Raw genomic sequence first — 144,179 nt, forward strand, 5'->3', positions numbered from 1 at the left:
ATCCCATTTTTGGAAATGGTTTCAAGCAAATTTATGGATTTGCAAAATAGTCAAAAGAGGGCAAAAGAAGAGCGAAAGACAACAGAAGAAGAATCAAGGCAAACAGTGGAGGAAGAATACATGTTGACATGTGAAGGAAATCAGGAAACAGAAAATGGGGGCGAGAGGAGGCGTAGAGCATCTGACGCGGAAAAATTCATTGAAGTTTTGCAGATTTCATTAAAAACGTATGTGAGTGATTAAAGCATGACAGAGGGAATTGATTTTATTGATGTGGCAGCATGTGTGCAGATTAGGGGAAGACTAGATCAGGGAAGACAAGAACAATGGCTGTTTGCCACAACAGTTTCAATAAGGTGGAAGAGGATTTAGCTGATATGTACCTGTTTTTCCAAGAAACCCCTCAAAGTGCATGTTGGGGGTAAATTGTGGTAAACAGAAATACTGCTCTGGTCTAGATTTCTCACACAGCGGCTATTTCATTAAGTACATCAAGCTTGCAGCAGACCAGGCTCCCTTTACTGCAGCTCATCTGTGACAAGGGCTGATGGGTTTTGTGCTGTGAAATGCAGCTATGCAGCAGTTGCTGTATTTTCAGAGATGGAAATTCTGTAGTTTTATTATATTGCTAGACGTGTGATGGTTGTATCACTTTTCACATTTCTACCCACAACTCGTTGCTTATTTGGGTCCTCTTTCTAGAGTTTACCTCAAAATCTACTATTAACGGCTTACATCTGTCTGTTACACACCGGGTGGTTTTAAAAAAAACATCTACAAGGCAAATACAGAGAGTTATTTTTTTTCCTCAAAGACAGGGAGTGAAATGTGACATCCTATCCCACACACTGTAATTTGTAAGTTGTATTGGCAGTTGCATACTTGCATACTGTGTGTGTGTGTGTGTGTGTGTGTGTGTGTGTGTGTGTGTGTGTGTGTGTGTGTGTGTGTGTGCGCTCGCACAGTCCTTTTGAGTCAGTGGTGGCAGTACTTAGATCTTTTATTTAGGTAAAAATAACTATACAACAGTGTTCTGTTACTCTGTAAAGTCCCACATTTAAAATGTACAAATGTAATACAGAAGTTATTAACATCAAAATACGCCTAAAATACCAACAGTAAAAGTACTTGTTATGCAGAATGTCTGAATCATAAATATTATATAAAATGATTGATACATTAATGTGAAAGCACCACTTTAATGTTGCTACTGGTACAGGTGGGGTTAATTTTAACTACTTAACATACTCCTGGATAGCTTAATATATAATAATATATCAATGTGTTAATTCTATTTTTTATTAATAATCAGAATCTGCAAAGTAACTAAAAAATAAAGTATTAGAGTAAAAAGTACAATCTCTAAAAAATATCATAAAATAGAAATACTCAAGTAAAGTACAAATAACTTAAAATTGTTCTAAAGTACTTACTCTCTTTCCACCACTGTACTGTACTGTAACAATAACTTCAAAGAATGAATAATATGTCTGTTGTGCATATATTGTGCATAGTCCCTCTAGATTACCTCTATTTAACTTGCAAATGAAAATATTCCCTGTGTATGTAACTGTGTTGTGGCGTTAGTATCACTTAATCACATTATTTTCCCCTTTAAAATCTACTTATCCTCATCTTATTTTAACAATTCCACTAACTTTCACACAACATGTGTAAATGTGAGAATTTCACATATATTACACTATTTATTCATACTGTCATAATTTTGGCTGTTTCCTGTTTCATTCATAAAGACTTTACACATGTGGGGTTTGAACTATCAGGAACATCTGCTCAGTGTTAATGCAGCGCGCATCTGATTGGAAAAAATTGAGAGTGTTGGACCTTGACTGAGCTAATGGTCTAATCACATCCATACACGTGGTCATGGAATAATGTCAGCCTATTACAGTATTTACTTTCAATTAACTGTAGTTTAGCCTGGTATTATTCAAGAAAACATCTAAATATCTGTTGTAAACCCAGTTATTTTATACGTTTTATTATATTTATTGATTTTCAAAAATATGTATAACAAATAATTGTAGAAATTGTTCAGGATGTTTTGATAAGAAAGCAGGCCAGTTCGTGTTTCGTTTCATGTAAACAAACATGAAGTGGCAAAAAAATATATATTTTTTGCCTTCTGAACGTCAGAAACTGATACAGCTGTGTTTGGGAAAGAAAAAGAAAAAAAATCACACAGGCATTTTAAGCTTGTCTCCATCACCATGCGGTTCCTCTATCTGAATGCCGTACTGTGCTGTTTTTTTATTTTTTATTTCATTTTAAACAAACAAATAAAAATTTGCTTGTTTGTGGGCGACCCTTTCACTTGCTTGATTCCTGCTGCCTCCCTCAGTCTTGGCCATTTATGAGCTGGGTTTCTTTGCCCCCCGAGCTATTGTTGACTGGAGGGTTTGCTGGTTGTCCAATGCATGAAAAGCGCAGGAGGGGTGTCTGTTTATGAGATACTGGAACCATCATGCCTGGAAATGACAATCACAGCAGCAACCTCAGTGTCGCTTAATTTTACAAAGCCTGCTTTGTACTGCAACTCACAGCTATGTGCCTCTGATTTACTGAGAACGAGAAGCGTTTCATTTTCATGAATGTATCTAATAATACTCATAACTGTTCCTGATCATTGCGAGGAGTAACAAGAAAGTGCTCCAGTTATGAAACAGCAAAGTATTATTGTTTTCTAAAGATAATGTGAAGAAATCAAAAGGGAAATTTGCAAATAATGTTATGTACAAGCATCATTTCTCCTCAGCACATTGCACGCTAAATGAAATGTGCTTCCAACTTATGTTGATGTGCAGGCAACGCTGTTTAGGCTCTTTGTGCTTGGCTGCATTCATCTACTGTCAAGCTGAAGTTGATCTGGAATTCTCTTTGTAGCAGATCCTCTCGCAGACGCACGAGGGAGAAACCTTGACGAGGCGCATGAGAGGAAAACCAGCACATTTGGGTATGTCTAAAACCTTCAAAGCATTCTCCGTCAGCCAGATCTTTTTAGTGATTCAGCCTATAGCACAGACTAGCACATGGAAAAAGATATCCTATATTTTTTGGCAGCATGTGTTTTTTGTGTTTCTCTGGACCTTGAGGTTCATGGAGCCCCCGCAAAATGAAGTGAGAGCTTGCAGCAGCTGCCAGACGGCATGTAATATGGACATACTACCTCCTCTGATGAGGTCGAGAGGAAAGACAAATTTTCAAAAGGAGAACGGAAATAAGAGGATTAGGGCTTATAATGTGTGTGCAACCTCCCACTAAGACAAGTGTGCCTTGTTGCAGAATACCTGTGACTCATGTAAGGGCTGTTTACAATGGATTCATAGACAGTCACAAGACAAAGGAGGAGCATTTTGATTGGTTGGTGCAGACTGTGTTGGTGGCAGATGTGACACTTAAAAAGCTGAAGGTCATTAACAGTACCTTTTTAATGTTTTCCTGAAGCACATATTTTTAATAATAAAAGGCACATTCTGAATCCCACTGTCACTGAACCCCTTTACTTATTACTACCTAATTTGTTGTTATTCATTCTAAATTGTAATTAAATGTGCCGCAACACCTCGGCAGCAGATGGGCTCCTAAAGCGCACAGAAAATAATTAAAAGGGGATTTTAATGACCTTAATAAATAACCTGTGATTGTGAGAAATGATCTAAGAAATGTCGTTTTGAAAGAAGACGTTGTGCATTGTTGGCCTATGTTAGTCACCATGTGCAAAGGATTTACTTGCAATCTAGTGTTTGGAGTACTAAAGCAAAAAAAAAGGATTACGTTAACTTGGTCCGAATTTTGAAATTGAAGTAATTAGTAAAGTAAGTGGAACACGTTTATTTGCTCAAAAACACCAGACAGAGTAGCCAAATGTAGTGGAAGCAATGCCAACAAAACACAACTGTTCCCACATTTGCCCTATTATCGTATCCAGGTTATAAAAGGTTTGATTGATGGAGGCGTTGGCAGAGCAGCGAAAATTGCTCTCTTGGCATATTTACATGTGGTATATCACTGCCTACAGAGTGAGTGACTTGGCATTTGTGCCATCCGCAAACATTAATAAGACATAAATAAATAGAATGAGGGAAAGGTGATTATGTATGTCTGTTGGGATTTTGGAGCAGGATGCTTCTGACAAAAGAACAGGCTCCCTCGCCAAGCCTCTATCAGCTTCCTAAGTCATATCAGATGTTTGGGCTTTATTGGGACTTGAAATAGTTTTAAGCCTGAGCACCCGCCCTGCTGGATTTATCTCCTGCGAAATAAAGACACACACAATAATGAGTACCACTTAGTGTGATATCTGTTTCTTCTACAAATTTTTTTTCTTTAAATCTAAAACTACACCTTGAATTATGACAGGCAGGTGAATGGTAGTTAATGTAACAGGCAATATATCTCTTGACAAGACTAGTATCCTTGAAATTTATTTTTTACAGAGCCAGTCTTGTTACAACTGGACTGCTAAAATGTCTTCTTCAATGGATTAAAGAAAAACCTCCATCAAACAATGTACAACACAGCCACTGTGGCTCTGAATAAAAACCTCATTGCCGTGGAACAGTGTAGACGTTTTGCTCAGCCTGTACTGAAAACCTTCGGCAGCAGGGATTAGGAGAGAAGATGGAGCATTTATGTCGTCCACTGCATGTTTCCTAAATTACACTATGCGGGTCATTTCCATAGGGGGGAAAAAGTAGGCCTGCGGCGTATCTAATTTGTCTATAATACCAGCAGAAATAGAGAATCTTCTGCCAAGCAGCATCTCAACTTCTCCCTTTGTTTGACATCCCGTTGCCGGAATTGCAAAACTCTGCCAATCTCCTGCCGATATTCCATGAAATCAGCCGAAAAAAACAAAACAAGTCATGCACTGGAAAGATTGTTTTATAGATATCCAATGTGTTTTAATTTACAATTCCTGAAGTATTCAGTTGTTTAGTTTTTACTGCAAAAGTATTTCCAAAACACATTAAACATGAATTATTTTTACTATTTTTGTGCTATATTGATAATTGACAATTTACTAAAGTGGGTAAACGTAGTTTTTTTTAGCTTTTTAAATCAACTGGACTAGCCAGTGTTATAATTCATAAAGGTATACTAAATCTGATTATAAACCTGGTCAGCAGTAGAGTGTAAATGGCTGTGGTTGTACAGGTTTGAATGTGTAACTGTATAAAAGTGTACTGGGGACTTGCATTTATTTTATTAGACAACATAAAACTGTATTCACCCTAATTCCAAACATGTGTGCCAAACGATGTTAATATATCTTGTATTATTTAAGATATTTTTTCAAAATAATTATGAAGTGCACTAATGAAAGAGAATACTTATTAAAAATTATAAATATTCAGGCCTACTTTGATAAAGGGTATTTGATAATACTATTTAAACAATGTAAGGTTACGTGTTTTATGTCTCTTTGCAGTAGGAGCATGTGTTTCTTTAATAAGGCTGTATGTGTGAAAACACCTCCACTCTTTTGTTGCATGAACTTAAGGCTCTGACATGTATGGATTTCTTATATTTCTCTCCTTCTGCAGTTGTTGTAATGCCTAAGAACAAATACAAGAAACCTTGGACTCCATGGAAATCCCGTTAATTGGCAACAATAAAGAGAAAGACGTTTTCTTCTCAGGAGGGGAAATAATAATAATAATAAAAAAAACACTCATTCTTCTGAATGGTCAGAAATGAACAGTCATGCTGATTCAATTTAACACTGCTACAGGAGTGTAAAAATATTACTCAATAAGTACAGTGCAGTGTTAAGCCTGAATTTGTGTTTAAGAAATACGATCACTGCTGCTACTGATGCTATCACTGTTTCTGTCCTGTGAGTGCAAAGGGACAATAAACCTTGGCAAAGGTTTCTCAAATTGCAGTCGAGGCAAACTGCGCTAAGAAGCGTTTACCATTCAGGTGATGGTCAGAGGTTTGGATGTGCTTGACTATTTCAAATTGATTACAGGGTGATGGGTATCCATTAGACCTAAATTCAGGAACGCTTTCACAAGTGAGATCTGAGATTTTATACTTTTTTTTCATAAAGGCTACAGTCAGACTGCTCCCTTTGCTCAGGGTTACGAGCTGCTTCTCTACTTATGTTCAAAGTTAGGCACAGAGCACAGATCATACGTAACACACACTGACAGGGAAGCCAAAATACTATCAGGCTTTTGAGTTTTGTAATTTTCTAGGGACGTTATACATCTAATTGTCTGTTCTTTGATTATCAGTGATGGTGCATATTTCTGCTGTAACCTCCTTTTAGCCACAGATGAAGGTTAACCTCTGCTTGATGAGAAAGAAAATAAGAAGACGGTACATTTTTTCTTCTGTGCCTGCTTCCTTTGTGTCCTAGTTAATATGTCTATTATAGATAAAAATAAAACCTTCCAAAAATAGACAAAATAACCTTTTGTTCTAACAGGTAAAACAGTTAAACACTTCAAGCCCTTATGACAGTGTAGAGTTCAACATCTACTGTAGCTGTTTCACAGTCTATTAAAATATAGTCGTGGTATTAGTTGTACTTAAATTTGATGAAAATGAAGATGGACATCTGCTAATCTGTTAATTAGAGCAGAGACATACTGTGTATCTGCACTCAAAGAAATAAATAAAAAGACGATATTACAGGAAATAAAAATCATGCTTTTTAATATAAATAAATGCAAAACTTCATTATTACGCATATAACCACAGTTTCTAAGACAATTGCTAAAACTTGTCACACAGCACTTCATTCTATGTACATATGTCTGTAAATATACACCCAATGCAGTCTACTACCCTTCAATAAATCCTACCATCATGAAGGTTATAATGTTGGAGAGATGTTGATTTATGTCATTTTGGAGGCTTTTTCTGGTACTGTTGAATTGTGTTGTACCGAGAGGACAAATTTTAATTTATGTTATGAAATGAGAGTTTGGATATAATTGTTTTCTGATTAGGTAATTATCAATTAGAGTGCCTTATCATCCACATCTAAATATCTACTTTAAATTTAAATATTAGGGTACCTAGGTAGCTCACCTGGTAGAGCGCGTGACCGTATATAGAGGTTTACTCCCTGACACAGCGGCCGTGGGTTCGACACCGACCTGTGGCCCTTTGCTGCAGGTCATTCCCCCCTCTCTCTCCCCTTTCATGTCTTCAGCTGTCCTATAAAAATAAAGGCCTAAAATGCCCAAAAGATTATCTTTTAAATTTTTGTAATTATTTCAAATAGCCATACTCAAAATATGACATATTAATAATTTCAAGGTGTTCAAGTTAGAATATTTCAATATTCGTTAACATCATAGAAATGAATCTTTTGTCCACTAAAGTAAAGGATTATGTCAATCATTTGTTCATGATTGACATAAGCATAAGCCAGTGAGTTAATAACAACTTGGAGTTTTTAACAATGGTAACAAAAACACAATAATTGTGATTGAAATATCTTTTGACACAATGTTTCAGGCGACCCAGGACTCAGCGCCATCATCCCTGCCCTGCTTACGTTCTTAAATGTGTTGCTGCTGTATAATTCACACCATGCCACTGCTGTGTTACATGTCATGTTGATAATGACACAACGCATTTGTCAGTTCACACCCTCTAGTTTGTCCCTCCCATCATACTGTGTTTGGATAAACATTTGGGCCACTTAGAAAGACAACTGTCGGCACTGTAAACTGTGTTCGGATGCTCAACAGCAATATGCACAACGGCACTTAGCATTATTTAGCAAGACAAGTAGTAAACTTCAGCCACTAGGAGCTGGAACATGATCACTATAACACAACAACACCGTCCAATTGACTTATATTAGTGTCAGGCCTCTTGTTAACACAACCGTGGTGGTCTGTTTAACCGCTGTGGGTGCAGACCCTATGTAAAAATCCATATCGCTGCACGTTGTCACCACATGTCTTTTTCACAGTAACATAATTCCTATAATGGGTGACTGGTAACTCTGGGTGCCGACTGTATAATCAGTACAGAAACATTCCTAGGTGCTCAGTTCATTGTATACAATGAAATTCATCTTGATAGGTCAATCTCAAAAGAGTACAACTGGGCAGGGTTGTTGTAAAACTGTGGTTCTTACATACTTTCTGTGCATCACTCACTGTGGATTTCTATGACTGGAGAGTTCATTTTGTCACACTTCATGGTGCTTAAAAACAAGGAAAATATAATCTGCCTGTCTGTGGCAGTATGGTGCAGAAGGACCTGCTGCTCCCCAGTGCAAGAAAATTCAGACACGTAGAAAATATCAGCAGAAGAAATCTGTGCCAGCGAGAGAAAATAACACATGTTGGTAGGTCTGATTCTGTCAGACAAGAAAACATAATGCCTAATCAGCTAATTGGGTCCAGAAAAAACTAAATTAATTACCCGACTGTTTGTGTCAAAGTCGGGGATAACCATGCAATTTTGATTTTAAAAACATTCATATTTTGATGAGAGTCTGTAAGGCTCTAACAGATGTGGGCAAGCTAGCCCTCTTAATTATACTTATAATAGATAACCCAGGGAGAAGTCATTCTGTGCATGTTGCCACTCTCTGCTGCTATTATGTAATACATGTATTTGTCAATTTGAATTTAATTTGACAAAATCCAAGAGTTTTCTGTGGAGCCCCAAATCTGACAAATTATAGTTATTGTTGTCAGACAAGACAGTCAAAAAATACAACTGAATACAGCAATAAATACTATTGTTACATAAATAATTGAAATTGAGGTATACACTTGCCCTCACATTCAGTTGGTTAAAAAAATTTATTATTACTTTTATTTATCTCTCACTAGCTCTTTTTGTTTTTCCAACTCCTTAATTTTCTTATTTTTGGGGGGTCTTATACATATTTAATCATTTATCGATTCCCTATTATCTCCATGCAATATTTCCCATTTTCCTCACCACATTCCCATTTTTCCTAAAGCATATATTAATGAGATGGGCATATCCATGTATGTCCAGAGTGATTGGTCCAGGGTTTGTGTGTGTGTGTGTGTGTGTGTGTGTGTGTGTGTGTGTGTGTGTGTGTGTGTGTGTGTGTGTGTGTGTGTGTGTGTGTGTGTGTGTGTGGCTAGATACTTTAACTGATAACTTGTGGCTAAAAAAACATGAGCACCAGCCTTTTCAGCTATCCAGCTAGCTAAAGCTAACTTGCATGCAGTGTTGATACTGTACTGCATACTGCTGTAGCATTACTGTGTAAACTCTTACAGCATTATGAGAAAAGAGACATTAAATCATACACATCTACAAAATGTTAAGGATACATAGACATAAACCTAAAGATGAAGATAATGATGAATATAGAAGCATGGTGTCTGTCAACCTAAATAATGTTCTTCCATTAGGTCTTTTTGACTTGTCTGATGAGCATTTACTGCATTTTACTGCTGTTTCAGGGCTTCATAAAAATATATATATGAAATTAGGTTAAACAAAACATACTTTTCAATTAAGCTTTTACTCTTCCAAATTTCCACTTGCAATTGCACATCTACATATAATTTGGTCTATGTAAAATTACATTTTACTTAAAAAACTACTCACATAATTTCCCAAATTGTTTACTGAAACTTCAAAGCCCCATTGAAAATAAAACGACAGGTTTCATCCTCTTGCTGTTTAGTTAGTCATGTTTTATGCTCTGCGGAAATCTAATTTTGCAATGAAACTCTTCACTTGATACAGATTCATCCAATTTATTTTTTTTGCTGTATTGTAATGAATCAAGTTCTGTTCAATATTGAGCAAAGAGAGAATGTAAAAGAGTTTCATCTGTTCGTGTCATTAGGTTTGACAGTGAGGATTGCTCACAGACTTAAAAGTTGCATCTCTGTCGAAACCTCTGGGCATTACCATAAGGAGAAATTAACCCTGTCCTCTGCTGTTTGATGTGGTCGGATGATGTAAAGCGCCACAGTCAACAGTGTAAAGATACAAGCACCAGTCTCCATGCTTGTGAGTTGTGTGTGAGGCATGCGATGATGGCATATGAAGCATGCTCTCTGCTAGCCTTCTTCCTAACAGCTTCCAGCCACGGATGATGTCACTTCTTGCCCTGCAGAGGAGTAATCAGTCTCATGCATGCCTGAAGGGCCCCTTAGGAGTTATCAGTCTTTGATAGTTGTCTCTTTTGCAGCTGATTCAATATGTAACACTTTAGGCCCTGCATGAGCATATAACAAACATACTTAATCATTTCTGTCGTTAGATGTGCAGAAAGTCCTCCTAGTTATGTTCTAGTTGCAGAGTATTAATATCAGATCAGACAAAGTGCTACGCCTTGCAAGAGGTATGATTACATACATGCACATGACAGAGGGAGACGCTGAGCGTCAGATTCACACACATACACCCACACCCGCAGGCTGATAGAAGCACACTGAGGCACACACGCACAGCTCAGTGTGCCACTTCCTCATCTCCTGCTGCTCTGTCCTTAAACCTCTTCACCCTCCATGCAGGGAGTAGACACTGTGCTCTTTTCTCTTTGTCATGGTAATAACACTAAGCCTAACTGTCCCCCATTTTGCCTGTCAACTTGCATTTATTTAGTTTTCCTTTTTTTCTTTTCTTTCTCCGGCATGTACTGTTAGGTTTCTTGGGGTACGTTTAAGTCCCTCCCTGCGTCATTCACTGCTCCTGGAACCAATTATATTATCCGGCCGGCCCTTTCAGTTCCTACAGAGGGAAGGACAGAAAGAAATCTAGATCTATTCTCTGTGCCGGCAGCATCACACCTTTTCTTAAGATCTCATTCCTCGCTGTGCTTTCTCTGTTCCTCTCAAACTCTTGCCTCCGTAGTTTCTAATTCTTTCCATGAAGCTTATGCTTACAGTGTGAATAAGGGTCTTGTTGTTTGCGACACCAACATACTGCTGTGTGACACAGTATCTGCTGTAGTCTGCCATTCCAGCAGGATGCTTGCCTCAGAGCCTAACCGTATTGTCTGAGCTTTCACCTCACCCCTGGCTATCTGCTGTGCTCTGGCTTAAGGCTTATCCTCAGGCCTCTGCAGAGCTGCCGGGCCAATGAACACTAACAACTTTCCCTTTGTATGCTGTGAGAACCTCTCTACCCACTCTGGCACATTTACTACTACTATTTACCTGTAATACTGATATTATTTTGTCTGTATATTAGTGGCACAGCAGCACGTTGTATTGTGTTGGATTGTTGTGGACAAGCCTCTCATTTCAATACATGTGGTGTTCTGAACAATTCATCACACATCTTGTTCGAAATCTCTTGAACAATGCAGAGCTGGTTGTTTAGATGAAATCACATCTCTTGTTTTTGATACCACATCTGGTGGTTTTGCAAAGTGATGCAAACACTGCCTTTTGTTATATATGCTGCAGAGAAATGCAGTCTCAATGGGTCAAAAATGATCTGTCTGTCTATCTACCATGGGCATTGATCTGTAGCCAAATCAGACTCCACTCTTCTGTAAAGGCTTTCCGCAAGATTTTGGGATGCTGGCTGCAGGGAATTGCTTTCATTCAGCCACAAGAGCATTAGTGAGGTCAGGGCACTGTTGTTGGACAATAAGGCCTGGCTCGCAGTTTCAATTCATCACAAAAGGTGCTGAACGTGGTTGAGGTTGGTTGAGACTCTGTGAAGGCCAATTTAAATTCTTCCACACAATACTCAGAACGTCATTTTTAATGGACATGGATTTGTGCACGGAGAAATTATTTAACTCTATCTATCTATCTATCTATCTATCTATCTATCTATCTATCTATCTATCTATCTATCTATCTATCTATCTATCTATCTATCTATCTATCTATCTATCTATCTATCTATCTATCTATCTATCTATCTATATCATCCATCCATCCATCCATCCAGGGAGTTGATTTAGTAATTTTAGTCTGTCCAGCTATCTATCTACTATCTCTGTTTTGTAGCCCAGTGGGTGTTAACACAAGATGTGTTGCCACCGTAATGCCACAATGTCCATTTGACTCTCAGATGCCTCTCACATTTTTTGACACCACTTAAAGTTTAAAGCCATCTACCCCACATGCGGTGCTGTTTCGAAAGGCATCGAGGTAGACATCACATGGTAAACTATTCTTTCATCTTCTCACTAGCTGCTACTGCAATCAGACAAGGCTTTGCCCGTATAATCATTGGCTTTGATATAGATGCAGTTCCATTGAGATTTGTGTATCGTCAATTCTTTTTATGTTGCGTTTCTCAGCTGTTTGACATTGGTTTCCTTTGACTGCAAAGTGAAGCTTAACTTCAGATAGATTTCATATAAAAATGAGTTTCTGACTCTCCTATATAGAGAGGTGAGATCCTGTGTATACGACTGATTGAAATTCCAGTGCTACAGTCAAAGTTGGCCTCAGTTTCAGCTGAAAAGCGGTCCAATGTAATTATCCTAATCGCAGTTTTAAAAGCAGGGGAGCTGTCAAAAACTCCCATGCAGGATAATACACCTATTGGCTAGGAATGAACCACCATACAAGCACAATTATGTGTCAGGAATGTCATTAGCTGAAAAAAATGCCCTCCATTGTTGTTCTGTGACACCTGTGGCTACCTTTTTACAGACAGGCTATATAGGTGTCCAAAGAAAGATGTAGATTGGGAATATATATGTTAATGTATCTACTTTAGTATTTTCAATTTATTTATTGTGGCTTACTATCTCTTATTATTGTTGTTGTTGTTGTATATGTGGTTGTCTGTTTTGTATGCTTGTTGCCCTGAAATGGCTTATTGTCATTGTCTGAAACCTTTTAAATAAATACAAATGCAAAGAATGAATGCATTAATGCATACAGCCGTGAAAAACAATCAACTAAAATGTGGCATAAAACCAGTTTAACATTCATAGGTAACTTAAATTCTTTTTTTTTATATATCTATTTCTGAATTTCCAGAAGCAGACAGCTAAACACAGTAACCATGTTGGAGGCTCTGTGGCGACCTGGAGGTCAGCAATACTCTAAAATGTCCAGAAGACATTGCATTGATCTAAGCAGAAAACTATGAAATTTGCCACTCCAAACAACTGCACTGTGGTGTATAAGAAACACTGAGAAGGCTACAGAGAGGAAAGATGGATACCTAGCACTAAATTGTGCTTTTAATTTAACTGCTTTTTATTAACAAAAAAAAGCTATAAAGCTGGAATCATGGTTCTTCACGTAGGCAAACGAACACTTGGATACGTTCTTCTATGTAGTACGGTTACATCTGTTTTCATACTGTTTTGATCATGCCTCCCGACAGGAGTTGAATGCCCAATCAACTTGCTTCACATGCAGGTCCGCACAAAGCGGATCAATCTCAAATGTTAAAAAAGGTGAAAAAACTATTTGTGCATCTGCCCTGTGATTCTGGTCCACTCCCAAATGTATTGGGTTCATTCTTGGCCCATGCTACACTTCCACCAAGTTTCATGAAAATCTGAACTTTTCCTTAATCCTGCTGACAAACACACTGAAAAAGCCATACCAAAAACATAACTTACTTGGCAGAGGAAATAACTGGAAAATAATCTCTTCCAGCACCAGACAGACAGGCAGGCTTCCAGTAATGTTTGAGGTGTTTAATTTCAGACCGAAATGAATGATGCAAGATGCAGATGGGTTGGGAGGCGTGCAGTACGTGTTGACTGAAGCTTGGTTGCTCATGCAGAGTGGTGCTCATCTCTGCACAGCATCCAATAGTGTATTGATCAGAAGGTGAAAAGTTTGTGATTGTAGGTGTTCTCATGACAAATTCAAAACCAGCTGCCCTGACAGCATGGGGCAAAACAGGCTCCTGGTGAGGTTTACAACCCCCCTGTACATACTTGGCCACGGAGCAGATTCAGCAGGAGCTGCTCAGGTCACTGTCAGTTCAGACTCCCAGATTTCTCGTCCTGCAGTGTGGAGCTGCTGCTGAGAGAGGAGGCGCGGATAGAGACTATAGAGCTCTGCAGGCACAATCTTATTTATATTCAGTGTATAGATTTACCCTGACTCATCATGGTGCAGGAAGAAGTATTAAGAGTGCTGCTGCATATCACTGGAAAAAAAGATATCTGCTCAGTGATATCAGACTAACCAAAAGCAAATCAATCATTTACATATGACAGTTGGTTATGAAACAGAAACCCTTGTGTTTGCATACTGACTTCACACATTGCTAAAATGTATATTAATCCCAGTTTTGTTTTTTCAAAAGCTCCCTCGCAAAATGCCAATCAGATGTCAGCATGGCCTCATGTTTATACAATATAGATTTCTTTAATAGCAACAAAACAAATGCGACATCACCAACTTTCATCAAAGCCACCTCAAAACAATCGGATTGCTCGATTGAGTTTGCATATCGTGCTGTCTGTCTGCTGCATCGTTCTCAAGTGGGATGAAACCATACTGAAGAGGGATGTTTCATCATATCAGAATAACAACTGTTATTCCTGATGCCACAAGCCACAGTATAGAAAATTCACAGCTGCCTGTGTTTAAGGCCCTATTAATTCCAGCCATGACTGCTAAAAGATGAAACAGCTGGCTATAAACTATCTTGACAAACTTGTGCGTTGTGTGGTGAAAAAAAAACAGCCATACTTAGACAGTCTCTGTGTCAGTGATTTTTTTATTTCCTCTACCGTCGCTTGTGCTACATTTCCCCCAACTCTGCCAGAATCATCACTTCTTCAGAGGAAGGACAGAGAGCATATTTAATTTCCCAACAGTTCACTTAGGACTTTCTTAGGATACCTCAAGGACTTTACAGGTTGCCTTTTTTCAGTGGTTTAGTGCTTGCTTTGTACTTCCACTGACATGAAAAATTAAATGGATCCTGCATGAAACAGTTGGGACTTACAGTACCTTGAACCTCTTGTCTAGATCCCTTGTCTCTCAAACAGCAGTACATCATAATGTGAAACTGTTGAAGTCTGAGTTTAACGACTCAAAATCTAAACTCAGGCCTCATCAGCCTAAGTGGAGTTTATGTAACACACAAGCTATTAGAGGTGTATTTGAAGATTGGCCTTGAAGATGATTCCCCAATTCCTGCCATGAAGCCAGCACCTCTGGGGGGCAGTAGAGGCATCAACACTTCCTTTCATCTCATCCTGGCTGCAGGAAAAGGGGTAAGGTCAGGAGGGATTTGAGCTTGGCTCACCACCACGTGTCTTTGCTTGCCCAGTCTTGCTTCAGGCATAGATTATCACCATATACCGGCTACTGTTACAGTCTACCTTAGTGTCTTGTGTGCCACACCAGATCCTGATTGGCGTGTCAGGAGACTCTTCCTACCGTTCCTTTCATATTTATGCAACCAAAGCCCTTTCTTCACTTCACTGATAACAATATACACACACATCAAACAAATGTAAATAGCCTCTTAAAGGATTTTTTCTACCAAAATATACATCAACAAAGCTAGAGCTAGAAGCCATTTACAGAGTTTTAGCTGGAAATTCTTCACCTGTGTGGACTGAATGTTTAGCCCTATCTTTACTTCTTATTTGTGTGCTACTTCAGCAATAAAAAAAAAATATATAGACACTTTCATACCATTTTCACAATTATGATTTCCAGCCAGGCATTCAACTGGACACCCCTTTAAGGACAATGCATGTGATATAAGATTAATAAAGCTTTGGGAATGCTTGCGGTCTCCTTTGACGACCCATCCTTTACATGGTCTACATTTGTTTCGTTTGAATAGTTGTATCATAAACACAATGAGGGCTCTCTGGGTTTGCAATGGTCTGCAAACTGGTAGCGTGTGGCAGGCAGAGTGTCAGGCAGAGCGAGACTGAAAGAGAAATCTTCCAATGAGTGAAAGGAATTAGAAATTCATTATGTTTCTGGCGAGTGAGGACTGTGAATAGAAGATATGTGGGATGGAAATTAATAACTTTAGGACTCTCGCTACTTAACATGTCACCAATTCTGCCATTTGAGGAATAGGGTAAAATTGACAAATATAAAGGTCTGTAAAAGAAAATGAATATATAATAAGAATATGTCGAAGATCTACAAAATTAGTTTTTAACACCTGATATTGCTACCTTTACTTTTCTCTGTTAAAAGAACACATGAATTTGATTAGTCGACAGGCCATAATAGATGCAAAACAAAAAATGCATCAAACTGTTGTTGTTTTATGGACTTATTCAAGTCTCATGAGGCCTCAGGAGGACTTTGCTTAGAGTCCCTGTATGGCGAGGTCGCAGTCATCCAGCAGTGGCCTCCGTCTGGCATTTTACCCAGAGCACATCCTGTGGGAGCGGGAGCTTTGGAGCCGGCTGCGCGACCACATCAAACAATGGCTTTTTGTTGTAAACAAAGCCAGGGCAGCTTGCCGGGGGCCCTTTCTCTCTCTCTCTCCTCCCGCTCACGGCCAGATCCAGTCTGCCTACCATAATTCTGGACTGTCAGACAAATGTGCGTCAATGCACCACAAGTCTCTATTTGCATTTGTACACAAAGACCATAAACCTGGCAGTGAAACAGACAAATTCAAATGTGTTTGAAAATAGTAAAACACGATGAAAAGCAAAACTAAAGGTTGGCCTCAAGAGGATAGTTAAAACACAATCACCTGAACAGTTGTTTGAGTGCATGGCATGAAACATAATGTCCTTATGTTTGTTTGTTGTTCAGTGTAACCACTGCTGCAGCCACTTTGTCCAGGGGATAGAGTAAAAGTTTTGCATAAAATGTTTTATTTGTATCTGTTTTCCTGAAATATACTCTCACATATGCTTATTTGCAACTTATATATACAGTATATATATATATATATATACTGTATATATATATATAAAATGTATTTATACATCATTTACAATTTAAGGTTTACATATGCTATTTAATGGTACAACATGAATTCCAATAGTCACTGCAGAGTCACTGCTACACTGCTACGTTACCTTTAGCAAGAGTTTAGCTGGGTAGTTTTTTTTTTCCATAATAATTGAATTTAGCTACTGCTTTATTTGGTTATGTGGAATACCTAATGGAATAACCAAGATATTAAGGCTAGCTGTGGCTATCTCACCAGCTAGCTTTAGCTTGATAAAGCGCTCTTACTTTAGCTGTATGTTTTTAGCTCTGTTTCGTAGTTATTGCAAATATAAAAACAGATTACACTTTTTTGTGCTATATGTCTTTTTTTAAATTGTAAAACCACTGTTAACAAAAGGATTCGTTTAAAATGACCAGTTAACTAACACGACCACCACTCACCAGCTGAAATTACACTTAAAGCTAAGACCCTAGGCGACTACAATGTCACATTACGATAGAAAAAAAAATTTTTTTTTTTAAGAATATTTATTAAAAAAAAAAAAAAAAAATATTATTTTGTCCCCCCTTTTTTTTTTTTTTTTTTTTTTTTTTTTTTTTTTTTTTTTTTTTTTTTTTTTTTTTATAATTATTTTTTTTTTTTTTTTTTTTCCCTTTTTCCCCATGATCCCAGTGATTAACACCATGTTATTGTCAGGGGTGTTGATTGCACTTGCTTGGTATATACCAGCTATCTTACCATAGCTATGATAATGAAAGGTTTTCCTGCTAATTGAAATGCTGGTGCAAAGCAGCAGCTGTAATGTGTGCTTTGCTATTAACACTACTAATAGTTTGGATCGGAAATGGGAACAGGAAAGGGAAAGGGGAGGCCCATCTCTGTGTCCCAGGAGCATCGGAGACCCTCCGAGGCTGTTTGTGTTTCCCTATTATGGCACCTAGTTATGTATATTTCATCCAAACTGATGTTTTGTCAGCAACTCATGCAGAGTTGAATTTGGAGAGCTGGTTAATTGCAACGTTTGCAGATAATTGTTTCATTAATTCTAGCTGGCTCCCATTGTTCCTGGCCAGGCACATGGGTCCAAGTCTACGCAGAGCTTGGCAGTAGTTTTTAAACGAAGGGGAAATGGAACAACCTGCTTCACTGCCCCCGCTGATCCCTCGGGTTTCAGCTAGTTTTTCGTTATTCTCTCATACCTAGTTTGTCAAGGGCATTCCCCTGTTTCCAGGCTTCTGGAAACCTGCAGAGGACAATCATTGTAAAAGCTGGTGAAGGCGCGCAGCAGGGGACCAGATTTATGTACTCTCTCCATATTCCCCTCGACAGATTGTCCAGGACGTTTGTTCTTAATAAATACTAAAGCTTTTACAATCCTGTAAAATATTCTCTTCAAAGGAAATGTACACTGTAAGGTTCAGACATCATTTGTTTTGTTTTTGACAAAAGGAGGATTAGCATGCTGTTAACATTCATGTTCTGATTCTGCTTCGTATGAAGTGGAAATGATAATGGATTGAATTCTTACCAAGTATGTGCATGCTAATCACACCACTTTGCTATTTGAGATCCACATGGTGACTGCTGAAGGGGAAAGAAGCGCCTATTGACTCTATTTGAATCCATTGGTGAGCACATGTTCCAATCTTAACACTGAGAGCTAGGGTTATAAAGTGTGGCGATGGGAAGTACACCAGAGGGCAGAGGCCGCTGGCTTTATTGCTATTTGAAGCACTGCTGTGTGTATTTGAGGCTTGAAAAGTTTGAATTAGATCTGCTTCAGCACATCTCCAGCTGGGAACTATGTAAATTGACAGTAAGGAGCCTTATCTGTGCAAGAACAGTTAAAGCCTCCACCATCAGCTCTACAGCTACGGGCACTAGCATTTTATATCCTCTACGCTGAGTCACTAGTCTATAAATTGTCATGTACCAATGATTGAATAGAGCTCCTCTTGTTATCTTGTGGACATCAACAGCCAGAATGTAACCATATGAGCGTATCCTGCTGATAAAATCTATTTCTGGTTTGTCCTTTGGGACTGGACCTTTTTTCATTTGAGGGAATTAACCCAGCATGAAAATATTTTTCAGTATCTTTTTGTTCTTAAAGAAAAACAGGATGTTCAGGTTTTTCAATTCATGTGCAGTTATTCAAAATAAAGGAAGAATCCAATCCCTTCAGCGTGAGGCTTAGAAGAATACATTTCAACTTTGAATCAGTAATTTCTGTGTGCCGCAGGCTGGTGTGACCTGTAGACGCAGGGCATGGCTCTACAGTGAGAGACAACAATCCTTCGTCATGGCTAGTGGACGTTTTGTCTTGAACTGCAAAAACACATGAGGAGCCGAAGTGCCTCTGTGTAGGAGAGAAAAAAAAAGGATTTCATTTATTATTCAAATGAAATGAGGTCCAGCAGATGGTGGAAGAGGGGCCGTGGGCATGCAGCAGAAAACCTCCTGCTCTCTACCTCTGTGATTTCAGTCAGCCCGTAACGAAATAAAAAGTTCAAAGGGAATCAGTGATCGTGACGGATCTCATTAGCATATTTCCAATGAGCAACATTAGAAGCAGAGATGGGGGAATGGAGGGGTGTATCCCATTCAGGAACTAATCAATGTATGTTGTGTATAATACTTCACTTACATATACTTAATTTACTATTTACTGAGTACGCTATTTTAACTTTATCCTGTGTCAGATGATCCTTGGTTTCCAACAAGTAAAGGCAGTGTTGCATATATGTAAATATTCTGATCCACGGTTCAAACTCGTGAAGTCAACAAGTTTTTAGTTATAAGGACTTATGCTCTGTTTTTGAATAGTTTATCTTTGTCTATTTCTGGAAATTTGTAAGCATTTGCAACATCTATTGTATAAAAACATCTTTTAAGGGTTTTTGTAGCATTTTATTATTCCAATGTCAAGAAAGAAAATGAATACTGAATAGGCGCTAAAGGAGACTGTAAACAGAGGTAACACACTTTGACACAAAAATGACTTAAAGAAATATATCAATATTTTATCTTGATAAAGGGACCGGCAGATTACCATAAAGCTTGGAAACACTAGCCTCCTATCAGCACTTCTTAAGCACACTTATGCCTCATTTCTACTGCATTGTTCGACTCAACTTAACTCAAGTAACTTTTGATACCATGTGCTTTTCTCAATTTCGTTTTCCACTGCAGATAGTACCCCCCCCCAGTGTAAGCGGGATTCTCAGCTGATCGCCATAGCAGCGCCGTGTGAAACTTTCAGCACATTATCTTCAACGCGACACTCACTGGATCCTTCTACTGCAATGATGTCTGCACTTTTGCAAGTGTCCGTAGTGTCCGGCGTGGTTTTGCGGACCGCCATTTTAAAATAAACGTTGGGTGGGTAAACATAAATTGAGGTTTCTATTGACGGTATCTTGTCTATTTAGAAATGGTGGGTTTGTGCAGGATGTCCCATGTCGTGCTAGTGACGGTTCTCTCTGACCAATTAGTGGTCTGCAGTGTTTTAACTCCACATTCTAGTAGCTGAGCTTGCTTGGAACCTTGATCAAGTTGGTACCAAAAAAAGTATGGTAGCAGATACTAACCACAACTTTTGCTAATGGAAAACCAACAAAAGAGTGAGTTGAGTAGAGCCGTGCCTTGCCGTGCTGTACCATGCAGTAGACATGTGGAATAACATGTTATAACTTTGTTTAATCCAGTGATTCCCAACCTGGGGTCCAGGCACCCCCAGGGTGGGCGGCAAAGATCATAGGGGGGGGCGCAAGTCTTTATCTGGTTTGAGGTTGAGGTAAAAAATATATATATTTGCACATGTTAAACAAATTATTACGGAGCCCCCCTGGTCCCACTTTGTAAAAAAAATTAATTATAACTATCAAGATAGTTATCTTGAGGCCTCAGCTTTTCTTAGACATGAATAGGGGGGGCGCCAAGGAAAAAAGGTTGGGAACCACTGGTTTAATCCGTACAAAAACAAAGCGTAAGTAACTTCATGGTGTCTCTGTTGATTGACTGAAGTCACTGTGCAAGAAATGGTCCAGCATAACCCCGCAAGTCCAGTAGTCTCATTTAACACTTAGTTGTTTGTAAGTATTAAACAAACAAAATATAACATATTAATTAGTGACATTAATTAATTTAGATGTGCTGGTAGGTGGATTTTGTTACCTTTAGGTAGATACAGTCATTATGCTAAGCTACATTAACCTGTTGCAGGCTCCAGCTACATATTTACTGTACAGATGTGAGCGTGATATCAATCTTGTCATCTAACTTTCTGCAAGAATGAGCATATTTCCCAAAATGTTAAACTATTCCTTTAACAAGCCTTGTCAGAATTGAGTTCTGTGCACAGTATCCTTTAGGCTCTATTCATTTTTTCATTCTTTTTTTTCTCCAGTTTTTGACAACATACACAGACCCTGGCATAACAACTTCAAAACTCTAAAAAGATTTATAGTACACAATATAGTTTACTGTACAATAGACACGGTAAATAGTTATGCTTTTTCAGAAACCCACAATAGCTCTATTCACTCATTGGACACTGTAGCATTATAGAGTGCAGTCGCGTCATGCCATTTGCCCGAGCACTGTAAAACACCGCCATGTGTAGGGTGAACAAACCAAGGCTGGGCTTGTAATAAAAAAGCAGAAAACTCTTAAGCTGCCCTTCAGACACATAAGACTTCAGCACCTGTTAAGGGGTTACTTAAGTGTCAGCCTGTGACCATGTGCACCCAGAAACACACAGCCAGTCTATCATACATGGAGCTTCATGTATACTTTATTCTGTGGGAGGCCATTCACGATTCTTTACTGAACAGAGTCCATCTCTGATTTGAAATATTGGGCCTGGAGATGCTTTTGCTCTTGCATCTCCAGGCATGTTTCAAAAGCTGAAATTTGAGTGTGTTTTTCTGAAGTTCCCTGTGGTGCTGTTCTTCTGGACCACAACAGGCCACAGATCTGGCAGCAGTAGCTTTTTTTTCATTGAAAATATAGAGGAACATCTACCCATTAAAGCACAAGAGGAATTTGGTTAGAGAAGGAATGCAATAAAACTTATAAAAAAAGCCAAAATTGACTTTACACAAAGGATCTAAGAATGTCGCAGAACCAAATGAGGGATATAAAAGGAACAAATAGATCACAATCTTTTCATTTATGGGTTATAAAGAAAGGGCGGTCACATCCCGGTTTTGGTTATCGCAGATCATAGGAATGTTCTGTCTGCAGAGTAGAAAGAAAACTGATGTACATAAAAGCATGCAATTTGTTAATCCTAATTTGGAATTGATCGTGGAAACAGTAGGCTAATATGTTGGCAGTTTTACCACTTGTTATTTGCATACTAATTAGGGTATAATTCAAACACAGTGCCCTCTTTTGAAAATGAGTTACATTACATTACAAACTGAAAGAATTGTAATGGAAGTCTCTAAACAGAAACATTTGGACATTTGGTTTGGCATCATTTTGTTCCTTTGTTCAGCACAGATGAAACGTGTCTTAAATACATTGCAGATTAATATAACAAAAATCCCATTGCTGGGAAAACACCCAAATCTTGCTTTATTGGAAATAATCATGGTTTTGAATGTCTGTATTGAAGATTAATGACTAAGGCATTTTTTTAAAAGAGACAGACAGAACAATTGTGCAGTAAATTGTAAGTCTTGATTTAGGAGGGACATCAGTGTTAGAAGCTCTAACTTTATTCTATCCACTTCCTGGTGCCAGATAAACCGAGCCCTCACTGCTTTTTGCAGCTCACACATGACATCCTTGCAGTTTGTGAATCTCACTCCTCTTTGCATTGTCACCTTGTAAATTCCTCCCCCCTGCTTTAAATCCATTTAGTGCTTTGAAAATCAAGAGACCACCATATGCTTGGAACATACCTTCGCTCGCAACAGGTTCTTCTTTTTTTCTGACTCCACTCAAACACTCCAACACTTGCTCCTCTCCACTTGGTGACCAGAATAGAAGCAGCAAAGCGACATTGACGAGCCCTCTGGGCCTGCAGGCTGACGTTAGCCCACCCTGGGATGAGGCTGGTGAAGGACCACCCCAGCAGGCTGGTAAGCCCCTGGTGCCTCGGACAATTTATGACACTTACAAGGTGAGATTGCACTTTAGAAAGCAAGTGGCTGAGTCATAGACCTGCTCATTGGCTTCCTACTTCCATTTAAGGGTTTATTGTTTATTATGCCAACAGATTTCTTTGTTGCCATTATTGCTATCCTGGCCTGCAACAGTCACATATTGTTTTTCATTCATACTGTATGGTTATTCATTTTCCTGTGCTTTTTTGGTCACTTCAAGCTCAAAAACCGTTTATGTTACATATACTCTTTGATTTATATCTCCTCTCACAGCTCCAAAGATAATTTTCTTACTAATAACAGTGAGATTTTTATGAATTATTAGAATTTAAAAACCATCCCATAAAGACATTGTATTCATATCTTAGCCACTGTTTACGATACCGACTCCATTGATATCTTTGAGTGCTCAAGATCGTACATTGATCAAGTTTACATAAGCTCATTATGATAACATGTACACTTTCTGAGTTGCCTAATGCATTACTGTCTATGGTGCCTAGTTCACCTCCATCATATCTCTATCTTTGTCACGGTAATTAGTACAACTCCACACAAATTTAAAAATGTTCAGTTTTCTGCAGTAATCAAATGTTAATATGCTCATTATAAGGACATTTACAGTTTATAAGTAATCCTGAGTTGTATAATGGAGGCCCATTTAGTCATGTTGTTTTCATAACATATTTTATTATTATTATTGACTCCTGAAATTGCAGTGAGCCTTCAAAGGTATATACAGTAATCAGAAGCACTCCTTTAGTCTGACTGCACAAAAGCAGTGAAATTAAGACCAGACTGTGGACCAGGCTTAATCCACAGCAGATTCTTCCCCCTCAGCTTGAATAAAGCTTTGCAGCGTGGCTCTCCACCATGTCTGCCTGCTCTGGTAACAAGCCTCTTCTGTGAGCGGAGAGAAAAAATTCATAAGCAAGGCAAAGGTAGGGATAACTTCCCCCCCCCTTCCTCTTCAAATACAGGCATGCTGAGCTTCACCGGGGAGAGTGGTGGTAGGGGGGCACAGAGGAGCATTCAAGCCCCTCTCCCCCTCACTGCTCAGTTTTGAACCAGCCTTTTCCACGACCCAGTGTGCACGCAAGGCAGGCCAAAATAGATAATGAGGAATGTCAGCCTAGAAACAGAAAATCACCTCAACCAAGACCAAGCTGTTCCAGAGGACTGGATTGCATTCCACAGCAACTCTGAGTGATTTATTACAACCAAAAAAAAAAAAACAAGTCCCCCAAAAAGACATCTAGCTACACAGCTGGTTAATGCCAACTGGTTGTGACTTGTGATGAGTAATGACATCCCTTTGAGTCCGTCGCTTTGTTCTGCTGCGTCTGGATGATGGATCATTCTTTTAAATCCGTTTTCAAGATGTGCAGATTGTCCGGTTCATAATTATTATTGTTTAAAAAACGGAGCCCAGAACTCTAAGAAGTCATTTTCCCCTCCGTCGGGTCAGTTGTGTTATCACGTTTCTGTGGAGAGTTGAAGCCGTAGATGTCCACTTTTCACTGTGCTCATCAACAGTAGATCTAGGGTCCATACAAACCCAATTAAGAATCAATTTGAGCCAGTGTCAGACAGTCTGGCGCCTGGAGAGGGGTAAATGCTTTTAATATGAACATTTTATCGTTGTCTCACAGTCTTCCATCGCCTAACAGTCTGGCATGTGTAAAGTATCTGTCATGAAGCCTTATGCCTGAATACTACCACAGTAGTACGACCACAGACCTCCACACATGGCATGCATATGAAAGGAAAGGTAGAAACACTGATATGTGAAACAATCCTACTTGAAAGCCATAAATCATAAAATACTGCAGGACAATGAGAGTGTAGGCAGTAGCCGTGATTGGCATATTTATTTTCTCTGCTTTTCTCTCTAACCCAGTATCAATGTAGGCCCAAGACAAATGTCATAGCATGAAATGCACTCTTGAATCATGTCAAACATATTTGACATGGGCCCAGATTGATGTGGTAGCCATGCTTTGAAAAACTGACACCTTTGCTACTCTTATCTTGCAAATAGCCTAAGTAACTCCCTCCTATGCTTCCTCCCACTTCACATCTGTGACAGTAAGACTAATGGAGTTGAGTATGTATGGATCTGCATATCATAGCATTTGTTGGTTATTGTCATAGCTTCATGGAAGCAAGCGTGAACATTCACGCTGTGAATGTTAATTTTTTCTTGATATTGTCAGTCAAAAACACAAAATGTAAAAGCAATAACGACCTATATTTAGGTATAGGTATATATTTATGTGTAGGTACACAAACACACACACCCAAACACAGACACACACACACACACACACACACACACACACACCTCAAGGCTTTGAGTTGCCAGAGCAGCATCTTTTCAGGGAGAGTTGTTATTGTTGTCGAAGATTTCCGATTTTTATTGCAAGTGTAAAATCACAGATTTCAAGAAGAAATTTACACCAGAAAAATGCATACTTCTCAGTGTGTTTTTACGCCACACAGGCATTTATGATGGAGCTATCAAATCATTATTATACTATACTCCTGCCTCTGCTCCCAACAGGTAGCACACTTACTATAGCATTTTTCATCAATTTGCAGCATTTCAGATAACAAGAGCCTGAACTTAGAGCACACGGCACCTAAACCTCTCCCTGGCGGCTCTCTCCACACTGACATACCTGTGGTTGTGAAATGTCATGATTACTGTTTGATGCAACACTGTGCAGAAAGGAGCTGTGTAGAGATGTTGGCTTCTGAGTGTGGCTGGGTAGCTGAGTGGCAGTCAAGGAATGAGTCATGTTTTCTGACCTTATTCTGACCTGAGGATGAAGGTAATTTTTTACACAAGTCATATATAGCAGTCATTTTTTTCATGCCATTATTGATTTTTCAGTTTTGTGGCCCATTGTTGCTCTGTCTAATGTAGTGTTTATTGATATTTTGGATCAAAATGTTCACCATGTGAAAGGGTCTTGATGACCTACTGACAACACTGGAAAACCAACTTTCAGGCTTAGCTTGTTACAAGCTACAAGCGTTTTATTGCTCTATGTGGAAAGCTAAGACACAATACTGTGGTTTTCTGTCCATATTAAACACACATATACAAACACCTTTTAACATAAAGACAGTTTGTTGTGTTGGCATTAAACAACTACAGCTTCCATGAGGCTTTGAAAATAAACTGGAAGAACAGGAAAACGTCTTGTTATTCCAAGATGGTGACCCTGACTTGGCTAATTCTATAATGTTACTAGTAGCGGTTTGTTGTCAAGTGAAATCAGATACAAACAAATGGGGTACAGATTAATTAGCTATGTTGACTGAATTTAAGTTAATTGATTTTATTTGATTTTAGTTGATTTTGTTTTGATGTAATTGCTATCAGAATACCTACCTATCTCCCAATCGAAAATACAGCTGGAATGTGACGACTTTTCCTACTTAGCTGCTCGTAACCCTAACCTTGAACGATGTGTGGGCTGGAAAGTAAGAATGGGATAGATCAGCGATCACATTTTTGGACAACTTAAGAGATAGTTGTATGAAATGGTCATGTGAGGGTTACATTTGTGCATTGACAGTATGGGGTTATATACTGCAACTTGGGTTTAATTACCTTGAACAGTGGACATTGGCTGACCTGAAGCATCCATATATGTTTGCCTTTTCAGACATTAACACATTATTTAGCGTGTTTACGTGAACGGAAAGCGTATTGACAGAAACCTACATAATGCAGCATATGACTCATGACAAATGTTATTATTTAAAGGCCCTGCCAAACAACCACACCCACACGCACAGGTGTGCCTCTGTTCAGGTTTAAGTTGGGTGGAGCAATGCTGGTAATTACGTGAGTTTACTTAACCACCAAATAAAGGTAGTAAAGGTGTGATTCGTCCTTCCTCAACAGGTGCAAGACAACTAGCAGGAGAGTGAGGTAGATGTCTATTGATACTAACAAAGCCCTGAGGAAATGTGTTTTCAACCTCCCAGTGCTTCAGCTTTTCAGAAAAAACAAACAATTAAAGACACCATGAGAAGTATATTAGGTAAGTGGAACAGAAGCTAGGTTGAAATGGGGGAAGAACTACATTCAAAGTCCCAAACCACCCTAAAGATTGCTTGTGTTCCACTAACATCTATTCCTCCATGTGTTTTTGGATTTATTTTACCCCCGTTCAAATTGTGAGCTGCTTTGCAAATTAATGACTTCCAACCAACCCTTGAGAGGATAATATCTTCCTGTTTGGTGGATTTATTATTTATTGCGTCTGTGTTTGTGTGAGGGTTAAAATGTATGGTATGCGTCTGAGCTCCATGTGCTAAAAATAGAGGCAGTCCCAGAACTCCTACTTGAGTGACAGGATTCCTTTTACTGGCACGCAAAGATGACCCATTTCCTCATTTCCTAAAAAGTTAACCACCACCTACTGCATTATGTTATGCTATACGTGTACTACTTTATTCAACTGGTATTTTCTGGCAGACCAGTTTTTTTTAGTACAATATAGTTTATTCTTGTGTCTGTATTTCTTCAAAGAAAGATCTGACTTGGCAAGTGAACAGTAACAATGTGAAGAAAACTTAACTATCAGCTACCGTTGAATGGAATCAGGAGATGCTGTAAATCTTTTTTTTCTTTCTGTCATTTTTTCTCTGCCTTTTCACGCTGGAACAATGAGCATCTGTTTCCAATGTGTCAGTGTTTCTGCCTCATATGTGGAAGAGGGTAGACTCGCTGCACAACAACAGAGGAACAACACTTATAACTACACTCTAAGATAAACATTCACCATTGGAAAGCAAGTTAAAACAAATGTTCCTAAATGCTTTACCAAGTGCTTTAAAATGCTCAAGTATAGATTGAGATGCATTCTTCAGATAAGCTTGCTTTTGGGCTGAGACACAAATCACATAGCTGGAAAGCAGTCACTCTAGTACATTACTTTTATTTGTTCAATGTTTCCCCCCGTATAAGAGCATTTTTACAGATGTCTCAAGGACAGAGAAAAGACGAAGTTCTGTGAGCCAAAAAGATCTAGAGAGGAGACAAGTCTGGATCCATGTTGCTTATCAGATTGTATCTGTTGTAGAGAGTTGAATTCGCTTTCTATGCTTGATCTAACTTCTGTCAGCAGAGTCTGCAGTCGACACAAGTCTCATGGGGGGGAAGTGGAGGACTAACTTCCAGAAGGGAGAATATACTTACGGTTCGGAAATTCAAAGCCACCTCCAAAGCAACTTTAAAGGACCAAATGAATAATTGAGTATGCTGTCTATACTATGACTAACTATGTAGCTTCCAAATTAGGTTGCTTTTGCACTCTGCACAACCAAATGCCTTTCGGGGACAAATAAAGTTAAAAGTTGAGGTTTTAGCTATTGTTTGAAAACATTTTTGTAAGAATATAGGCTAGTACTTTTTTTTGCTGAACACAAGAAATGTCATTTAAGAAATAAGAATTTTCTGTGTGTCTTTTAGGTAGCCCTAAGATTGGTTTCACCAATTCTTTGTAAGTTCAAACTTGTAAACTAGTTTTTACTAAATGTTAACACCCAGTAACTGCTAGATGTTACTGATGTTTAGCTAATGTTAGCTAAAACTAACCTAAGCTTGTGAGTGAGAAGTAAAATAAGCAATATGACATATGGTCAACATTCCTGACTTTAAACTTTGATTGCAAATATGTTAAAAAGCAATGTAAACTTGGAAATTTTAAATTACATTTCATTGCAAATTACAAAACATTAAGCTGATACCATCAGGCTAAAATGCATTCACCGCTAACTCTAAGACACATATTTCTCCATGGATGCATGTATTATATAACAAAGTAATACTTATATCAAATTACTAAATTAAAACGAGTTGCGACACACAAAACAGTTCTTATGATTAGTTTTTACTAAATATTACTTCCAGTAACTGCCAGGAGTAACTATTGTGTAACGTTAGCTAAAATTAACGTTAGCTTGTGAGTGAGAAGTAAAAAAAGGCATCATAAAATATGGTAAACATTTCTGACCTGACACTTTGATTAAAATTTTATTTTGAAACAGTATACACTGGGAAACTTTAAATTAGTTTTCACGAAAATAACACAATACTTGAAAGTCAAAATCGTTAAGCCAATAACATCAGGCAACTGTTACTTTTCCGCTAATTCTAAAATACAGGAACACTACTAACTCTGAAACATACTTCTGGGTTCATGTTTAAAATAGAACAAAGTAATTTACATTTATAATAGATTGGCAGTTAGGTTTATTATATTCCTTTCCCCCAAACACTGTTATATTTGTAAGTTCTGTTATGTCTGTTGATTGTGAGGTGCTACAGATGTTTCCTGGTTACTGATTTAAACATTGTTGCTAACCAATTCTTTACGTTTTTATTAGTGGAAACTACCTGAGAGTCAGTAAGTTTGAAACTATCTAGTAGTTCCTAAGACTTTAGGAAAGATATACACACAATCAAAGTAATGGATTTATGAATAGCTGGTGCAAACTAATCCTCCTAGTCCTCATTGGATTAAGTCATTGTCTTATCGTGAATGTGGTAGAGTTCACTTGTGGTTGAGCCTTTTAATCGAGCCCATTCCATCATGGGAACTATCATTACAAGACCATCAAGATCATAATTCCCACCCTTTTTCATGCTGCCCTATGATTACAAAACTATAGAAAGCTACTCCATACAATAAGCTGGGAAATGGATGCCGCAAAGAATTAGCTTCCTCTCAATGCAGAAAGAACAGACAGTGTTTCTGTCTGTGAGCAACAAGAGCATTGTCAATTCCCATAGAGAATGCTCAAAAAACTCAGTTTCGATCCTTTGATTTCTCTTTTTTCAATACCCTTTAAGCTCTGAGATTGTCTTTGAATTTGTGGCTTTTGATCTTAATGAGTAAAACCACCTAATAATTACTCGAGACATATTTACCGCAGCATTCCCAGCTACTCTCTTATTTACCACATGAATGTTTGTTGAAACACCCCACATTATTACATGAGGTTTTTCCCATAATGTGAACGGCACATTTGGAGGAAAAACACACACACAATGCACGAGAAGACAAAATCAAAAAGAACATGTAGAGGTGAAGGGACTTGAATTCTGACACTCTGTCTCTCTGTGGGGTCTCTGTGGCTGCAAAAATACCACAAAAACGCTACCCCCAAAAAATGTAATTATCACTCCTATAATCCAATTTAACATCTGAAGTTTGGATTCACAAGAAGTGGAGTTGACTTTGTGTTTGAAGGCATGTGGGCTGCTGTTTTCTTGTGTTTCTGGAGCTTATTTATATCTATCTATATTAACAGTATTATAATTCCAAAGCAAAAACGTAATAACCAATAAAACGAATAAACATCTGTATGTACATAACAACCTAACATAACCACAATGTATTCTCACAAATGTTGCATGTGTTGCTGAACAAGGTAAGCCAGTATGTTTGTTTCTGTCCTACATTAAAGCAACACTAGAGAACTTTTCCCGCTTCGGTCCCCCTACAGGTTGGAAGAGGAAGTGTCCATTACATTACATTATGCAAGTTTGCCAGATTGGGTAGCGGATCTGTAGTTCGAATGAACTGGACAATGTAATGTAATGGACAATTCCGCTTCCAACCTGTAGGGGGACCGAAGCAGGAAAAGTTCTCTAGTGTTGCTTTAAGCTATAATGCACAGAAAAGCATGAGCAATCACAGGTGAAGTAATGTTTATGCATGGATGGTATTTATTCTCCCCAATGTTAATTAACACAAATTGAGTCATTAAAAGCTATGGTCAAATGTGGAAGTTAAGCTTTGACAAAAACTGAGGGAAGTATACAGTAAAAAGGGAGCATGTTGTTTCGGCGCTGCTATAATTTCAATGTGGATTAAACTGGAGGCTCATAAAGACCTATGATTTACAGAATGGACTCTGTTCTAATGATGAAGTCTGATCTCTCGCAGTGAAATTTATTTACTTTCTTTAGATGAGTCAGCAGCTAAACTGAGTCTTGCTTTTTAGCTTTTTTGTGCTATTATTATAGGTTTTGATTGCACGATGAACGCAGACTAGAATGACAGGCTGAAGCAAAAAAGCAAAGCCAAGCATTTTCTGACAACTTCATCAGTCCTCAAAAAAAGAAGAAGACGAAAAACAGAGACAAGGGCCGGCTGTGTGTATTTACATATATACTGCATTGACCACAATGAATAAAACACCAGCAAGCCAGGCTCTCCTGGGTCAGTTCAAATGAAATAGAGAGTTTACACTTTCAGTAGTAGGCCATACATAAACATTGTTTCTCTAAATAAGAATATGTGCCAGGGGATCAGCATCATTACATCTGTTTTCTTTTTACTCTTCTATTCTTTATTATGTAAAACTACGCCTCAGAAAACATGCGAGCTCTGCACTAATCCTCTCACTTTCCACCTGGTGAATTTGACCCAAATTCACATTTCCCCTATGCGGCCAGGGGACTGTTTTTTATTGAAGCCACGTGTAACGGAGACCACTGACCCGACTATGTACTTTGGCTCATGAGAGGAAGAGAAGAGAACTGATATTTAGGACATTAATACTTCCAAACTTGGAGATTTAGTGTTTGTTCTTAGACATACTTTTCTCAAGCAAAATATGTCCTACGGCAGAATTTGCACCAATGAGGTAGCTCTTTTATTACAATGCTGAAAAGTAACAATCTAAAAATAGGCATATTGGGGAAGAATGAAAGCTCCTACTCACAGTATAATATCATGTTCAAAAGAAAGCTGCATGAGGTGGAACTTTAGAAACCTGAGGAAAATGTTACCATAAACCTGCTTCCAGCTGGGCAGATCATTTTCCTTCCAGTACATCGATTGTTGAGAAATGACAACAGAAACTTCACATGATATTTAGAGGTAAAATGACAGAGCTCAGACAGCAATAAACATTGCATGTCACATCGGCAGAAAGGCGTCAGGGCAGAGACATGCTCACAATGAGGACACAGCTGGTAGTACAGCACAGGTAGACATTACTCCTTTCATGAACCATTAGTAAGCTGTGTTACTTTGGCTTATCACAGGCATAATGGTTTCTAATGATAGCCTCTGTGGGGTGACTGAATAAATCAGAACATTATGAAATACAGTACATTCATTTCTTAATGTTTTTTTGTTACAGTTATTCCAAGACAGAAAATATGTAGCCTGCAGCTGGCATATCCGGAGCAGTCAACAAATCACGACTAAATAATTGGGAATCTGCCATGCTTAAACACACTGTTGTCCAGTTTGTCATTGAGATTATATCATATTTGTTCACAAATGGCAATTTAATGCTAATGTTTTGCAGCTTCCAGTGAAATCCTAATGGGCTTTCAGCTTTGAAGTGTAATTTCATCGACAAACCCAAATCATTTCCTGTCAACTCAGTTATAGTTGTATGTTTTTTGGGGTGCCAAGTCAGTTACAATTCTGGTCTCCATTCACAACCGTAATATCAGAATTCAATTTACCCCTTTTCCATTGTAACCAACAGAGCGCAAACATGGTGTGCTTTAAAAATGAAGGCAGAGTCAGTGCAACAAAATTCCTATTTGCATCATGAATGATTTCTTCAGTTAAATACAAGCATCTGTGGAAACTGTTGCAATGTATTGCGCATAAATATATCCATAATGGTATTCTTCCATTAAATAAGAAACACACTGACCAAAAATATAGAACCATAGTGTGAAAAAAAAATCTATATTCTTTAAATATTCCTTTGAAGACTTGTAATGTGCCTGAAGGACAAGATATTGGTCCTTTTGCACTTGTGGTGTTTTCCTTCATCTCCTAATTATCCTTACAATATTAAAATAGGACATTATGCAGTTTATAGAAATGTCTGATCCACCAAGCTTTTTTAAAGAATAAATATTAGACACTCAACATCTTTCAGCTCAAATTAAATAGCTATGAAGTAGGTTTTTTAGGATGTTTAAGTACATATGTATTACCTTACATAAAAGCATCACATCACATGTGAAACACAACCTGAATTTGGAACATGTTATATTTCAACACATTTGGACACTAATATTACAAAATGAAATTTCTTTACAGTAAATTGCCATGCCATACTTTTCATAGATTTTCATGTTTCAGCCCATTTACTTTAAAAGCTGTACACTGTATATCAAAGCTAACCAATTTATAAAACATGCTACTGTATTTTAGAAATTTGAATGTATTCATTCAACCATTCCTGGCAGCCATTGGTTTCTATTCATATATATTCGTATAGAAGTCAATAAACAAACTCCTGAAGCTTTCTTTAGTTGTGCAATGCATCAGTCAACATTAAGACTGCAGAAACATTTTCCTTTACATCACATTATTGTTGAGTGGTAATTTACTTAAATGGCGGATTGATTTAAAAGTTTGCAATGCATTACCTCACAAATAATAACACTGGCAAAAATGAATACAGATTTGTTGTTGACTGTGATGGATTATTGCTCAAGCTAGGCTCAAGAGTTTGATACCATTCATAACGTACAGAAATGAATGGAAATCAATGGCTGCCTGAAACATTAGGAGAAATACAAACATGCATTGGAATTTTTTTTAAAGTTTCCCTGATTTGAACTTAAGGAAGTAAAACTTGCAAACACAGTATGGTCCTTTACGTTTCCACATGTGAAACGAGTAGCCATGTTTATACATAAATATACTGCAAAATGGGGGTATAATCATGAAAATGATATTCATAAATGCATTTAATCTGTGAAGTGAAAAATACACTTTGATTTGATGCATAAATATTAATTGGTGAGAGTTTTTAATGTATAGAAAACTGCGTGTGTCCAAAAAGCTTTAGTGATTTTAATTCACAAGCGTTTTTTGTTTACATCATTTCTAAGGGATTGTAAATTAAATGTATTTAAATATATCCATGAGATTTCAGTGGAGCATTGTGAAATGTTGTGGTCTAAATCCCGTTTCAGATGCTTTTCCATGTCAACAAGAATAACGTTTTAAGCGAGGCACTAAGCATTGACTTTGTCTTTCCATTAACATATGGATGAACACTGAATGTTTGAACACAACATGTATCGGCATCTGACCCCTGATTAAATATCACTATATTCTGGAAGTTTAGCTGCATGTTTGTATAAATATGACTATTGGATTTATTTTGTGCAAGGTAAAGGTTGAGGGTTAAGCCTTGTGATTGTATTGGCGTTTTCCTTCAGCCAGTACTATTTACACTGTACATCTTACATACTTGCTTGCTGATTATATTATACATGCCATAGTTGGACTCTTTCTACACATCACACTTACATTACTGACATACCGTAGCTAGATTCATTTGTTTAATATACTTTGTATGTTGGTTATTGTTTATACTGTAACCTATATCAAAGTTACATCCCTTCTCACTATCTCTCATTGGTTGATTCTGGTTGACATTTTCATATCAACTAATCTTTTCTTTTTTTTTTACCAATCGAGGCATCATTTTATCTAGGAAGAGAAAAATACTTTGCACATCTATTACATGAGACAGGTGCGTAGGAGAGGAACGAGTAGGTCAAAAGTTGCAAAGAAACTTCTGCACACTGTCTAACTTGCAAAGATAAATTTAATGGCAACAATTTGGTATTAGACCTTCATTATGAAGGTTGTTAGTTAGTGCTTGTTAGTTGCAGCCCTATAATTTGGCATTTGCCTGATGAAGGTCTATGATCTAAACGTTGCCATTAAAGACCAAAAGCCCAATTTAACACCTTGAAATTGCTTGATTTGTCTGTTCAACACACCAAAACCCAAATATATTCTGTTTAGTGTTAAATTAAGACAAAGAAAAGCTGCAAATCCTTACAAGTGATAAGCTGGAACAACAGAATGTTTGACTTTTAAACAAAAACTTTTTTGTTACACATTCATTTTTTCTATCAATTGACTTTATCAATCAGCCACCTTATATTTTCAGCTCTACTAAACTGTATATTCACTCATCTTTATATACATCTTCATACACTTTGCTGCTATTGGCACCATCTGATTAGATGCTAAACTTTTGTAGAATAGCTACAAGAAGAGTTTCAAGTGCAGAAATGAGGATTTCCCTCTCTGGTAACAGGACCCTGTTAAATACAGTATACCCCTTCTACACTGAGGGCTCAAGTACTTTTTGTTAAAGAAATACTTCTGATAAAAAAAGGTGATTTTCTTATCACCTTGATGCATTCTACTTTATCTGTGGACTCATCCAATTAAAAAAAGTATTTTTTAAGCCTCATTATAGCAGTGTTTTTATCATAATTATCAGTAACATGTTTTTTGGTAGGCTAATGAATGGCCTTGCACCTTTTTTGTTGCCTTCCTGATTAAACTTGGGGCATCCTGATTAAAATACTGTGCAACATGGGTTGGAGAAAACACAGCAGAACGTGTTGTGCTTATGCATGAAATCTGACCACACGAGATAACTGGGTTTAATTTTAGCTTTAATATGGTCTGTCATAATTAGCATTAGGATCCATTCCGTGCCTTGCCAGAAATCCGCTTCAGGTTTTGTGTGCCGCCCTCGACAGCCAGCTGCTGCAGAGCAGGGGACCGGTGCGCCGTTTCTCCTCGCCTTGTTTGCCTCCAGTCCGGCTGTAGCTCCGACTGTCTGCACGGCGTGTGGATGAGTCGCAGATGTAATAACCGGGAGCGCACCGAAAGCTAGACTGAAGAAGTCATATTAGCCTATATCTCTTCGGGCTGTATGTGAACCAGGCCGCTGGAGACCTGCAGACAGACTTGACGTGCTCGGAGTTTGATTTTGTAGCGAGACTGGGGTGCATCTCGTCTCCTTCAAGTGCTCCTTTTTTAAGCAGTCTATCCGTAGCGCTCCCGTCCGAAGGAGCCTTGGTGCACGCACAAGAGGGAGTGGGGGGGAGGTAACGATCATTACTTTTGGACAGACTCCTCGCCATGGAGCTGTTCGTCCGGTCCCGGGCGTTTTGGCTTGAAGAGGAACAGATACCTGCCACAGGAAAGCCCACCATCTGTCCACTGTGAAGAAAGTGGAGCATGCAGCCGAGCCCCAGCCGTCTTTGTGCGACCCGCTGCTTAGTTTCTGGGGGCCTCTTCTGAAAAAGGGAGAGGAGGGGGGCTCCTGTTGTTGATCTGAAATTTAGCCTACACTTCATACCGGGATCCATATTTTGGCACGGCGTACCACGGTAAGTAGCCTTTAAAAGCGGATGTTTTGAGTCTTTCAAGGGAGATGCTGGGTTATGCCTCTGCTGAATCAATACCATGTATTTACACTCAGGATATCATAAGGCAAATGTCAGAAAACGGGCCCGCGGGCTCCTCCAGCAGTTCAAAACTGTTGTTATGAGATCAATACATAGCATATAAAGTGCATAGTATACGATGTTATTCTGTAGCGTCTGGAGCCTCAAGACTTTTGATTAACATGAAGTTGCTTGGCTATTAGGGTAATTCCATGTGGATTCAAGTATATTGCTATTTAATTTAAATTAAAATCCCTCTAAAGGATGTATTCTTTTGTACGTGATAAAAATGTGTGAAATGCTTATATTATCATATATTCAAGGTGTTTTCAGGTTGGATTGGATTTAAAAAAAATGTAAATTGGATTATTTTGTATGTAAGATGAACACTCTGACAAGGAAAGTCCTGGATATGGATAAAAAGGAAAACCCTGGATATGGATAAAAAGCCAAGCCAAATGGGAGTGGATTTATAAAATAATCAGCGTGATAAAATGGTGAAATAAAGTAGAGCTCACACAAACATCTCCACCCAGTTTCAGGACACCAGGAGCTAAGTAGTTGGATGTCAGTTACTGTCTCCATTTACTTCTCCATTTTGCGGCTATAAAATAAGATCATTTCACAGAGCATGTATAATTCACAGAATTGAGCCAGCCATGTGTGATGATGACACACACACACACACACACACACACACACACACACACACACACACACACACACACACACACACACACACACACACACACATAACACACACACACACACACACAGTTTTTACAGGCGAAGGGACCATATCTCAGTCTCACGTTAAGCTTTTAGAGATAGGGCCGCATAGACTTCAGCTAGAAATCCCAGGAGAGCATGACTGTGGCGGACTAAAATATCAAGGTTAAATAACATTTACACACAATCCATACTGTCAATGCCATATCAGGACAGTGGTGCAACCTTATATAAGCCATACTGACAAGTTAGGAAACTGAGTGCTTCCCCCCTGCATTTGCTTATATAACAGCTTTCGTGCAGGGAAGTATTGATGATGACTTTGTCCAAATCCAGTTGTTTTTGGGACATCAAAGCAAACCAAAAGAATTTTTCTGTTCAGTTTTGATCTAAGAAAACGGCAACATTATATAAGACATATGCTCAGTGTGAGACATTTCCTCGCCACCACACAAATCCGAGCATTTTCAGACTGTTGTGGGGAAGTTTTTCTGTCATGCCAGCCATTTTGGAGGACTAAATAAAAAAGTCTCCTTAGCTGGGATGATGTTGAATGTGGCTACTTGATAATGAAACGCCTATCAGTGAGTCCTGAAGATGAAAAGGTCCCCCTGCCAATGGGCCATAATGGGATGTTTTACTGGTGAATGTAGATGTTGCACTTTGAAAAAAATCCTCCTCTGCATTTCATCTAAGTCTATTTCTTGAAGCAAATGCTGGGACAGTGGGTTTTAGGAATTCAAATAGAGGAGGGGGACAAATATTCTCCCTCCCTCCTCCTTCTTCTCTCCACCCTCTCTACCTTCACTCCATCTCTCACCCACCCCACACTTGCTGGTTTGGTCCATTTGTCTGTGTTGTCTTGGGAGGAAGTGCCATCTCATCTCAAATTGCGCAAATGGTTTCAATGCATGCTAGTGTGAATTCTAGCGGGTTTTTCTAGCTGCCAATTTCCATATCAAAGTGTCTGCATTTCAATAGGGAGAACTTGAGCTACCAGCCCCCTTCCTCTAAGCAGTTTTGTTCTGATAGTGTTGCTGCTGGTGGTGGTGGTGGAGGCTTCTGACAGGATTGCTGGACACTGCAGTTGTTTGTGTGTGTGCGTGTGTGTGCGTGTGTGCGCGTGTGTGTTGTGTGTGTGTGTGTGAGAAGCAAGTGTTTGATTTAGTGTGGATTGGTAGAATTTCTTGGCCAAAATCTAACACCAGAAGCCATGTATTTAGCGGAAATGTTAGACGCCGTTCAGGGACGTGGTTATGTTAAGACGATTTTGTCCTGTTAAAACATTTTCCCCAGTATTCATAAGCAAGAGCATACAACATTAAAACAAAGAAAGGTCTGTATTGTGTTATTTCCAAGAATGAGAATCCATCGTGGGAGAATAAGCATAAATAACTTGATAAAAATCTGTTTACATGTTTTGACTGGTATTTTAGCCGCAGCAAATGCTCCAAAATAAAGCATTCTTCAGGTGTAAAATAAATGACTTAATTCCACATTCAGTGAGTGTAGATGTAAAGACGGAGAGCATTCAAGCTTTGTGAGCGACTCTGAGTACCTAGTAGTGTCTGATTGTTTTTCTGTCGCAGAGATAATATTTATTCCCCATTCTGTGCAGCTGTTGTTTGTCAGTGAAAGAATGCGGCAAGACACTGCTTATTTTTGATGGATTTTTTTGTTGTCTTGTGATACGTGGCATAATATTCTCTGCAATTTTAGACAGGTTTACTAGAAGAAAATAGTCATTTTGAGTGAGCACAAAGATAAACGAAGAATAAAAAGTGCTTTCTTGCTTTGTGTGTGCCCTTACTTTAGAAGTAGGATCCGCATAGGTTAATAGTGAAAGAAAGTGCAGCTTGTGACATGTTATTACACAAAGACAGGGAATGTAAATGCCATTGGGAGTGCAGTAGGGGTCGGTGGTCCCTTCATGGTCCTACTCCTGGGTAATAACATCAGCCAACTGCTCCCCAACCTGCTAGAGAAGAGAGCTTGCTCCTTCCTTTGTTCGGACAAAATAACATCACAAAACTTAAAAAAGAGCCAAGAATGTGAGTTTTGAACCCTGAGAGCAGGAAGGGGGAGAAAAAAAAGGACTTCACCTGCCATCTTCACTCACGGTGGGCGGGTTTGACAGCTGTCTTGTTCAGTTCCTCTGACACGCTCACTCTGAAAAGTTGGACAAATAAATGGACAGAGACAAGAAGTGATGAATAATGGTAGATGAGACATGATGATTGCAATGGTGTTAGAGGAGAAATAGTGTATTTTCTGATGAATTGTGTAGGCCTAATTCTTTTTCCTGACTTTACAACAGTCTTCTCCTTCTGACTAAGTCAAGACATAGGCCTCCCTATGCATTGTGTATGTGTAGGAGGATAGGGCAGGAGCAATAGCAAGTGTGATAAGTATGTTGAGTCGAGAAAAGGTGAGTGGAAACCACGCTGTGGTGTGTTGGGCTAAGCCTGGTTGTTCAAATTATTAAAAAGCTGCTGAAGAGGAGATGTACGTGCATTCTGCTCTGTCGAGGCTGCTATCGGTGCTGACATTGGCATCAGTGCTCCGACTAAGATGAATTTCTTCCTGGGTGAGCGCAAAATGGTCTAGAAGGTAGTCTGATTCCGGAGGGGCTGACACCAAACATGACATTTACATGCTGTGAAGAGGCACCAACCTCCCAAAAAAATATCTTTTAAATAACATCGAAGCTGTTCACATTTTGTCCTGATAGCCAGAGAAAGAAGAACAATACACAACAGAGGAGTGAAAAAGAAGCAAAGGGCATTTTGTTTATTTAACATAGTGCTTCGGGGTGAGTTTATCATTTAACTGCAAAAAAACGGCGTAGCTATTTTGTGTTTTGTCAGAAATAAAGAGACAGATGACTGGAACGAATGATTATGCGTTTGGGTAGTTAACGCGATGGATGGATATATGTTCTCGCTTCTTTTAGCTGAGAAAATACATCTGGGGGTGGGGGGGGGAGATCTCTCCCGTACTACCACCTCCTGTGTTTAAAATGACAGTTAACTTTCCCCCACTGGTTTAAAATGGATGTTTAATGATCAACAGAGGCTTGGAGCTTAGGTCTAGCAGTCGCTGGCTCTCATTGCAGAGCCTCTGCTTAGAAAGCTACCCCTTCTGTGTGGTTAAAGGACGCTCCTGCTCAAAAGGAGTCTGATTCTTGAGTGATGGATCATCAGAGGTCTCTTTGGGATGTGTGTTAACCCTTTGGTGTGTGCAGATCTCTCCCAGTTGGGAGCCGTTGGCAGTGTGTGATGGATGTGTCCCGGGTCTTTAGGCTCCATATATCAGAAGATTAGCACTGACCTGTGAGTTGTCTGGGCCGCCCTCGGAGCTTCTTCTCCAACGTTGGCTGACATTAGCATATGAGGACACTGCTCTGTCTCAGGGGGATACAAAGATAGTGTGCTTTATTTGGTTCTGTCATAGTATAGGTCACAGGAAGTGTGCAGATTAAAGGCTGAGGGCTTTGTGTTGGTATTAGGTGTATCTGACAGGTCATCTGTCTTCAACTGAGGAAATGCTTCTCTCTTCTTCAAATTCCTAAATAGTTTCATTTAATTCTCCAGAAATTGAGGTTCAGGCCATGCTTCACTGCAGAAAAATCTCTCCCTGTCCTCCTCCGTGCTATTCATGAATCACATAAAAATGCAAATCATTCTGCTGATGTGGTGTAACATTGTTATTTCTCATTTTGCATTGAAAAGAAAGAAATTGTGTAATGTAACAGGTATACACCCAAATTCATGTTTTGTTTTCCAAATCCGGAGGGCCTCCGCTAAAATTTTTCTATTAAATGCCTACACATGAACAGCATAGGTACATTTGCTTCCTGAGGAACCAGTTATACGCTGTATTGAAAGGCTAAATTGAATATTTTTTAAGTTTTATGGCAGATTCTCTGAAATGATCATAAAATCCTTCCACATTTAGTGCACTCATGCACTGTCCACATACATATCCAACTGCGTTGCCACATTTGTTTAGTTGTGTCTTTATGTATATACTGTAAGTAATACTTTTAATGACAATTTTCAGCAAGCATATTGAAAAAAGAGGCACAGGATCACCTGTAGTCTGCCACGTCTAATGGCTATTTGATGCCTGCTTGGTGTCACTTGGTGTCTTGCGATGAAGCCAATGTGTTTTCAAGGTGAACATATATTGTCAAAGCCCTTGAACGTTCCCTGGGCCTTGATTGGCAGACGTTGTCACAGAAGATGAGAAACGTTGGGAGTCACACAGTAAAAAGAATCTATTACCTAGGATGGCAAGGCGTGCTTTCACAACGTGTCAGTGCAGTCAGCCATCTTGCTCTCTCTCTGTGGAATAGTCCCTCCTCGGCGCAGCAAGGGGACAGCTTTCAAGTTTAATTTTGGTGGCTGCCATAAGTAATTTTATTGATGATACTTCATACTATGATGAATTATCATGTGAATCCAAAGACATTTAAGTGTTCATCAGCAGCTGTGTGTAATCCGTTTAAGATTGCTGGCAGTCAACATAAAAAAGGGCTTAATATTTCCACGTAAATGGCATCCTGGCAAAAAAAAAAAGCAATATATAGAACCAGGCTCAGCTGAGCCCTTCCTGGTATAGTTGTCCTGCTTTGCTCCATTTCGAGAGAGAGAGAGAGAGAGAGAGAGAGAGAGAGAGAGAGAGAGAGAGAGAGAGAGAGAGAGAGAGAGAGAGAGAGAGAGAGACTGCAGGCTCTGTGAGTTGCAGTGAGAAAAGCAAGCTTGTTGTTGATCAGCCAAGCAAATCAGATCTTGATATTTGAAGAGTGGAGTTGTGATTGCTAATCACTCCACTGCTGAGTTTTAATTAGGAGACTCATACGCATTATGTTGTTTCTCAGCAGAGCATAGTCAAGTATCAGATGTACTTAAGAGAACAAATAATTTGTTTTCTTCCGAGTCAGGCCTTGAAAAACAAGCACAGGTTTCTTTTGTACTATAGATAAATTAGTTATTTGTTGTATGTACTTCTGTAAATAATTAATAATATTGCAGCATAATAGTGTTTAATGTGAGCTTGTATACTTAAATAATAACCTTAAATCATATCATGACCTTAAGGAATAAAAAAAAGGACTGATTTTGAGCACCACAGCCATTCATGGATGCTTTTTTCATGTCCAAAGAAAGCCTGAATCTAATCTTAGGCTACTTTCTTTGAGATGGTACTATAGATTGGACTGAGCTTATTGTCAATGGGTAGGTTTCTGTCCTGTGCTCCTAAGACCTTTGTTAGGACATTTTAATTACAGCAGAGCTGGATGTAATTGATCTAGGCTTAGAGGGATTTCACTGTCAATGAGAATGAGCCTGGGCGTTAATACAGCCGAGCAAATGCTTCCACCTCTGTGCTGCACTCACACGGGGCCGGTCGAGGCGAGAGGAGATGTGCCTTCTTGTTTACTTTCCCTTAATTCAGCAAGGCATCTGTCTTTTATGTGTAATGGTTAAATCAGCCTCACAGGGCCGGCTGACACGCATGTTACCTCTGCCTCCACTTCAACATATCTGTTGCCGACATTGTCGCCACCCGAAGCGTCCTCTTACGGAGCACTTTCTTCATGCTTCCGTGTTGTCACCCACCATGTTTAAATTTTTATATTGCTGTTAGATAATGCTTCCCGATGAGGGTGAATTATTGATGGCCTTGTTCGTATGAGCGGGACAGGGCAGGCTTTTAACTCTCTGAGCTGCTGGTTCTCTTAACCGGTAACTAAGGGACACCGCACAAACACCCAAAGGAATGATGTACTGGAGGAGGAAAAAAACCGGAGGCGGGGGGCTGAAAATAAAATAAAAGAAGCATGCATCCTTTACACTACTGTTGGGCTAAGCCACACAGCACAAGGGAATCTTGGCAGCAGAGAAAGGCCTTGCATCTACTGAAGCATTTTCTCAGCTTTTGAAGCATCGGATATGGTATGGTGGCTGTGTGTTGGTTGCTTATATTTGTTGCTTTATACGGGGGTATGCACATCACTCTGGCTCTGCTTTTTTATTTTGTTCAGACAAATGTTTCAAGTAATGTGATGTGAAGCTGTCAGGTGATTTTTGGCGGGTTTGAGTGGACACATAAACTTTGTAGCCACTAAAACTGAAATGATAGTGAGTTTTGTATCACTGTAAACTGATATCTTTGAGGTCTGGACTGTTGACACATTGGGCTCTGGGAGCTTGTGACATACATTCTTCTCTGTTTTCTGACATTTTATACAGTAACGGATTCATCGATTAACCGTAAAAAGATCAACAGATTAATTGATAATGAAAATACAGTAATTAGGGATGCACCGATTCATCGGCCGAACATCGGTATCAGCCGCTATTCACCTCGTTGACCGCCATCGTCAGCAAATAAGATGACATTTACCGATGGCAGTGGCCAATTTTTTTATCTGTCATTTTGTGTCTTTTTGCGGTTGGACTTGGACAACAGTTGCTGGCTGGATACAACTTCAGCGTGATGTAAGAGGGCAACGGGTGCGGTGTGCATGTTACAAATAAAAGTGAGAGAAAATGTCAGCAGTGTGGGAGTATTACACTGTCTCCGAGGAAGATCACTGACAAGAATGTGGTATTCTGTATGAAAAATAAGTGAAAAGCGTTTATTAATTGCGTTTAATTTATGTCGCACAGAATGATTATTTTTGTTGGGCTATGTAAGTACTCAACAATTATTCTCATTGAGCAGATAGGTGTATAGCAGGTGAAAAGAAGGTTTTGAAGTAGAAAAAGGAATCTTGAAAGAAGGTTATATTAAAGGTTTCATATTTTTTTATATGAATCAATTTGTGCCCAATATTCAAAGATAGTGAAATGAAATGCTACTTTTTTTTTTATAATAAAGAGTCCTTGGTGAGTTGTAGCCCTATACAACTGGATGTTTCAGAGCATTTACAGTTCAAGTGGTTTTCTTGAACCAAAAGCAATTTTTTCCAGAATTTCAAAATCGACTTTTTTTATTTATTTATTTATTTTTTAATATGGAGTCTTTGTATTATTATATCCTTGGCTGCATAAACAATATTTATGAACATTTCTTGAAAGGAAAAAACAATACAGCCACGAGTCTAATCTGTTTTAAACAGTTTGACAATCATAGACAAAGAGTGAAACATGCTGCACACACAGTGACTGTCTAACACACATAGCTGCGTTTCAGTGAAATCTGTCCTTCACCACTAAATGTACGCCTGTACACCCTGACAGCTGTCCTGATTCTTATAGCACGCACTTTCATCATTGTTCCAATTCAGTCTCTCTGCACTCGTATGGCCCTCCAGTTTGCATTACAATGGAGCAAGCAGAAAAACATTGTGGAAATGCTGGTAAAGCGTATAATTTGGTATGCTGAAATTCAGCGGTAATGTCCTTTTAGATACATTCTCCATTTTGACATTCATTTTAGAGATGTGGACGTTTTTCTGCCTAAAATCCCTTCATTTGCCCTGTAAACAGTCTGTGTTTTGACAAAATCTTACACATTTGGTGCATTTATGACATAAAGTCTGGCCAATGTTGCATTCCAAGATTGGACCAACATTTCTGGAAACTTATCTAGTTGTTTGGAGGCTACGTTGTGTAACTGTGTTACATACAAAGGTATGTTTCAGCTTTTTCTTTCACAGCAGGGATCAATCTAACTGCTATGAAGGAAGAGATATTTTAAGCCCACCGGTAAACCTGCAGTCGTCCATCTTTCAAAATAAAAATGAAGTGTTACAGCCAAATCAGGGGTAGTAAGTCTTAAATAATAACCCTGAGACTGTCACAGACAAGAAAGGAAGATAACAAGTAATTATGGCCAAAGAAACAAGAAAAACAAGTCCAACCAGTTCCCAGTTCCCATTTCCCACTGGAAATGCTGAAGATTGATGCCTATGTCTTAGTTTCCAAAGGAACAGACCGAGTGGGTGGACAAATTAATAGAAACCAATACTGAGAAAAACGACTTTGAACTGAAAACAAGCATGAAACCCGTCCAGGCCTACAGCGCACGTATGCATATTAAGTCCATGGCTCACTTCCAACTCAGTACAGCCAAACTGTAGAGCTGGACAATATGGCTTAGGATATTAGCTTGATATTTTAAGACCTGGTGAAATACGGTATCTCTACAAAAGAATGTTTCTAATCAGAGCTGTAATTCAAAATAATCTGCCTCTAATAAATGCTATTAGATTTGAACAGGACAGTACACACATGATTTCATTCAAGATTATAAAGTGTTTTAATAATGTTTTGACAAATTGAATTACAATTAACATTTTGAATGAAACTAACCTAGTTATGTGTCCAGGCCAGTCCCTCCAGGATCTCTGGGAGTTTTTTTGTGATTATTACAACCCGCAATACCTGTACATGACCCAGAAAACGGAGCACATCTACTTATATGCTTTCTATACTGTATATTCATATTACATTCATATTTTGAATGTTCCCCAATTCCCAAATAAGAGAACACACACTGACATTAGCTGCCACTACTCACATGCCATTATTTTCCCTTTCACGATTGTCTTTTTTTTAATGTGGTTAAATTTCAGTTGCTTCTGTGGTGACTGTTGAAAAGTTGAATTATCAGATATCTGTCTGCTGCTTCAAAAGTTATAAAAGATTTAAAGTGTCAATCCTTAAGATTTCAGTCCTGGTTTATTGGCAACACCAGGTGGTAACAGCAAATGTGGTTTAATACTACACGTCCCAGAATACTAGGGGCAACAAAACAAACTATTCACGTTTTAATAAAGAAGTCAGGCAATAATTAGCCTTTTTCCATCGGTCTGTGACAAACTGTGATCTGATTTGATGCTGCACATGGTATGAGTCTGCGAACAGTGAAAGTGAAAGTTAGTTACCTCGCTGAGAAGTGCAGCCATCGCCTGCAGCTCTTCATCTAACAGCTTACTGTGGCTGCTCTTTCTTGTTCCATTATTCCCTGCCAAGCGACAACTTTCGGGCCTGAAAAGTGAAGCCAATGTGGAAGTACTTTAAACTTGTATTTTATCAAATTTCCAGCAGGGGGTTACTCCACTGGTTGCATAAAGACGTTAGATTGGACAGAAGTCTATGGGAAAATGACCCTACTTTTCACTTGAATTATTACAGTATTATTACATTACTCAGTAAACATTTTCCTAACCTAAGTTTATGGTCTCAATTGCTAGTTTCAAGTCTTCTTCAATACAGCATGATCGTCATTTTGTAGATTACTTAAAGGTATCTACATAAGAGTGATATGACACTTTAATGAACGTGTCATAAACATTATAAACAAGTCATAAACGTTTATGACATAACGCTTCTTTTAGTAAGTGTCATTCGGTTTTTGTCATGACAAGTTATGGTTAGGTTTATGGTTAGAGTTAGGGTTAGGGTTCATGTGTCATGACTGTGTCATGACAGTGTCGTGTTCATGACACTCCTATGTAGATACCTTCAAGTAAAGTGTTACCCATTTATTTTTAAAAACGACAATAAAGCAGGGGATGCTTTAGGGCGTGGCTACACGCCAACCTGTTAATCAGGAAAGAGGCTTAGCATATCTATGGCACTGTGTACATTAAAATAGCCGTGAACTTGTTTGCATGGTTTTGTTTTCAAACCTTAAGCCTCTTACAATGTGTTTTCAGTTCATGAAAATTAATTGGAACATTTTGGTTGCCTAAAAAATTTCTTGTTTAGCATTCGGAAGCACCTGGCTAACCAAAGGTAGCTAGCTAGCACTAGCTGGTAGTTTAAGGAAAAGTCTGCCAACGAGCTCAACACTCAGCAGTAGAATAACTGGCAAACACAATAAAACCGCCTCAGATGAATAGCATTGCCATTACAAAGCATGCAGGTATCGATTAGGAGGGAGCCCTTTAGAAAACACTTTTGTCCAAGGCAAAAACAGAAATATACCTAGAAAACACTGAGAAACAGAAAAAATGAAATGGTGTTATGAGTTTTTTGCCCTTGTTCCTGCAACCTGCAGAAAAAAATGTCTGCTGTCTATTGTTAAACACAGTCGTAATAACATTGGCAGCCATCTCATGGGACTCATTAGGACTAACAATTTCTCCACACCGTTGTGTAATAGCTAAGGTGTATGAGACAATTTTACTAATTTTACTGTAGCTGTAGCAGAACCACGTTTCAAGGCGGTTTCATGAATTAAATTAAATTTTAAATTTTAAAAAGTGTGGAGTTGATCTCCGCCTCCTTCAGCTCTCACACAAGCAGGGACTTCTTCACGAAAATTACACACTTCTTGTAGAGACTAAAGTCACCTAGGCTAGTTGTTAGCATCTTGGTATTTATATGTCAATAGGTTTTCACTCACTATAGTTCTTCCACATTGATTTTTAGGATTCCCTTCCTTTTAAAGGCATAATTAATCATTTATCTTAAACAGAGAAAAACAATGTACTTTAACGATTAATTAATCATGAAAGCAGTTATCGATCAATGCTCTGTTGATTAAATCTAATAGATTCAGCTCTAGATTATTATTCTTTATTATTTTAAATCATCTTGCGCTGGTATGCCAGGTAATTTGCAAAATATCTTAACTCTATGATAGTTATAATGTTTGTTGTTGTTGAAAAAGAGCTTAATTCAACGGTATGGTCATTTTAGAGACTGTTGTGTGATTGTTGAATTGTGAATGTGTTTTCTTGTCAACAACATATTTGTATTAATATCGTGATATTGATTTCAGCCCTTGTATGTACTGATTTGTGCTTTACAACTTAACACAACAAACATACGCTTACTTTATTTCACAAAATGTCCCTTGATGATTTTGTGTACAAGCGTAACACTCAAGCAAAAATTCAATATTGTCACCATGTTTCTGAGTGCACATTGCAGTCCTGAATTAATGCACGTCAGGCACGAGTGAATAGAGACCACACAAACTGTCCACAGTTAGAATGCAGCCCATGTGCTGACCATGTATAGGTAATGCAAAGCAGACTGGATCTGGGACAAAAATGTGCTATACGTTGGACAAAACCTTAAACTTTTAAATGAATCAACTCGAGGAAGGTGATAAAATCAGGGTGTCAGTGTACGTGAAGCGAGCCACGAAGTTGTCATCGTGGAAAAACAGTCACAGCATTGAATTGTTTCCAGCTGAAAGAAACCATATAACTTTTAATAGCTTCTAAATCAATAAGATGCACTGAGTGTACAGTAAGTGAGTAACTAAGGGTAAATCAGAATGTCAGGAAGGCCGCAGCAGCTTGTTTATGTGATGCAAAATGTGTGATTAACAGTAATCTTCCTGTGATTAAAAATAAAGTCTCCCTATATAACACAAGCCATTAACTTCACAGCTGTGTGGCAGATCTGAGTTAATTGTATTAGGTGCTACATGAGTTTTCTACAAAAAATAACTTATAACTATTTGTGTTCAGCAACGATTGAATAAAATGAGCCAGTGAGACTCTGATTGTTGGAGCTTGTACCTGCAGCTTAAAGGCCTTTTTATAGTTGTGCGTTGAATTGACGGCGCATGGTCCGGTGTAGACACAGACCCCTCTGCGTCTACGCCGGACCCTACGCCGTAGCCTGACGTGCATCTCTCGAAAAATGTAACTACACGTCGCGGCGACGCACGTCACTCGGCCGTGGCTTGGTAGCGTTGCATTTCCCCCATTGATTTCCCCCCGACTCATTTCCTGGTTCTCCTTCTCCATAAACAACGTGAAATCAAGGAGAGGGTTAACTTCTACTGCTCCAGATTTCCCACCATGGTCAGAAAACAAAGGGGAGACACATTGTTTCTCTCACTATGACTCTAGAGTCGCTACTCGCTCCGAAGCTAATCGCCGTCTACCACACACTCCCACACACACACATGCGGCTCGACGCACAAGTATAAACATCAGGCCACTTCTGTAGGCTACGGCGAGAGCTCTGCGTGGAGCCTCCGCACAACTGTAAAACGGCCTTAAGAGGAGGAGTTCAGGCACTACTCAAGCTGCACAGCAAACTCCTTTGCATTTCTTTTGGGTAAGAAAAAACTGTATATTTCCATTTAGCCCACTGTCAATATTCTTAAAAAAATGACAGTGAGAGTGTGATGGGGCTGCAACTAACAATCATTTTCATCATCCGATTCATCTGCAGATTATGTTCTCGATTAATTGAATAAATACTTGGCCTATACAAGATCAGAAAATAATGAAAAACCACATTAACTCACTTAAGTTGAATGTGACGTCCTCAGTCCACAACCCAGAGATATTCAGTTTGTTAAATTGAATATAATCTGATTAATTATCAAAATAATTGCAGATTAATTTCCTGTCAACCGACTAATTGATGAATCGGCAAAAAAGTTTCAGCTCTGTGAATGAGGTCCCTATCAACAAAAACTAAATGTGATTTTCAGTGGTGTTTAACAATGTGGGGATTTACATAGCATTTAATAAAATAAAAAATACCATTGATTTGGAAAGCTTAATAACCACTTTCATAATAATGTGTTATTTGCTAGATTGAAATAAATATATAGATACAGGGCATTAGTTCATTTGCCCCTCACCCACTTCTGAAGTCAAATCTACTTCCTTGCATACAATTAAAAAAAATGGTTACACCACTGACTAAGTGCTCCCCTTAAGGATTAATGGTGTTTGCTCAATTTGCATATATTTCTCAGTAAAAAAAACTAACTGCTCTTCGCTTTTGGCAACACCATGTCACTTTGTCATTGTACCACTTTGTTCTAAACCCCATTTGGATGAGATTAGTTGTATGGGGGGGGGGGGGAAGAGGTCAAATGTAATCGAAACTGTAAGCATGTCTGTATATCTGCACACTCTCGTCTGGCCTCAACCCCAAACTGACATCACTCTGGTCCAGATGCAACCTTTTGTCTCCTTTTTCTATTTTGTCATTGTTTAAACAAGTTTGCTGTCAGTTGCGGAAATGATGTTTGATCATTATGATACATCTTTGTTGCGATGGCAGCCCATGAATGGAGACTGATGAAACACATTTGTCCTCGCCTGCGTGTTTTCATTAACATTAACACGTAATGTATTAGCAGTTACTTTATGTACATTTTGCTGAAAACTAATCCAGTCTGAATAGGGCTACAGTGTGTAAACATTAAGCATGGTGTCAATGCATTTCCCCCCAATAAGGTGTGAACATCAACACATCACCTGCTGGAAATGTGTTGAAGGAGTGAATTAATTTGTTGTGAGTTTAGGTTCTGGGTGATGCTGCTGGGCCACTCATGGTTTCTCTTATAAAAATGTGTTTTTGACATTTGAGAGAGCTGGAGGTATGCAGTGGGTGTGTGAATGTGTTTGTGTGGGGAGTGCTAGAATCATGTGTGGATGAGGCGAGAAGTGAGGCTGTCAGTGCATTTATAAAGAGACTGATTGAAGAAGAGAAACCTCTCTTTTCCATGTCAGTTTCGAGCTACTCTCTGCTCCTCTCCGGTGACCCTACTGCTTAACCAACTGCTCTGAGGTCAGCCATATAATTTCAATGCCAAGCCGGATTGGCTACTGACCCCGGAGTATTAACCTGTGGCTGACTATTAGAGATTGAAACAGACATTTTAGTAATTTTCACCCCACACATTTTCAAATTTGTAGTTCAGCTTTTTAGCAGAATACATCTTCAATAAGCCCAAGTACCTTTTGCAAAATGTTAAGGTGGACAATCTAAAAATGAGTATACTACCATAAAACATTTCTGCATTGCAATTGGTTTGTGTATGTCAAGACTACCAATGACTAAGTCACACACACATATATATATGTGTGTGTGTATATATATATATATGTGTGTGTGTGTGTATATATATATGTTTGTATATATATATATATATATATATATATATATATATATATATATATATATATATATATGCCAGTCAGAGCTGAAACAATTAGTCGTTTAATCGAAAGAAAATTAAAATACTTAAATTAAAATCAAACTAAAACTATTTTGATAATCATTTAAGTACTTTTTAAAGCAAAAATAGTATTAAATCACTGGTTCCAATTTCTTAAGTGTGAATATTCTCAATCTTCAATTATACCAAAGTTTATATTTTAGGCTTTTGGATAATTTGAAGACATCATGTTGGAAAAGCTTATAGACAAAGCAGTTATACAAATAAACAGCAGTTAAACCGATAATGAAAATAATAATAAGTTGCAGCCCCTAAGTCATCCCCAATATTGCTTTTAATGGATGAAGTAGACAGAGATAATAATAGTAGTGAGTTTCATTATTCAGTTGACAGGTGATTTCAACTACAAACCTTGACAGAAACATCCACTTTGTGCCTTTTTTCAAGTGCCTGCTCCTCCGCACGGCTCCTTTTTGAAGACTGTAACACCCCACCCTCTCTTCATTTGGCTTGACACTAACCTGGTTGTTCAGTCTGGATCGTCTTTGTTCTCCTCACTTTACTAAGCTTCTTTGCTCAGCCCTCTCTGTTTCACCATGTCCATCTGCCCGCTGGCACTCTATCTTATCTACTGCCTCAATCATTTGGCCAAGAGATGCTGAACACACCAACTGTTTTGCTCTCTCTCTTTCAATAAAATAGTGAAGCATTGCACCTTTGAGGTGTTTTCTGTTTGGGCTTTTTGAGCTGCACTAAAGAACATTTTCTCTTTTCAGAGGTCTTCGTTTAATGTAGAGCCATTTATTCTGAAAACAAAGAAGACATAAAAGCTGCAATTAGAGTTTTGCATATTCAAATGTTACAGGAAGTCATTCTGACCCACACCTAAACAGAAGATGTAAGAAGTTCCGTGATCTATTAACCATCTTATAAATATCTGTTGACACAAATTATTTATAGGCACTGAATCAGGCTGTAATTAAGAAGGAAAAAGTAGCACACACCAGCTCATAGGAAGTTATCCAAAGCCACATTTCCCTAAAAATAAAACTAGAGCTGAATTGATTAGCCAATTAATTGATTAGTCAGTCAATGGGAATATTTACAGTTTTTCTTTAATAATACACTAAATATATTTTTGGACTGTTTGTCGGCCAAAACAAGAGATTTGAAGATGTCACCTTGGACTCTGGGAAAGTTTTTCACAGTTTTTGTACATTTTAATCCAAACAACTACTAATTGAGAAAATAATCTGTTGATTAACCAATAATTAAAATATTTAGTTAGTTGCAGCCCCAAAGCAAACCATGCAACAAACTGTACATCAAAATGCAGCAAAGCAACATCATTTCTTATGACATCTCTAATCACGTATTTTTGTGTTGCTATGAAAAGAATCATTCAAAAATCATAAAAAGTAATAATAAAATATAACAAAATATTTTGCTCTCAAGTTAAGGATTTTTCTCAGTGAATCAATTGGTCCAAAAATAGAATAAAATGTCCAAATGTCAATCACAATTTTCCAAATTCCAAACGTAAATGTTCAAAGTGCTTGTTTTGTCCAGTCAGCAACAGTTCAAAACCCATTTATATATATCCACTGATTCAAAATGACATTGATTATCCAAATAGTTGTTGATCGATTAATCGACTGCTCATTGCAGATCTCCTGTCATCAAAAAAGCAAAAAAACAGGTTTGTTTAGGATATTGTGTTGCTCGTAAGAGTCAATTGGTCTATAAAATGTAACTTTGCTTAACAAAATGACTTAATTTTCTGTCGATCATCAGTTGAGAAATCTTTATTGTTAATTTGTGTGCTGTAAACCACAGTTTACCACCTGTTTATCGTTTATAAACACTGCAGACTGAGCTCGGTGTCAGCCCATCTTTGTTTCTGGCAGTTGATGGCAAGTTCACTACATCTCTGGTGGAGCCAAGGAAATGACATCATGTCCCTGTAGGGGTTGAAAGCGCAGTCCTGACAGGACTGTCATGACAAAAGAGTTCCTTGGGAACATCAGAGTGCACCGAGGACAGTGTCTGGAGGCTGTATTTTCTTAGTTCCTGTAGTTCCCATCTCTCACTTCTAACCCATCAACCATTTTCTGATGTTTGAAATTCCCCTCTCACATGTGTGACATTTTTGCCCTGAATGTAGGGCATGGGGGCGAGGCAGAAAGTTCTTCAAATTAGCAGTTATTCAAAGGGTGGAAGAAGAATCATTGTGTTGGCAAGTTCCAGCTCAACATCTCTATTTCACTTGTAGGTTTTCAGCTTACACTTGGACTTGCACATTAGTTTTGTTTCGGCCTTACTTGATATGTATGTATGCACTCTTTATCTCTCTCTTCTCGGCGTTGACAATTGAAAATAAATTAACATTCCTGGGCTTTATATTTGTCTTTTCTAAGCCTGTGGAGAAAACTTGGAGGCGCACCCAGGAGGTCAGGCCATACTCACAGACTGTCAATCCTCCGCGGTGACCCTACCGCCCCCTTTTTTCTCCCCCTTCCATTCTTCTCCTCCTCTGCTCTCCTTCTCCCATCCATTTAGTCCGTCCCGGCTTAGAAACTCCCAAACTCCCCCCTTCTCTCACTCGCTCATTCACTGGACGCCTCTCCAGCTTGAGTGAGGCAGACACAAGCTTTGTCAAAGGAGACTCACATTCATTCAGCCCGCTGTTGCACACAGCCTTGTATTTCATGTGAAGACATGTGGGCTGTCTCCTTCTATCCATTTATTTTAATTATGTTTTAATTGCTTTCCGTCCTCTTTTAAATGCTTGCTTATTATTTCTATCAGGCTGATGTGAAAAATTGGCTGTGGACTGTGATTCTCTCCATTATCTTAACTGATGATAGATTTCTCTCCTTGGGTTTCCACTGTGTATGTATGGCACACAAAAGAAAAACAGATGTCGCGAATGTTTGCGTATCATTTTTCATTTCATTGGTGGTTTTCCTGTGGTCTTGTTTCCAGAAAGACATACTGTTAATAGAGAGAGAAAACCTGAGGGAATATATACTTGTATTTTTTTTTTTAGCAAGAGGAGCTAAAGGCGCAGATGAAAATGAATAACTTTTATTAAGTCAGTGGTCTTCTGGTGTATATTAAATGTTTGAGCTCATTAGATTTAGTGTAGGTGGTGACAGTTACTCATAACTGTGTACCTTTTTTTTTATTTAACAAATCTGCCTCAGTGGAAAATAATGATCATTATGCGAAGATCGCTGGCCGAGAAACAAGTAACCTCAATTCCCAGGCTTGGGGGGGGGGGGTGGATAGTAGATAATTCCTCAGCACAATATCGGAGGGGTTAACGATGCCTCAGTTACCTCTTAAAATCATTTTCTGCTTGAGAACATCTTAGCCCCCCACAACCATCATCCCCCTGTCCCCTGATGTGAAATTATGATACGTCTGTCAGTGCTTCTGTAAAGCATCTTAATGTTAATCGCCTAATCCTTTTATCTCAAGTCCGGACTGATTCAGTGCAGAAATCCCACCAAACAAAACAGTGTTTTTAGGAAGATGAGCATGGCTGTGTCCTCCACCAGCTTAAGGGAGAAAGGAGACATGTTACTCAGCGGGGCAACGGCTGATCAGGAGAAAGAATCCCCGGGGTGGTGAGGGCAAGTCTGCATCCGCGAGGCCTGGCAGGCTCTCGCCCCCTGGTGTCTGGAGGGGCTGAGTGGCTCAGCAGGCCCAGCAGGCCAGAATGGCAAGGGATGTCCCCCCAACAGTTTCCACTCTCCTCCTGTCAACCACCATTATGGTTACTCCATGGCCCAAGGCCTAATATTTGCAGAAGATTAATGGCTAAGGAAGAAGTCATGTGTGTCTCTGGAGATTTTGTGCTCTGCCCAATATTAAACTGGTGGCAGTCTCGTTAGAAGGCTTGAGAGTGTAAGCAGCCTCAGTAGATGTGGTACGAGACTTCCCACACAGAAGAGCTTGCGCCCTCCAATTCGGTCTTATCTGATCTGCTACGGCGCCACTGGCAGATAAACAACTGGAAGACAAATATGACCACAATTCCTATAAAAACCACCCAAGTTGTACTGATAAATTATAAGTTAGGTGTATGTGTGTTTCCTTGGCACAGACTGTGCTGCACAACTGCTTGGCCAGGGTGACCGCAAATGAAAATAAACAATCTCAGCCTGCTAGGTGCAGATCCAGTGGGCCGTTTTTTCAGCTATTATTCTCCGACCAGGTGTCAGTGATCTATAGAATGAATCCCAAAGTGACTAAAATGATTACTCAGTATGCGAATGTGAAAGCTTCTCATGTTTTGTGGGTTCTCATGTTGCCAAAAATATCCGAGCGCATTAGTGGGGCTCGGAGACCGATCAGAGCAGACTGCTGTGCTGCTCAAATTTAGGTTCATTATAAAATAATCAGGGTAGTTGACAAGTGGCTCTGGAGGAGCGGCATTCAGAGACGGGAAATTCACTCTCCTCTGCATAGCGACGGCTACCAAGAGACGGATCCTGTTTACAATATGTATCTGTGTGTGTGTGTGTGTGTGTGTGTGTGTGTGTGTGTGTGTGTGTGTGTGTGTGTGTGTGTGTGTGTGTGTGTGTGTGTGCGTGCATTGGGGAAATGCTGGATGGTAAGCACATGGGACTTAACAAGATACAATATATTGGTATGTGTGTGTGTTTACGTGTAAGTGTGTGGATGCTGTCTCTGCATGTGTGTCCACGTCTTCAGAAGTGCACGTGTCATTGGTTTGATGTGTGTGTGTGTGTGTGTTGTGTATGTGTGGCATTTCACATGACACAACACATCCCTCCTCGGTGTTTGACTTTGGTAAGCAGCTTATCTGTCTGGTGTGTTAGTCCGTCTCAGGCTCTAACCTTTTGCTGCTTTTGCAGACAAAGGGCTGTTTTTGCCACCCCTTGATAAGGAAGGAGACAAAAGTCGCTCTCAAAGCAGCTGTGTCTCTAATGGCGTCCTGTGTGAACGTGTTGCTAGAGCGACAAGCTTTCTCCTGCGGGATCCGGGAGTAAATGAGGGAGGTGGAACAGGGAAGATTGGGAGAATGAGGCAGTGTGAACATTGTATTGTAACATGTTGCAAAGTGCTGAACAAGTGCCGAGAACCAGGCACCCTGTCTGCTTTGTTTTAATGTCAAAGATTTGTGAAGAAAGTTTAAATATTTCTGTGAAACTTAAAAAAAAAATTGCTTTTGTTTTTTATATCAAACAGCAGTCAGGGATTTTGTTTTCACAGTGGTTAGATTCGTGACTACATTTAATTTAGTGTAAGGCACACGTGTAGATACACCTGAGGCTGTAATGATTCTAACGATAACCTTCCATTTCCTCAGTTTTTATGCTCTTTCCGCTCCCTTTTTTCCAGATAAGAAGATGACCTGTGATGCTTCTCCGAGAACTACTGATCGTTGACATCGCTCCAGATTTCCACTCTCCCACTGCAACACACTGAAACACTATTATTAGCCAAAAGGCTCCCTGGATTGTCTGCATACAGCGCACAATGGCCTCTGCACTGTGGAGGTGTCCGATGTTTCGCTGCCTCGTCCTCCTCCTCTTTTGCTTTCACTGTTCACAAGGTGAGTAACCATGGAGTTGAGTGGCAGAAAGTGTTAATGTGATTCACGTCATACTTTCAAAAATCCACTCATCATTCAGCTTATGAATGTGTGGAATTTAATAGCACATATTCTTTGACGTGTAATAATAGTTCTTCTTCTTCTTCAGTGGTTTTACCCTTGGAGTGTGAAAAATGTATTTCAAAGACTTTGTACTGAACTCATTGAATATCGCTGCCAACCCACGGGCGCTATCTTCTAATATTCACTTCCAGAACAACACTTAACTGTTGTGTTTGAGTGTACTTTGAGCTACTGGAGCCGTAGAGAATAGATGCATTTTTTTAATTTTTTCCTGAGCAGCCAGTGTACCTGAAAGCATCAAAAGCAATGCACTTGATTCAGTGCCAGACTCGGGAACTGGGAAAGTATGTGTCAGTGTTTTTAATTGTCTGCAATGAGATCCCAAGGCTCTTTTTTGGTTCCTTCCTTCACTTTTGATGAGTACATTTGGCTGTAATTACAAGTATTGTCACAAAACACTCCCGTCTGTTACATGCCCATCAAAACCACTGATGTTGGTATGTCTTAATGATAATCATTACATTTTTTTCCCCATTCAGTCCCATTGTGCCGGGAAACAAAGTAACCCAAAATCACATGCTTGTGTGCCAAGCATTGATTACAGATAGATAGTTGAAGCACATTATTTTGGGGGCTTCCTTTTCAATTTGGATTTTGCCCTTTTTCTCCCTCTTGCTGTTTCTCTTCTAGTTATATTTTAGGTCTGGCGTGGTGTGGTGTACAGTTTGTTAACAAATATAGAGTGCTATGGAGCAGGCCATCCCTGCAGTCTTTCAAGCAGAAATGCATTTTTTTTTTTGTAGATTAGTAATTTTAGATAATATATAAAAGTCTTACTGAGGCATTTGAAGAATTGCCCTCTGATGTGGCCTGGTTTAGAAACTGAGTTGAATAGTCCTGTTGGATTTCATAAAGAGGAATACTGCTTTGGTATGCAGCAAGTTCAGGTTTTGGGTTTCAGTGAATGCGAGGGCTCTCAGGCCTAAGAATGCATATTATTTGCCATCCATCAATAAAGGAATGCATGTGTGTGTGGGTCCCTCTGAAAACAATATCTGATTCTATCCACATGCCACTCACCTCCAGCCTGTCCAGCCCTAGGGCCTGCATCCCAGCGCTTATGATCTACGCTTCCATCATAGTGCCAGCACCGAAAACTCTACTTGATAATTACCTCCTGTCCCTCACCAGGAGAGAGTATAATCAGGTTATAGCTTTCACCCAAAACATTCCTCATGCTATGAAAATGCTCATTGACATAGCTGAAAAGAAAGGTATTTTTCTCTCTCCTGGTATTGACTTTCTTGGCCAGTTGGAAAAATGAACACCAGTCGGGCCTCTGTTTTGACTAACGTTATCAATTTGTGCAAAATTAAATGCTAGCAGGCATTCAGTTAAAGTTAAAATCCTTTAAGCGGCTATAGTCAATATTTCTATATTATGTATCAAATAAGTGTATATTATGTATCAAGGAGTCATAGTGAAGAACCTACAGATGGAGTATCAATGAATTATTGATTTTTTATAATTGAAAACTTCCCTCTAGCCGAAAAAAGCGATTTAAAAACCTGTGACGTCACCACAATGTAGTCTATGGGCTCAGCGGGAACTCGCAGGTGGGGCCAGCAGGAGAAACACTACTGCTCATATTCAGTGGGCCGTATATATACCCGGAAGCTTAGAAATTGTTTTTCCGTATGTGCCAGGCGAGCAACTCCATTGAATGAATAGGCGCTATTTTGGGATCCGGTATCCAGTTAAAATAATACATCCATGGCAGTAGCGTGGATTCTACAGTCCCTCTGCCTCACTCCCAGCTGGGAGATGGCTAGCTAGCTTGTCCATCTCCCATGCTGTCATCTGCCTCTCGGCAAAGAAGTCTCTACAAAGGGACTGAGCAGATCGCTGTACCTGTTTTCAGGAAAAAGCTCTAAAAACCCACTGTCGCTGCCTGCTCAGCACAAAACAGCAGACCGACACAGTTAGCGACTAGCTGGTGAACATAGTAGAGCATTTAGCAGCAAAAGAAACAGATATTTCCCTCAGGAGTTGATAGTGGAAAAACCGAGCTGGAAAAGAGTAATTATTTGACTTAAATTCACCTTGTTGCCGGAAATAAGACTCTAAATGAATGTTAATGTTGTTCTGTGTAGCTGCTGGAACTGTTTGCGATATCAACTTAAAAAGTGATGGTGTGTTGTTGTAAAAGCAGCCCTGTGTTTTGCCAGTTGAATTCTTTTAATGTGAAGTAGTAAGGTAGGAAATGTTCTGTTTGCAATGGCAGTAACTTACAGCTTTGATATGGGGTAAATAAAGTGAGCAGTGATGTTGTTATCAATGAGATAAAAGTAAAAAACAGTAATGCTGCATTACAATCTTGCTTCATTTTTCTGTTCAATCTTTTATGTGTGTGAAGGCAATTTGAATCCAGAACGAATGTCGGAAATGGGGTTGGATGGCATGAAAATATCTAACTTTAAAGAATGTATATATAATATAATGTATAATGGTGCAGGGAAAACATCACAAGGACACTTCTAAATTCTCCGTATATGCTATTTCTTGTTTTCAATATTTGCACTCCATTTCTTCTTCATCCATGTGCTGTTATATAAGTATATAAAATGACGCTCCTGCTAGAGTAAACTAGGTCACGCAGGTATCAGATTTGTTTTAGATGTTTCAGACCGCCCAGTCTGCAGATATGAAAGAAGACGACCAGATTCAAAGGAAGCAGCCACAAAGGTGGGTCAAGTGCACAGGCACATACCTGCTGTGACTGAATGAGAGCTGTTATCTGAGTCTTTAAAGTAAAGAAAGCCAGATTTAGGGGGATTATGTCGTAAAGTGTACTGTCAACGCTTTTAGTTGGCTGTTGCGTTTAAATGCCAAAGAGAGAGCAGGCACTTTGGTTTTCATATCTAAATATTACACAAAAGGAAAATGTAAAAGATGAAATGGTTAGTCTCATATCTGCACAGACTGGGAACAGAGTGAAGAGGCAGTGTTTGTTTAGGTCCGAGAAAGCGTTCCAGCATGGGCAGAGTGGGCAAATGACGGACATTAATATGCAGTTTTTTTAATAATCAAGTCAGAAGAAACAGAATCCTGTATAAGGAAAAAGGCAAAAAGGAGCAAAAAAGATTTTCTGCTCTTGTTTTTTTTTCTTTTAGTTTTGAGCCCCCCGCTGTTTTGGATAACACACTGCACATTTCTCTCTAAGGGAGATTGTGAAATATTCCTTGGTTGAACATACCAGCATGCCTGTGTTTCTTCCCAAAAGGTTGTAAAGGTTAACAATACGTCTCAGCACAACATTTGTCTCAAGCAGTGCCATACATTGTGCTGATGGAGGACCCTCCCTCGTGCCTCACTGGCATTTCCAGTCCTGGGGTTAACTGAATGGGGAAGCTATTGTGCTCTAACTCCTCTCTGGCCCCTGGCCATACACATCCAGTCTGTCATCCATTGATATGCTTCGCTTGCCATTTTATAATTCATATTGAATGCTGCGGATCTATGGCAGGGCGATCATGAATTATCAGCTAAACCATGGGAGATTCACAGATGACTGGTCAATCTATGTGTTAAGAACAAGCACAGAAAATCAAAAAATCTGATACTATATTAGTCTATGAAATTTGCCAACTGGAAGTATGTCAAGAAATAAGGCAGGGGTTCATCATATGGATTGAATGGATTTTCTTGCCACATGGAGACGGATAAATCCTCACATTTGTTATTTTTATCTTCATTTCTAATACAGTTTTGTCGGCGTTTTGCCACTATCCCTACAGTATGCAGCTTTTCAGTTTCTGTACTGAGCACCAGATATATTTTTGCATAGCATTGCACAACAATATGCTGGTTTAATAATAACTGAGGACCTGGAAAGTTTTGAATCATGTGAGAACATGAAATTGAAATGAGCCAGAGTCACATGGATCTCCAGGATCAGTATTTCACTCAGAGGAAATGAAATACAATATCACCCTTGATGGGGTCATCCTAGATTTATTGCAACAGCGATTTCCTGAGTGCGTTTTTGGTAAAGTAAAAGCAGCAAGAAATGTTTCCATCCAACACGCGAATGTAGGAGCAAAGCTCTTTTCCCTTTAGGAGAAAAGCTTGTGCTTTATTGTGTGCTAAGACATGGTTGTTGCTATGCAGCCAGCTGATGAACAAACACTTAATTTAATGGGCGAGGAGCAACAGTTTTCTGACAGTTTGATTTCATTAGTTAAGCATGTTTTAAATCTCTCTTGCTTGGAGCACCTCGGAGCCATTCAATTCACACCCCTTATGGTAACAAATTGTATAAACATTGGAGCAGATGCCTACCTCACTCTTTCCTTTCGTGAATGATGTCCACACTTGTTTTTTTTTCTTCTCCAGGCAGCCTAATTCAAATAATAGATGAGTCCCGCTTACAACCACAAAGTAGTTTGCTTCAGGATCTAAACTTTTGGATTTGCTCGGTGTAAGTCTGCTTTATAGGAGGGTTCAGCTGTCATAACAAAGTAATGCATTTAATCTTGAGTGGAAGCAGAAGGGTTTCAAATAAAACCAAGTCTACACTATAGAAAGCTGTAGAGTTCCTTGTGTGTGGGGAGGCGTTTTCCAACCATATAAATCAGGATTGGAACAGAGACGAAAGTATTTACGGAGGCAACAAGAACCTGTCGGATTTCAGTGTGCTTCAGTGTTCACTCAATACTTTTAAATAGCTTGGAGGCATGTCAGAACTAATATAATTTGAACAAAAAGCACAAGAGCTAAACAAACATGCAAAAGCAAAAAGAGATATAACATTTAACACCAAAGGGACATTGTGCTAAGGCAATCAAAGCAGATTGTTGCTCTAAATAAATACCTGCGGCAGCAAATTTTCTGTTTTAGCACAGCCTCTCCAGCTGTTTTTTTCTCTAATCGTGACATACATTTGCAAGCATTTATTTGTTAAAGAGAGCTTGATTTCGGAGAGACATTGTGTGTGTAAAAGAAGACGAAGGCCATTTGAACAAAAAGCCCCTCGCTGTTGCAAAAAGAAAAAGAGAGCAAAGCCTCAATTATATTTACTGTGAAAATTGTTTGAAAATGATGCGTTTGTCTCTACCTGTCCTCCTCCTTGCTCCGTATCAGAAATGTCACAACAGCTCAGGTCTCACATTTTTGATTCTGCTGGTTATAAGTTACACAGTAAAGGCTGGTGGTAATACTAATGTCAACAGTGGGGAAAGGATAGCAATCAATTAAAGAAATTGGTAAGTGTGTGTGTGTGTGTTAATATAATATATGGTAAATATAAGATGAAACCGTTTCCACTTTAGTTCATGTACCAATGGTTTCTCTTTCATTCCACTCACTTTTGCATGGCTTATGGTCATGTATGATTCAAACCAGTGTTAGACTGTGTGTTGGGTCTAGCTCTTTGTGTCTGCCGGCTAGCTCTTACTACAGGCCATGAATGCAGCTCTGTTGCTTTCACTGTATTAGTAATCTCCTCAGGCTGAGAGGCTGTGCCATAGAGCATGACCACACATTTTTTGTCCAGGAATTAAATGTCACCTAAGGGTGGGTCACCTGCAAACAAAAGGCCACCAGCCGATTTGCAGGTCTAAACAGTCAAAGATAAGGAAGCCCTCTCCTGCCGTGAAGGAAATTGAATAAGTACGCAGCAAAAAAAATAGTCTGAGAAACAGCAAAGCACAAAGAACGTTTTTGTTTGCCTTGCTCTATCGGTATTGACCCCCTCTTGTAGCATATATATCCCCATTGAGTGCACAAGGCACAATGGCCTCATCAAAGATGAGGGGCAGGAAACTGTCTGTCATCAAGATCTCCCCATCTGTGCATCTCTTATCAGTGCCCCTGTTTTCAGCTCGCATTGACCGGAATGCTGGTAGAAGGGAATGGGGCAAGGTCATCACGCACAAGCCAATCAAAGTGGTCAGTGTTCCAGAGATAGCAGCGGGTTATTGCCAAGGAATGTGCCTGGATGTTTTTTTTTCATTGACTTTCCTGGTAAATCTCCGAGAGACTCCAAACAGAGCTGTATAAAAGCCCATAAAGGCCTTGTCTGTTGCACCGTATGTAGGGTCGCATGTGTAGTATTCATACACAGTGTGCTGGCAGTGTTTTTGTATGCGTGGGAGACTCTCAACGGACCGCTCCGACCTAAAAATCAAGGTTCACGTGCCGAGTGGAGACAGCTATCTGTAGGCTACCTTTTGGTAGCCTTGTTAGCTTGGCTACTATGGTACAGGAAGGTAAACATGTGAGAAGTGCATACCAACTGTGCTTAATTTATTTTGTAAAAGTCTGTACAGCAAAGATAAAAACGCAAACCGTTGTTTAAATTCTTTTACCTCTGTTGAGTTTTGACTAGTGCTGTCAGTTAAACGCCGTTATTAACGGCGTTAAAGCAAACCCATTTTAACGGCGTACATTTTTTTATCGCGAGATTAACGTTCTTTTTGGCCTAGCAAACTTTGTAGTTTTTTTTCACATGCTGTTGCATAACTAGTAACGTTAGAAAAACTACAACACCACACCGGATCTAGCTAGACCGGAAAGAAAAAACAGGCACGCCGCACACACTTGTTTGAGCTTGCGAGCCAGCCAAAGAGTAGTGGCTAACGTTACGTTTTGAGTGGATGGCGAGCGCGAGACGCTGAAATGGATGCCAATAAGATTCTGAATGGAAAGTTTACTTTTAAAAAGTTGCCAAATGGTTCCATTGACAAGACAAAAGTGATCTGTGTGTTTTGTCGTTGTGAACTGAGCTATCATCGTAGCACGTCCAGTCTGAAATACCACTTGATGCCCAAGAGCACAGCTGATACGAATTCTCCGCCCCCTCGTCAAAGCCAGGCGACAAAAGCACAACGCAAGCCGATCCACTTTTCCATGTTGATAAGAGCGTTCAAATGAGAAAAAATAATGGGACAAAAAGAAATCAAGGGACATTTAGAATAGATAAAAATGTGTGATTAATTGCGAGTTAACTATGACATTAATGCAATTAATCGCGATTAAATATTTTAATCGTTTGACAGCACTAGTTTTGACAAATTGTGATGTGAACAATGCAAACAAATATATGGTTACAATAGAAACAAACGTTTTTAGCAAGGCAACCCCTTCCAATACCAATTTCTTAATTAATAATAATTCTTTAATCATAATTAATATTCATACAAACATTATGCCCTTATGTAATTTTTATTAATTTTATTTGTATTGTATTATTTATATTTGTAGGATCACTGCCTGAGAACCAATGATTTCATTGGTATGACTGCTTCACTGTAATTGTTTTGCACATGACAATAAAGCTTCAACTTGAACTTGAACTACAACTTGATCAGATTGTGAAAACCACATTGAAGGATGCCTTCAAAATAAATAATTTTCCACTTTCAGCATTACAGTTCTATTATCATATTATTTCTCAAATTGTTTAATGTGTGGGTTGCTGTCCCCCAACAAAAAGATTGCTCTGTTCCGAATGACAAAGAGGTGACAGCTCAATGCCACTGAAGTAAATAGACAAACGTAATTTTCAATAATCTATTCCTACTAAAATGTTTTTACTTCAACCTTTATTCAATACAAGTCACAACACAAATCATCAAACCCAGAGCCAGCTAGTTGTAATGCTAGCTAAGCTACCATCTGTCCCTCACCTTGCAGTTTTCCTTGTACGCATATATCGGCTCTATTGTCTTTGAAACTGGAGTGCAAGCGCAAATGGCTTTGACCAACACATTTTTGAAATTTTGTTGACCAGAAGTCCAGTCCTGGTGTAGCGTAGGCAGTCTAGAAAAAGGTGCTAAATATTGTTAGCAGGAGCTTAAGATGTGTCCTAAAGCCATTCCTGATAGGCATCATCCATTAATCTAAGCCAGTACAGATGCTGTCTTAATAGCATTAAAAAAAGCTGAATTAGTATGTGCAATTAAATGTGCAGATGAAAAATGTATGTTAAAATTAAAAACAAACCATTGTTGTCTGTGCACCAACTGAAGCCATGAAAAAATCTGGGATGAAACACAGAAACACAATTTAATGCCAGAACAAATACCAGAATTGCACTGCGCCACTTCATCCGCATAAACACAGCCCCAACTATGCCACTTCATCTTTGGCACAAGTGGGTTTATTTGGAGACACGAAAGCACCAAAATGGACTTGTGCCCAGTGAAAGTGATAGCACCATGAGTTAAAGGCTACTTCAGGCTCTGCATAAAGATAAAAACTGTCTCCTATTAGAATTGTCTGTTCATTATCATCTTGAGGACCTGATTTCTGTTCCTAGTCATCCTTGTAGTCTGTGGCTCATTATTCATGTAATCCGTGTTCCAGTTGCAGCTTCTCCTGACACCCTGTCTATGTGACGTACTGAGTAAGCCTCCTGAGCTTGCTCTGTAAAGGCAGGGCTGGGTGGAGGAGGGTTGATTAGGAGGGTGAAATGGGGAGACTCTGCCCCAGCAAACAAGAACAGAGACACAAGCATGTGATGGAGCCAAACCCACATCCTCCTCCTTTTCTTTCCCAACTTCATCCTCCCTTTTTTCACTCTCCATCCGCACCCTGAGGGAGGCACCTGACTTATTCTGAGACGTTTTCTTGAGCGGAAAATCCAGTGGGGGTTTAAGTGCAGGGGTAAAATATGGGCTTTAAGGGGAGTTAAGCATCACTCAGGGTAGATCAAACCTGTGAAACTATAGCCCTGCTGCACTTGGGAAGGTTTCTCTAACACACCTCTTTCTGTGTGTTTCATCAACTTCCCTGCAAAAAGAGATGCAACAATATGTTAGATATTGAACAAGCAATGAACTAATTCTGTCAAAATGGATCTCCCCCAGGAGCATATAGGTTTTTCATCTAGAATTTTTTTCCTCTCTAAAATGTTTAGCCTTTGTGACAGTTATTTGTATCTTTATGAAAGGGCTGTTTTCTCAGTAGACTATACAAGGTGTTGAATTATACTTTGCTTTAATCCGAATGATGTGTCCATGGACCCGAACAAAAGAAGACGTTACATCTGGTAATGTCTCTGCAACTTAATTACTCTTGTCACTGTGACTTATATTAAGCACTGACCCTCTTTACATTTAGAGGATTATATGTGTTAGTGATGTAATGATGCTTCCTTGCTGGTTTTCTTTGATGTGCGCCCACAGTGTCAGGGATCATTCAACTAATCGACAGGGGAGAAAACCTTTTTTCGATTCTTGCGGCCTAATTAAGACACTATAGTCATTATAGCTCTGCACTTTCTGGCTTTTTTTTAAACTTTAGTTCTCACTCCTTTGGGAGACATTTTTCATTTGCAGTCTTCTCTGTAGCTGAGCTGGCTGTTATGTTAAAACAAAGTAATCCACCGTGTCGACTGTGCATCAGTTGTGGAAAAATTTAAACATTTTCTGTAAGTTGTGTAATTTCAGATGTCAAAATAGAAAAGCCTGTCCATTTCAAATATTTTGTGTACATTGTGGTATGTATGTTTAAAGGAAAATTCTGTTATTTTTCAAATTGGGTCTTATTCTTGTTCTGGGTCATCACTCTTGTAATATTTTGACTAATGAGTCATGGTAACTTTACGCCCGTTGTAGAGATTTAGGAAATGTGACTCCGACAAACAATATAGGCTATACTGGGGAACGAGCAGCACAAGCCTCCTAAAATAATGTTATTATTTTCAAATAATTTTTAACTTTACGCTTATTATTTCAAACTCTTGTCTTTCAGTCCGGCTAAAACACAGACAGTAGCCCTGTGGATTAGCTAGTGTAGCTAGCCAAGTAGTTAGTCAGGTTAAGCTAGCTGTTTTGTTAGCCAACTAGCAATTAACTTACCTTTTCATCTGCATTTATTACTGATCATATCATTATGATTCTACTTTCACAGAAAGAAACATATATTACAAAATGTCCTGAAGGTAATAGCTCAGTAATGTAAAATGCAGTTAGATTTTGTTATCTTTGGACAGAGCTAGGCTAGCTGTATCCCCTGTTTTCCGTCTTTGCGCTAATTCAGCTAACTCCCTGCTATTTTCATATACCGTACAGACATGAGAGAGGTATCAATCTCCTCATCTAAGGCCCGAGACACATTAACCCGATTATCGGCCGTGGGACTGTCTGGCGAGGTCAGTGACTCAAATCTGTTCAGTGTGTCCCGTGCCGTCGTCCGTCTGGGGGGCTGTCGGCGTTCATTTTGGCCGACCTGACATGTTCGGTCGGCGGCAGGGAAATCGGGACTCACCCGGAAATGATGAGCGCAATGAGGTGACTACAGTCTCTCAAATTCTGATGAAAATCTTTTAAACTGACCTTTGTTGAGCTGAAATGAAGACAGATTCAGCAACTGCATGGCCTATTTCTCGCTTAAAATGTTTTCAGAAACACGTTTCAGTGAACTATTTTAGTACAATATGGGATCGTATTCTGAACGGCCGCCATGACAGTCTGGCTCTCAATATCCGGAGAAAACAAACCCATGTGACACGTTCGTCCAATCAGCTGCCGGTTTTCATTTCTTGGGCAACATTACAGATTAGCGCCGCCTGCTGTTATGGAGATGTATTACGTCTCGTCTCCTCTCGTCTTTTTGGTCTGTTCTGTGGGAGTTTTTTGGACCTAGGGGACGCGACTGATCATATCGACGGGGTTTTCTGTCAACGGTCGCCCGTCAGCTATATGTGTCCCGGCCTTAACTCTCAGCAAACAGACTAAGCATATTACCCAAAATGTTAAAAGTATTAATTTTATATGATTTATGTGAAATTTAAGTTTACTTGGAAAGCTCAAGGAGACTTGTGCAGCTACTCTAATATAAATTGTTTTGCCATAGTTGTGTTCCCTGAATCTTTTCAATGAAGTTTCATAGTTAGCATGACCCAGTAGTGGGTAATAAACACAATTATGAGCACGGTGCCATTTGCCGGGAGGATGCATGGGATTTCTCCCTTTCTGTTCTATATATCCCTGGCCTCTGCAGAATTAGTTTTATCCCTAATGGGGACAACATTTCCCCCCCCCACCCCTCAAAGTGATCAATGCTACTGCACCAATTGACCATATATTATATACCTCAAATAGAAGTGTTTTAAAGCTTGTGAATAGTATATAGTGCGAAATAACTGACATTGCGGCTAATTTACCTATTTAACCTGGTTCCGTTAGCCTTGCTTCATACACGGCTTTTCAGAATGTCACCAAGCACAATTATGTATGTATTATTTAAGCGTGAAAACTATAGCTAGCTAACTGGGAAAAATGAAAAGGTTTATAGCAGCATATCATCGTATTTTACAAGACCGTCAAAAAAAATTCTAGAATTGCTAGAACTGAGAATTATACCACAGGTAGTATGAAGGGCAACATCCAACCTCAGGGGAACTCACAGTCCCAGGCGGACTCAAATGAACAAGAAAATATTAAATCTAAGTAAAAAATTGAGGACCCACTGTGTGCGTGTGTGTGTGTGTATGTATGTGTGCCTTTCAAATATCTCGAGAACCGTTCATCCGATCTACTTCAAACTTGGCTTCCTGTAGTAGTACAATGCTTTCCTCTGAAGTAGAAGTACACAGTAAAGCGGGATTTATGCTTCTGCAGAGGCTCCATGCAGAACTTTCGCTGTAGCCTATGTAAATAGCCTGAAGTTTGTACTTGTGCGTTGGTGTGTGCGTCGATCTCTTTAAGAGAATAGCAGGGCCGGCATTTGTGTACGCGTGGGGACTGTGTGGACATTAGAGGCATAGTGGGAGAAACAAGTGTCTCCCCTGTGCTTTCTTACCACGGTCGGAAATCTGTAGCCAGAAAAGATAACCCTCTCCTTGATTTCATGTTGTTTATGGAGAAGGAGAACCAGGAAATGAGTAGGGGGATATGCAACGCTACCAAGCCACAGCCAAGCGACGTGCAACGCTGCGACGTGTAGTTAAATTTTTTTCAGAGGTGCACGTCAGGCGATGGTGTAGGGTCTGGCATAGGGTCCGTATCTCCACGTACCCAAGTACGTACCCACGGTGTCGATTTAACGCAGAAGCATAAATTTGCCTTTAGTCAGAAGTATACAGTGGGGTTGCATATTAAGTGTTTTGGGGGCCTTATGTAAGTTATTTCGCGGTAAAATAGTTCTGGAGAAAGCTACAAGCAGCAATGCTACAGGCCAATTCCACACATGCCCGTTTTGAACAGGCACTGTACTAGCAAGAATAAATATGATTTTTATATATATATATATATATAATATTACTGCAAATGCAGTGAAGAAGTTCAAGTTCTGAAATTCGTGATTTATTTTCATTAATAAAAATGTCTTAAAACACCCCCCCCTGTTGTTTTCACAAATCGCACCCTGGTTATGAGAATGAGAATACTGGATTTGGCCTTTAATTTTTTCTTGCTCACCTAAAAGAGAAAACTTCCACACCTGCATTGTTGTTGATAGGATCGAGCTTTGTCCCATCTGAGGAGTTTAGAGGCAGAAGCAGGGTCTAGCTCACTTAGCCTCAGCAATATGAAAAATCCTTACTCTTAAACCCCTTTTAATAAGACATGCATCAAGGTGGAGCATGTGATCCTCTCCTTCCACCTACTGTTCTTTTTGTAAGTCAGGAAACATTCAGGAGATGAATCGGAGAAAAGGTCATGGCCATGAATACAAATGTTTTCTTTGCAATGTGAAGTGGCTACACTGAATTCATGTATCAGGAAAAAAGAGATATGACTCAGAGCGCTTCATTTAACCTCAAATGGACTGTATCTATGTGACTCCTATATTGCCAGTTTCTATTTTAGAATACTTATATCGTAATCAAGAGTGTCTGATAGCAGTTGTCTGGGAAAGGGGGGTGTAGCCCTGGGGTTTGTGGTCTTGCCTGACACCGTCTTTAGAAACAATTCCCAGCAAGGTGGACTAGAGTGGGGACTAAAGTGTCATGGGAAATGGTGCCATATGTCCAACTAGATTTCCAGTGTTTCACCGCATTTTGACGGTTGAAATGAAATATGAGCCATTGTGGCAGAGTAAGGGAGTTCTCGGGGTGTTGTTTGTATTTGAAAAGCAGGTGTTATTTTGTGAATCCCAAATCTCTTTTCTCATCTCCCACCTCGGTCCTGTGTGACTCTCACTTCTGATGGGCGGTCATGTACTACATTTGTAAATGTTAGTCATACATTTTGAGCAGCAACATCGGATGCCTTACAAATTTAGGGATGTGGGAATGGAAATTTTTAGTGTTTTCTTTGTACAGTGTAACCCAAATTAGTCCAAGTATTTGTTTTGTCAGTTGAAAGGCATGTGCATGGACAGTAAAGTGTACTTTTGATTTATTTAATACATAAAATGTTTACTGCAATGGTCTTTTGGATAAAAAAAAATTATTTTAAGATAATTTTATTCTTTGGCCAGCAAACAAAAAGTTCCACTGAACACATTAGAAATACTGCACTAAAGAACAAAGGAGCTGGAAAAAAAAGGTAAAACATTGATGATGCTTTGTTCCCGAATCTTAAGATTTAAAATGTGTGTTTCATTTTGTTATCATACTTCATGAATTCCCATTGAAAATCTTCACCAGAGCAAAACATGCTGTAAGACCACTCTGTCACTCCGGATATTGGATTACGAAGGCATCCCCCACTGTTGGAGGAAAAGCTTGACTCTTAAGATCTGCGCTTTCTTCCAAAGATGTTGGCTACCAGTAATATCGGGAATAAAACAACATAAAAAGACAAACAATCTTGAAGTACTCCTGCTGTGACCACGGTGGGGGAACTCTTATTTGACTAAAGGCTACACCCTCCTTTATGCTGCAGAGAAAGCGTCCCTGTCAAACCCAAGCCCAGAACAATGGGGGCCAGCCTTGGGGAAACAGGGCCATTTGCATGCAGCTGTTTGCCGTTTCCAGGACCACAAAGGCCAATCAAAGGAACCTTAATGGAGGATGACAAGCATCAACCAACGCCTTTGCTCTCTGTCTGTGCCAGCTCTCGCCACTCTGTCTACCCTCCAAAAATGGCCCACTTCTTTTTTTCTTTTGGACTGATCAAACATTCCTCCAGTTCTTTCTCCCACCGTCACAGTGGAGTTTGTAGGGTTAAAGGTCGGCCACAACTGCTAATGCATAGAGCAGCAAAGATGAACCTTAACATGTGTGTTATGGTCTGGCGCATGCAGTCCCCAAATGGCAATATCTTGACACCAAAACCTCAATTATCTTTTCGCTTCATCTCCAGGGTTTTAAAAGCCACCAAGTGTAACTCTGTGGATGGTTTCAGATGTGCCCATCTGAGCCACAGTAGCACTTCCAATTTCAAGGGTGTTGATAGAAAACAAAATATGTATTATGAGGGATTGTCGCCAGTGAATTATAGGCTGTCAACTAAAGAAAAAAAAAAAGAGAAACTCCCAGAATGCAACATATTTCAGTTCAAAAGACGGCTTAGCAGGCAGGTCATGGGGAGGAATCTGAAAAGCTACTTTCCTCACAGTCACTTACTGACCAGAATGCATGATAAGGCTTCGTGTCAACAAGGCCAGGAATAGGGATCACAGCCAATTATGGCTAAGTCAAAGTGGTTACCATGGCAATTTGACTAAGTGGTCATATAAAGCATTATTCAATTCCCTCCCTGATTGTGTAATGTAAAGTTAATCCAAGGTACAGACAGAGAGAGCAGGCCATTCTCTTCTTCTTTTTACACACATGTTGGATCGTGTTATGGATTTTTTCCTGCAGTTTTCCTGACACTGTTTTCCCTGCAGCTGGTGCCCTTCTGTCGCAGTCTTCAACTGCTGCAAAGTTGAGCAGTCAAACAAAGCACAGAACGCAAGATGAAAAGCTTTTCATACCTCCCTAAGACATTGACATTTGTGCACACAAACAATCTTACTCTCTTTTCTAAAATCTCTCAAAACTTGTTTAAACCGAGAAAATCAACACAGAAGAATACCTACATCTAGAAATCTTTGTTGTCACAAGGTTTTTCTTTCTTAGCTGTGATTAAATCCTAAAATCTTATGCAGCATCTAGTTAAGTAAACCAAAAATATATTCCCTTGAATTCAGCTCTCATTCTTCAGAGTGAAAAATCTCCTTTATATATATTTTAACTTTTTGGACAGATTTGTCATTACTTGCCCAATTACAAGTTGACAAGACAGTCATTAATGAGACCGAGACTATACGCTGTTTGGAGAAAAAGCAATTTGTTCTGTAAGCTGCCAGTACAGTCGAGATACTCCCCATAATTGATGCAGTGTTAGCCTATGACCAGATACAGCATCTATACAGGCGAGGGAGGAGCAGGCCAGCAAGGCACAGGCCCATTCAATCGCTAGATCTCCGTTGACAGCAGCATGCCATCATGGAAGGCAGCTGGCGTGTGCATGTGTGTGTCAGTGAGGGTGTTTTAGCCGGAAAGCGGTCTCTCTCCGCTCAGAATTTTAAAACCCCATGAAATGCATTCTTTCTGTATGCTGCCGTGATAAACCCGTCACTCCTTCCATGAGGAATGGCAGGCGGGGCGATCATTAGTCTTTGCAGTAAAGCCGGTGACTCCACTCTGTGTTTTATCATCCACCATTCTGGACAGGTTTTCTGAAAGGTTTGGGTAATTGTAGTGGTTATTGGAATAGATGGAGTGACCCCAAAGCCCTCCACTTATGGTTCGGCTACACTGACGTCTCCTAATGAGGTGATAAACAGTCCAGCTAAGCAGAATCTACTGGCCATTAGACAGATCATGGCACTGTAATGAAATGTCTAATGGCCGAATGCCAGATAAATTATACCGTTAGTTTCATATTTTCTTATACTGCTACCACTACTTGTGCGTGCAGAAGTTTCTCCTAATATGAGATGACTCCAACATTATATTCTCAACAATGTTTCACAGATGTCTGTGTTTGCTAGTATGACATGTGCAGACTGACATAGAATATCATTATAAGTGAGCCAGGCACAGCAGGCTGAAATGACTAGCAGACATTTGGGTCGGGGGTTTTAGGGTAGGAATTTCAAGCCGGAACCACTTCAACTTTGAGCAGTTCAAACAATGCTAATTGCGTCAGGCCCTGACTGTCAGAAGTGTGAGGATAATTAGAGTGAGGGGGCAAAGTGAACCCGGGGTGGTAAGTGTTAGTACATGACAATGCTCTGAAGCCAATGGGATCATGGAAAAGGCAAGAGGCTGAAAGGAGGGCTAATTAGGAAAGAGCAGTGCAGAAAATACAAATGGTAGCTGCCCCCTCAGGGACCTACTAGTGCTGCAAACAACGGCGATTATTGACGGTTTCTGCAGCGCTCTGTTTGCACTTCTTAAATGAAACACATTTGCATGTTCTACTTAGATTTTACCTAATTGTTTTCTTAGAATTGCAAAGACATTTTCTTTTTTTTTTTGTTACTTTGGATCATTTTAACCTCAGATAATGGATTTCTTATTTTCTTTAGTTTTTGTATTGCTTTTTCTCTCTTTGCAAATCTGCATATCTGTAGTTCCACCTTATTTGTGACATGACATTTTATTATTTAGAAAAAGGAAATACAGAAGAATAACCTATTGCATTGTAATTTGCTGAAAGTGGGTGGACAGATTTGAGCGAAATAGTTAATTTTCTCCAAAGTAGAGCTATTTGGCTGGGCTCCCATCTGCTGTGTTCCATGTATAGATTTTTCCTCCTGTGTGGACTCCAGACTCTTCGATTGCCGACACTGTAAAATGGATTATGTTACACTCCATTCTGCCGGGATTCTGACTTTTTCTCTATCTTTCTTTACAGAGCAAGTAAAGCAAAAGAAACAAATGAGGGGGCTTGCACGACTGTAAAACAAACAATTCTCGGTCCAGATAGGTTTGGCTCCGTGGTGGATGTTTTCTAGGTGGAGGCCTTCCTGATGCTCTGTAGCCTTAGTGTTTGCTCAAGAATTTATGAGGTTACCATTGGTCTCCAATGACTTTGATTTGATGTCTTAGCCAACATCCAAGACCACAGAGAGATGGAGAGATGAATTGTTTTGTCTTTCTCCATTCCTGTATCGCGTGTAATGGCTCGTCTGTTTAAAACTGTGGTAAACATTGGACTGCTGTTGCCTATTTATTTTGTGCCAGTGGATTTTTACCGCATGATGTGTGGTCTTATTGTATTGCAGCAGTGATCCTTTAAATTTTATTATTTCTCTAAAAGTTTTGTCTCTGTCTTTGTGCCTCTGCCAGGGTTCATCCGTGCGGCCTTGCCTTTCGGGCTGGTCAGGAGGGAGCTCTCATGTGAAGGATATGCAATTGATCTCCGCTGCCCGGGGAGTGATGTCATTATGATCGAGACGGCCAACTACGGCCGAACCGATGACAAGATCTGTGACGCGGACCCATTCCAGATGGAGAACGTCAACTGCTACCTCCCCGATGCCTACAAGATCATATCACAAAGGTAAAACACTGGGGAGAGGAGGGATCTTATTTCACAAACATAACCAGGAGCTGGCAAAGTATGGACCTTTTTTTTTTTTTACTTCTCCTGTTGCCTTTAACATATCTGCATACAAAAGAAACGTTTAAATTATCACGCTGCTCGTGCAGCCACGTACATACCGGACAATTAATCAACATCTCACACCTTTTCAATTTTGACTAAATCATGTAGGTGGCGTTTTTGAAATTCTGGGAAAATTGGGGCGCAGATTAATTCTTGACAGGCAGGAATTGACATTCGTGTGGCAGAGCTCTTCACACCAGCTGTGTGTTGTTGCTGCTGTTTAAGTCGTAATCAGTGTAGCTCAGAGAGACTGCAAGTCACATGAACACCCTCTTAATTCCCCATTTGGAACATTAGGCTTGCTTTGTTCAAATACTTGGATACTGGATTGAAGTGACTTTGCCTCAGGTAGTGAGCAGTGCCCATCATCATGCCTTTTATCCTGGTTACCCTCTCACAGGATGCTGCTGTGCTGTCAAATGACAGCAACACTTCAACTCGACTGCTGCCTACCCCTAGAGGGGTGTGTATTTTTAAAGGGCACCGGATGAACTATTCATAAATAGTAACCAGCACAGTTCATCTTCTAATGCTCTGCTCTATCCTAACCTAGCCCCCTTAGGCTAGCTTCTGAGCATCACCACCCACCATCGTACTCCTTTGGGTTAAATCCCTCATTCATGTCTGTATTTGCTCCCATGAGGTACATCACTACAGAATAGCCCAGGAATAGATCAAGTTCTCCTGTCTTACTCTGTCTTTCTGAATTTACAGCCGAGTCCCAGTACTCTTGTACAGTAACACACCGCTGACAGTGTCCGTGCCCCTTGGTTTGTCTGCAACATTGTGCACCACATCTGTTGACAAGTCAGACACTCGCTTGCTGGAGCTGAACTTCAAACTTATCTCCATGGAAGATTCCCTGGAGGCAGTGTGTGAGCGAAAGCTTTGAGAAGACTCTGCACCACAAGCCCTAAGCTAGAATTATTCTAATGATTCAGATCAGAGGAAATGGGCTCCTGACCGTAATTAAAGTTGATGTGATAACCAGGGATGTTAAAGCAGTCACAAAGCTTTGGAAAACCGTAATCAGTCCTCCTTCAGTCTGCAGCAAACTAAAACAAGGAGGATGTTTAACTGGCAAAACATTAAGACACAGCTCTCTGCCAATGTTGGGGAAGATTAACAAAAGGCAATAGCACCACGGACAGATTAAAAAACACATTAAACAAGATTGGGGAGATATAAACAGTGGGACGTCTGCCACACAGAGTGGCAGTTTTGTTGGTTTGGAAATTGCGACAAAAGTATTCATCAGCAACCCGTTCTTCACAACAAAAGCAGCTAGACAGGAATCAATTGGATTGATTTTCAACAACATCAAAGTGTTCTGTCAAGTAAAATGTTTGATTGTAGACAAAAACAAGTGTCTTGATGAAAAATGTATCAAGGAACTAATGGCAACGCAGGTTACTGGGGTTGTTTAATATTCTGGTGATCATTCTCTCAGAGATGTACTGTAAATGAACCGCATGTCCGACATCCCTCTCTGCCGACCTTGTTGCCTCTACCTCTCTGTTTTCTACTAGTGTATTTTAAAAAAAAACACAAGAAGATAATCTAAATAAGGCTGTTTTGCTGACTTACATTACCTCATTTCAATGGCCAGCGATTCTCTGACTCAGTGAAACTAACTGAATAAAGTTTTTTTTTCTGGTCAGAGGTGCAGCTCTTGGATAGAAAGGAAGCTGGATTCAAACACTTTACAACCATAAGATTGAGCTCAGGGCAATAGAGATTACATGCAGCGATTTCAGCATCAGTTTAAAACAGAGGAAGCGTGACTAAATGCTTAGCAACAACACCTCCCTTTTCTCCAAAGCATCTAAAAATTGCAGTACAATAAATGCCAGAGTGAATTCTTACAATGTGGAAAGATTAGCAGTGGCAGAATAATTATTTGGATTTTTTACTTAGATGCACTAATCAATATTTTCATATTAACACTTGCACCGATTGTGATATGTAAAAAATAACCAACACAACATTTAGCCAGCTCAAAATTGATGTGACACAATAGATACACATTGCCATAAGCACTGCTATGGGTGAATGTCATCTTATTTGCCGCAGTCAACAAGGCGAATATCGGCCTTTGAATCAGTGCATCCACTATTAACAATGGATGAAATTACCTTGTGTAGTAAAAAAATGAAAGGGTCACTTGTAGTCACACACCCACAACCTACTCTGCAGTTCAGCTTTAAACGTATCTCAGCTCATTGTTTAGGCAACCGCTTCAGTGAAAAAGCTCTGATACACTGACTGTATGCTACCTGCTCAGCACCAGCAACATCAGACAAAGTTAGCGGCTAGCTGGCCAGATATTTCCCTCAGGAGTTGATAGATACCAAAACAGACCTAAGAAGAGAGTGAATATATCGGACTTACAGTCATCACTAGGCCAGAAACAGAACTCCAAATAAACACTAAAATTGCTCCGTATCTTCTGGATGTGTAAATAGGTAATTATTTGCCACATCAACTTAAGAGGTGATAATATGTCAGTGTTATGTTTTTTTTTAAATGTGAGTTTAAGTTAAAGTAGCAAAAAAATTAGTAAGTAAAAAACCCTGCATTCAAAGTTTTACTTAATTAAAAACACTTAAGTATTAATAGTCAAAAGTAAAAATGACTATAATGCCGAATGGCTTAATTTAAGGTCTGTATTATTATTATTATTATGCATTTAATTATTTTATTATTATCACTGATGCATCAACATGTAAGCAGCAATTTAATATTGTAGCTGGTTGAAGTTAAGCAAATATATATAAATGTCATCATAATAATACATAAGAATGCATTATAATAAATAGCTAATATAAAATATGTATGTTAAAGGTTAAGTAAATGACAAGTATCTGAAAATTGTACACAAGTACAGTACTTTCTTCTGCAGCACAATCCCATTTGGCAGCAACAAAAAGCCTCTTGAATTACTAATGATTCTTTGAAAGTCATGTCCAATGTTGAAATGTATGTCCAACTTGCATGACTGCTACTGACCTTCTGAAATATTTATCTCAGGCTTGCAAATTGTTGAATGTCCTATTTTGGTGCCAATTTCTTCTTGTTTGCTTCTGTTACTGCTGACATTATTCTCAATCCCTCGGCCTCAAGAGAACTTGATTGAAGTGGAGCCAATTTCACCCTATACAGTATTTAAACAAACTCAGTCGTCTGCTGTTCTTTCCCCTCCCTCTATACAGTACTTGATTTTGTTAGCAACCAGAAACATCTGCAAACACACACACACACACACACACACACACACACACACACACACACACACACACACACACACACACACACACACTAACTTCGCAATTCACACATCCGACTGTTAATTAACAGAGGGAAATTTTTTCATACTGGAGTACAATAACCTCTCATAAAAAAAAGACACATTCACGCCCTGTTGTCGCATACACACAGAGGAGCCGCTCCGTTTCACCAGGGGCCGCCATTCCAGTCCACACACATGTCACCGCTACCTGTTTTATGTGCTTTAATGAATGTCTTCCTTTTCAATAGTGGTATGAAGACGCTGTTAAGGAAATGCCATCGCTAGTTCCTTACATGCCTTTATCTGCTCGCTTATTCATTATCACATTCATTTATATCATTTATACGTCCTTAATGCTTTCATTCCTCTCTCTGTTTGCCAAGGATTAAACTAGAATGCAATGTGACAGTCCAGGCTGGGATTTCATCAATTTCTTTGTAGCTGTAACTATGCACTCCCCCCCCCCACTCTGTGCTGTTAATGTTTGCCGAGTGCTCTTGCTGAGGGTAGTCATGATGCAATCTCTGGTCAATCTTTTTTTTTCTAGGTGCAACAACCGTACGCAGTGTGTGGTTGTCACTGGCTCTGATGTCTTTCCTGATCCATGCCCTGGCACCTACAAGTACTTAGAGGTCCAGTATGAGTGTGTTCCATATAGTAAGTATCGCCATCCAAATCTCATACTGAACTCTTATTGTGTGTTTTTTTAAGTGTCTGTAGACTAGACAGATCTGTAACCACAGTCTCTATACTCTTCAGTTGCAAGTATATGTTTGTTTCACAGATGATACTTCAACTGGAAGACTAGCATTAATAATGATAAATTAAGTTGATGCATTGAAGGGTTGCAGTCATTAAAAAGGGTTGGTTCACCTAAATTACAAAAAAAGAAGTCTCAATTGCCACCAATGGAATCGTACGTAGAATCCAGCCATGCAGATAGTTTTGGTTTAATTTGGGCAGGTTTTGAGATATCCATCTTTAGTTTTGGGTGTTGATAGCTGCTTCCTTTTTTGATCTAGTTCCCGGTTGGCTTTTTACCCAAGACATTCTTATTGGACCTTATTATTAATAATAATGAATATTATTATTATAAATAATAATAATAATAATAATAATAAGAATGTGTACTTTATAAATCCTACAAGGGGACAATGCATTTGTTATTGTTATTAATGTTAATTAATGTAAATTTTGTAATGTCTTAAATTAAATTCTGGTTGTTTTCTGTTTAATGTGCTCTTTACAAGCTAGTGTCAGCCAAAGATTGTTTGTGAGGGAGAAGAATCATCACCCTTTGAGTGCGAGTAGACAGGGTGTTTTATTGTAGTCCAACAAAACCAACTTCGATCGTCAGGAAGGGTTCTCCAGTTGTAAAAATAAGGTGTAAAATAAAGTAGGATACACCGGTTATACAATAAAACTATAGTGTTTTAGTGTAAGTGATAACAGATAAAAACTGAATCTTGGAGTTTAGGTTATACATAACTTTAGTTATTTAAAAATGTTGAAAGCTAAACCTAATCAGATTTGGAAAGGGATTATTATTATTATTATCATTCAAATATGATAAGATGATTCAATATTACATTTGCATTTAATACAAGATACAAGGTGTGAGATGTGAGCTGTCTGCCCCGAGCACAATAGAAGTAAATGGAATTTGTGATTTGTAGTATGCGGTGCCCACAACATTAGAAAAATTTAAATTATCAATGAATCTCAACAGCAACATCTTCTTCAGAAACAGTGCTCCTGTTACTCTGGATAATCCAAAGGATTCTCTTTTAAAAAATTGATTGGAACAACTTTCTACTTCAGAACTCGTCCCTATAAAAAAAAAAATCAAAATTCCATTCACCTCTATTGTATTTGGGTGGCGGAAGAAATCTCAGAGGCAGATATTTCTAGCCTGGATGCCAGCCGAACTTAGCCCCGCCCACAACATTCGAGGTCGGGAAGTTCTGACTAGAATCTGAGTAGGACCACGTCAGGCTAAGATATTTCCAAACCTGGGCAAATACAACCAAAACTATCTGCATGACTAGATAGCACTATGGGTAACTGAGAAAATGTTTTATTCTTGTAATTTGGGTGAACTGACCCTTTATATGGCTTTAATAACAATTTTGTGCATTTTGCTGACATAATAAAGGACAGATTACAAAGAAATGGGTACATGTTAAGCTTTAGTTTAATAAAAGTACATTGTGTTCACTGTAGAAACATACTACAGAGTGATAGCATAAGTGATAATAATCATAAAAGTTTAACCAAATTCCTGTAGTCTGTCACGGATCAGCCTTAGTGTTTGTCTGTGAACATGATTTAATAAAATCTACTGTAGAGTTGGTTAAAACCGGCACTATATTAAACCCTGTCTTTGGTATGATTTGAGTTAATCTACTTTAAAAGGGTGTTTTAGAGTAGTTTATAAGAGCAGCTTTAGGCTTCATTCCTGCCTGTGAAAGTACTTAGTATTTAAATTGATGAATTGTAAACATCTTCAGAAATATTCACCCTTTTTTTTCCCTCTTCTTTCAAACAGACCTCCCTTTCACCTCCTGTAGCCCCCCTCCGACTAACCTCTGTGCTCTCATTTTTTTTCTACTTCTAATCTTTCACATATTGTCTCCAGCCTCTCCCCCCTCCACCCAGAGTCTATGCGGCTTCAACAGTCCACTAAAGAAACTCTATATTAGGCCGACTGCTCATCAGTCATCTCATGTGCTGTTGAGCTCTTTGGCTCATTTAAGAGTTTGTAACATTAGCACCGTGTCATGTTTTACGTGTGTGGCCGAGCAAGTTTGGAATCGAGTTTTGATTTGTGTTAATAAAGTTTGAATAAACTCCACCTTAAGTCAATACATGCCAAACATAACTCCAGTGATGTTTCTCTAAGAATGTTATCCATCTAAATATGACCAGGAGATGTTTTTTTTCTTGCCACTTAGGAGAAGCATTTTTAGAGTGATTTATACTGCTTTTACATCAGCTAATGCATTATTCTGTTGGCAGTTAAAGACTGAGGACTAAGTAGGAATCAAAAGTTAAATGCGCTGGAAATCATGGCACCATAACTTGTCTGTTTTTATATCCTAGGATGAGAGACCGTTTCACTAACAAACACTTTTTTTCCGAGTTCTTCTTCCCAAAGCAGCCCTGCAGTTCATCTCATGGTCATATCCTCCAGCTAATTCTTCTCTTTGTACCTGGTAGTTGACTCATGATAACCTTTCTCTCCCTTTTGCACTCTTTTATGCTTTCTTTTCCAATGCCTGAAATAGAAGTGGAGCAAAAAGGTAAATGAGTGGTCTGGTCCTCCCCGGCTCCTTGTTCTGTGGTGTTGAGTACAGCTCCCCTCACGTCTCCTCCCCCTCCTGATTGCCTCTCCTGTCAATTCCTAACCCCATAGGAGGATTGTTTGCACCCATGGAGTCCAAATGAATTTCAGAACAGAATTTCAAATGACATCCACGGTCAACGGATGTAGTTTTTTCCTCGCAATTTGAAAGAAAACACCAACTGTTCGGTGTTGATTTGTTCCAGGGACTCTTGCTTAGCACTTTGTTAACCCTTGAAGAATGAGTAGTTCTATGTATATATTCTTATTTGGCAGTCTTAGTTTGCTTGGCCCAACTTCTGCTGCACCCATAGCACGTGATGTGAAATAGCAGTGATGGCTGAGTGAGATTGGCACAGACAAAAAAAAGTTTGAAAGGAAAACAAGAATTCATTGTGTCCCTTTTTAGCCAGAACCAATTAATTTAAAACCGTCGAAATGGGAACAGTGCCACGGCCTCCCTCACCCATCAGTGGTTACTCTTGTGTTCTGCCATAGAAGTAGCCTAGTGAAAATCCTTTACCAATGTTGTTCGATCTATTCCCCAACCTCCACTTTCATTTTACCTCTGCTTTGCTGCCGCCACCACCATTGACAACCTGTTGTTCACTCTTATCACAAGAGGTGAAGTCTGTTCCCTTTTCATTTTGGTTTATGATCTCAGTCATGTTAGAATGCATGTGCTGTGTGTTCATATACCCAGCTGTTCATGTGTCATTTGACATCAGAGACAGGCTGGTATTTAAGTGTGAACTCTACTTCTCCCATTTCCCATGTCTTTTATTTGCAGGATTTTTTACCCTTTCTGTTCACATTTTGTTTTGTTTTGTCCCTGTTAGGATGTAGCAGCAGACCCTTGAGATGCAAGTTCTCTTAACGTCACACACATTTCTCATTCCAAATAATCACTATGACACGTCCGTTTATTTTCTTTTTTTCCCTATCCACTAGCAATAGTACAAAAGCACTAGTTAAAACATTCCTCCAAATTCACAATCCCTGATCTTTTTTTATTCCGTACTTTTGTTGTACAGCAACAAGAACGATGCGTGTTAAATATGTCACGTACGTTCAAAATATTTTACCTTACTGTATTTTCTTTCACTCTCTTCTCTGTCACTAGTTTTCATTTGTCCCGGGACTCTGAAGGGTGTAGGAGACGCCACCTTCCTGTTTGAGGCAGAGCAGCAAGCGGGGTCGTGGTGCAAAGACCCTCTGCAGGCCGGTGACAAAGTCTTCTTCATGCCCTGGACTCCGTACCGCACTGACACCCTCATCGAGTACGCCTCTCTGGAGGACTTCAAAAATGGTCGCCAGACCACCACCTATAAACTGCCGCACCGTGTTGACGGGACAGGCTTTGTGGCCTATGATGGGGCTATCTTCTTCAACAAGGAACGCACTCGCAACATTGTCAAGTTTGACCTGCGCACTCGCATCAAAAGCGGCGAGGCTATTGTTAATAATGCCAACTATCACGACACCTCACCTTACCGCTGGGGTGGCAAGACAGACATTGACCTAGCAGTAGATGAGAGGGGCTTATGGGTAATCTACGCCACGGAGCAGAACAATGGCCGCATTGTGGTGAGCCAGCTCAACCCATACACTCTCCGCTTTGAGGCCACATGGGAGACAGCGTACGACAAGCGCTCTGCCTCTAACGCCTTTATGGTGTGCGGCGTGCTCCACGTGGTGCGCTCGACCTACGAAGAGAATGAAAGCGAGGCCAGCAGGAGCCAAATTGATTATATCTACAATACCAAGCTGAGCCAGGGCGAGTACACTGACATCCTCTTCCCTAACCAGTACCAGTACATCACCGCTGTGGATTACAACCCCAGAGACAACCAGCTATACGTGTGGAATAACTTTTACATCCTGCGCTACGACCTGGACTTCGGGCCACCGGATCCTGCTGAAGGTGAGTGCTGCTCCCATTTTTGGTTTCTTTCACTTTCTTTTTTTTCTAATTGATGTATTGTTTGTTTGCGGCATGGCATGTCATAGATGACTGCCTTTTCATTTTGGATGCAATTCAGAGGTGATAGAAAAAAGAGTGTTGTGTTAGTCTTGGGGAACGGGCTCATTTGCAGACAGAAATTCCAGGTTTACCTTGGAATGAGGGATAGCGCCCAGTGGGATTGCTCCTCTTCAGAAACCTGTTTCTTTATTACCATGAGGCAAGCTGAGGCACTCACTCCAGCTGAAGCTTGGACCCGATCAAATCCTTTATTCTCCGGCTTTATCTGAAACCATATGTAAGAGCCAATTAGGGCTCTTGGTATAAATAGGAACCAATCTTTGGTTCCTCAGATGCAACCGGGAAGCACATACAGTTTTTGACCACGCACACACCCACAGACACACGCATACCAACGCCACACAAGCATACACAAGCAGTAATTTGTCTGGAAAACCAACGAATATCTCATGGAAATAAATTGAACCAATGGCGTTAATTGCAAATATGACTTTCATTGATCAAAAAGGTAAAAAGTGTGTCAATTACTCTACCTGTAAAGCTTGGGTTTAGCCTCAACACCATATATATATATATATATATATATATATATATATATATATATATATATATATATATATATATATATATATGTATATATATATATATGTGTGTGTGTGTGTGTGTGTACATTTGAGAAGTATTGTGCACAGAGGTTATCCTGTTCCCATTACATTTGGGTTTCGAAGTTGTGTTGCCATGGCTACCTCATCAATTTAGCAGATATATATATATATATATATATATATATATATATATATATATATACACACACACACACACATCCTGTTGTGGCTGGATATTTTTAAAGCACCTGGCTGAAGTGTGTGAGTTGTGTACCACATGGTGAATCAGTGTAGAAGAGTAGCTGGAAAGAGAGATCAATTACAGTGAAGAATCGTGTCAGGCGGTTCGAGAGCTTACATTAATCTGTGAAGTGTTGAGAGGTGACATATATGTCATCAGACAGGGACCTTACATTAAGATGATAATGGGCTTAATTACCTGACTGCAGCCACCTTATCCCACAGAGAGTCTCCTGTGTGAAGTGGGGGAACAAGAGTCTTGACTTGATCTCTAGTTATGTTAGAAGCTCAGGTTGCCCCCAAGCATTGGTCTGAAGAACATTATGATTTTTGACTTCTGGATATTCGGGAGGGGTGGCCAGGGTGAAATCTGATTCTTGACCTGAGCTGTTGAAGGGGGGTTAACATTGATGTCTCAATGGTGGCTGTGTGCTCCTGAACTCTAACCTCTTGTCAACAAGTCTGTTTGTTTTCCTGCCATTCCCTGGAATCTCCCCAGCATGATAACTCAATACCCAAGGGGTGGGGGGGTCTGTTTGTTAGAACAGATGAGTTTGTGTCTGTTCTGCTGAACAACCAAAGCCTCAATTAAAAGTATGTTAGAGGAGATATGAAAAATACTCAAACTTTAATGAGTTCTCCATGCATGCAAACGCCTGCTCAACTGTTCACGTCCTGATGTATGTTAATGTAATTAACAACTGAATTATCATAATTACCCTCCTTGTCTCAAAAGAGGCTCAGGGAGAGGAGGAAAGTGGCCATCACAGAGCATTTTCAATGAAGGGTTTAATGTGCTCTCTCAGCTAGCGTAAAGCCTCGGTAAACATTAATGCCACATAGGCTTAGGGTTGCCACTTGCATCAGGAACAGTGTGTTTAATCAAGGAACCCAACAGAACATAGTTGTTGATTTCACTAATTATTCTAAATACCTGTTTCCGTCCGCTGTTCTGTTATTGGGATCTAATCAGAATCCTTGCAGCAGAACTTGTCACGGTGTATAATTAAGTGTATGGGACAATTTGAACTGCTGTGATCTCAAGAAGGAAAGATGAGTCATGACTAGATGCCATGTCCAGCAGTAGCACACCAGGCTTTGTGAATGGCACTTGAAAATAATTGGTTCTTGTTTATTAGTTTTTTTTTTCAGATCTACACCTTAAACTTCTTTACTGTGTAGCTATTAGAATTTATTGCTGCCTATGATATGGCGTTGAATTAAACAACCTATTCTGCAGGGTAATCTAATGGTGCTGAAATAATGTCTCTCTCTCTGAAACTGAGGGGCACTTGAGGCGTAAAGGAAATGAATTGTGCCCATTAAGATTCATCGACCACAGAGTGTTACCTCGAACACCAAACCCAGTGTATTTCTCTCCTTTGTAGAACTTGTATAACACAATGAGTGTCTGTGTCCTTTTCTGTCAGAAGCATCAACCTTGGCTGTAATGCTCATCCAAAGAGGTGCTAAAGTGTCAGCAGGATTAGGGGTTTATAAGGGAGTTTTAGCAAAGTGATCAAAGCAGAAAATAATTGACCTTATCAACTTGTCTGCAGTTTCCTTTACCTTGTGTACAGTGTTTGTAACACTGCAGGTTTCTTAATTCTGTCCCTGGTTGAGGTGATTAGCTAAGATCTTTTCCCATATTGATCTTTCTGCTTATTGTTCCAAACAATTCACACGCATTTAAAGAAAATGTCTACCCCCTGCTAATGCATTGTGAACACAAAACAGCAATGATCAATACTTAAAGAGTCCACCTCCTTAGAGGTGTATGCCAATAAAAAGCACACCAAAGCGTCCGCCGTTACAAAACTTAGAAGGACACCAGTAATGTATTCTCTGTGATGTGCAAAGGCATTAACTGATTTCAGTCCAATGAATTAAAAACAAAAACAATCAGAGGAGCCGGCAATCACCGAGAGTATTTCAAACTAACAAGGAGTGAAAGGAGAAAATTAATTTGTATTTGAGGTAGCATTGATCTGAGGCCTTAAAGACAAGGTGCATAAAATGAATGGCTTTGTCCAAAAGGCTTAGCCCACTGCCGTAATCCAGTAGCAATGAGCACAAGTGGGCTCTACGCTGAATTGTAATGTGAAGCAAAACCACTATTTCATATCCTGCATGCCACATGATAGATATCTATCATCACAATGCAGTTTTTTGCTCAGCCATTTTGTGGCTAAACTCAGCTGTGCACCTCGCTGCACTTTGGCATGCTTTTATATCCCTGAACGACGTCTCCAGGTGAGCCGTCAAGACCGAGGACATTTATAGATGTATCATGCACTAAGCTTGTGTTCCACCCTCTGAAGCATGATGTTCGGCAGCAGAAATAGAGGCTGAAGTAATGGAGTCAGGAGATTTGCAAGAGCTCTAATTGTTCTGTTTCTCGCCATGCATCAACGCTGGCAAGATTATGGCAGGAAATTGTTTAAGTTAGACGTTATAGGCCTAGACGACAGTTTTAGGGTGTCTTTGCTCTGTGTATTTCCTTATTTCTGAGTGTATTTCTGTCTGCACATATATCTTTCTGTCTGCATGCATGTGTCTTTATTGTGAGCCACCTTCCTCTGACTCGGACCGTCTAGTTGTGACTATACTATGTTTGCTGCTCCACAGTATCCAGCTTCAGGCCTCATAAATTAACCGCACAGACACAGGATATGTCCGGCAGAGCTTTTTCTGTCTACTGCTCTTTATAGAACAAATGTCAATTAAGCAGTGAGGCCCGCAACAATTTCTCAGCGGCTTGAGTTTTTTCATTAAGCAGAAATAAAGATATATTCCACAGCTTTGGATAAGAAACGGCAGATGAATTGTCTTGTGGCCCTGCACCTTCCATGCCAAGCCTTGTACTCCTATCACGTAGGCCTGGATGAAGCAGAACAGCATGAACGCATATAAACAGCCTAATGTAAAATTCATGTCTTCTGGGACTTGTTTCCCTGTCATTAATTACCAGCACTGGCTCTAGGTAAAGAGGCAAAAAAGACCAACTGTAGCTCTCACACAGTTCTTATCCTCTGATACAGTCTTGTTATTAAGTCAAGCTCAAATGGACAATGAATAAAGATATATGAAGACCCACACACATGGAGTCACACCATGTCTTTACTTGTTGTGGTATATCGGGCACCATCAGCGTGGCAACATGCCTATTTGTTTGGTTAAAGCAAAAGTTTGGGACATTTTGGTAAATACGTTTATTTGCTTTCTAGTGGAGAGTTAAATGAGAGGATCAATACAACTCTCATGTCTGGACAGTACATATGAAGGTACCAGCAGCTTAGCACAAAGGTAACAAAATGAATTTAACAGAACCTAAAGCTCACTAATGAACAGTGTTGGGCAGTATTTGATAACTCAGTAATGTGTATGTCGTGATTACTTTTTTAAAGTACAGTTACAGTTAACATTTAAGCTAGCTGTTCATGGTCAGTAAATACCTCCAAAATGTAGACTATTTGTTAATTATTTTTATTTCTACACATAATATAACGATTACTTTTGCTTTTGAGTAATTCATAGTAATTAGTTTTTCAATGAGTAATAAGTAATTGATTAAATTTTTCAAGTAACTTGCCCAATGCCTTAATTAACATGTTACATCTTGCTTGTTTAATCCGTCCAAAAAACGTAGTGCAACAACCACAATTCACTGTTTTACTGGGGGGTTATGTTCCGGATGTTTTCTTAGCTCTGAGCAGTTGCCAGACAACCACACTACAGAAAGAAACTGTGTCTGGCCAGGAAATGTTACGGCACATAACCCACCATAAAACGGTAAATTGTAATTTTTACACTTTTTGTACGCAATAAACAAACAAGATATAACAGGAGATTTAGAGTTACTGATACTTGGATTTAGTTACCTTTGGACAGATCCAAGCTAGTTGATTCCCCGTTTCCTGTTTTCCTTGTCTTTATGTTAAGCTAAGCTAACCAGTTGCTGGCTATAGCCTTATATTTTCCATTCATACAGTACCTTGCTCTATTGTTGTTCCTGCATTTGGTCAAGTTCACAGTATAATGAAAAAAAACCTGTCACGGCTGTTTTTTTTCTTTTTAATGTGGATTGACAATAGGAAGTTCGCTCACCATTTCATACATTTTAGATAGTATGCAGCTCAATCTGGTGCTTTTCAGTTCGAGGACAAATTCCAAAGGAAAAGAAAGGGGACTGTATAGCGCACATTGATTGATTTTCACCCTTTAATAACGGAGCGCTGCCTATTCGATATTTCCTTTCAACTATATGTGTCTATTTGTCATTTTACTGGGGGGAATTAGCCTTGTAGGTGATTTATCTTCAAAAATGTAAACCAATTAAGAGCAGCTTGATTTGGCTGCAAGTTGTCATTGCTCTTTAGGTATTAGACGGCTTATGATCCATTTATCCTGGCGTTTAAATGGACAGTTAAATAATGTTTATTGCTCTGACTGTGTGTGTAATTTGAGATAACATTTTCTTTTAGTGCAGCAATGTAAGCTGCAAAAGCAAGGACAAACAGAATATCTAGACTTCCAATCATCTGATTATGGTTTCATATTTTTTGTCATCTTCCTTGCAGATGACTCTGGGGGCTATGAAGTGATAAAACTAATTCTGCTTCATCTCTGATGTCTTGATTGATGATCTTGCATAATGGTTTCCCTTTCTTTTAGTTCTGTTTTAATTTACACACTCTGGTTTCGACTCTGGTGACAGCCATTTGTCAAGTGTTCAATCTTAAACTCTTCCATTATTTACAAGAGGTATTATTCAGCATATGGCAACATTATGCCTTTGGTGTCAGATTGCCCATAAAGAGTGACTTCACTACCTCTTGAGAGAAATGGCAGCTAATTGGTGCAGCCCTCTCTTGGTTGAGTGCCATCAGAGGACACAAGGATCTCACTGGAGGGGAATTTGCTTTTCGCAATCAAAAGTAAATTGTAACGCGCATGGTGCAGAGACATCAAATAAACCCACATATGCTTCGACATCTGACAAGCACATTACTTGATGTTGTATTAAATAAATATGATGTTCTCGATGGCCTTAACAATCACACTCTGATAACCCAAGACATGCTGACTGTAAAAAGCCACAACGATTGTATCTGGTCTCATCGACATCTGAGTGCGCCTCCTAATTAAAGTGATATGATTGAATGATTCTGCATATTTACTTATGAAATAAAATCTGAATTTTTCAAAAACTAAAATGATCATAGAATATAAAGCTCATTAGGTTTTACCTCCATTGGATTGTGTGAGTGATTAAGGGAATTAGGACTGCGGTAAACTACTATTTTCACTTTGTTAATCTGCCAAATATTTTCTCAATCAGTAGATGAATCTAAAATGTCAGAAAATAGTGATAATTGCCTACCACAACATCCCAGAAACCCAAGGTGATGTCTTTAAATTATTGTTAAATTATTGTTAAATTATTGTTAAAAAAAAACAAAGATTAAATTTAAAGTTAAATAAAGCTTCATCCGATTGTTAAAGCTAGAAGAGGAGAATTTTTCTTGTTTTGGTTTTAGACTCTTGTTGATCAAAACAGTCATTTTAAAGATGTCTCATTGGGATCTGGGAAACTATGATGCCATTGTACATAATTTTGTGACATGTTATAGACTAAATGACTAATCAAGAAAATAATGATCAGATTAATTGATAATGAAAGTAGTAATTTGTTGCAGCCCTAACATGCACTGCAACATCTCTGAATTGATTAAACTGCTAATTTTAATATATGCTAAAAAAAAACAGCATTGGCAGAGACTAAAATGCCAAGACAGAACAAAATATGTCTCTGTACGGTATGATAATTTATGCTGAAGTGTGGGTGGTAGAGGGCTTTGAGCTCATGAGTTAGAGCAATGTGGTCTCAGGAGCAGGTTATTCAGGTGATACAAGCAAGCTGTTACAGGCAGATGCATATTAAGGCTCATATTAGCCAGTGAAAAAGCAGGAGTTTGCTCAGGTATGGAGAGGTTTAATATTCTCAAACCCAATTACACTTGCCCTTGTATTGCATTATATGTGTATATTGAATCAACAGAGTCAGCCTATGAATCATCTCTTTTTTCCTGAGTCAATAAAAAATATTCACTGGCAATACACAACATATTTGAATATTTTTAAACAAAGTGACTTATTTGTTTGTTTAGGGGAAAAAAGTAATTTTTTTAATCAAATTTACTTTAGTATACTTTATATATCTTCCTGCTCGTGTTAACCGCACATGTCAGCTGTTACTTATGCAACCATGCTGGCCAACCTGTGAATGTGTGGGTGACAGACACACAATGACTTGAGTGTAAGTTAATTAGCTAGGGTTCCTGCCAGGGGAAAAGGTCATTGAGTAAAATGTCACAACTCAGCCAACACTGTAGGGTGGTTTGGGGTTTATTTATTTTTTATAGTAAGCATCACAGGAACACGGTTTTCTCCCTGCTGTGGCCTCCAGACCTCATCGCCAGAAATCAGCTTTGTAATAAACACTGGAATGAAAAAGCAAAGATTTTCCTGACTGGCTGATTAGTGTGAAACATGAAATGCGGGCTTGTGTCACCGTTTTCTCTCAGGAAATGGAGATATGTGTTGGATGATGGAGTGTCAGATAGGATGATATTGCATTTTCCCAGAAGCACCCAGGGAAGGTGAAGACAACAAAATAGTGCCTTTCACAACAGCAGACCTCATTGTTGAAAGCTGCTTTTATCTCTAAATATAATCAGGTGGTTATGGGTAAAAATGTATGATCATTCATACAGAAGAGTTTATACAGTACAGTAGTATATCCATGTAGACACACGCACATACAAACATTCACTGTGTTTTCTTTTTATATTCATATTGGCTATTTATACTGTATAAAATGTATAGATTTCCTATTTCTGCTCTCATTTCCTAGTTATCTCCAGGCTCTCTGCAGCAGCTATCCATCTGTGTACACCCATTGGTTTCAAGCAGGAACACACCTGAGCAATGGAGCAAACACAAGCACTTACACACGTGCATGTGCACATTTACACATAGATTTGCTTCGAATTGTAGACGTGGATTGAATACAGTGGAATCGCATTATTGCTGATGTATGTTTTTCGCTCGGAGCAGTGCAGTTCTCCTTCTGCACACTAGCTTTATCGAAGTGAGAGAGATGAACTAGGCAGAAGAAAGTAAAATGCAGACAGGCTTTGTCTTCATTGTTGACATTTAATCATCCCAAGGTACTGATTCTGTTAGAAGGAAATCAGTGTTTTGTCAAAGCATGCCCAACCACCACTTGTCTTATTTAGGGGCTTAAGTAAACTAAAAATAGCAAGAGATAGATGTGTCGAGCTGCACGAAGCTTTTAATTTCCAGGAATTATGGGCAGCAGTAACTCTAGCAATACCAACAAGCCACGGGACTCTAAACAGTTGCAGTTCCCCTACTGCTGGAAACAATGGGAGTTCAAGGCAAGGACATTTATGACTCAAGTTCTAACAGCCTCACTCTTCTCTCACTCTAGTGCCAACCAGTGAAGATTTCTCGTTCTCGTCATCCATACCCAAGACTATTGTGGTCACCACCACCGCTGTGTCCACTGTGAAGAGTCAGGGCGACACCACTGTAGCAGGAGCAGATCCGAGAGAAGGGAGGGACCCGTTTGAGGACAATCGTGGCTCAAGTACAGCAGAGCCCACCGTCCCTGAGCTGCCACCAACACCCAGACGCTTCTGTGAGACGACCCGGAGGAGAGCCATCGACTGGCCCCAGACCCACACTGGAAGCACTGTGGAGAGGCCCTGCCCCAAAGGGACCAGAGGTAGGCCCACTATCTGTGTGTTAGTGTTTGTTATTACACGGCTTGGTTGAATACTTGATCCTGATTCAATCATGGCATTCTGCAGTCTGCTAATTCTGTATAACAGACCGTTGCTAAGCATAACAGACCGTTGTCATGTATAGCAGAGGGTTGCCATGGATGCAGTTCTGATCACTCTGGAGGACATCCATCAATCGGCAAAAAGAAGTCCAGTTAATTTATCAGCTGTGTAGGGAAAACCCCACGTCGGGGTCCTGCATCACCCTGTCGGGGTTGTATTCGCTATAATGACTGCCTCGCTCTACATTATCCCTTACAAACATACTGTAGCAAACTACGTGGAAGAAGTTGAAGAGCCAGAGATATAGAACTCTGTGGACATTTATTCAACCGCTACACACACTCGATACACAGAGGTCATCAACCTACCCCAGTGTTTCAGTCATGGTAACCCAACAAATGTAAATAAACATGAACACATTATCAAGACTAAAACCTACGTAACATAAATGCATAACAAAAACACTAACAGAGCATCATTTACCCACTTAAACTAAACACTTAAACAACACTAATAACCTAGTCCCATGATGCTTTGCACTGCCGTGCAGAACAGTCAACACAACGGCATCCTGCCGGCCGTTACAACACTAATGTTATAACTTTATGTAAAATGTTCATTAAACTTGCACTGTATTCCATTAAACCTAAATGTAAACCTTTTCTCCCCACTGTTCTGCCTGCAGGATGCTAATAGAACATCCATAGACTGCTTATACTACAGCTTCTGTCATTGTTGTCATTTTCAAAAACAGTGGCGTGTCATTAAAATATAGTACCAAAGTCCAATGTTTATTTATTGTCTGAGTTACATTCAGACAGTATATTCACAGTTATGTCTCACATTTAATATAACTTTTGGAAGTGTAGGAAGTCCGCAGTAAGGGGAGCATTGTGCTGTTAAACCCATTCAGTTGACAATGATACTCACACAGGAATCTCTCATGAGATACCTTAACACCTCATCACAGAGACTGACAGAACTGTCAAAATATAAAGCGGGGCTAGTGGAGGAGGAAAGCTAAAAAGAGACAATGTTTTGACTGTGGGGGTGAAAAGGGAATGAGTCTTGGATTACATACAGTACAGTATCTTGTTGCTGTTGTCGGTGGGGGGGCTTCATTAGGACTATTTTTTATTTAGACATGCATGGCATTAAACAAATTTCTAGACAATAACAAACCAGAGTCCACTGTTTTTTTTTCTGTCAGTTTTGTCCAAGCTTTGTAGGAACCTGACAGTGTTTTAGTATGCTTGTTTTAGTATTTTTGTTTTATTTGTGTTAATTGTACAAAGCAGCCTTTCAGATTGTTGGAAGTGGTTGTTCCTGGCAAACAGTTTCCTGCACCAAAGAGTCTATGTGAATGAGGGATCAGCAGAAAGAACTGTATTTGAGCAAGGTTTTGGCTTCTCTCCAACTGTTGTGTTTATTGTGTGGTACTGCAGGCATCGCCTCCTTCCTCTGCACTGTGACAGGGACCTGGTGCTCCAAAGGCCCAGACCTCAGCAACTGCACCTCCCACTGGGTGACTCAAGTGGCACAAAAGGTAACAGTAATGTGTCAATTGCAAAATATAGCAGCAAACAAACATGTCACACGCCTCAAATCAAACATCTAGTAGCAATGTTTTACCCGTTCGCTTGCTCAGTTTATTTTTCTTATACCAGCAGAGAACTGGTCAAGGGTAAATATCATGAAAATACTTCAGCTTTTTTTCAAGTGTGGCTTAAATACAGTTTGGTAGCAGAGAGAAATGAGCTATCAGGAGTAAATGCCAAGTTCTGCACTCAGTTACTGAGAATCAAAGACCCAGAGCTGCTTTCTTCACTGACTTTTTTTGCTTTGATGTTCAACAGTCATGCAGGTTTAAATCTATTGAACGCACACAGATAACAGTCTGAAACGACCATAATGCAACACAAACGCACAACATATTGAATTTTAAGGAAGAGATTTCTCTTGAACTGAAAAACACTTTGCACACTCTAAAGAAATAGGCAGTATCCACAGCAAATCAGCTTGATTCTTTTCATATAGAAGCTATTCAAAGATGCAAAACATTCAAATAAATCGATGTAAATAAATTTAATTGGTGGTGATCATACAGCTTCAGAATGATATTTAAAAATAATCATTTATTCTTTGAAAACACATCTATACTGCATCCATTCCATGTTGGCACAATGGGAAGAATGGGAAAATCTCATGTTATTCCAATTTAGGAATCCTCAGTTATTATTCCAAGCTCGTTACACCCATTGCTAGCCTTGTAGTGGCAGAAGAGAAATATAGTTATATGTTTTTATTTCGACATATTTGCTGCTCATTAACAAGTGAAACCAGATTCAAAACAGTATACTTGGCTGAATTTATTGTATTAGCATTGATACTGAATTTTATTTAGATGTTATTGCCAACATTGGAGGTGTTGCAGCCATTATGCCACTTGACACTTCTGTAGTTCTTTTTTCGCTGAGTTGGAGATATCACAGCTGCCAAAAATGTCTGATATATCCGACTTGGAATTACACTTTGGAATCTGAATGGTATGCATGTTGTCCCACTTAGTAACTCGTAATTATGGCTTGTATGTTATGACATGAATGCTGCATTAGCTCTCTCTTTGTGAAGTTTAATTGGCAGTGCTATTCCAAAGTTCTATTTTGATTGGTGTGTGTGTGTGTGTGTGTGTGTGTGTGTGTGTGTGTGTGTGTGTGTGTGTGTGTGTGTGTGTGTGTGTGTGTGTGTGTGTGTGCGTGTGCCTGCATTGCTTCATTTCCTCGGAGTACAAAATGGACAAGTTAATTGATTTTTTGTATACTAACTGCAAACGCATCATACCATAAAAAATAAGTATATATAGTATACAGTATACTGTCCATACTAATGATTAGTATGTAGTATGCTGGTATGGGGGGGTGGCAACACTTTAAAATAACTGGTGGAATATACTGATCACACATGAGAATACAAACACTGACAGCTTATCATTGTTCCAGAGTTTCTTCAGCTTGTGTGTTACAGTTATGCTATTGTGTTCAATCCCAGTGTTTATATTCATTCTGCACACAATGGCTTTCTTTCCTTCTGAACAAGCAATGGATTATGACTCTGTGGTGTGTGTGGGATTCATTATTTTAGCTTCAGCTTGCAGAACCATCTCAGGCCTTCTTCAATGACGCTTCACTGACACCCCCTTGTTTTCCCCGTTGCTGTTTTTAGATTCGAAGTGGCGAAAATGCTGCTAATTTAGCCAATGAGCTGGCACGCCACACACAGGGCCCGGTGTTTGCCGGAGACGTCAGCTCCTCGGTGCGCCTGATGGAGCAGCTCGTGGATATCCTGGATGCTCAGCTGCAGGAGCTCAGGCCCAGCGAGAAGGACTCAGCTGGTCGCAGCTTCAACAAGGTACTGTGAAATTGCTGTCTAGCGTAAACTTCGTTGCCCGTTTGCCCCAACTCTGTGTCAGCATGACTCATAACATTCATTAGCAGGACACCTACCAATATACACAAATACAAACATGCACATGTTATCACAGACACACATTCATGGAAACACACAGTCTCAGGGGCTAGTGAGGCAGGTCTAGCCCTGAGGGGAAGCTCATTCCTCTGCAGCTCCCTGGTAATTACCGGCTTTGGAAACACAGACTCACCTGGCAGTTCTACCTTAAAGGAGCTAATGGCCATGAGCCCCCCGCCAACACAAAGAATAACTCTTCATTGCTGACAAGTGTGGAACTGCTCACTCCTGGAGCTTCTGCAGGCATTCGTCAAGAAAAGAGTAGGCCCAAGACTTACTTACATCTCTCAGCTGCAGGCAGTCTCATGGAGAGATGAGTGACAGTTTGAAAAATTACATTATTATTCAGACTTTCTTGACAGCAGTTGTTCTGTAAACAAGGTTATTTTCACCGAAATGACGCCCGTTGTTTGTGCCTTTTTGTTCAAGATAGCTACAATGCTGTTACGCATATGAAGATAAGAGCTTCCAGGTTTCTCACTGAGTTGTACATCACAATAACAACAGCGTGCGATTGGCTGATGACAAGCAACAATGACAGAAGTTAAAGCACCATACCCGTAGCTTTGCAAGTTTTATTGCCTGTACTAGAAATCATACACACATGAGTTGTGTTCATGGAGCTAAAACACTGGTATGGTTCTTAAAGTTGCATGCAGCCCTTTCCCACAAATCAACAAGTGGTAAATGGTGGTGTCCATGGCAGCAATCTTGTCTTGGTTGAAGAAACATTTTCCTGTGTGTGTGTTTTCAGGAGGTGTTTATGATGTGGCGGTTGTAATCTGGATACAAAGAACATTTTATCTCTTTGTTGTGAGACCTACAGTATGTGATTTTCTCCACTTTGACTCAATTAGGTAGGAGAAGGTAACTTATTTAATGCCAAGACACAGACAAAGGGTTCTACAAAATAGCTACTATATTTTGCTCTCCATGCCATGAAATACAAATGACCTTATCCCTCATTGTTTATCTTCTCATTGTATTTTAAAGCATCGCTAATGGGGAGCATCAGAATCTAGTCTCAGCATTTTTTCCTCCACACTACTGTGCATTTCTCATCCCTTCCCCTCACTATTATGTGATCCATATTCATATTTAGAATTCCCCTGAAAAGCATTTAGAGCTGTTAGATAATTTCAAGGTTGTAGTTTATAGACCTGTGCGTTTACTTCTTTTCATTAATTCTGTACTTTATGGTAAGTGGCATGATTTAATGCTTCCTGTGTTCTTACCACCTCTTTCTACAATCTGTCTTTTGTGCTTGATCCTCTTGTTGTGTGGAAAAGCTTCAAAAAAGAGAGAAGACATGCAGGGCGTACATGAAGGTATAACTACTACTGTAGGCTTTCCATGTTGCTTTTGTACCCCGATTCCGTAACGCCTGACCGGCAGCATGCAGCACTGTCTGTCCCTATGTCCATGATTGTCTTGTTACAGTATGTGCCTGGTGAACTGCTTATACAAGATGTAGCTGCTTTCTCGTCTGACTCGCTGTCTGTTCTCCCGTCATTCAGTCTGTCTGAGGATGCCACCGTTAATATCACTCTGTCTTTGTCTTGTTTCTCCTCCTCTGTGTGCTATCACTTGTACATCTTTCTTCCATTTTCCCTCTTCTTCCTTCTCCCACTCTTCCTCTCTCTCTGTCTCTCTTGTCGGCTCTTCATACGTTGTGTGAATAATTGCCTTCCCACGGTCGTAATTGCGTCTCCCTGTCAGCCAGAAGTGTGATCAAAGTGGCAGTGTGCTTAATTTTCACTTGCTTACATTGTACAATTTCTAGTCTCCCTTGTCCCCTTAGCAAAAAAAAAGTCTCTTCACCCCTTGCAGTTGTGTTTTATCTGTGAGATTAATTTCTGAGCACATTAATATGTTTGTGTTCCATTCAGATTTTTCAGTCTTTCCTCCAGACATTTTGCTTCTCCTCTGTTGTGCTGAGTATTTTTCCTCAGCTAGGTTCTGCTCAAAGACAAGGCCATGGTGTTAACACTGGGGAGGAGATGCCTTGCATGGCATAACACAATTCAGTGGCTCATGGGGCTCCCTATAAAGTTGAGTTGTTTTCACTTGAGGTCTCATTTTACTGAGAGAAAAGCTCAGCTGATTTAAAGAACGTCTGTTTAGCTGTGTTAGCGGCATGGCTCTACGGATGGTCATGTCGGCCAGTCTGTCAGTACACCACTTTGGTCCAGACTGAAATATCTCAACAACTGTAGGATGGATTAAAATTCAATTTTATACAGACATTCATGGTGCCCAGAGGATGAATCCTAATGTATTTTATGATGCCCTGACTTTTTGTCTAGCACCACCTTGAGGTTGACATTTGTGGTTTTAAAAGAGTGCTCCACCGATTTAGCATTGCACTACTATAACAGTCACAAAAAAGTATCAAAACCAATGCAGCAGAACTAAAACCATCATCTTTTTATTCCATGCATTTCTCTTCCTTGTCAAAACCTGGCACCTACATTACCCACAATGCTCAACTGCCAACAGTTAAGGCAGAGATTTGGGCATATTATGCAAGTAGCGGCTAATGTAGCCTCGGGCTGCTGGCCTGAGGAGCGGGCTACAAAGGTCTGCCCCAACCGATAGTGACTCAAGTGACATCACGTGAGGTAATTTATCAAACTTTGCGCCACTTCCTCTGGAGACACAAATGCTTTATACAAATTATTTCAGATATGCAGTAGTACTCCCCAAGACCTGTAAACAGACTTTGATGTGTAAAATCGGTGGAGTTCCCCTTAGCGTAAAATATCTCAACTATTGGATGGATTTCCATAAAATGTGATGCAGACATTCACGTCCCCCTCAGGATGAATTGTAACTCTGAACAATAACCCTTAACTGCTCATCCAGTGCCATGATTAGGTCAAAAATTTAATTTGTCCAAACTGCAAAACTAATGACTTTCCATCAGCCTCAGCTGCATAGATATATCTACATAGATACCGCATCCAGCAGACTCATAGAAAAGCATAGACTTTTGTCCTGCTTTTGGATGTTCATGCGAAAGAAAAGCCAAAACTTAGCAACAGCGACGAGTTAATCCCCCGTCTTAAAAAAAATCCTAAATAAGCATTTCTAACAAACCAAAAAATCATTTACAAATTTAGCGAGAAATTATGATTTTAATTGTGGATAGACCACTTGCCTTGATAGACAAACATGCATTAGGAGGTGCGGCTACTCTGGACCAATATGGCGGCCACATCGATTGCTTCACAGCAGCGGTCAGTGCTGTATCTACGTAAATATGTCTATGCCTCAGCTGTACCACAATGCTACTTAGTACTGTTTAGTACTAATTTAGTGCTAACAAGCCACACTAAGATGGTGAACACGGTAAACGTTACACCTGCCAAACATCAGGATTTTGTTCACTGCTGTACCTACATTAAAGCTGGTGTAGGCACTTTATTTTTTTTGCCGTTGTTGGGCAAACATCCATAATAACCTTTCAGCATATTGTAATTCAAGTGGTATGAGAGAAAACTAGACTTATGCACCTCCCCTTGGCTCTCTTGTCAGGTTTTAGATCATCTAGATGTGACGGGAGAGCTGCTGTTGCTCTTGAAGTCAGCGCTGTTCGCCAAGCTCATTTCATTTCTTTAGCTAAAGTAAGCTATGGGGGCTCCTCTAGTAGCACCCCTGTGATTTGTAAAGTGACCTCCACCCAGGCGAGAATTAAAGAGGATTCAGTCCGAACACAGATTCTTTCTGTGCTACGCAAATTAGAGACAGACGACCTTTTATTCTCCTTTTGGATTCATGGGTCCTTTGAGGATGGCTCACCGGGGTGTTGGAAGACCATTTAGTGTCTGTCTGGTTGTAATGGTTACAACCCTGTAATGGCCACTGCTCTCTTTCCTGGAGAGAGAGAGAGAGAGAGAGAGAGAGAGAGAGAGAGAGAGAGAGAGAGAGAGAGAGAGAGAGAGAGAGAGAGAGAGACTTACCTCCCATCATAGTCACAGCTCACAGGCTTCCAGTTGCCTGCAAGGTCAGAGCCACAGAGATTGATTTCTGTGCTCGGGCCGAGATATAAAGACACGCTAAGAGCCCTGTGTCTGGATACAGTCATCATCGCTGTGGTTGATATGAGCTCAGTGGTCAAATGTTGTGGTTAATCATATATTGGTGCAGACTTTGGTTGATCCCCTTTCTTGTTATTCCAGGCGCACGGATAATCCTGTCTGTAGTCAATTAGTGTTGTGGATAATCACAGCTGTGGCTAATTGGTACAGTGAGTAAGGGCTTGTTGTGGTTAATTACCGTTATTGTGGTGGGCATTGCTGTGGTTAATGGCACCTATGGTTAAATTGTCACTCTGATTTACCACACCAAGGGTTGAGCTAGATTCTGAATCTTACAACTGTCGACGTTGTGGTTTTTGTGTCAGGCAGGAGTCATGAACTCTTCCAGGGTCAAAGGAAACTCTTGTTTTATCAACATATGATACTTGTGTGGCTTTTGTGGAATGTTTTGCTTACTTACTGCTTATCAGAACGCAGGAAATGAAAGGATTGCCATTGAAAACAAGCAGAAATGTTCCCCCATCTTGACTCAAACTGCCACTCTGGGCATGGATTTCATGATAATGCCCACTTTTCTCCAGGAGAATAGTGTCCAAGGCCATTGTGGGCAGATCATGTTAGGAAAATAAGACTATTGTTCATTGTGGTAATTGTTCTCTTGGAAAATCAAAACCAGGAATTGAGAAGTCACCATTGTATACAGTTTAATCCAGTGAAGGGAAAAAACATTTGGTTTGTATTTCCTCTTCCCCTAAAGCACTTTTACATAATTCAAAAAAAAAAAAAAATTGGTCCAAAAGAGACTTCCTTTGATTAGGCTTACTTTTCGTAAACAGAATATTAAACGATAAATAATGCATTTTTTATCATCATTGTTATTTTAGTTACCCTTGACTTTCTTGAACCCTCGTGTCTTTAGTCAGAGTGATCTTGATATTTCGGTGTAAGTTGTTGTTGCTGCTGTCACTGTTGGCCATGCATGCCCTTTTTATCATTTGCTGCCTGGTCCCCGCTTTTTTGTTATTACACTGAAGTTATGATGGGAGGAAACAGCAAGCTGACATTTTACTTGTCTCCATGGATACAGGCAATTGTGGACACTGTTGACAACCTCCTGAGGCCAGAAGCTCTGAAATCATGGAAAGACATGAATTCCACGGAACAAACTCATGCCGCCACAATGCTACTGGATACCTTGGAGGAAGGGGCGTTTGTCCTTGCAGAAAACCTGATCGAGCCGGCGATCGTAAAAGTACCCGCAGAGAATATCAGTAAGTTTCTTTCCAATAACTATAACACAAACCAAAACTACAGGTACACATCTGTCAGTGACAATTTATGATGCTGATGGTTATTTTTCTTTTTGTCTGTGCACCACCTCTCAGTAAAATTGTTTCTGGTAAATTTGTCTTCAGGGTAATTCTTTTTTAGCTATTCCCCAAATAGAATATGATTTCAGAAATGGCCACATCTTGCTGATGTCACAATATCTAAAAAAAGCAAATATGTCCACAAATATATATTCTCACAGGCAGTTATTAGCAAAATGATTGATTATCATTAATTTAAGTCAGCTTGGTGCTGTGACTTGTCATATTTCTACTCATGGCTCTTTGTTGCTATGGTTATGGTCTCCTACTCACCCTTTTTGTCTTATACCTCATTGATTTTTAATCTTTTTCTTGCATAGTAAAGTCACCTCATTGAATGTGTGCTTCAAGATGAACTGTCTAGACCTCTGGGAGAAAACAAAGAAACCAATTGAATGGCATTGTTCCATTCATACAGCACTCTATCTGTTCTCTCCGAGCCTTTCCCATTTAGTGGTAGTTAGCTAAGCTGATAAGGACTAGTTGCTCCGTCTCTACTAAAAGAACTGATTATTACATTGTATAATATGCTGTATATTGGCTACTTAATCACTGCACTGAGACAGTTGTTATGAGCTTGTCAAACTCGCTTATCTGCACATTAGAGGTAATATTCCAGCGGAGAAACATGAAAACAGCCATATGAAGAAACATACAACCTGACCTCCCTTGAAGAGTTGGAAAAAATGTGAAAGCGATTGTTGCTCCTAATTAGCAGTTTGTCGAAGCCAAAACGGCACCTCCAGGCGAGCAACAAGGCCAAGACGAGGGCATGGGCAGGAAGAGCAAAGAGAGAGCTTGAAACTAGACAGGGGGAACAATTCCTCATCTCCGTCTGTCAGAAGCCATATATCTGAGGAAGTGAGGCCGTTTCTGACGGGAGGGAGTGTGCTGATACGTGTGTCCTCCTGACCCTTCAGTAATTTCACACATCAAAGGGAGCACCACCCGGCAGCTGGCAAACCGGCGAGAGGGGCTGCTGGAATTTGAAAGATTTTCAGAGATTTGCTCGTCGAGCCCAGAGTTATCTGAACCCACAGGGGAGAGAAAAAGTAAAAGCTCAATGATATTTTTGATCCTATGCATATTTGACATTCATGCTGCAGTAGGCTGCATGCTTGCATTTGCTCATCTTCTGTCACCACCCTTGTTGTTATTTCTTCTTTTGCTCTTGCCTAGGAGGCTTTCACAATGCTAACCAACAGCTTAGTGACATGTTTTTTTAAGTAAATGACACTCTACGGGGCCTTGCCAATAAGATTAGATTCTTTTTCTGGTACAATGAACCTCAGGTCTTTACACATACCCTGCTGGGCCTTAGCGGTAGAGCGCTATTAAACACTTTGTACCACCAATGAGTAATACATCTCTCTATTTCTATCTCTCTCTCTCATTCCCCTCATCTCTCAGTGTTGGATGTGTACGTGTTAAGCACCGACGGTCAAGTGCAAGACTTCAGGTTTCCTCAGACAAACAAGGGTGCAGCGTCTCTTCAGCTTTCCTCAAACACGGTCAAAGTCAACAGCAAAAATGGTGAGAAAAACATAGTTGCTACAAAAACATTTAATCCTGATTAATTTTCAGCTTTTGTTTTCCTTTTTGGGTTGTTTCAGCAATTGACTAGTTTTCTTTTGTGCAATGAAGGTGATGGCTGTCACTTCAGATAGTTCTAATGGAGAAGTTTGGGAAACACGCTTCAAATGTTTTCAGAAACACATTTTAGTGTAGTGTTTAGCTTTAATTTGAGAAAGTTTGTGACCCGGCCGCCATTTCTTTTTCTACTTCAAAATGTACCAAGCACCGCCCCAACTTCCATGTGTCACTCAGTGCTCTGTCGTTTCGTTGCTCTGATTGGTTGTAGGTCTATTCAGAGGCCTTTGGGTCTGTGCTGTTGAAAATGAACTGAAAGGTTCCAGACTAATACATAATAGCGTGAATAAGTCTGGCGATGCCATACCTCAATTGGCTACTGAGAAAAAAATGGCAACAAGGCAGCTTTATCTAGGACTGCAAATTCATAATGGGCTCAATGCTGCCCCTATAGAGAGCCGAAGTCACGCCCTTCTACTTCTACAATGGGACCTATCTTTCGAAAGAATATGAACGAGGGTCAATGGAGAGATAATAATTATTTTTGGATCCCATTTGAAGCCATGGATTACAAATATGATGTTCGTCAATTTAAAAGATAATTTTTCAACCGAAGAAAATCTCAGTTTATTGTTAAACTGTTGAAGTATAAGACTGTGAAAATACATAATTAGAAAGACTACACACTTCATGGATGACGTCTGGCTGAAGCTACAATGTCTGTGTGTATCGTACCGGGGATGTAACGTTACTCTAATGAGTAGAGGATCTCGCTTGTTCTTTTGCTTATCTGCTAAAAACACTTGACTGGATAAAACCCAGCAGTTAAGATGATGTTACATGTGTTGTTTAACAGAGCTAAACTAGCTAGCTAGCGAGCAAGCCGAGCATCAAGCTAGGTGAGGTAGATTGTGTCAGACGGGAGATGTAGTCCACTGAGCGGTTTCACACTAAACTAAGTGGTACTATGACAAACCTACAGCTAACTGAGACTTTCTTCGGTTGAAAATGTATCTTTTAAATTGACGAACATCATATTTGTAATCCATGGCTCAATTCAAACAGGATCAATTTACCTTATTCTAAAGTTAAAAAAATATATAGGATAGTGGTATCAACCTTTGCATTTAACTCAAGAAAGTCTGTGAGCATTGTTCTCATAATAAGGAACTATTCCTTTAAAGGGATACGCCACTGTTTGCTGAAATAGGGCTTATCACGATCTCCCCTAGCTGTAGATAGGTGGGCCAACGCATTTTTTGTGCATGCATTGTTTTAGTCCGGTGCAACACCGGCAGCACCTCCGCTAGTTAGCTTAGCGTGGTGAATGGAATCCTATGTTACCGGTTAGCATGTTGTGAGTAAAAGTGAAAATGCAGTAAAAGCCAGGGTAGACCGTGATAAGCCCTATTTCAACAAACGGTGGCGTATTCCTTTAAGGTTTGTGCATTCATACGTACATTGAATAAAGATGTTAATTTTCACTAAATAGATTATTTGTAATTCACTTGTTTATGCTCCCTCTGTATGTCTGATGATTGTATAATTGCCGGTTGCAGGTGTGGCCAAGCTGGTATTTGTGCTCTACAAAAACCTGGGTCAGTTCCTCAGCACCGAGAATGCCACACTGAGGGGAATGGTGGATCTAAACAAACGCAACCTCTCTCTCACAGTCAACTCGCACATCCTGTCAGCTTCTATCACAAAGGAGTCCAGCCGTGTGTTTGTGGCCGACCCTGTGATCTTCACACTGGAGCACCTGGATGTAAGCCTCCTCCTGAGATTCACCCAGACCACACTGTAGAGCCAGGCTGTTAAAATACTGAAACAGCTGCACAAGCTTTTGTAGTGAAGGGCAATTGCATCACTTTGATGGATCATTGTTGTAGAAAAACTGTTGGAATAAAGAGATGGCATCTATATATTGCTGGTGTATCATAGGTGCTGGTGAGACTACTAGATTTAGAGAAGCAAGTTGAGCTTTTTCTGTGCTTGGAAACTGCCATAGTAACCCTTCTCACATTTCAACATATTAAGATTCTTTACTTGCACAGATACTAATTGGTAAAGGACACATATGCACAATCTACACATCAGGTACATTGACATCCTGTTTCTTGCAGTTAGAGATATGAAATATACAAGATGTGTTTGTTTATAATCAAGCATTTTGCTGCACATGTTTTATATATACAGTATATACATATATGTTTAAGCATATTTTTCTCTGTGTGTGTGTGTGTGTTTTTGTAGAAGGAGCACTACTACAATCCCAACTGTTCCTTCTGGAATTACTCAGAGCGGAGCATGATGGGCTATTGGTCCACTCAGGGCTGTAAACTGCTGGAAACCAACAAAAGCCACACCACTTGCTCCTGCAGTCACTTGACCAACTTCGCCATCCTCATGGCCCATCGGGGAAATGTGGTAGGTGACCCACTCCTTGTGGTTTGCACAAGCTATTTTTGTGTCTCAGTTACCTGTTCTTCCGTCTCGCTGACAGATTTGTGCACTCACGGCAAGAACAAGAATGCCATTTCAGTGGAGATAATTAGATTATTGCTGGAGGAGAAGGTAAAGGTGGGGGAGGAGGTGGAGGTGGAGAAAAAAGGGGTGAGGGCTGTCACTTTAAAAGAGCGAGATTGTGGATCAGGATAGGAAGTGCCGTACCATCATCGGAGGTAATTATTTTTTACCTATGGGCCGTGTACCTAATATTCCTTCATGCGTATGTCCCTGAGAATTATGGGAAACAGTCTAACCTCAGCTTTAACTTGTGTTTCCACCCCTCTTGAAGTGGTGTAGGATCCATTTGGTCGCGAAATGCAATTACGATCCAATTACATGATAAATAGCATGTGTAGCGAGGACCTAGCCAGTAATAAATGTGGAGGATAAGTTTGTGGTTTGTTTAATACTATGTCCCATTTCATGAACTCTGTCCCTGTCATCTGTTGTAACCTCAACCTTAACCACAGCTTGAAACCAGAGCCCCGAGGCTAGGCTTAGCCTCACACCAATTCCCTGCACATCACCTCAACTGCAACTCCTGCCCTCAATAAAATTACAAATATCACAGGAGGAATTGCCTCACTTTCAGGCCACCATGTCCTTGAATGATATTTTGTATGGCCAAGTCTGCTGTTTTCACATTTGCCTGATGCCCATCTTGAAAGACGCTCAGTTTTAGATCTTTGGAAACAGCGTGATTTGACCTCAAAAAGGGGAACCTCACTTGATTGCGGTTCTTTGTGGTAGATTTTTAAGCTGATGTCGCTTTCTGCCACATGGGCCCCATAATGTGATCCAAGCATGTTTGGTTTCAGCGCCAAATCTCATCAGGTACGATCAGGATAAAGGATAGGTTCCCTGAAGCTAATGTGAGGCTTAAACAGTCTGAATTAGTCAAGTCAAGTGGATATCTTCCAAATATATTTTCTTCTTATTACTATCCTTCCACTGCAGCTCAACAGGGAAACACTATGGAAACACAAAGAGGGATTTTGTGCCAAAAAGACAAAAATATTGTAAAGATATTTATACGTCTCACATAAACTGTGTTTTTTTGTCCCCCATCTCTTCCATTGAAAGTGCCTTAGGATGGGATTTTTTAAATGCCCAATATGAACTGGAGGAATGATCACAAAAACATTTGCATTATTGTCCATATAGGAAGGTTAATAATTATGTTAATTAACTATTTCAAACAATGTCTGTTTCTCTGTAGGGGGAGGGGAGCGTCCACGACCTTCTTCTCACCGTTATCACACGGATGGGTATCGCCGTGTCTCTCGTCTGCCTGGCCATCGGCCTCTTCACCTTCTGCTTCTTCAGAGGTCTGCAAAGCGACCGCAATACCATTCACAAAAACCTCTGCCTCAACCTCTTCATCGGCGAGCTCGTCTACCTCGTGGGCATCAACATGACAGAACCAAAGGTACCGTGGAAATTGTACTGCAGAGGGTTTTAACCTTTATACTGCTGATGGATAGCCTCATCTGCTGTGGTTAACCTTTAAATACTTCAATGTATCCTTCAATTTTCCTTTAACTGGCTGCACAGTTAGCAAAAAATCCAAATTAGATTAACATACCTAATAAATATTCTGTATCTGCTTGTTGCAACACTTAAAGGTTTTTGATGCTGACGCTGAGTGAAACATTCACTCAGGATGATGTTTTTTTTTTAACGTTAACATTTTTACCATATATGCATTTTCACATATACTGTAATCTCATTCCTGAGTTGTTGGGGAAATTAACGATGCAATAAATATGTTTTAGAAAATCCATTTTATCACCTATTAAAGGTGTTATGGCAATCGTGATTGCAGTTGCCTTTTTACACATCCAGCAGACACGAAGCAACGTTAGCATTCATTTAGAGCAGTGTTTCTGTATTCATTTGGAGCAGTGTTTCTGTCCACCTGATGATAATGATAATAATAACATTATTATTATTATTATTATTATTATTATTAATAATAATAATAATAATAATAATAATAATAATAATAATAATAATAATAATGAAACAACCCCAAACTATGCATAGGAACAACCCTTACCTTCATAATGTCTGCATGTGTCTTCCTGTCAGCTGGTGTGCTCCATCATCGCCGGCGTTCTCCACTTCTGCTTCCTGGCTGCGTTCGCCTGGATGTGTCTGGAGGGCGTGCAGCTGTACCTCATGCTGGTTGAAGTTTTCGAGAGCGAGTTCTCACGCAGGAAGTACTACTACGTTTCTGGGTACCTCATTCCGGCAGTGGTTGTGGGCATCTCAGCAGCCATCGACTACAGAAGTTACGGCACACAGCGGGCGTAAGTGTGACATCTTTGTAGAGATTCTTCTTTTGTGGGATAAAAATGAGGAGCATTAGTCATCCCTTCTCCCCATCAGCATGCATGTATGTGCTAATGATAGTAATATCACAAAGAGTAGTCCATCTTTGCCCCTGGTAAATTTAAACCCTGTCACTGAAATTTCAAGAGGCTGTGAGCAAAGCTGCAGCATTAATGAATGCGCTGGCTAGCAGCACTGACCTGCTGGGTTTTTATTCTTTGCATGTAGATAATTGCCGCCCTTGTCAGTTCGAAGTTTATACAGTTATCCCCTGGTCTTCATCCAAGCAGCAAGCTTTATGCTTTGTAAAACTGCAGTCCTCTAATTTATGGAATTTAAGTCAATGCTTTTTTCAAACTCCATTTTATTGCTGTAGTCTTCACTTCATTTCTGTTTCCTGGTGATAAACACAGACCGAGGTGCAATTCATTCTTAAACTTGTCTACAATACATTGTTTACTGTTCAGAGTCTTAGGTATACACAGTCAGACATCCCACATTTGTAGACTGTGAAGTCATGAGTCCAATAACCGCTGCTTTTTAGACTGCAGCTTCTCATGGCACAGGGCCAGCGCTCCCTCATGGTTGGGTTTTCTTCTCTGTGGTCAGAGGAGTCTCTATTCTGTTGCTGTGGCGTATTATCATCCAGCCAGCTCTGCTGGGCCCTGATCGATGTGACACAACTTTGTTTTGGCAATGAGATGATTTAATGAACTGCATATCATCTTTTACACCCTGTAGGTGCTGGCTGAGGGTTGATAACCATTTCATCTGGAGCTTCATTGGACCTGTAACCTTCATAATTGTGGTAAGTTGTAATGTTGTTTTGTACACGTTGATAGACCTTCTTCTTCTTAGAAAAAAACTTCCTTTTCTTTCAATACTTTAACCTTTGTTGATATTCAATACAGCTTTCAACTCCCCCCTCTTTCTCCCCTTAAAACCCTTTTTCTAAAAAAAACAAATTAAAAAAAAAAAAAAAAAAAAAAAAAAACACAAAACCAACCCCCCCCCTTCCTTCCCCCCCCTTCTTTTCCCCCCCCCCACCCCACCCCCCACAACACACACAAAAAAAAAAAGTTTAATTTTTTTTTTTTTTAATTTTATTTTTTTTTTTTTTTTTTTTTTTTTTTTTTTTTTTTTTTTTTTTTTTTTTTTTTTTTTTTTTTTTTTTTTTTTTAAAAAAAAAAAATTTAATAACATAAAAATCCGGACGTATACTTGTTTTTCATTTCAAAGGTTTAATATGGTATCAGGGCAGACTGAAGCACATCTCTTCCCTTTCCTTCGGTGGCGACAAGCCCTCTGGTGCTTAAAAGAGACATCCTGAAAGAATGTAAACCTCTCTGGGTGTACTGTATGGCTTGAATCACTTAAATGTGTTTCCTGGCTTCAGTAAAACTTGTTTCTAATAAGTTTTACTTATTCTTTCCTTTCCTCCATTCTTTCCTTTCTGTATTTTCTGGGGCTTATGTCCACAGTACATCAGGTCTGTTTGGCCTCCATCTTGTATAGGGATGGGCATCGAGAACCGATTCCTACTAGGAATCGTTTCAAAAATTATGATTCCATCGGAATCGTTTCTTTATTGGAATCGTTTGGAGGATTTGGTTTCAAATCTGATCATGGGTTCCAAATTTAACATGCGCAAGTTTTGGTTTCCGTAGCAACCAGACGCTTGTTGTGTTGCAGCCGTGGAGCACAGTAAGCGGTGCTCTAGTGTGGCTTTATTTTACATTGAAAAAGCCCCGTCAAACTGCAACCCACCTTTGAATCAAAATAAAACATTCCTCTTATTTGTGAAATAAGCATGTGACACGTTTCAAGTCCACCCCTCAAAGAATCGGAATCGATAATCGATAATCGATAATCAATAATCGATACGAACCGGAATCGAAAGGAAGAATCGGGATTGGAATCAGAATCGTTAAAATCTAAACGATGCCCAACCCTAATCTTGTATACTATGAGGATTTGCACTTTGGAAGACAAGAAACTTTCAGTGCCGCTAATGTTGAAGACCAAAGCTATATGAAGTAGACCAAAGAAGTTAACCTCTCTACGTTTTTTTTTTTCTCTTTTTGGAAGTTGGTGTATTTGTAAGATCTGCACCGAGGCAATACATTTTTATATTCCTCCCGGTAAAGGTATGCTGGTATTGAAGCTCACTATAGAGCCTGTAGATTAATCAATATTTTTGTCAATAAAACATAACCACAGGTGGTAGCAACAAGTGGTGGAATGTAACCAAGTACATTTACACGAGTGCTGTACTTAGGTACCATTTTCTACTACTCCACTACATTTCAGAGGGGAAATATTGTACTTATTACTTCATTATAATTATTTTACTGCTTACAAATTAAGAACACATGAAGAGCTTATAGAATATGATCATTTGTTATTGATTGAACTACCCAACATTTTATTCAAGTAGAGCCGAAATGACTTAATCGTTTAGTCAATTAATCGATTAATTGATTAGTTTATCGATAGATTTCATTATAGTTTAAGGCATTTTTCATGCAGAAATTCCAGACATTTCATGGAACCTGATTCTCAAATGTGAATACTTGCTGATTTTCGTTTCAATTATTCAAATGATTAATTCAAAAATATATACACGGTTTGAGGGAGACTGGGCTTTTCAGAGTGTGGCTTAAAGAGACAGGCGCTAAAACGGAGCGTTTCTGACAGACACGTTTATATTTAGACAGACAGTATGAGAAAAAGATATGTGATTTTTGAAGATTAAAGCATGTAAACATGTTCTAATAGAAACGTATGAATCTGAAATTAAGAATGTCTCCTTTAAATAAAATTATTAAAAATGAGCTCTACCTCAACCAAACTACACCAGTAAAATGTTGCTTACCCATTAATGGATGAGTGATAATAATGTAATGATATAATATATAATATTTTTTTCTACATTGAGTTTAATTTTATTTCTCTTAATACTTTGCATTTTCCTGATTATACTGTTGCATTTAAATGCTGGACTTTTACTTGTAATGGAGTATTTATTCAGTGTGGTATTAGTACTTTTACTTAAGTAAAGAATCTGAGTACTTCCTCCACCCGCTGTCAGCAACAGGAATTGGATGCCTTTCTAAGTGCAGGCTGTTAATCCTGATATGCGTCTGTTTTGACAGGTCAATGTCATCTTCCTGGTGGTGACGATGTTCAAGATGGTGAAGCACTCCACCTCCATGAAACCGGACTCGTCCAGGCTGGGGGGTATCAGGTGAGGGGTGTCACTCTGGGAGATTCTGTGGTTTGCTTGCTCTGAGACTGTGTGGGTGTGTTTAGTAGGGTAATACGCACCCTTACGGCTTTTGCTTCCCTCCTGGAATTGTAAAATCCTCATTTGACCAACACGTTTATTTGATTTCCTCTTTTCCTAACCCCGACAGGACCAATATTTATCCCTTTTAGATTTGATTTCTCTCCATATAGAGGGTGCCTTTTTTAGTTCATTTTATGATTTCACTATTTGCACTATGCAGGGTTGTATTGCCTTTTTATTTCTTCACAAGTGCATTTCTGACCTTTTGGTATCTTTTTGCTTCTATGTTGGAATAGTTTACAGGCTTGCTTGGAAGACCGCTTCAACCACATGCCTCGTAGATTTAAGATGGTAAAAATTGAAAAAAGCCCCCTCCCTCATCTTTCCGCTTCAAGTGGGCTGCATTTGCTCGCTAAAAAGACAGGTCCTCTGTCCATTTCTGTGCCTGGATTTTTATTCAACAATATGTTTGAGGGCAAGCCAACATATATTATGTGGGATTTGTAGGCAGACATTCAGATTCTGGTGCAAAACAAGGCATTGAATTGGCTTTCTGGTTGGTGTTTTTTAGCACACAGAAAGCCCACATTTGTGGAAACTCATTAACTGTCATAAATGAGAGTCTACCTCAGATCCACTATGTATTTAGTTTCTGTGTCAAATGGCAACTCGTGGAAAAAAAGGTGAAATAATTGGTTGCTCTTTGTGTGATTAATAAGAAAACAATCTATACTTGTTTAAAAAGCAAGTCTAATCAGCCATCACTCTCATCACAAACTGTTGTCCCATTTCTTCCCTCCTCACTGTGGCTCCCTTCTTTCTTGTCAATCAATAACGAATGGCCATCGTCATTGAAACTGACTGTGAAGTTATCTTATTTCCTCTAGGCTTTCCTGGAAGCCTCCAAGGAAAAACCTGCTGTGTTTGCAATCTCTTTAGCCAACCACTCCAATGAAGGAAACATTTTTTGACTCTGTGTCAAATACAGAATGCACATTCATCCTAAAACCAAAATATTTTTTTTAACAATCTGTTGTCCTGGAGCATAGAAACATCAAACCATGCCAAGATAAAATCGACTGCAACTTTGTTAGTTTCACTAGTTAATATCACTCTTCTTTCTCTTTCGCAGGTCGTGGGTGTTGGGAGCGTTTGCCCTACTTTGTCTGATGGGGCTCACATGGTCCTTTGGCTTGTTCTTCCTCAATGAATCGTCCATTGTTATGGCTTACCTCTTCACCATCTTCAACACTCTGCAAGGGATGTTCATCTTCATCTTCCATTGCCTCCTCCAGAAAAAGGTAAGATTTTGTCCTGTGCCACACATTATTAGTTGTTTAATTGAACAACAGATTTTAAATGAAGAATTAATCAACAAGTTGTTCATTAAGCAAAATGCAAAAACAAATAGCTTCTTCCAGCTTCTTAAATGTCACACACCTGAGAAATTTACAATTTTCTCAAATTGTATTGATTAAACAATTAATAAATTAATGAAAAAAAAAAGATAAATCTACAGTATAATGGGGCCGATAAATCAATTAGTCAATAGACAGAAAATTATTCAGCAGCTATTTTCATATTTAAATTAATCATTAAAGCCACACACTTTCTGCATTTCTTTGCCTTTTATTAAATTGAGGTTTTGGGGTTTTAGACGTTTTGGTTTAACAAAACAAGACATTTGAAGATGTCACATCACCATCATCATTTTTTTTTACATTTTACAGACAAAACAATTAATCGATATAGTGTATGAAAGTGCAAAGTGCGAATAGTGAAAGACAAAATAATCTGTAGATTAATTGATAATGAAAACTATCATTAGTTGCAGCCTTACTATCATAAAATTCTAAAATGACACTGCCAAGAATTTCCTGTTTCTTTCCAAATCTATCTAATCCTTGTACTGCAGATGTGGATCTGTAAATATTTATACTGTAACATTTTGAAATTTTACATGAGGCATTTCATGATATTTTATACATTTTTACTTAGCAAAGGTAACATCACAGTGCTTCCTCTCTGCAACATTTCAACATGTTATCATAGTTATCCCTTTTGGCATTTAAACAGCTGTCAGCTGGATGGCATTTGATAAAGATTTGTTGGGGGATGCCTGTGTGCTCAGTGGGTCCTGATCTTTTGTTCATCTGCAGGTCCGCAAAGAGTACAGCAAATGTTTCCGTCAGTCCCAGTGCTGCGGCACGCTGCCGCCTGAGGGCCCCCACAGTGCAGCCAAGACAGCCACGTCTCGATCCACGGCCCGCTACTCATCTGCAACACAGGTACGTGTACCCCGCCAGGAATCCGATATATTGGGGTTCAGGATTTTGAAAAAATATGTGTGAAAAGGTTTGGATGTAATTATTATTAATTCCAGCAGCCCCCTCACTCTCTCTCTCTCCATTTGTGCATGTATAGTTCCTGAGCGTGTGTGTGTGTGTATTTCAAGCCTGTGTGTAATGTGTGTTCTAACAACAGAGTGAAAAGAAATTGTAATTTCCCTTGAGGGATTAATAAAGTATGTTGAAAAAAAGAAAGAAAACTGATATACTATAGCTTCTTCTTCTGTGCCATAGAGCTTCGTTAGTGTTAAAAAGCTGTTTTTTTTCATTATCATCCGCACTGTAGTTTATTTTGAGTCAATCCCATTTACACAAAATTCTTGGCGTAAACACTCACTAGAGCACCAGATGTGCATTACTTTGCAGCTGAAAATGGTCCCCAATAAATGCACCATTTACTCCTACTTTAGTAATGTTTGTTAAAAACTACGGTGCCCAGATGTTTTAGGAAATGACTGAACATTGAGCATGAGTATATATATATTCATGACCCATCTTTAAGGATGTGTCCTTAGAAACAAATGGCCTTGTGGCTGAGAGCCACAGAGAGCCGGGGGAAGCTGGAGAGTATTGAGAAATAAGAAACCAACACATGTTGGTTTTGGTCGTTGCACAGGATTTGTTGACAGTAAGAAAAGTATAGGATGTCAGCCTTATCCTTTAGTAAAGGCTCAAAACAACACACTCTGCTCCGCCTTGGTTACAAAATGAAAATAAATATACTTATTAAGTGCCTTTTTATCGGGCATCAACCTCACGTTTACGCACGTATTGTCAAATTTCTTTGATTTGAAGCGCAAATAAACGCTTCAGGTTGCAGCTACGCTCGTGAGACGCGAGCCTGCACGAAGACAGCTGCATAGATAAAAATGAGAGCGTATTTTAGAAGCATTTTTTATGTCCGTCACTCGCCTGTCTCACCCTTCCAACACCCCCACCTTGTACCTTTTACCTATATTTTAGTCGCGTTTAGTATGGCGTAATATGTGATCTGAACTCTTTAACCAGATCTACATTGATTGATGAAGACTCACAGTCTGTCTGTGAGTCTTATTCACTACAGGCAGATTCCCCTCAATCGCTATGGTGGGCTGGGAAATAAAATCAATGAATTAATACAAACGCTATTGATTTCTTCCCATGCAGCCAACATGAAAACTAATTTGGTCTAGTACATTTCTGCTGTCAGTCAACCTGGCGAAGGCAGGTTAGCCAGCCGCTGTTCACTCAGCTCCAGGAGCTGCTGCTGACAGACGGCTGATATGCTTGCGGTCGAGACACCGAGCGACTTACTCTACAAGCCCTTGAACATAGGATGGAAGACAGTCAATATTAAATGCATGCCTGTAGCTTTCACTAGCAAAAAAAACATGGAATCCAAAAAAAGAAAAGAAATGCAGAAGCATCACATGAGCGCGGTGTTGTGGTGATGCGGTTATCGTCACAGCCCTACACAGGTCTCTAATCTCTTCTATTGTGCCTTTGTCAGATCTATTTTAAGAGCACTTTTGGGAATTTGTTGCCAGCTTCTTCTCAAACTATCCTAAAAAAAAAAAAAAAAACTGCTCTGGGCCGATCTCTCAAATTACAAGCTGTAAGATCCTTGGAGTATCCATTTTTGGTATCGGTTGGACCAATAGCACATGCAGGTCTTTGTTTCACCTTAGCAGGACGTGTTGATGTCATCAAGCAGGGGGTTAGTTGAATGTTGAATCTTCTTGAATACAAGTGTAGGGTCACAAAACCCAGGTAGCTACTCAATCCTCAGGGCCAGACGTCTTGAATAACATAGGGCACCATGTTGAGTCCTGATCAATGGTTGCTTTTCTCTCTACCCAGAGCCGCATCAGGCGGATGTGGAACGACACTGTGAGGAAGCAGTCGGAGTCCTCCTTCATCTCAGGAGACATAAACAGCACCTCCACCCTCAACCAGGGTAAGCAACCGTTTGTTCTGCCGCCACCAGAAGAGACACATACGCCGTTCTATTTGTGATGAAGCTCTGAATTCACAATAAACACTTCAATGGATGCAGCTTACATGGCTCTATGGCAGCTGGGAAAGATAAGACCCGATTTTATGTTGCATTTCTCTTAGTGTTAAGCAATAAAAAAAATGTTGCCTGTGTACTAAAGTTCACAGCATTTCTCCTGCACTTTCCTGCTCTGTGGGATCACGTATAAGGCGAGGAACAGAGATATAAGAGGTGTGATATTTAGTGTGGAACAAAATGTTGCTTATGAGGACTTGAGTTGAAATCCCAGCAACTCTGTGCGCCAGCCTCCCTAACCCGTTTTCACCCCAGAGTGATTGTCAGGATGGAAATAGAGGAGATGAGCAAAGTCAGGCTGAGGTCAGAGCAGGTTTTGGGAGTGATCCCAGCATCTCAGGCTGCAGACTGTGCCAGCGCAGATTTGGCTGTAGTTATGAGTTAATTTCATTTTTTTCTAAAAAAAAAAAAAAAACAAGCCAGCGCAAAGTTTCTCAGGGCTCCAACCAAATGACTGAGGATAGTTATTACATTCTTGAGATTAACACAAGCATGCTCAGGATGATAGGGATACTGTATTATTCATGGCAGGCCACTTAGACATGGTTTGTCTAGTGTCTCGACTGGATGAGTTTGTTTAGATGGATTTGTTTCACGTAAACACTGGAGTTGATTGTGTTGCTATGCTTTGGTCAACACTTGTCGTGGTAATATTGTTTGTCAGTTACATCAGCTGACTGTTTGGACCAATGTTTCTATGGCAGCTTTGTGTCCATAATAGAAGGCAGATGGATCGTGGGTCATAAATCTTTCGCGGTGTCAGATTTTGGACAGCAATTGTCAGTGTTTGTTTATGTCGACAGCTACCCAGCGCACCACCACAGACCAAGTACAGTACCTCAAGCTCTTTTTCCTCAACTGTTTTGTTTCCTCTCTCTCTCTTCCTGTTATTTCAGGGATGACTGGCAACTACCTCCTAACTAACCCTCTCCTTCGAACCCACGACACTAACCCTTATAACAACCTGCTGGCAGAAACAGTGGTGTGCAACACACCCTCTCCACCGGCCTTTCACTCCCCAGGTGCACATCCACTCTCCACTTTTATTTTTACATTGATTTGTATGTGTGTGTGTGTGTGTGTGTGTGTGTGTGTGTGTGTCTGTGTGTGTGTGTGTGTCTGTGTGTTTTTGAAGGTACAAGTATGGAACAGTTTGGAAAATACACTTATTTGCTTTCTCTGGGAGAGTAAGATGAGACGATTGATACCACACGTCTGTTAAATACAAGGCTACAGCCAGATAGCTTAGCTTAGCATAAAGACTAGACAGCTAGCCTGGCTCGGTCCAAAGGTAAAAAAAAAAGATTTGCCTGCCAGCACCACAATAATTAACACGTTATTTATTCTTGTTTAATGCATACAAAAACAAGAATTTTCCATTTTACGTAGGGGGTTATGTGCTGGACTATTTCTTGGCTCTGAGCAGTTGCTTGGCAACCAACAGAAACTCAAGAACATTACTGGTCATGGCCAAGAAATAGTCCAGCACATAATCCCCTGTAAAATGGCAAATTATCATTTTTACACTTCATTTTCTTGTACGGATTAAATAAACAAGATTTAACATGTTTCTTAGTGGCCAGGTGTTTCCCGCTGTTTCCAGTCTTTGTGCTAAGCTAAGCTAACCGGTGGCTGGCTGTCGCTTCATAGTAAACAGACAGATATGAAAGTGGTCTTAATCTTCTCGTTTAACTCTCAATTTTAAGTGTGTTAGATGTATTAAATACATGAAAAATCTCAAGGTTGTGGCTCTGACACAGCATGCATTATGCTGAGAGTAATATTTTCTAGATTTACGATTTTTTTCTTCTTCATTCACACCTCTGTATTTCCACTAGGTCTTATCTAAGCTAGTTTGTCCTTTGTAAACACAGAAGGAGATAAACTTACGTCAATGCTATCTTATCTCTTCTACTGAGCAGTCATATGGGAATTCCTCTCTGTTGAATATGAGCTTTACACGGCAGTCCGGATCATTTATGCTGTTTCCCTTAGTTCATGGATGATATCTTTACAACATGTTTAAATTGTCTTTAGCTTACTGCCAATAAGATCCATTTAAATCACATCAGTGCTTATGGTGACCTAGTTCACTAGCAGAGCAAAAGAAACCCAATCACAGAAGAAGAAAAAAAAAACAAGCTTGTGACGCAATGCGGGCAGAGTCATAGCCCTCAGATATTCCCAGGCATTTGATGATAAAAGAGAATTTACAAAAACAGCAGTATGGCAAAAGTGTGTAAGGAGAGGATATGCAGTAATGTATAGCTTTAACCCACTGCAGTCTTCACGGTCTTGTTTTGTGCTGCGAGCTCGCTTACAGCACAATAGGAGCACTTCACACTCAGAGATAACAAAGCAGGGTTGGGACCAAACAATGTCTGCAAAGAAAATCAAAGACTTCTTTTTTTTCTGTCTGTGAGCTCAGCAGCAGGCGAGCGGCTCAGATGCAGAAGTCAGTGTGTGTGCTCAGACAGCTTGTGCTTTATTGCCCAAACATGTTTACCTGCTTAATCATTGTACTAATTACATGTTAACATTGGAGTATCAGAGACAGATAAAAGAAAAGTGGTGATATTTAATTAGCGCGTAATATGAAATGTCAGCATAAACACCTCCTTTACCTACAGAAACACTTCCCTCTCCCCCGCGGCAAGCCACTGTGGAAGCAGTGACAACTAGGGGGAAAAAAAGTAAAGATTTAACATATGGAAACTAGTTTGAGGATAGCAGGCAACAGCATGACACACAAATGTCAAAACCTGGTGTGAAGATCACCAACCAAGTATGAAATAAGCACCGAGAGACTCTGTCAAGTTTAACATGAGCTTTTAAAAAAATGTTGCCTGCTATAGTCATTACATTTAGCTCCTGGAAACGGATGAGCGTGTCTTCTATTGTAAGTGTATTAATACTAAGTAATGCTCTGCAGATGTTCATGTGATGCAGTAAAATCGGTAAGGAGAACATCTTGGATGAATCTCTGCTGGAACGGTTCCCAGAGTGCAGCTGTCGCCGCGTCCAGTTGAATTCTGTTCACATGATTTCCCCCCTCTCCCGGTAGACAGTACCTGTCTGTAATAACATCACTGCCAGCGCATAAACAAATGCAAATTTAGAAGTAGGGTCTATTCAGAGAGGTGTCTAATAATCCTCCCCACCGCTCTCCTTTTTTTTGCCCTTTTGCTCTCTGGGCTCTTTTCACACTTTTTAGAAATGACTTTGATGTTGTTTTTGGAGCTTTTTTCCTACGTTGTTATCATGCGTTTTCTGACAAGTTCATTTGAAACGAAAATACTACAGTTTCCTCGTGTTTTTTTTTCTGCCTGTGACTGACAACATATCCCCTCACCCTGCTAAGTGTCAGCCTTTTACTTACAGGCTCACAGTGTACCCAGTAAATGAAATCCTCATATCAAATCAAAACAAGATCCCTTAACTGTCATCCTGCTGCTTGAGCTTAGACATCGGGCTGGACAAAATTAGAGTACTCCACTGTGTGTGTGTGTGTGTGTGTGTGTGTGTGTGTGTGTGTGTGTGTGTGTGTGTGTGTGTGTGTGTGTGTGTGTGTGTGTGTGTGTGTGCGTGCGTGCTTGCGTGTGTGTGTTTTGTTGACATAAAATTGATGTACACTTTAAAAAGGGAAAACCAATTGGCATTCAGAAAGAAATATTTTCATTAGGAAATGTTCCTTCTTTTACTGTAGACTTTTTTTCTAAAAACACCTTGCTTGCTGCTAAACCCTTTCACCTGCTGAGTCCAGGATTCAGTTGTCCTTGATTTTGTCCTTTAGCTCTCTCCAACTGTTAAACACAGAATTTTGCTGTCATTCTCCATCCACCTACAGTAATTTGAACAATACATCACATGCGCTAAATTATAGTTAATAGCAAGGACACAAAGAGTTGGATTGACTGAATCCAGGCTGGATGTTACAAGCTTTCCACTTTGGTCTTATTTCAGTGATTTTGTTGTTTCTGCTGCAATTGAAAAAAAGCATCTGTTTTACTTTTTTTGCACATCAGCTGTTCTTAGGCCAGATAGCCTGAGCAGACACACTTGATGTGAGTGTTGGCAAAGTGAGTCATTGCACCGTGCCTGTCTGTCGTGGTGTGTGGGGGTTGTTGCTGTGCTTGTGGGGCCCGAGTGCAGACCGGTGGCTGGCCATCTGTGTTCGACATTACTCTTTTGTCTTGCCTTCTTTTAACAGGTGGAATGTTTTATCCATTGTTAATGTCGCAACACTTTCTCATCAGCTTGTATTAATTTATTTCTTTTACTCTCATCCTATCTTGTTGCTTTTTGTATGCTGCTGTGTTGTTACCTGGTCATCAGCTACTTTATAGCGTGTTGCTGTACTATATTTTTCAGTTTCAAGTCATCTTTTGTTCTCATTTCTCCAATATTGTTCAGGATAATCTCTAAGATTGGCTTTGATGATATTCAGCCATAATGAGGATGGACATGGTGGGGAGCTGATTGGGGTTTCCTTTGAATTTTAAAACTTTTTGTATTTGCATTAAATTAAAATTAACCCAGAGATCAAAGAGCACAAGAGTGAAGTGTCCTGAGCAGTATAAAGTTGTATGTGGATGGTGTAGTGGACGCTGTTTTGTTCTACACAAAAGGCAAAAAAAAATAAAAAATCTAAATCTCACGCGCTCTTTTTGCCTTTCCTTGCAGGACAGCACTCTCTGAGCAACAGCAGGGACATCAGTGCCATGGACACCCTCCCCCTCAATGGCAATTTCAACAACAGCTACTCCCTGCGAGACGACGACTATGAGACTGTGGGCGTCAGAGCCCCGGGTGACCTAGGGGGCCTCAACCTGGATGATGTTGCCTTTGAGAAGATGATCATATCTGAGATTGTCCACAACAACCTAAGGCCCCGCGTCGGCCATAAAGGTCGCGACGCCCCGAGGGAGCACGACAGAGCCTTGCCTCCGCAGACCAGAGTGACAGTTGACCGCGGTGGGGGTGGGAGCGGCAGCGAGGATGACGCCATCGTGGCGGATCACGCCGAGGCCTCATCCCCCCAGAGAGGAAGTGGAAGAGGAGGCCACGCCACCCTGGAGCTGCTCCTGCACCCCCACCACAAGGAGGCGCTGGAGGCCCCCCTCCTGCCCCAGAGGACTCACTCCCTCCTCTACAGCGCCCAGGAGGCCCCCAGGCGCCTGGAGCAGCAGGGCGGCCATGGCTCTGAGACTGTTACTGCAGTGGAGGACATGGGCTCCCATTCACCCAACAATAATAGAGACTCCCTTTACACCAGCATGCCAAACTTGAGAGACTCACCCTCGCCCCCAGCTTCACCATACCCCCCCGAGGAGGAGGAGGAGCTCTCCCCCTCAACTCGAAGCGAGAGCGAGGACGCGTATCATAAAAGCATGCCTGAGCTCGGCGATGCGCCTCCGCCCCTGTCCTACTACCACATAAACCGAGGCACCAGCGACGGATGCATCCCCCCACCCAATAATGAAGACTGCGCACAGGAAGGAGAGGCACCCAGCGACGGACAAATGCAGCTTATTACCAGCCTCTGAGCCGGCCCTCTTTGTTTGCACAGGTTTTAACAGATGGGTACTTTCAGTTGATGTCAAGAGAGCCGGCAAGTCTGGCTGCACACTCCACATGCCCTTCCTGTTAGGACAGGAAGTGAAATGTTGTTGGGTGGGAAAAGGAATGAAGAAATGACTTTTGCGCACAAATCCCATTAACACACAAAACACATCCATCCGAGGCCAGACAAATGTGGACTGTGAAAGCTCTGCAGTTGGACTAAAGAGGTGCAGAGAATAACACACAGGCCGCTGTGTCAGAGACAAGTCTGGCATTTCTATTGTACTGTGCTGTTGAAGAATAAGGGATGAAAAATACTCCAAGCAAAGAACTATGAAACTCCTGACATATTCTTGGGGGTCTTTGCAGAACCAGGGTCTTTTTAGTCATGAAGTACAGAACAAGAACTAGTGTGGCTCCACTACACAGTCAGGACTGTAAAGTAAAGAAACCACTAATTCAGACTCAGGCCTTATATTTTCTCTATTGCACATTTAACTGTTGTTAAAGTAACAGCTAAAGAAAATATATTTTGCTGTACCACTAGTGTAAAAAGTCAAAAAAAAAAAGTACGAAGAAAAGAAACGGCAACCATTCAGTAGTTAAGCCCTTTCAATGTTAATAAGATTCTTCAGACAAGGTTAATCAAAATGGTGGAAATGTGCTTTTTCCTCTCACACTTGACTCGTTGTAGTATGTTTGAATATGAAAAAAAAGTTTGGAGAGATATCAGTCCATATGAAATCATGCTCACGTCTCTGCTTGTGAAGTGCTTTTGCTTTCATGAATGATGAGTTTTTGCCAGTAGTATATTCCTTAACACCAGGCCATGCACAGATTTGGAGTGAATTCGAAACTTGTGTAATTTATTTTACTTGAAAGAAATTGTCAGGTTTAAAGACTTATGTGCGCATCACTGCCATATTGCAGTTTTTGCGGACATATTTCATCCTTTGACACTAATTAATTTATTAACTGAACTATACAGAAAAAAAAAACATGGTTGGAAAGTGTGAAACGTTGTTGCAGCACTGATTAGTTCATTTTATTTCTTTTGTAAGAGCCCATCATCAGCTGATATTTAATTCAACTCCTGTTTGATATCAAATAAATGTGAAATTTTTTCTTGTTCACAGACGTCTGGCTGCTTATTCACATTTTGCATAAAGATCTGCTATGATCTGAACATGTGGGGAAATGGCGATAATTCATGTTTTTGTTAATTTAAATCTCATAAAAAGACCAAAACTAACAATGTGTTTGTCCGTCCCAACTTTCCCCAAACTCACCCGTTCCTAATGAATATGTTGATCTTTAAAAACTGGCCACCAATACATACTTTGATTTAAAAAAAAAAAAAAAGCTAAATCATTTCTTTACTCAACAGTTTGTTTTTTCATAAACTTTACACAAACAGGAATAAATAGTGTTTTTGTTGGGGAATATTTTTAGCTGCGCTAGTGAGGAGTTACAGCAGTAGGATACAATCTAAATAAACTGCAGTGCCCATGTTAATGTAATGAAGGAAAATATCACACCATTTAATACTGAACAGCACAACACTTAATTTCTATTAACTTCCATCACTGCCACAAAAACAAAATGCCCCTTAATCATTGCTTAAGCCAAGGCGGTCAAATAATAATGTATACGTTATTAATCCCACAAGGGGAAATTACAATGTTTGTGGAAGAAAGAAATGTCAAAGGAACTGTCAGTACGAAGTTTCTTTGTCAATTCTCATTGAGATTTTAACACAACAATAACGTCAAATATTCTCTACAGCTGATGAATGATGTTAAATAGGGAAACAGAAAATGAACAGAAAAAAACAAATACATGTACACAATACAATAAATGAATGTACATAAGGAACTCAGTTTTGCACCCTGTGGTGTTAATGTGGTTTAAAAAATGAGGAGTTACACCTGTAAACCAAAATGTGACAGCATGTGATAGATTGCAGTACAAATGAAACATGTCACTAATTGAATGTAATGATTCATCTGTTGTTAATTCGTTTTATGACAATACTAAATTAATTAAACCTATGTCACATTTATGTTTCAAAAGTCGTGACTGTTAGCTCAGATATTTTGCATGTGAGGATTTATCGACAGTAACTAAAATATACAATATCACCGGCCTCATCCTTTAACTGCCATTGTACGAACACACTATGCCAGTAATTATGTAAGTTTAACAAGATGTACCCTAATCGTTTCTGATCGGTGTCTAAAATCATTCCATGTGCTGAACTGTAAGCACATCATCCAAAGAGGAGGCAGAGTGGATGAGACTGACATCAGAGATTTAGCAGATTTAGCGCTTGATATGTCTTTCATCCGTGGCTTTCCAGGAGTGTCCCGCTCCAACTGACCACACACACACATTCAGCAGACAGTACAGTACTTGCAGGCGCTGTAGGATCTGGGTGGTGCACTTTATTAGTTGGAGCTGGGTGCCAGTTTGCTGTCAAGAGACTTGACGCAGAGGCCAAGACAAAACCCTGAGTCCACTATGGCTGTCTGCCTTGTTGTTTGAACATCAGGCTCTCGGTTTACACAGAGCCATCCAAAAAGCCCGGAGAGACACCAAACCGGACTGTAAATTATACGGAAACTTGGCTTCTGTTCAGATATAAATCAACAATAATGCAAAGTCGATGACCCGCTCACGATTCACTGGGAATGGGCCAGGCATTGTCTGTGAAAACTTCTTTATTATAAACACTGGAGAATCGACATGGCGGCTCATAAGTGGCTTCACATGAGACTATCCCTTCGGGGGCGTGTGTGATGTCACTGCGAAGAGGGGAAGTTTCTCCATCTGCTTTTTCATAACAGACAAAATCGTGATGAATGAATGTGCTGAGTTCCTTTTGTCAAGCATAAGGATCGGTTTTGCACGATGCATATATATTGGTTCATTATCGATAAGTCACCTGTGCTCTGTATTAGCTCTCTCAACATTATCTTGAAGAACATTGGATTCTGAAATTAAAAAAATATATAGATGATCACCTCCTTTCCCCCAATAAGACTGGAGGGGTTCGTGATACAAAGATCAGCATATCTCGTGCTCTCCTTATCCTGCTGGGATGATTTCCGGCCATTCATCCTCTTCAAAAGATACTCCCTCCTCCACCTTTGACTTTTCATTGGGTTGCTGAATTACCATCTGTGATTATGTGATTATATTATGATGCAGCATATTAGCCATGCAGTGTTTGCACTGCGAATGAAAAAGTTGTCAAAGTTTGTTGGAGATGAAAGTGCCTCATTTATCAGCTCATCTTTTATCTGTGCTCAGTCAAAGCCCAGCTTCCATGGGGCAGTGGCAAATGAAGGCGCAATAAGGCGCAGTCCGAGAAGACATTACCGTGTTTTCATTTGAATCTGTTTGATGTTCCAGCCTCTGGTGAGTTGGACATTATTTCATGTCCATCATCAAAAAGACATCAAACAAGATGCTGCATTCAAATCAGATCACAGAGCCTCGGCCAAAATGTGGTGTGTGTTTGTGTGTGTGTGTGTGTGTGTGTGTGTGTGTGTGTGTGTGTGTGTGTGTGTGTGTGTGTGTGTGTGTGTGTGTGTGTGTGTGTGTGTGTGCACCTGAGCTATACATATTTTTTTCCACATGAATTATCCTAAACTTTGCTCAAAACTGGAATTAATATTATGTTTACAGAATCAGCTTTTTGACCTGCTCCACCTAGGTCTTGCTTAGAAAAAAAATACATAAATATAATATTATTATTATTAAAATGAAAAGGCGTTCTTGCAGGCAATGTTTATGTTCTTAGATGGCAATCTTTTCTTTAGCTAGTGCAGGATCTGTGCATAATTACATTAGCTTAGCCACAATGCGGGAGTATTATATTTCCTCAGGGCCTCTGGAAATGTACAGCTCACATTCCTCTACTTTTCACTCTGCAGCAGGAAGATAAAGAACATCTGAATCGCTTCTGCTCTGCTGCCACCGTCCCACCAAACAACACTGCACCGCCTTGGCTGACTCGGTTTCTCAGTGTGTATTTAAAGTTCAAGCAAAAAAAGAGAATTCCTGCCTGCAAAATAAGCCAAAATCAGGCTCCCTCGTATTTTTACAGCTGTGGCGCATAATGGGTAGCACTTATAGACTGTGTTATAGTATGAATGTAAATGTGTGAGCATGTGTGTTGAGGAAATGCTGCACAAAGTAACCACATTATGTTGCCCTGCAAATCCTGCTGCCCTGTTAGAATTAGCTTTGTGTTTTTGTTGCATAATCTCCCCGTGCAATTACTGCAATTTAACTGTGCAGCAACTATTTTAATTTTAGCCTTATGGCATTTGTAGTTTGTTTTACTGGAATGCTTGTTAGGATATCACAACAACTAGCCTCCTCCAACATCAACAGAGGGCTGTTTAAAAAGAAATACGGGCTTCCTCCTCAACTTCCACAAAGAAGCCTATTATGAGAGATTAAGACTTCAGGCTTAGAATATGCTCAAGAGTCCTCTTTGAGTCCGGCTGAGAAAGACTTGATATCATTTATTGCCTGTGTGTGTGCGTGTGTGTGTGCGTGCGTGCGCGTGTGTGTGCGTGCGTGCGTGCGCGTGTGTGTGCGTGCGTGCGAGGAAATGAAAGAAAGAAAAGGCGAGTGTTTCAGATAGAGAGGCAGAAGTGGAGAAAGTGTGAGAAAGAGAAGTGGAGAGATTGTGAGACAGACGGAGAGTAGTAGCAGAGGTTAGATGTCAGAAACGATCCGAGTCTGAGCCCCTGTAGTTGTAAAACTGTCATACCTCGTATGAAGCACCAGCAGTGACCTCAGGATTGAGCTAAGGTAGCCTGTCACACCCATTATACAGTAAACACTCAACAGAGGTCCGTGTTTTTGTTGGGTTGTCTCTGTTCAAATAATCGCATTGCATTCCCCTGAGACACTAACATAACATACTAGTGCCATTAGTCAAAAGCTCAGGAGAGGAATTTTCCCTTATTTAAGCAATTGGTCCCACCATTTTTGGCCATTTCAGACAAAACGTAATGATTGCAATTTTAAAGATGCAGGACTGGGAGGAAAAACAAAAAGTGAATGTGAGAATAAATTCCTGTCAGGCATATCCAACATGACTTCAAAAACACATTTGAACATCAAATATGGTCATTTTTACTGTATGTCCCACTTCAAAGCACCTTTTGATATTCCAATTCAGAGAGACAGTACTGTCAAAAACAGCTTGGACAGTAAGATCTTTGATCAATAAAGAAGAGATGCATCTTGTCCTGGCTGAAACTTGTATAGTATAGAATATAAATGTTTTATTCAGTGGTGTTTTAGAGTGATAATTGCAGATCGTTCTCACAGATGTTTTTCATATATCTCTAAAACTGCATACCCATTATTTTCACGGAAAACCCACCTATATACAAACACATCTGTACCTATTTTAGGTTTTCAATTTATCACAAAAAGGATGGAAAAGAGACAAAACCTCGAAATGAGGCACTGACTGCTGATTTGATTTTTTTTTTTGCAATTTACTGCTTCAAATTTAAAAAGCAAAACCGAAAGCTAAATGTTATATCAGTTTTGCTGCAGGAATAGCACATAAGTAATTTCCTGTCTGGCAGTGTCGCTCTTTGTAATTTTTGTTGTGTTGCCACTGACTTCACTGTTGGATCACTGTGAAAATGTATAGCATTAAACTGCAGGTAGTCTTCGACTAATGCCTAATTTAAAAGGCTTTTATTCACAGCTAATTTACTTACAGTTATTATAATCCCTGGCCCAGGATATACGGAGTGTCTGAATGTGAAATACAGCGGTAAAGTAGCATGTGGAGATAATTATGAAGCTAAGATAATCAATGTCATTCCTGAAGTTGCATTCAAAAGAAGACCAAAGCAATGTTTTCTTGGGCCATTGGTTAGAAAATCAAAGTGACGGGTTCTAAAAAAAGAAAAAAGAAATAAAGTTGAGAAACTACTTTTAAAACCGTGATGAACTGAGCTACTACAAATGGTGACATGTTTTATTATTGCTTTCTTGTAGTTGCTAAATGACCTCTACTACAGACTACATCAACAGAGGTTCACATTTCATCAAAATATTTGGTTTAGGAGTTAAGACAGACACATGCTCCAAACCACCCACACATATACAAAAACAAAAAAACACTCAAAAAAAAAAAAAAAAATAACTAGAATAAAATAACTAAAATGTTTCATTGTGACATCTGTTTTGGGAAGGATTTTGCTATCTAAACAATGTTAGAAGAAAAGAAAAAAAATCATAAACTTATTCTGACTCATCACTACACTAAATATGCTTTACTTTTACGCTCTGGAAAAATTCCTGACACTTTTACAGAGGTGGAGATCAAATTTCAGAAAGAAGCTCTTCAACTATTTCAACTTCCTACTATCAGCGTGTCCTGAAGGCATCTTTCCAAGAAAGGTCCAACTGAGGGCCGAACCTCACGTCTAGGAACCCCAGGTCTGTGAGCCAATGGGAAGAGAGAAGTTTCCCCAGAAGTAAGATGTGTCACTTCCCTTTCTCACACAAAAGTACAAGTAGGCTACTAGTTTTATGGTTAATTTAAATAATTTTAGCTCAGAACAAGAGTGTTACAGTATCTTCTGTATTAAAACTCTGCTTTAGGTGAAATACAAGTCAAAGAAAGCCACACAAAGAGTGAAATGTTATCAGATATAACTTTGTCTTTAGGCTTTCATAAAGATGTTTGTAACTAAAAATAGATCCAACATAATGCTGATGTTTTAAATGCTCTTGTTGCGCTTGTTGCATTTGATAATTTTGTGGTTGTCAATGAAGTAATCGTACGTTACCTTTTTATGCTGAGCAGGATGGCATTAAAACATACTTTACTTTATTTCTATATTTTGTGTATATGTTTAGAAGACAGTATAAGTTTAAGCACACATACTTTTACTAAAATCATTGTCACTAACAACACAAAATGTTCTTTTTATATTTCAGAGGTGTAGTATATTACAATCTCTTCACATGGTTTTATAGGGCTAACACAATGTTTGCTTCTCCAACAGGCTAATATCATATATATCATATATAATATGCCTGCATGTTATGTTGCAACCTGGTTGTATTTTTTTTAGGTTATTTAGCATGGTATAATCCTAACGCCCCTAACACACTACAAGAAAGATGAGCTAGTTTTCTATTTAACAAAAAAAAAACTGCTAATAGAAGTGACAAGCCTCATTTTTTGGGGGCCCTACCAGCAGACCTGGGGTCCACGGATGCAAGTTTCACAGTTGGACCCTCTTAATCCTTTATCCAACTTCCGTAGTTTTTTCCTGGTTGTGAATGACTGTATGAATATTAATAAGAGTGCTGGTAAATAAAAAAAGAAATAAAAAAAGCCAGCACGCTCAAAAAGACAACAAACAATAAATATGAGTGCAAATATCTGCTTCTCTATTGTTCAGACAGTTCTTCTCTTTCCGTTTGTGCAATGTTTGAAAGAAAACCATTCAGAAGTCGACAGTAGACATTTTTTTGTGGAAAGTCACTCTGAGCTGCAGCTCTGTGTTCTCCCTTCTGTAAGAGATCAGACTAAAAAAGCTTGAGGCAACATGTGAAATCATCAAGTTTTCACCCCACACCTCCACACACGTCTTTCACATTTTAGTTTATAGAGAGCACAGTGCAACACTTCCTGCTTTGGTCACATCCAAGGCCGAAATCTTCGGTCAGACATTTGAGGAGACCAACCAGTTTAAACTACAGGCCCAGTATTCAAAAAACAGAGAAACTGAGATCACCGTGACAAACACGCAAACAGATGTGTTTTACAAGTAGCCTAACATGCTGGTTTATATTTAACATGTGCATTTGTGATGCTGTGAGTGATCAACTGTGCATGGCTGTTGTGTTCACTGTTATTGGTTGACATGAATACTCACATGAAGCAGGAGGTGTTCAGTGACCAGCCAGTGTTTTGGAGTCATTTTACCAATAAATATTGAGAAGAGAAAATTAGCTTTAGAGGAAATTTAATCATTGTGTGAATGCTGATTCAGCAGCATTATTATATATATTTGTGATATTATAATATATATATACATATATATATATATATATATATATATATATATATATATATATATATATATATATATATATATATATATATACATATATTATTGTTATCCGATTCTTCCAGATGACTTTCGGTCGCCTACTTTCAGCTACAGAAAACATTCAAATATCTAAATGTTGAGCTCTTTAAAAACATTTGTGCTTGTATTCGACTTTTTTCTACCATCACCACCATCTTATACTTTTTAAAATATTAAGCTTTTTTTCTTTTTACATTGAAAGTCATTGGAGAAATCTTCAAATCCTCTTCAGGCTTCTTCCACTTCAAAATGCTACTGCTCCCACATACTTTCAACTACAGACATCATTCAAACTTTAAACTATTCACAAAGCCTTCAGCTATTGGAAAATTATTCAGCTTTTAAATATTTTTTTCTCAAAGTTTTTGGTTGTCACTGTTTAAGTTTAGCGCTTCTTTCAGGCTTTTTCTGCGTTTATAATGCGTGTGTATTGCATTACCTAGACTTTGTGTGAAGTTTTCATGTTCTTTCAGACTTTCTTTGACATGCTATACTATAACCTTTTATGACGTTTGTCGACATGCTACACTATGACTTTTGTATCACTTTTTTCGATATACTATAATATCACTTTTTATCACTTTTTTCAACATACTATACTGTGATGATTTTTGACATACTATACTATGACATTTTCATCACTTTGTTCAACATACTATACTATGACTTTTTATGATGTTTTTCAATACTATACTATGACTATTTCAACACACTATGACTATGACTTTTTTATCACTTTTTTCAACATACTATACTATGACATTTTCATCACTTTGTTCAACATACTATATTATGACTATTTTTATCACTTTTTTCAACATACTATGACCTTTTCGACATACTATACTACGACTTTTTATCAATTTTCTCAACATACTATACTATGACTTTTTTCGACACACTATAGTATGACTTTTTTATGACTCTTTTTGCAATACTATGCTATGACTTTTTTCAACATACTATTCTTAGTTTTTTATGATTTTCTGAGTTTTTTCGACATACTATACCATGACTTTTTTAAGACTTTTTTTCGACATACTTTACTATGACTTTCTCGACACACTGTACTACGACTTTTTTTATGACTATTTCGACATACTACTATGACTTTTTTCGACATACCATGCTATAACTTTTTTTTTACATACTATACGATGACTGTGACTTTATATGACTTTTTTCGACATGCTGAAAAGTGACTTATTCTATAGTTCAGTCTCTTAAGGCAGTTACATACCAACCAGACGGCCAACCGTCGGCAGAAAAGGCAGTCGGACTGATCAGTCTCCCCGAGTTGGTCCAAAAAGTGCCTCAGAACACACTGAAGAGACAGGATGTAATACGTCTCCATAACAGCAGGCGGCGCTAATCTGTATTGTTGCCCAAAAAATGAAAACCGGCAGCTGATTGGACGAACACGTCACATGGGTTTGTTTTCTCCGGAAATTCAAAGCCAGACTGTCATGGCGGCTTGTTCAGAATACGATCTCATGTTGTACTAAAATAGTTCACTGAAACATGTTTCTGAAAACATTTTAAGCGAGAAATAGGCTATGCAGTTGCTGAATCTGTCTTCATTTCAGATCAACAAAGGTCAGTTTAAAAGATTTTCGTCAGATTTCGTCAGAGACTCTAGTCACGCTCATTCCGCTCGCCATTTCCGGGTGAGTCCCGACTGCCCTGTCTCCGACTGAACATGTTAGGTCGGCCAAAATGAAGGCCAACAGGCCCTTAGACAGACGACGGCACGGGACACACTGAACAGACTCGAGTCACCAACCTCGCCAGACTGTCCAACGGCCGATTATCGGGTTAGTGTGTCAGCGCCTTAAGATGACTGGTTGGGGTGTCTTATGTTGGGAGTTTGATTCCCATCAAGTACTTATCTTTTTTTAATTCAGATGTCCAGAAGAAAGTCACACTATACTATGAATCTTTTCGAAATACTATACTATGACTTCAATAAGACAGTTTGACATACTATACTATGACTTTTTATAACTTTTTCGACACACTATACAATGACTATTTTTGACTTACTAATATACCATGACTTTTTTATGACTTTTTTTCTTCATACTATACTATGACTTTTTTCAACATACAATATATTATGACTTTTCTGACTTTTTTCGACACACTATACAATCACATTTTTCAAGTTATTATACTATAACTTGTTCTTTAGCTCACTCTGTTAGAAGACTGGTTGGGGTTTCATTGATTGGGAGTTTGATTTAGAGGTCGACCGATTAATCGGTAGGCCGATTTTTTGGCATTTTTTACATAATCAGCATCGGCCAATATCAAGCCGATTAATAGGCAGGCGCATCTGCGGGCAGCCTGGTGTTGTTGTTGTTGTGGAACACGTGTTCGACGCACGCTGCCCCTAGCAGATTGAGCAGACCTCATCCAGTGCCTAAGGAAGGAGCTGTTCCTCGGAGAAAACGGAAAGGATTAAATTCTTATAAGTCGTATATATTTAATGAAAAACGTATGACATGTTACTGCCAACTTCAAGAAAAAACATGAACAGGCGACATGACGTTCGGCTACTTTGGATATTGATAGCTGTCATGTCATGCTGTCAAGTCACAATAATTAAGCTAGAATTTTGCAATCGCAGACAGTGGATCTGAGACTTTTATTATTTGTTCTGTTTGTGTGTCTATATTTGAGAGGGTTTGTCAACAAGCAGACAGAAGTTGTAGAAGCTAGTGAAGGACTAGCTTTGCAATGTTTGCTAGCCGATGCTAGGGTTGGTTAACAGAAGACCCGTGCTAATACCTGTTCCGATATCATACCCTTGATACAGATTGGACTACAATACTATACTATGACTTTTTTCAACATACTATACTATGACTTTTTATAACTTTTTCGACACACTATACAATGACTATTTTTGATTTACTAATATACCATGACTTTTTTTCTTCATACTATACTATGACTTTTTTCAACATACAATATATTATGACTTTTATGACTTTTTTCGACACACTATACAATCACATTTTTCAAGTTATTATACTATAACTTGTTCTTTAGCTCACTCTGTTAGAAGACTGGTTGGGGTTTCATTGGTTGGGAGTTTGATTCCCTAAAAGTGCTTATTTTATTTTTCTACATACTATACTATGACTTTTTCATGACTTTTTTTGACGAACTTTCTTTGACTTTTTTTGACATACTATGACTATGACTATGACGTTTTTTGACATACTACACCATCAATTTTTTATCACTTTTTTCAAAATATCATGTTGTGAATTTTTCTTTAGCTCAGTTAGGCGATTGTTTGGGGTGTCTTAGGTTGGGAGTTTGATTCCCATCAAGTATGAATCTTTTTTCGACACACAGTACTATGACTTTTTTGCCACACTATACTATGACTTTTTTATGACTATTTTCAGATTTTTTTCAACATACTATGCTATAACTGTTTTCAACATGTCTTACTATTACCTTAGCTCATCTGTTAGAAGATGGTTGTTGGGGTGTCTTAGGTTTGATTCCCATCAAGTGCTTTCCTTTTCGTAAGTCAGATGTCCACAGATAAGTAACACTATAATATGACTTTTTTTGACACATTATACTATGACATTTTCGTGACTTTTTTCGACATACTATAGTATTACTTTTTTATGACTTTTTCGAAATATTATACTTTGACTAACCCTTTAGCTCAGTCTGTTAGAAGACTGGTAGGGGTGTCTTATGTTGGAAGTTTGGTTCCTATCAAGTCATCCAATTTTTTTTTAAGTCAGATGTCCAGAGGAAAGTCACACTATACTATGATTTTTTACGCCTAAGGGCGTTTCTAAGACTTGAGGAGGTTCAGGGCCTAGCCCAGACCCATTTAAATAAACTGAATGCAGTGCAAAATGGCGATTTGGCTTTCCCAGCTTGTTATGTAATAGCCAGTGTATGTTCATTTCAGCTGGCCAGTTTGTAGATGTAATTTAGATGGCGGCAACATTTGGCCTAATCATAACTGGCCTGCCAACCCAAAGGCCAATGTTTTGTTTCCAGATTTGTGTGGTGAGTTATTCTGACTCAATATGCTGGAAATATATTTATGTAAAGGGAATCATAGATTACAATCCAAATATAAAAACATAATGGAAAATATTGCAGTAAGGCTCTCAGGCATTCTGTATTGCGTTCAACTATTTATTCTCCTTTGGATCGACTTTTCTAAAATCTGAGTCAGCACCCGTAGCCTAGGCATCATTTACTCCTCCCTCCTCTTTTGCGTCTTTTGTTGGGGAAGTAACCTCCTTAAATGTGCATATGACAATTATTCACCCCAATGATACATTATTCATTTTAATTTATTAATAAACCCCTGGACTGTAATATTTCAGATGTTTGAGCAAGATTTCTGCTCATGTCCAAAACCTTGTGCACATTCAAAATATAACTCATCCCATCTGTGTTCTCTGAGATTTGGAGGAGTCGTGATATTTTGAGGAAAATAAAGTTTTAATAGGCTATTGACCCTTCGCTAAGCCCCGGTGTCAGATATTCCCAAGGAGATAATTAGTCATTTTTGACGAACAGGTGAAATATCTGAGAGAGCAAGACAAAAGGGACTGCCGTATGCATTCGAGGGATATATCCACGACATAATATGCAACCGATTAGAAAATAATTTCATTAAAATTGAAGCTAAAGCCTATAGGTCATGCCATAATGTGAGCCGCCGTCTTGCCTTTAATCATCTTAAGGACAATTCCAGCGAAAAACGAACCTAGGGGTTAATAACAGATCTATACCTACTCGATCCCTCTCTGGGACATATTTTCATGCTAATCGAATGTGTTTGTAGCTCGAAACAAGCTTGTGCGGACCGCTGATTAGCTAACAACGCTAGTATTCGGGGCACAGGGAAAGTAAAACAAATAGCTATTTATACCACTAAAAAGGCTCAAAATATCACCACACTTCAACGGTAGAATAATGAGGGTCCCTACATGTAAACCGAAGCATTGAGAACATTGTAAGTGTACAGACAGTTTATTAAAAAGATAGTTTAGTGATTTCTGTTTTCATGTTTTGTTTATTTGTTTGTTTTTCTTTCCTCGAGACCGCAGAGGGTGGGGGGTGGGAGAGGGTTGTTGTTCTTGTTCAATTGTGTTTGTCTGTTCTGAATGTTTAAAAATATAGAAACAATAAAAAAATGTATCTTAAAAAAAAGTTTAGAAAGAGAGTAGCTCCCAAGATGATACGAGAACGTGACTTTATAATCTATCTTTTTAATAAACTGTCTGTACACTTCGGTTAACATTTAAGGACCCTCATTATGCTACCATTGAAGTTTGGTGATATTTTGAGCCTTTTTAGTGGTATAAATAGCAATTTGTTTTTACTTTCCCTGTGCCCTGAATACTAGCATTGTAAGCTAATCAGTGGTCCACGCTAGCTTGTTTCAAGCTACAAACACATTCGATTAGCATGAAAATATGTCCCAGAAGCGAGCTAGTGGATACACATCTGTAATTAACCCCTAGGTTCATTTTGCGCTGGAACTGTCCTTTATTTTATGTTCAAAAATATGCATTGAACAAAGAACCGTCATTATTTCCAAGCAATGCTGTGCTGAGTTAGCTAGCTAGCTAACATTAGCGTGTTCTTGCCTTGGAACGTAGGTGTTTTTGTTAATCCTGTCGACATTTAGCTAGTTGTGAATGGGGCCTCCCACACTGCTTGATCCACGCCAGGCATTTCTCCCCTTGAGTTTTAGGTTTCGGGAAGGAAAAAAATTCCACCACCCCGTCCAAACTTTTAGGATACTGGGTATCGGATTTGCACAATCCACACGCACAACGCTCCAGCATGTTTCCCTCACTTGAAAGCTCCCCGCGCCTAGTTACAGTTGCTAAGCCATGATTGGCCAGTGGTGGTTTTTGGGCGTGGCTTAGCGAAGGGTCAATTACAAGAATAAAGTCACTATATTTCAGAAAATAATCTACCTGCACCAAAGTCTGCTGTGCATTACGTGATTGCTCTGCTGATAAGGTAGATCTCAGACCGTCTGACAGGCACAGAGCCCTGTTTGGGTCTCTGGTCTCTGAATGAGAGAAAGTTTAGGGAAGTGGCTGTACGCTGCTCTACGTCAGAGGTGGAAAACCGAAACTACTGCAGAAATACACGGAGCACAAACGCGTCACATCTGCCGCAGCATGTCGACAGCAGAGCGCATCCATAAACCTGAAGCTGCACAGCTTTTTACAGCGAGAGTGGAAGCGATGCACGGGTCTGCTTCAGAGCTCCGTGTGTTTGAGTCTGAACCGTAGACTGGAAACCTCACGTCACAGGAACTTCAAACTAAATCATTAGTATTGCGCTCCTAAACTTTTTGTTAATAGCATCAATGTATTAGACTGATTTGGCTAGAGCTTTCCTCACGTAGAGACAGTTGATAGGTGATAACCATAGCAACAAATACAGCATGGTCATTGGTCGGACCCCGCACGTAGCTGCCCGTTCTATTCGCCTCGGAAAAATAAACTGGACAAAGTTACAGTTCTACCATACACAAAAAAAAATATTTAAGAACTGCGAGTGCGTTGGAAAATACGTTTCTTCTTAATTTGCATGTGCCATTCTGGGGCTTTTTTATTCTATTATACTTATTTTTGTAAAAAAAAAAAAAAAAAGAGAGAGAGAGAGAGAGAGAGAGAGAGATCCGGGGCTATTCATAAAACATTCGGGGCTTTTTTTGACATACTATACTATGGCTTTTTTATGACTATTTTAGACACACTATTCGATGACTTTTCATGACTTTTTTCGACCCACTATACTATGACTTTCCTGACTTTTTTTGACATACTATACTATATTATACTATACTAAACATAATATACATTATTGGTATTATTCAACATTTCAATGAAATTCATACTAATTGAAACCATTCCCACTTTTTCAACTATTCTCACTTCTTCACCTTCAATTATGCCAGCAATCCAGTTCAGCTTTAGCAATTTAGCTTATCAGCATTCACAAGCTTTTTCTGCAGGAAATGCATTTTCTATTTATCATTTTTGTTGTGAAACAATCCGATCAGGATTGTTTTGTGGTTCAAATCCTATCATCTACTGGCTTGACCCCTGGAGGTTGATTCTGAAAGCAGTGGCAAGATCTCAGAAAACAAAGCGACACAAAGCAGGGTTCAGTTCACAATGTTCTGAAGGTTTATTGAGACACACAAGGATATACATATTTCACTTCATTCATTTAGTTGAGGTGTAGTAAGATAAGAGAGGATGGGAGGAAGGATTGTCTCAAGGACTGATGGGAGGAAGGATTGTCTCAAGGACTGTTTACACAGATAGGAAAACAGTGTTGCTCTCTAGAATACATAAAATGGATGAGAACAACTTTCTTCAAACTTCTCACAGAATGGAATGTAACATTATTCACAACAATCATCATCAACAAATAGTTCATGTATTGGAGTGATACGATCCCCCCTGTCCCCCACAACGATTTTGCACTTGTTCACTTTACACTTTTTCACCCATTAACAAACTTCTTTAGAAGGTGCATTTTAGGAACTCATATCTTCAGCTATCTATCTATCTATCTATCTATCTAATCTATCTATCTATCTATCTATCTATCTATCTATATCTATCTATCTATCTATATATACATTAATAAACATGTAAAAATGTCCTCATAGCTTAAAGTGTCAAAGTGCACGCCTACTTTCTTGATAACTTGGGGGGTTGAAATAATCTTTTTCCTAACTAAGATGGCCTTAGAAGTATGTTATATCTGTTTTTTCTCTTTGCACATCTAAAAAAAAAAAAAAAAGATTGAATAGTCCAAAGGATTATTCTTGACCCTCCCATGATTTTCAAACGCCATTTCTTGTTTTCCCTGGTGACTTTTCTGGGGGGGGGTATCTGTAGTTTAATGCACCGTTAAAAGGCTGCAGCTGGAAAAGTGAACAGGAACATTTTTAACAACCTCACAAAGCCCCTAAAGCCCAAACCCAGAGCTGTCTGTGACCACCTCACGCAAAAGAGGAAGCAGTCCCTCAAACCGCAGACTCCAACTGCTGCATGTCAATCTTTCACGTTGGGCAGATGCAATGGTTATTTCACTTCCATCTCCCTGACCAAGCCTATCAAGTATTGATTTTAAAAGCATCTCCTGACCACACTTGAATTGTAATAAACATAATTCAGATTTTGGACTGGGACGTGTGAGATATAGTTGAGACCTTGAAGGCATCCAGGAGAAATGGGGAGGACAGGGCTTGTGTTGTAGCTTATTTCCAGACGGGGGAAAGAGGAATCAGTCCTGGATATACTGGACATGTATTTCCTGGAGAAGCAGCAAATCTTGAAGGAGAAGTCATAGTCAAAAAATATTAATTTCATCATAAAGAGGATATACAGCCAGGCTGTGTCCTGGAGTTGTACCATTTGATAATGTATGTGTCTGAAAAAAATTGTTCTATTGCTTGTCCTTCGGTATGATATGCACATATAATCTGTGTGTAGGACATCAGTCTGTAGAATTAAGGACTGAGCAAGTGAATAAAACATGCAAACACACACACACACACACACACACACACACACACACACACACACACATGCACACAACTTAGTAAAAAAAACTGTGTAAGTATGTCATGAAAGAAGACAACAGGGTAATCTGCACAACAAGGGATGCCAATGTTCATATTAGACCCAGGCCCTTGGGCGTCATTGTGTGTTATGAGTTCAGCATTAATTGCTGCCTTTGGGAACGTTTGTTCTTGACGTAATTACTTGACAGAGGGAACCCTAACTTTCGATGGAGTGGAGGAGGAGCACGTTTTGTGACAAATAATTCAGGTTTTTAACAAGACGGAGCTGATTCCCAGCACTATAAAGAGCAAATGTGTCCCTCTGTTACTGGTGCTTATACAGTAATTGCAGCTCCAGTATAGCTGCAGCATGAAATCATTATTTTTTATTTAATATGAATGTTATTTTATACTTTTCTGCTTCTTAGAGCTGCAATCAGAAGTTGATTGAAATCAAAAATTCTCTGGTTGCTGCTTCTCATTTGTGAGGATTTTCTTCCTTTCATGTGATAGAACATCTTTCAATTTTGTGAGAGTATGTTGGTCAGACAAAACAAGATATCTGAAGATCTTACTTTTCGAGTCTGGCAAATTGTGATGTGCATTTTTTTTACTATTTTCTGACATTTTATAGGCCCAACCAATAATCGATTAATAAAAATACAAAAAATCTGTGGATACATAAAGAAATTAGGTTGCAGCCCTACTGTATTTTTACATTGCATCATATGTATTCAATACATGCCTTTGTCTAAAACTGACCTAAAATTGAACATAATAAGTTTTAGATTTCAGATTTCAGTGTCACTTTTCACATTTATTGCTCTGCTTGACCGTTTGACATACACCAACACTGTGGAACATGCACTCATACACATGCACCCACCACACACATACACACACGCACGCACACACACACACACACACACACACACACACACACACACACACACACACACACACACACACACACACACACACTCAGGCACACATGCCCTGTTGGACTTCGAAGCCTTGCGACCGTCATGTCCATCTTTTCAAACACTGTCCAGACAGGAGAAAAAGCCTTGGCCATCAGCTCTCCTCTCTGAACCTGTCCATCACTGTCACTCTGGATCAGTGGTGCAGAACTCATCCTTCCTCTCCCGCTGGTCCCCGCTGGACTGGACTTGCTCAGTCTAGAGCCTCATATCGCTGTCAGGACTCCCAACTGACAGCCTGCTGCTGCAGCTGATTCCAGTTTGTTGGCCCTGCTACGGGCCGATGCCAGCAATCTCTGCTTTGGCAGTGGGTGGCCGTCTGGTAAAGGAAAAGCTTTGATAGGTACAATGATGAAGTTATTCATATGGGCATCTAAGTAACACGCCAAAAGCACTATCATATGTATGAAATACCAGCACGTTGGAATGGCAAACCCTGACTTTGATGTTAGAATTCTCAAATCCTGCAGTTCACAGGGAGAGATGGCGATGTGGGTAAAACACGCACACATGTCTCAACTGCTTGATCAGACCGGATGTCACACCAGTCCTGCGTCTATGCATGAGCTCAGGCCTTTTCTTTCTCTCTCTGCACCACATGTGTGAATTCTATCGTAATGGCTGGGGTTTCCAGAGAAGTCTGGATCTTTCAAACAAACCACAACAGGCGGTAAACCCAGCTTCTCAACCTCCCACAGAGACAGGGACAGTCAGCGGAGAAGTGAGAGTGGGGATTGGAATTTAATTACAGCCTTAAAGCCCTCAGAGTCCAATATGAGAGAGAGGGATGAGACATAAATCTACAGGGGTGCCTTTGTTTGTACGGTGGCTACAACAAGAAAATCATTCAAAACCCACTGCGGAGACACAAATGTCTGCAGAAAAGCAGTTCAAAGTTTGACGGATGAACAACTGGTCTTTCAAAGACTAACATAGTCACTCGCTCATTCTTCCCAGCTTTCTTTAATTAAAGTGTCCATTCTTGTTCTTTTATGGAGAACTGTGCTTCAATAACAGACTGGAAGTAACAAAGACAAATATAGCTTTGATTACACACCCTGGCCGGGTATGCCAGTGAGTATATTTTACTGTATATTGAAATTACGGTATAATTTCAACCAGTTTTTTAGTTTTTTTTAACGGTTTTCAAGCCACAGGGCGCCGGTGAGTTCACTGACTAACTTTTTAGAAGGTTTACTAAACTATCTATGTCTTGCAATAAATAACTTTTGGAGCTGAGATTCATGGCTAAAATCAATCTGTCTTTTTCCACATTGCTGACCATAAACGCAATTCCCCTGTGTCTAAGTGAATGAACATGGATGCACTATTACAAGGGAACCTATGGCCTTATGATTGGATTCAAAGCTGCTTTGGCCGACACATCAAGGGGATTTTTTGGGCTGCAGATTGGCCAGACTGGCGGCAGAGCGTAGAATCTGCAGAGCGAGTTAAAAGTCACAGGCCTGCTCCCAATCCATTGTATTTCAGCCAGAGTGGGGCACTGAGGATGAAAACCAGATTGAGTGCTCCACATACTGTTTCTCATACAGCATGAAAAATAAGGCCAGAAGGACACTTTCTGTCTCCTTTTGATTTTATCTTCACATTTGTAACAGAGATCCGGTGAGGAAGTGTTGTTTTAGCACTTTACTGGACTCTGCTCTGATAGGTGTGACAGGGAACATTGAAGGGTTACATTCACAACGGTGTGGCTTGAAGTGTACTAGGAAAAAGAGAGAAAAATCAGGCCTGTGGCTCCGTGAGAGGCTGACAGGGGGTGGGGCACTCTGTAGTGCAGAAATCCAGATGTAGGTCACTGCCAAAAAATTCTAAAATCCTGATGTTCTGGCCAACAGGGAGGCTGCAAAACCTTCTCCATGTAAATAACGTCAGCAAATCACCCCTTCCAATCCCTTCCATAAAGAATCTGGAGACATTTAAGCTGAGACAGCCATGAGAATACCAACCACATGTCTTCTTCTGTTAGGGTTTCTTAAATCACCTCAGCTCCGCTAAAACAAAATATCAGGGTGCAATTTGACAGGGACACGTCAGGCAACAGAAGGGGGGCATGATATTCGTTGAGCTTACATAGGAAAGAAGTTGGGATATCCAACATGTTAGCCATTATTGTTTTTGGCATCAATATCATGCTAATTTACCTTTTCAAAGTGAATAGGTTTGCTCAACAAATTGCTGCAAAATATTGCCATTGTTTTTTTTGTCTGGACAAAAGTCTTTTGGCATCTATTTGAGGGATTGAAAAGAGTAATGTGCTGAACTTTCCACTGCTATAACTAGCCTTGTTCCAGGTCTAGGTCTCAATCCTCAGCGTTTGAACTAAGAGGATGAGCCTGGTATGAGAAACTGCCATGCATTCAGTGGGAAAGCTACATAAAGGCTCTGCAGCCTAAGAAACCATATGTGAATTCTTTGTCCACAACCAACCAAAAAAGAGGGATTCTTCTCAAAGAAAGTTGGTTGAAAACAGCCTACAAAAAAATCAGCACTAGCTAAATTGAATGTCTCTAGTGGGTGCATGCCGATTCCACCTGTTTTCTATTCATTGGTGTAATTGCAGCCATGCAAGTGTCATTTCAGTTTGAGGTTCATTCCACCAACTTTATATTCATTTTACTGACAGATGCAATCTCTTTCAACAAATCTGATGACTTTTCTTTCTTTCGCCAGGAGCTGGGAGGTGTTACCCACCAGATGTTTTTTCAGCTTTTATCTTGTCGAAATGTAGCTATGTGTGTGATGGTTGTGAGAAACATGGACATTTTCCAAACCGGGAGAGTGATCCACATAAATGCGTCGCACTGTGGACTTAATAGTTACTTTGGGCTGCCACCTTTTAGCTTGACATTTTCTCTCCATAAAATCACAGAATAATTACATCTGGACTTCATGCAGCAAACCAATGTACTACTTCAAAAGTCAGGGTGGTTTTTACTACCTATCTGTACAAAAACTGCTCTCCAACAGATTAAGGTAATAATGTCACTTGCCATTCTAGTAAATAAAGTAATCTCACATAAGACTGCAATTATCAATTATTTACATTAACAATTAATTTACTAGATCAAGTATTTTGTCTATAAAATGTCAGAAAGTAGTAAAAAACCCAGAACCCAAGTTGACACATTTAAATTTCATGTTTCATTCGACAAACAGGTCCAAAGTGGACAAACTGTGAAAAGTATTAATTGTTAACTATGAGTTGATTCTTGAAAATGAAGATCCCGCACACTGCTCTTTGTAAGCAAGTGTATAGGATATTTAATTGACAAACTTTAAATCATGGCATGTCATGCTCTAAGAAGTCTTGGGAATTTGTAGATCTATGGTACACTCAAGATAAAAGTAGTGCACAACTTTGAATGACTTGAAAGGCCGATTTGTTCATACTTCCATCCATTCATCAAATATCCAATTTCTGTAAATATTCTTGTAAATGGACTTTATATTTTGATGCATTTGTGACTTTTTCTCTCCCCCTGCCCCGCCTTCAGACCCCTTTCTGTGTTCCAGGACCTCCTGATTTACACATGAAGCTCTGCATATAATACATGAAACGTACCAAACTCACAAAGTAATGTAAAAACCATTCCCCAGTCTAGAATATGTTATTTCTTTTTTTTCTCCCCAACCATCTGGCGACCCCCAGAAATTATCTCACAATCACCTTGGTGTCCCAACCCCCAGGTTGAGAACCACTGATCTAGAGTATTGGGACACTGTTTCTGGAAAGATGAAAGGTGTTGCTTTTTAATATTTCAAATGCAATTTTTTTTTAATGCTGTTAGCACCACAAACAAATCTGCTTCAACTCCATTATATTGACATGGTGGCAGAAACCTCAAAACCTGGGAACGTACTGTAAAAAAAATAAAAAAAAATAACTAACTCCAGGGCTATTGAGGTGACAAAATAAGTTTTTTTTTTTTTTGTAAAAAATGAGCAAAAAACAGAGAGACTTCTGGTATGTTTGCATAACATTACGGCTATGCACCATTTTCCCCTCCTTGACGAAAATACCCTGTGAACTCAGCTCTAAACAAAGTGTTATAGACTGGCAGTATACACATGACATGTATGTACTGTGACATGTCAACATGACTGGTTGTATTTATCTCAGCACAGGTTGCGACTGACCAGCCACGCATGACTGCTGTACCAGTCACTAAGGCTAATTAACTATCTGGAAACTATTTCAGCCCAGCCAAGTTTGTGTCACTTCAGGTATGTCTCCATTTAATGTCTTCCGTTCTAAGTATAGGTGGCTGGCACCGGCAGAGTAGTTTTCTGTTGTGTGGAATTATAATGACAGAGAATGCAATAATATGGGCAAAGGTTCAAAAAGGTTTCACTCACAGGTTCCCCAAAATGTTAGGACAAACATTCATTGATAAAGACCCTCTTCTCTTTTTGCATTAGTATCCAATCCAACATACTGGTACATCAATACTGTCCTTCAAAGGCGAAACGCTGTAAGCCTATCCACATATATTTGGTCAAAATTCAGTTAAGACCTGAATCTTACTTTTTGACATTTGTTTTAGCCTTTTATATTAAAAAAACAACACACACACACACACACACACACACACACACACACACACACACACAATATACCACACCAAACCATAGTAAAAACAGTTAAAGCAAAAAGTGAGATAGCTGGTGAGATAGCCAACTAAATTAACACATTGATTTTTTCTAGCTCTTACCTGTTAACCTACTTTACATTTTTATGAACTTGGTTAGTTAGTTATTCCACATAACTAAACGAGTAAATTAAAATGACTAGATCCAATCACTGTGGAGAAAAAACTAACCCTATCTTAACTAGCTTAGCAAATCTCAGTGACACTCACTGAGTCTAGTTGAATTCATTTGGTTTGGTTAGACCGTTTAATTACATAGGCTACTTATGTATTAAATTATCTGAATTCATTATAAATATTAATAGTAGTTGGACAAACCTTCACCTAGCAAAATAGTGATTATAAAATAATAGTGAGCCATTTCATTCATATAAGCTATGAACAATATATGCAATTAGGCTTATAAAAATAAAGTAAATTTTCTTAAACAAGCTAGGTAAAATGGACAAGAAAGCTAAAGAAACACATTTTGATTGTAACCAAATCTGCATTTTTTAATTATTATGTCGGTTGTGGCAATCATGTTTAAGTAAAGCCTAAGAAGATAAAATAAAGTCATAACAACCTTTCTGTTACCAGTTTGTCTGAACGCCTAAAACATAACCTTTTTTTTTTAGAAGAAGAAGGACCTATACACATGCATTATGTACGCAGAGATGTCAGAACGAGGGAGCTGCCCATGGACAGGAGTCCAGAGCAGTTAGGGGTGCCTTGCTCAAGGGAGCTACTGTCGTCGGCCGCAACTTCACTGCTTTTGCAGGCACTGCTGTGCCTTTGTATAGAATAGTACTACAGCTTGTACTTTCCCATCAGGGGAAAATCGTTTGGGGTATGATCAGGAAAAAGTTGCAATATTTGTTCTTATTTTTAAGGTAGATATCACAAGAATAATTATTGTATCTTCTAGATGGTCTCAAAGCAAAAAGCAGACATATTAAGCTGCTCTTCGGTGTATATATTCATGTCTCGGCCTTATTTGTTTGATGCATTAACATAATCAAATATTGCATGAAGCAGTTATCATATTGTTACATTGCCTGTACCTGCAGTGTGTTGATGTTATGTCTTCTGACACAGTTATTGCAGCACAATTCATCAGGGGACATCAAAGCCTCTGTTTTCTATGTAAAAGGCTTTCGGCATCTTTGTATCTGTAGCTCAGTCAATTACCACTTCAGGATGGATCTGGGATTTTTTTCAACAAAATGTATGAACATGTCATATTGTCAAATGTATCTGCAGATACGGTGATGCTCTGCACACATGAATTCATCATAAGTACATTAAATGAAAAGAAATGCATTAAAAATGTATTTCTGAGACAAGCTTGTGATATGTGACCTGTCATCTTATGTGTGTGTGTGTGTGTGTGTGTGTGTGTGTGTGTTTCTGTATAGTGAAAAGGCAATTTGATATTGCATAGTGATGTGAATGCGGGATTTCATTTTCCACCTGGGTATGTAATTATTAATTAACTACATTTACCTTTCAGACCTTTTAACGTCTATCATTACATATTATTAAAATGCAATATGCAGTTTGTTCTCCTTCTTCTTCTTCTTCTTCTACGATCTTTTAAAGTGACTTATTCAACCTGTGATCATGCAGTGTGCAGTAAAAGTCCCTTTATTCAGTGTTTTTGACATTCACACTAACATCCAGAAATGACAGAAACCACAGTGAGATTAAAATCAAGGAAACAGCACATCTTTTCGCTTTCTTCTGGTACATGGGTCGAAATGGGTCATTGCCAACAAGCTCAAATTCAAGA

At 39.4% G+C, this 144,179-nt stretch overlaps 1 protein-coding gene and 1 long non-coding RNA gene across 14 annotated transcripts in view; both read left to right on the forward strand.

The window, feature by feature from the left end:
• LOC120568180 overlaps positions 1 to 6,476 on the forward strand; it is an 11,838-nt gene extending 5,362 nt beyond the window's left edge. Inside the window, exons 3-4 of one of the 3 annotated variants that reach the window (XR_005640669.1) lie at positions 2,905 to 2,974; positions 5,568 to 6,476. This is a non-coding gene — a long non-coding RNA (uncharacterized LOC120568180). Of the gene's footprint in view, positions 1 to 2,904; positions 5,268 to 5,567 lie in introns of those variants that run through there. The other 2 variants (XR_005640668.1, XR_005640667.1) reach the window with 2 other exon arrangements.
• A 29,063-nt stretch (positions 6,477 to 35,539) lies between these two features.
• Positions 35,540 to 121,139, forward strand: LOC120568357 (adhesion G protein-coupled receptor L2-like). Of its 11 annotated transcripts, XM_039815822.1 has the most exons (24): positions 35,540 to 36,159; positions 56,224 to 56,437; positions 73,737 to 73,950; positions 77,892 to 78,001; positions 80,632 to 80,646; positions 81,811 to 82,611; positions 91,033 to 91,329; positions 92,836 to 92,936; positions 94,613 to 94,798; positions 96,205 to 96,243; positions 100,043 to 100,226; positions 101,736 to 101,858; positions 103,475 to 103,680; positions 104,169 to 104,342; positions 105,643 to 105,852; positions 106,515 to 106,735; positions 107,499 to 107,565; positions 109,913 to 110,004; positions 111,179 to 111,347; positions 112,206 to 112,334; positions 114,234 to 114,330; positions 115,341 to 115,466; positions 118,470 to 118,523; positions 119,128 to 119,262. In XM_039815822.1, exons 2-23 carry the CDS (start codon positions 56,362 to 56,364, stop codon positions 118,505 to 118,507), a joined length of 3,675 nt encoding a protein of 1,224 aa, XP_039671756.1. In that variant the 5' UTR covers positions 35,540 to 36,159; positions 56,224 to 56,361; the 3' UTR covers positions 118,508 to 118,523; positions 119,128 to 119,262. The 11 variants fall into 11 exon arrangements, with proteins under 11 accessions (XP_039671756.1, XP_039671755.1, XP_039671757.1 ...); XM_039815821.1 differs by lacking the exon at positions 118,470 to 118,523 and having other exon boundaries at positions 119,133 to 119,359; XM_039815813.1 differs by lacking the exon at positions 118,470 to 118,523 and having other exon boundaries at positions 35,542 to 36,159; positions 119,128 to 121,139.
• The last annotated feature ends 23,040 nt before the right edge of the window (positions 121,140 to 144,179 follow it).

This window comes from Perca fluviatilis, chromosome 11, assembly GCF_010015445.1.
Source record: "Perca fluviatilis chromosome 11, GENO_Pfluv_1.0, whole genome shotgun sequence".
NCBI lineage: Eukaryota > Metazoa > Chordata > Actinopteri > Perciformes > Percidae > Perca > Perca fluviatilis.

What these genes read in the sequence shown, in the direction of transcription:
- LOC120568357 (XM_039815813.1), top strand. Translation starts at nt 56,362, where the DNA reads ATGGCCTCTGCACTGTGGAGGTGTCCGATGTTTCGCTGCCTCGTCCTC. An exon ending in CTGCCCCAAAGGGACCAGAG is followed by an intron (nt 91,330 to 92,835) that starts GTAGGCCCACTA and finishes GTGGTACTGCAG; the next exon opens with GCATCGCCTCCTTCCTCTGC. An exon ending in CAAAGTCAACAGCAAAAATG is followed by an intron (nt 101,859 to 103,474) that starts GTGAGAAAAACA and finishes TGCCGGTTGCAG; the next exon opens with GTGTGGCCAAGCTGGTATTT.